The sequence below is a fragment of the Phyllostomus discolor genome, chromosome 5 (assembly GCF_004126475.2).
Source record: "Phyllostomus discolor isolate MPI-MPIP mPhyDis1 chromosome 5, mPhyDis1.pri.v3, whole genome shotgun sequence".
NCBI classification, from domain to species: Eukaryota; Metazoa; Chordata; class Mammalia; order Chiroptera; family Phyllostomidae; genus Phyllostomus; species Phyllostomus discolor.
The window spans coordinates 143,611,014-143,743,190 of NC_040907.2; the positions used below are offsets into that span (position 1 = coordinate 143,611,014).

Here is a 132,177-nt window from a genome sequence, read left to right on the forward strand (position 1 = left end):
TTCTTATTTTTGAGTGCCAAGTATAACACATTATCTAATTTAATTTTTACAATAGTTTATAAGTGAGATGTTAGTAAACTCATTTTACATATGAAGAAGATAAGTTCCAGAAATAATTAGGTACCCCAGGTCCAATGGCAAGTAACTATCTTGTTATTCTGATTCCCAAGAATATTTCCATGTGCTGTCAAGGTTGTGATCTAGGCATGAATATAATCATATGTAAATGGAAGGTGAGAGAAACCTTGGAGTGTCCACAGACAGAAAGAGAGCCAGAGGATGTGGAGTTTATCTGATTTCCAAATGAACTTGGGCAAAGAGTTAGTTGCCCCATGGCAGTAGATTTGCCTGTCTCTTTTATGGTCACACGAACAACCTCTCAGGCACAGAGTCGGTGATTCATGAATGGTTGTTAAATAGCTGAGTGTCCTCTCTGTCTTCCAAGTACTTGACTGGGTCTTGAGGAAATTGGGGTACTTTTAAAACATAATTAATATGTATTTGGCTAAGACTCATTTCTCAAGAATTTGTTGGTATAAATAAGGAGCTATAGATGTGAAGGAGAGAAAACAGAAAGAGATCTGAACCTTGGCAGGGGAAGCCTGGCTGGCAGGACACCAGAAGTCTTCACAGAGAGGCACGTCTGGGGACTATGCAGTATCAGAGTGTCATAACCTGATACTTGGCCTTATTAGTGTCCCAGAAATGACCTCACTTAACACATGCTGAGTCACATAACCGAAATGTAACTGAGAAGCTATGAATCATAAGCCCCAAACATATAATTTATATTAAAATCTATAGCTGTCAAAAACCTATATCAATTTTTATGCCAAACTAATGGATGGTTTCCCTGTAATAAAACACATAGAAAGTTCCAGTGAGACAATGTTGCTTGGTATGCAAGGATTACAGGGGACTTCCTATAAGTCAGTGCTTTCTCAAAAGAAATCTTGCAGGCTAAAAAGGATTGGCAAGAAATATTCAAAGTCATGAAAAGCAGGGACCTATAGACAAAATTGTTCCACCCAGCAAAGATATCATGTAGAACCAAAGGGCAGATAAAGAGCTTCTCAGACAAGAAAAAACTAAAGGAGTTCATCATCACAAAACCATTATTATATGAAATGTTAAAGGGATTTATTTAAGAAAAAGAAGATCAAAACTATGAACAATAAAATAGCAATAAATACATATCTATCAACAATGGCATCTAAAAAACAAACTAAGGAAACAAGAAGAACAGAGACAGAATCATGGATACAGAGAGCATATTGATGGTTGCCAGGTGGGAGGTGGGTTTAGAGGAATGGATGAAGAGGTGAGGGGATTAAGTACAAATAGGTAGTTACAGAATTGCCATGGGGATGTACAGTACAGTACAGGAAATGGAGTAGCCAAAGAACTTATTGCATAAGCAATGGTGTGGGGATTGACTTAGGGAGTGGGAGATGCTGGGTGGAGAGGGGCAAAGGGGGAAAAGCTGGGACAACTATAATAGCATAATCAAGAAAATGTAATTTAAAAAAGCCAGAGGAAGTATGTGGTTTAACATAAACTATTACCTACATAACTATTCAAGTGCCCCAAGCCTTTTCTGTAAGAAAACAGCAGTCTAAGCACGTTACATTTAAGCTTCACAATAGCTTTATAAAATGATACAATTTTTATCCTTTCTTTGTAGATTAGGGAACTAAAATTTGAAAATATTGGGCAACTTGCCTCAGAATATCAATTCTCTAAACTTCAGGATCTTGAATTTAGATACTATGCTCTTAATCTTTAGGCTATAATATTGTGTTTATTATGAGCTAGCTGGGCACTTGTGAAGAGTCATTCCAATGTCTACTTCATTGTTCCTGCCCAAATGGAACTTCACAGACTAAAGAAAAAGGCAGTTACTCTACAGCTGCTTACTCACATAATTAAATCTTTCATTACAATTGTGCTGAATCCACTAATGTGAAGTGCACCCTCAGCAGGGTGGACAGGGACATCTTCTCTGAGGAAATGAAACTGTGGCTGAGATCTTTAAATTCTCAGATATTATGGGCAGGGGAATGGCCCAGGTGGCAAGGAGATGGCTTGCTGAAGAGAATTAAAGAAGCACAAGGAGACAGGGAGTACGGAACTTAAAGAAGCAGGTTGAGCCTGGTTGTAGGTCTTCCTAAACACTCAGAGAATTGTGACTGTCAAGCCATTAACAAGTTGTAATCTCAAGAGTGTTCAAAATAGAATCAGGTCAGAGGTGTGATTTAAAGCAATGATAATATTGGCATAGTGGAGAATGAATTAGATGCGTGTAGGGAATCTAGTTTGAAGATTGCTGTAGTCCAGCTGGAGATGAAGGTCTACTCTATTTGGAGCCATAAAGCTAGCCATAGACAAACATTTTCCCAATTCTACATTAAAGATTCTTAAGAACCCATAATGAATTTTTGCTGATACCCATGATCTACAAGCAAAACCTCTCAAGAAAGTTGCTATGTTGGTGCTTATTCAATCAATACCATATGATTTCATGCATATGTGGTATCTAATGCACAAACTGAACTAACAAGCAAAACAGAGACAGACTCATAGATGGAGAGCAGATGACAGATAATTAGGGAGGGGGAAGTTAGGGGGTGGAGGGATTGAGCAAAAAGGAAAAAGTACTCATGGACATGGGCAACAGTGTGGGGATTGCTATAAAGGGACTAAATGGTAATAGAAAAAAATAAAGATTAAATAAAAAAATAAAAGAAATAGAAAATTTAGATCTGGGAAATTATCAAACATGTAAATGATTTTAAATGCTAGCATAACTTTGATGACATCTTGGTCAGAAAATTTTAAATCATTAATAAAAACTTTAAAATAATAGTTTGGCATTTGTTTTTGAAGTAGAGTTAATAGAACAAGCTAACTTTCTAGATTGACTGACCTTGAGATCATTGACGGATATTGTACTCCTGATAAATGACCGTAGGTAAAATATTTGTGCACATCTTTTGGCTAGACAACAGTACTCAAAACTCAGCTGAGGACCAGGGGCCAAGCACTTCAAAAAACACGTTTGATGATTCAGATAGGAGGAAGCTCGGTAGGCAGATATTCAATTCAGGTTGAATATATGATACAAATTCCATCTCGGGTGAGCACTACATGGAAAAATAAAGAATCTGGTTGAAGAAAAGTTGTAGAGAAAAACAAACATGAGGCTGATAGTACAGCCACTAAGTCAGATACAGCTATTGAGCACTAATAATGTGATTAGTCCTAATGCAGATGTGCTGAAAATGTAACAATCCTCACATTTCAAAGACTAAGTGCAAAAAAAGGAGAAGAATGAAAAGTCAATAATACTGATGACATTTTGAAATGATAACATTTTGAGTTTATTGGTTTAAATTAAATATAATACAAAATGGATTTTACCTGTTTCTGTATATTTTTTAAAACGTTGCTATAAGAAAATTAATTTTTATATATTTTACATTACAGTTTTTTTGGACAGGACTGGTATAGACAATCAAGAATAAGGTTATTATTGCCTAAGAAATCTGGTTATTTATACAAAAACTTGAATAATTCTTTATTTATAAAGTTTTTTTATGTATGGAGATATGAGAGAGTATAGTGTGTGAAAGATCAGATTGTGCCATAGTTTTCACATTTGAGGATAATTATACGGCTAACTGACCGAAAACTATTGTTGAGTAGTAATTTTTTATTCGTACAATGCAATATTTGAATAATGGTAGACTTATTCCACTTTAATACAAAAACAAAACAAGATTGATTTTTCCTATGATTTACTTTCTCCTATTAAATTTACCATATAAAAATGTTCAGAAATGTTTGAAACATATGTAAGAGTAAAGAGATACATTAGAATTTATAGCCAAGCTGGTAGCTTAACATCGTTAGTATGACTCAGTAATTAAGCAACCTCTCATCTCGCACAATCATTCATTCATTCATTTCTTCATTCACTCAACAAATAGTTTTGATGTTGATGGTGTTTAGGAGACAAATCAAGACACTGTGCCGCTGAAAAGCCACCTTCCCATTTTCAGAAGTGCTGGGGAAATTGGAAGGTGATTTAACAGTAACTGCACAAAACAGGAAATTAACTCTGAAAAGAAACAGGAGCATGTATCAAAAGAGCCGTTGTTACCTCTTCCTACATTCTAATCACTATTTACCTTTGCAAATTCTTGAGACAATTTAAAAACTAGACCCAACTTGAATTTCTGGCTGAGTGTTCTGCATGTTGTTTTTTTTAAAAGAATCTTCATTTGAATATACCTCCTACAGGAATTCAGATACAAAATGAGCTCTAGCTCATCTAGAATACCATACATAAATTCTGCACATTAAGTAAGCAGTTAGGCAGGTAAACCTGCTTGGAGGAATGGATGGCATAAATTTCCTCCCATTGGATGGTGTGGCTCTTCCTCTTCATTCTCACAAACCTTTGACCTTTGTCACTGATAGTGTCCTGATCCTGGCACTCTGGGTCGTGGATGTCATCAAAGGCAATAAGCAGCACTTCTGGTAATAACTTCTCTTTAAATGTAAGTGATCTTTCTTTTGAGCATTTGGTTTGGGGTGGGTAAACGTTCAATTAGCTTTTTGTGGCCTTTTTTCAAGAACCTTCAATATTTCACTCATTTATGATAGGTAGAAATTTTTATTTGTCATTTCTGTCTTCTACCTCTTTGCCAGAGCCACACTAAATTGGGAGATGGGAGCAGTGTAGTGGAGTAGAAATGAAGATGCATTGACACCAACACTAAGGAGAACATGCTCCACTCTAACAGGTAATCTCAAAAACAGCATTGTTTCTTATAGATAGTATAGTCTTTGACAACTATGCTTTATGGGTAAAAAATTTTAAATTTAAAATGTAATTTAAAATGCCTTTCCTAAAGCCAAAAATATGCTAATTGATCATTTTATACACACACACACACCACTTATGGCTTTATTATTGGGCCCTGTTTGAATTTTAGGATGCATAATGAATTAGATAAATTGCCTAGTGAACTAGCAACAAATTCTGTGGTCCTGTTCATACAAAGTCTCAAGGGAGTAAAGTTTCAAATTATTTCTTTTCCTAAAATTCTTAGTAGTTTTTATTTTGTTGGTTATGCCTAATTTTTTTTTACTTTGAGTTGTGTTGAAGGGGAAGTTATGCCCCCTTTAATACAGTCATGTGCTAATAAAAGGCAGTCTTTGGGGAGAATGAAGCAAACAAAAAAATGAGGTGTAATAGCAAACGTATTTTGAATTAGAACATTGGAAAAAATAATAATCCTTTCCCCAGGTAGATATCAAGTTCAAGGATGTATGTTCAACTACGTATTTTCAGCCATCTTAATGATCAAATGGGCAGCCATCGTTAAACAATTTGCTGAAGCTGGACATGGTCCTTGGACCAACGTATCAGGAATACAAGCCTTTTTGAAAAGCTACGTTAATCGACATTTTAGCTAACATGCTTTTCCAGCTCTAATGTCATCTAGCTTTATAGGGGGTGGGGGAAGCAGGGAAAATTTGAGCTTTTAGAGACTATCAACTCTCATTTTATATTTCACAGAGCCAAGGAAAAAGTTTCAATGTATTTTATTTTAATTCATTTCAATATATTAAGTAATTACTGAAATAACAAGTCTACATAAAAAGAATGGTGAAAGCATTGTGGAAAAATTAGCCACATTTGTTTGATATGGCTTTGTAGCTATACAAACAAAAGCATTAGAAGGTATTTAATAATCCTCAGTGTTGAGGAAGGAATATAAGGAGGCAATGGGGTAGAAATTCTTTTGAGATTTAAGCTAGTCTACACAGTATGTAAAAGCCTGAGAAGTTTAACTATATTTATGCTATTTCCACAATAAGTCATGGCAACAAATCATCATTAATAATAATACTTTGTTTCCTAGAAGTCTCCAAAGAGTCCACTGGTCTTATTAGAAAGGGTTGATTTTAAAGTCGTAATTCATGAGAGATCCCAGACAAGTCCACACAGCTATGCCGCTGTGCTGTACATCATGGCAAAGCATGGCTGAGTCTTTCATCCAAGGCTGAGGACAGATTGGTATCTGACCTTTCCACCTATTCCAACAGGCCAAGTGCTTTCTTTCACTCCACCTTAGTTTAAATGGCATAAAATTTCTCACACAAGTTGGATAGATTTAGGATTTGGACAAATATGGATAATCTTTGTTTTTGAAAGAATTTGATCATGAGTCCAAACTAGTAAAACTAAAACTCCTGTATCATACTGAATAGCAATTTAACCTTTCTTCATGTTGGAAGATGGAAGAGATTTAAATACCACTTGGGCTCTAAAGGTAGGCTAAGTGAAGTAAAAAAATTGAGGCACTATGCCTCTGTTGTCTAGTATGTCAGGTGGTGCTTAAGGCTAAATTGTCTTTACTCTCCTCGGGTCTCCATCTCTACCTTGTTTAGGGCAGCTGCTGAAAGGTCGGTGTGTTGGCTCCCCAGTGGTTGCTGCCCAGGTTGACAGCAGGTTGAATCCCTTTAACCTAGGGGTCAGTTTCCTCTGCCACAGGGCTAGTTCCAAAGTCTTTCTGGACTCAAGAGCTGGGGGTCAGGATGGCTCGTCTTGTGAATTTAGTTACATTCACATGCCTACACACCAGCTCAGCAATTTCAACTTTTTTCATCTCATAACACACGTACACTAATTACTAAAGTTCTGTCACACACCAAAAAATATATATATTTTTGCTGATATGACAAAAATAGGTATAATTTTTATTGACTTGCCAAAAAAACAGTAATCACCTACCCTTTTTGCTCTAATGTGATTTTTTAAAAAAATCAAATAAATGCCTTTACTTGTATGTAAGGATTTCTGGTACTAAGAATTAACCAATCAGAAAAAAGAAAAGAATTAACCAATCAGAATGCAATCTTATTATGCGACATGACCAATAAGAGGCAACTTTATTATATGACCCATATATTCATGATTCAAGACAGGATAGTCAGACCAGACAGCTATTGTTGTGTTGGCTGTTGTTATTTTTTTATTTGACATTCTAAGGGAAAAGAGGTCAGTGACTCTGACTAAATAGTTAGGTATTGCATATTTTAAAAATTCTTGTGGCACACTGGTCTCGTGGCACTAGATGGTTGACATCATTACTTTCACATATAGTTGACTCTTAAACAACAAGGGGGTTATGAGTACTGATCCCTTACCCCGTCAAAGTCTATGCTTGACTCCCTGAAGACTTAACTACTAGTAGTATACTGTTAACAGTAAACCTTACTGATAACAGAAATAGTTGATTAGCATGTATTTTGCACATTATAGGTATTATATACTATATTCTTACAATAAAGTAAGTTACAGAAAAGAATGATATTAAGGAAATCATAAGGAAGAGAAAATACATTTACAATATCTACTGAAAAATGTGCACATAAGTGGACCCATGTAGTTTGAACATGTGGTGTTCAAGCGCCAACTGGACATTGCCTCATCTGACTCGCACAGTAATGCTGTAGGGTTGAGGAGGTAGCTATTATCATGTCTGATTTTATGTATTAGGATCCTGAATGCATTCTACTTCCCCATTTGACTCACTGGTTTCAAAATGTTGCTGAATCCTCCCAGCAGTGGTAGACACTCACTCAGTGGAAACATGAAAGATTTCAGTCAAACTGGTTATTTGGCGTCGTTTAGACCATTGTTTCCCAATCCACAAGTGCACTGTGGCATTCGGTGTGCTGGGAAGACGCCCTGGGCGTGCCTGTCTTATCTGCCTAGCTTCTAACTGTCACTGCAACCATATCTCATTCTGCAGCCTGATGTTGCATGCCCAAGGTCAGAGGTTCCTAACCCATAGGAGTCCTTGGGAGCAGGGGAAGCTCACTTAACAAGGTAAGATCAAGATTTATCACTAGCAGGAGGCAGTGGGGCACAGCAGTCAGATGTACGGGCTCTGCAGGGAGGCTGCCTGTGTTCTTGTTGTATTTCTGTCACCTGTTGGCTCTGTAACCTTGAGCAGATCTTAAATCTCTCTGAATCTTCGTTTTTTTCTCCATTAATAAAATCAGGATAATAACAGTAACTACCTCATGGAGCTTTTTTGAGGTTTAAATAACATATGTGAAACAGAACACTGCCTGGCACAGGCCAAGCATTCAAAAGATGTCTATTATTTGTTTCAAAGGTATTTTAAATTATATAACATTTACAGATATAAAAGTGTCTTCAACCATATAGATGGAAGGTTGTTTCATTTCAAAAGTAAACTCTGAGTTTCTAGAAGTCAGTCATTAATTTGTTAGAGCAAAGACTCTCTGTTATGACTCGCTTCCTCATTCTTAGATTAAGTAATGAAAGAGTTTACACTGCACTTAGTGTTTTATTTATCACTTAATCCTCTCTCTAACCTGTAATCTTTCCCTATAACCATGTAACATGATTATCTTAATTCCACCATCAAGGAAGCCAGGAGACAACGCCACTAAAAATAACTCGCCCGAGGTTAGGAATCTCGTTTGTAGTGCAGCTGGACTTCAATCTCAGGCCAGAGGAGTTTTCATGTGACCAGCACTGGACACTGAGATAATGCTGGCCTTTGAAGAGACATGATTTAAGCCATGCCACAGAGTATAGATTGCACTTTTATTTAAAATTTGCCATTTGGGTGACCACAAGAGAAATAATCACATCACTAGAAACCTATGGTGAGCTTGTTTGCTTGAAGCTTCAGTTCTTGTTTGTTTTGTGGGATGCTGGCGAGACTGCAGGCTACCTCCACTTTTAGTTTTGCCATAGTGTGAGTTTTTAGATGTTCTGGCAACTCACAGGTGAACAAAGACTTAAAATAATTGAAAAATTGTGATTAAAATAAGACAAAAATAAGACTTCATACATACTAAAATTCATTTTATTTTCAGAAATGGACTATATCAAGGTAGTTTTTATGTGAAAAAATATTTTAATGATGTTCAGAGTTAGCTCACTGTATTTTCTCCCTTCCACACTTTGTCAGCTTTCTCAGGATGTTAGTTAAATTTTTTATTAGGGTACTATACTGATTTCATTAATTCACTCTGATCCTTGACATTAATCTGTGATATTAAATGTTTTATGCTAGGCATTCCCATGATGTGGCTGTTTTTAACAACAACCTGTTTGATTTGTGGAACTTTAAATGGTGATAGATTCTTTAATTTCGAAAACGAAGCAAACCCTGAAGTGTGGATGAATATTGTAAGTCATGGAAAATTCTGAAGAACATCAAATAAAGCAGATTAATGGGTTATGAAATTATTAAAGGATCTGTTATAGCTGAAAATCTCTAATAAGAAAACAGATATAAACAGGAGATTTTTAACATTTCTCCAAATGTCAAGCTAGGTAGATCGGTTCTTTTGGCTGAATAAATAATACTTTCTAGTAATACAAAGCAGAACTGTATTTTTATAAACAATTTATATTTCAAGAATATTAGAAATTTATATTTTAAGCCACCCGGATGATTTTATGACTGCTGCTTACTGGCTATGATTTTATTATCTTTAACCAAAAAAGGATCTTAAAAGACAATTGACTTGAGAATATAGTTTTATCAACAGAATGGGTCAATGCTAAATATTATCTCCCCCCTCAAAAAAAAGCCAATAGTAGACATTTAAAAATATTCTACTTACTTTTTTATCAAGACTTTATGTAGTCAATTAATTTTACAGTTACCTAGTGCTACAGATTACAGATAATTTACTCCAATAAGCACATACCAGATGATTTGTTCTAGTTTCTATTGATAACACTTAAAGAAGATGTTTGGCTAACACTGTCTTTTCACGGGGCAGAGCGAAATCATCACCTACAATGGCTACCCCAGTGAGGAGTATGAGGTCGTCACTCAAGACGGGTACATCCTCAGCATCAACAGGATTCCCCACGGGAGAAGAGCTACTAGCAGCACAGGTGCAGAATGTCTCTCCTGCTAAGAAGGACTGCATGTGACTAAAATTCAGTGCTGGCTTTTCTTTAAGAGCATGACTGATTTCTCAAAACTTGTTTGAATTTTACATTAGCACGTTTTAATTTTTTTGTTATTTAAGCTGTTGCAGTTGTTCTCATTTTTCTTTCCTCCCCCTCCCTCCCTCAGCTCTGCCCTCTCCCCACCTCAAACTAATCCCCATATTGTCCCCCTCCACGGGTATGCGTAAATGTTCTTTGTTAAATCCCTTCACAATCTCTCATCCCATCCCTGCCTCTAACAGCTGTCAGTTTTTGTTAGGTATCTAAGCTTCTGTCACAGTCTTGTTAGTTTATTGTGTTCATCAGATTTCACATATTCAGATCATGTGGCATTGGTCTTTCATTGACTGGCTTAATTCACTTAGCATAATTTTCTCCAGGTCCATTCATACTGTTGCAAAATATAATAATTTCTTCTTTTGACTGCTGCATAGTATTCCATTGTGAAAATGTACCACAGCTTTTTAATCAACTCACCCAGTGATGGAAACTTACTGTTTCCAAATCTTGACTATTGTCAATAGCTCTGCCATAAACATAGAGGTGCATATATTTTTTTGTATTGATGTTCAATATCTTTGGGGTATATTCCTAGAAATGGAACTGCTGAGTCAAAAGGCAGTTCCATCTTTAATTTTTTTAAGGATACTCGATGCAGTTTTCCATAGCAGCTGCACCAATCTGCATCCCCACCAACGGTGCACTAGGGTTCCATTTTGTCCACATCCTCTCCAGCACTTGTTGTCTGTTGATTTGTTGATAGTAGCAATTCTGCCATGTGAAGGTGATATCTCACTAAGGTTTTAATTTGCATTTCTCTGGTGATTAATGATGTTGAGCATTTTTTATAAGTCTAAGGCCCTCTGTTTTTTCAAGGGGAGGAAAGAGAACTTCAAACGGGGACTTTCACAGTATGGGAATCAATCTCGCATTAGTCTTTAAATGGTTAACAGGGAGTCTCATTCTTTTCTAATACTCTGAACACAGCCAAAAACCTAAAACTACAAAGGGCAAGACTGGTCTTGCTGACTGCAACCAGGCTTGCTCATTAGGGTGTGAGTGCAAAGGTAGAGCTCACATTTTGTTGGCTCATTATTAATTTCTTATGTGATAAATTGCTGCATTCCAAGAAAGTGAGTTTTCTCGCTGTTGGAAAGGGATTTGCTAGATTGTATGAGGTTGACTATGGGGTACCCCCAAAGAGTCTCTATGGCCCCCACTAAATTCAGTAGGCCTCCCTCTTCAGGATAAAAATCCAACTTAAATGGTTGATGTTTGAAATGTTTTCCATGACAGAAAAACAATAACTTTCACATAAGCTTTGACCTGAGGGAACGATGGTTTGTGGAATGAAAGAACATGGGGTTAACATGGCCCCATTCTAGGATGAGGGGCCAGCCATGCACATGCAGAGGAACTACCCTCTGTAAAGGAGAATGGAGAACTGCAGAGCCTCTGAGCGGGGAGAGAGTGAGCAAAATCCTGCCAAGCCTTGGTGGCAAATCATCTACCATGATTGTCACAGCACATCCCCCACCGCCTCCATCTCCATCTAGAGGTGGCTGTCCTCATGTTGTTTGCCATTGTCTCTGCAAGAAAGAAATGTTTAATTCAAGAGTTTACAAAAGGGGGGAAGGTGTGATGTTGGTCAGAAAAATGTGATTATCTGACAAAACGTGAGATACTCAGTTAAAGTGGAATTTCAGATAAACAACAAACAAGTTTTTTGTGTATGTCCCACTTGAGGATATAGTACTTAGACAAAAAAGTTATTCATTGTTTACCTGAAATTCAAATTTAATAGGACTTCCTGGGTATTTTTGTTTATCTTGTTTGTTTTTTGATAAATCTGGCAACACTCTGGCAACTAAATCTCCTTCAGGGATTGGGGAGAGGGGACTATGGAATACAGAAGAAGAAAACTTTTCCAAGGGATGGTTTTGCTCCAAGAGGGAGAATTTGGGAAGACTTGGAATTAAAAATCATTTACTAGCTGTATTGTTCCAAAAGCGTTATATTAATTTAAGTCAGGTAAACTTTGCAGCAACCCCACGAAGTCAATACTATTGATAGTTATTTTACAGATGATGAAACTAAGGCAAACTGGCTATGAAATAGATGAAGTCAAACCAATAACAAGTGACAGAACAAGGGTCCAACCCCAGGCAGCCTGACTCCAGAGCCTGTCCTCCTAACAACTAAACTGTAGTGCCTTTCGGGAACATTTTAACCTGGTCCTTCTCATCTCCCCAAATGAATACTCTCTCCATTGGGAATTTGAGAGTTGGCAGAGGAATGTTGAGCTGATTTTACTATTATAGTTTTCAAATGCTCTCCAGTGGGTTGAAACTCAGGGTTTGGTTAGAAGTTTGGTGAAAAATTAGTGATTGTCCATTTATGTACACTCCCTCTTCCCCTGTGGAGAAAGGACTGGAAGAGGGATAGGACTTCATAAAACTCCATCACTTTCATGTCTCTGTGAGACAAACCCAGAAGATATGTAAACATGAAAACATGGAGCAGAGCAGTTACAAACACATGTTTGAAATGAAACAGAAGTCAGCCCGAGTCCTGGCTCTGTACCTTGCTAGCTGGGCGACCCCTTGGGAAAGTCACTTAATTACCTTAAGTCGTGGTTTCCACATCTGTGAAATGAGGATCCTCAAAAGAGTAGCTACTTTATAGAGTTATCATAAGAATTTAATAAGCTCTTACATGTCAGTCAGTTGGCATAACACCAGGTGCAAAGTATGTGCTCAAAATATTTATGTGATCAAGAGCTCTTCATTAATGACAGGGAAACAGTGAATATTGTTTTTGGTTTTTGCTTTTTCTGGTGTGAGGTGTATGTGTGTGTTTCTGTCATATTCCTGAGATGCTTTATTTATCATAAGTTATTTTCTCATTATCTATCTATTTATCTAAAGATCTCTCCTCTCTCTCTTCCCCCCTTTATTTCAGGACCAAGGCCAGTTGTGTACATGCAACATGCGCTGTTTGCGGACAATGCCTCTTGGCTTGAGAATTATGCCAATGGGAGCCTTGGATTCATTCTTGCAGATGCAGGTTATGACGTCTGGATGGGGAACAGTCGGGGCAACACTTGGTCAAGAAGACACAAAACACTGTCAGTGACTGAAGAGAAATTCTGGGCCTTTAGGTAAACTGTATCTAAGACAAATCATAAAGAAAGTTGGAGACAATTTCTTTGAATATAATAGTGTGAATGATGTTAATGACAATCTATGATATTTGAAATCACAGTTCCTTGTAGTTCTTACTAACATCTCAAAGGACAGAAACAGCAAGAAGTGATTTCCACTGATTCTCCACATAGGCAAATTACATCATTTTAATACAATTATTTTAACATCCAATTCTATCCAATGTAATACATTTAAAGTATGTCACAAGGGACAGCTCAGGAAATTTTTATGACCAATGTAGGCACTCACTCAATACCTATGGAGTGCCTAATGTATGCACTGTTCTAGGTTTTGAACATTCAAAAGTGAACAAAGTCCCTACCCCCTCAAAGCTTACATTCATTCTGGTGCTGCTAACACAAGTCTTTTTTCTTGGACAGCCAATCAATTTTGCAATGATGTGTATCACTACTACTTTTTATTTAGAGAAACTGGTTGAACTGTAGAGAACACCGTTTTCAGGAAAATTCCAATTTGAGGTCTTTAAAACCTTGTTAATGGGCAATGGAAAAGCATCCCTTGATATGTGACTGTTTCTTTTAGTGCAAGTGTTTTCCGCTGTCACCAGGAGGCCTCCCTTCCCAGGCCCAAAGTCCCTATTCATATGCAAGCCCACTGCTAGAACAGAGTGGACATTCCCACGGTGTTGATGAAAGGCTCAGATCCCCCTGACAGGCTGAGGAGAAAGGAAGGGTAGAATGAATTGTTAGGGTCAGAGCTTTGGGGCAGTGCGGCGAGCGCCAGGAAGTATTTTGTGTCACCCGTCCTTGGAGGGGAGCTCAGATCTTATTTACTGTCGGGCACCACAATTTTCATCCTTGGGAATGTCAATCTAGAGATTTCCTCACGTGTTGTTTTCACAAACGGTCCTCTCACCCAGGGCTTACCTGACTCCACTAAATGTGATGTATTAACTGTTCTCCTGTGTTAATGCCAGCTGAACTGGTACTATAAGGTTTTGGTGTATGTTGAATATATATTCACTTACATGGACAGAAATATTAATAATAACAACATCTAACTGAGTGCCTACCAGCAGCCAGCGTCGTTTCTTTAACACTATCCAAACCTTAGAGCATCTCTGATATATAGCAGGTGCTGTTACATTCATGTTACAGATAAGGAAACTTAGGCTTAGAGCATATAAGTAACTAATCTAAAGTTATTCAGCTCGTAAATGCTGGAATCATGATTTACAATCCATTCTATTTCCAAAGTGGGGCATTAAAATGGTCCTAAGAGTGTTAGGTCCCCGGAGTAGGGGGAGTTTGAAGTAGAGGCATGCAAACTAGATGGGAAAGAAAAGTGAAAGAAACACAATGGAAGGGAGTAAAGAGGAGGAGTGATAAGACTGAACCACAGATAGTGTGCACAAGCCTTGAATCATTCCCGTTGTTAGAAAGTGACCTGCATGAATGCGGTGAACAAAAGCTAATAGCCTACATATAGTTGGATAAATATGACATATACACCAAAAGAGTGGACAGTACGGAATTCTGTGTGTAAAAATAAGTGAACAAATGCTCTGATTTTAAACCTAGTTGTATTGATAAGCCCTGTTTTATTTATTGCAGTTTTGATGAAATGGCCAAATATGACCTCCCAAGAATAATAGACTTCATTGTACATAAAACTGGGCAGGAGAAGTTGTATTTTATTGGACATTCACTTGGCACTACAATAGGTATGTTTATGAGAGTCAGTATTTTACAAGGGTCAGAGTCCTCTAAGAGTTCACCTTTAAACTGGATCAGAGTTACCACCATTGATAGTGTCCTTACTGCTGTGTCCTGTGTTTAGCACATAACTCTAGTGTCCTAGGTGACCACAAACCTGAATTTCAGAGACTGTATGGGGGCCAAATCTTTCCTCATTTCTGAACACATTTGTAACAGTGATGCCATGTCCCAGAATGACATGTACCCAAAATCCAAAGAAGTATCCAGAGAGTAAGTTTCTAGACTCCCTCTGAGCTGAAAAAGTAAAGCCTAATGACATAAAGTAATCCCTGAAGAATATGCGAACACATCAGTCATAGCTTCCTCAAATCCACATGGAATTTGAAAAAATGCATAAATAAAAGGGAGGAGCTTATATTTATGTTTGAACAAATTAAAAAGATGTGATCACATTTTTTTGAGTTGGAACACATAAGCTTACTATAATAAATCAACTGGGCTTATCTATTTAGCATGCAATTTAATATTACAGAATAGCAATTAAATGTAAGAACATATAAAAAATTTTGAGACCAAGATGCTGCTCTTTGAAAATATACTTCTTAGTGATTACATAGATCTTTTGGGGTGGGAATTAATAACCTAACTCCAAGTAAAAATGTAAAAGGATCCATACTATTAAAAATGTGAATTAGAGATCTTCCACTGAAGTTTCCAATTTTAAGAAATCTATTTACATAAAAAATATTTAAGTAGGGGTGAAACTGTGCAAGAGGCAATATGCATTCTTATAGTAGTCTCATTGTTACCTTATCATCAACAAGAATTATATATTTATCAGTGCTTTATACTGATTGGCAGCTTACAAGCTTGGAATAGGCAGTGAACACCAGAGAGCACATTCTATAAGGGTATCAAAGAACTAACAGGAGATACCCCCCTCAAAAAATGTCACTAACAGACAGATAATTACACCATCATAGCTAACACTTATCAAGCATTTACTAGGTTTAGAGACCGTGTTTAGGAACTTTCCCATAATACTCTCTAAGTTTCAGAACAATCCTGCTATTATTTCTGTCTCATAGAAGAGGAAACCTAAATTCAGAGAAATTAAGTGGATTGTTCAAGGCCTCTTTGCACGTAAGAGACAGAAAGAACACAGACTCAAACCAGGTCAGTTTGACTTTCTCCACGAGGTGCCTAGGCATCGAATGGAGCAGGAAGAAATGACTTGAATGGGGTCTAGAAAAGTGGGTAAGACTTAGATAGGATCTTATATCTGCTCTGCCAAGAAAACAGAAAAATTGATCATCAGTGCTCTGCATTGCATTTAGGACATAAAAGTTTTTAGTGACCATTATTTGCACATTGGGCAGAGCAATTCTTGTTTTATGGGGAAGACCCACCCAATCTTTGCGGGGCACTTAGCTATCCTGGCCCCAGCTCACTAAGTGATAATAAGACTCCCCAGTGAGGGTGACCACCAGAACACACAGAGATCTTCTAGATGGAGGTATTATGCTTGTTTCAGAGTCTTGTATCAATGGCTCAGTAAATTGATAAAAAAATTAAAAACTCTTTTCTTGGCCAACACGGTTTCAATAAGAATTTCAGAGGATAAAAAATAAGCTTCTGCTATGGCCACACACACACACAGTGGTAGGGGGCGAGGAAAGGCACTTGGAGAATTGAATACACAGAAACTCCACATAACCCCTTCTGTGTGGAGCTGATCCCCCAGCCACATCCCCACAGAGCTAGCAATGGGCACAGTGCTATTGCTTAAAGATCAGAGCAAATGGAGACACCTGGTTCTTCCTGGGACCATGGTGGACAGAGGGAAATCCCCTTCCTTCTTGGAAGCAGGAAGAATTCTGGAGGGTTGCTAAGCATCTGGTGCAGCACTATGAGCAATGAAATCTCATTCTGTTGTGAGAAAGAGAAACTGGAATAACTCGATGATGCTGCAGAAAGATCTGAGTCACCTCCCATGAATTGATTCTTTACATCTGAAAGCTCTGGGACTCATTCTGGTAACTCAGAGTTGGGGGTAAGATGGCAATATTGCCAGCACTTAACCCCATGCTTTGGAAGTGAGGTTATCCATAGTTCACTCGGCAGTAGTTGCTTCAGCAGCTTATCCTTCACTCCCTCACTTTCCCCAAGCAAGTGAAATTGTCCAGAATTGTCTTTTAAAAAGGGACTTGAGAGGAGAGAGGCCTGAAGGCAGATTTTCTTTGCAGAATAACTCAGAAGAGTCTCCCAATTCATTCCCAAGGCCACTGTAATAGAAGGACAAAGTCCCATTTTTGTTAGTAGAAACATTGTGTATGTCTCATTTTTACAAGATTGTCTTGTTTCCTGTTCCCTCAGGGTTTGTGGCCTTTTCCACCATGCCGGAAGTGGCACAAAGAATCAAAATGAATTTCGCCTTGGGTCCCGTGGTCTCATTCAAATATCCAAAGAGCATTTTTACCAGTTTTTTCCTACTTCCAAGTTCTGCAATCAAGGTAGGCTCTCCATTTCACCAAAATGTATCCAAGGGTCTCATTTTGGGTCATAGATCCTTATTACTTTTAAGTCTGTTATGAAGTAAAAATAGGAAGTTGAGATGAAACCTGTAGAAAGCAGACTCTGCAACTAGGTGCTGACCCATGCCCATGTGGGTCCGTGCCTGTACCACAGTATCTACAGTTCTCATTCACAATTTATGGTGCTCTGTCATTAACAGACCTGACTATGTATTTGATATCAGAGCTTCTAGCTGAGCTCTGTGCTGTGTCAGTTTAAAGTCCATTCATAAGTTGTCTTCTTCCATTCTTGTTCCACTGGGCAGGTCAGTAAACTCACAGCGTCCAAATGGAAGACTTTTCTAGTTTTGTATGATTGCAGATGTCCCTGACTTTGATGTTAGATAAACTTGAATAATATAACCCTTCCTATATGGGAGCTTGCTCTCATTTACTAAAGCTATGATTTTAAAGCCTCAATGTCTTACAGTTTAATTATTTATTCAAATATTTATTGGTTATTTTCCAACAATTGGAAAAGCAGTTTGATTACTAATTGTGAATTTGGAATTTTATCCATTAAATCTATATTTCCGTTTGCTTTTTCTTTCTCTAAAAAGGTCATTAGCACAATGAACATGGTATTTTTACCACGATTGTTCCTTAAATTTGGGGTGAAGGATAAAATAAATTTTGGCCGAAATGAAGTCAAGGAGACAAATTGCATATCAGTAATTCACAATAAGATGAGGCTCTGGTTTACAGTGAAGCAGTGGAAATGAGGGAAAAAATTAATTGTGAGCTAAGACAAGGAAGAATTTCCATAGGGCCTAATGATTAGTTTGATAATAGTTTGATGTATTGTTATTGTGAGCTCACATGAGGTAACTTCCCTTCTGTGCTGTTGATAGTTCTCTTTCAAAGTGTGTTGATATCAGTGTTTTCCAAATTTGGACGGAGTTGAGCAGACAAATTAGTTAAATTAAATTAAGAGACAGATACATCTGTCTCTAACACACCAGTTTTGCTTATGTCTTGCTTTGCCTACAAAGATTGGGTCTGAGGCAAATATTGTCCCTGGCTTATGTGTTTCATATCCCCTACTGTCAAGTTTCCCACCCATTTAAGTCCCATTCCCTGGCCCCTCCCACCACTCCATGCTGCTTGTTCTAATTCTCTCATCAGAGATGCCCCACCTGAGGTTCCTTTCCCAAGCCCAGAAGTTTTACTATGCTGCCTTCCATGACAATGTCTATTCTGTCCAGTTACACCTGTCTTTGGTGCACCACTCTCTACTTTTCAGCATAAGAGCTAATCTGGGACGCTACTAGAAAACCAGTGCACACATGGGTAATAGAGAAAACCCTGTTTTTCCTGTTTATTAAAGCAGATATTTAACCCTAAGGAGAAACCATCCTGCTTTTCTTGCTAATTAATGAGAAATCAAAAATGAGGCTGATTACAGAATACTGTGGCAAGCTACAGGGAAGCTTCACCATGAAGAAGCAAATTTGGATTTGAGGGTTCTTATACAATCTCTTTGTAAATTATGTCTGGTTATCTTTCCTGGCTGCAGAGGGATTTATAAGTAGTTACTTTGCCTGAGTGAAGAGGTCTCCTTGACTGCAACAGTGAATACAAATGCAAATTGATCCCCAAGAATTCATATTCCTGGGATAATGAGAAGGTCAAAAAGTCTGGAAATGGCTCTGGAAAGGATAACTATTTTTTTTATTTTTACAGAGACTTTTTGGTACCAAAGGTTTCCTTTTAGAATATAAATCAGAGAAGCCACCTTCTATCAAAATCTGTAACAATAAAGTATTATGGGTGTTATGTAGTGAATTAATGTCCTTATGGGCTGGATTCAACAAGAAAAATATGAATATGGTATGTATAATGACCATGGGACCATTGTTTTAAGAAATTACAATTTTCCTTTGACTTATTTTGATGTGTCTATTACACTGCATAAATTAATATGGTATTCTAAGCCCTTAAGGGCAGAGATTTGCTATGCATAGATTAGGAATTTAATGAACCGTGAATGTAAAGACTGGGAAACAGAATAAATAAATAGACCTTGCATCCATGGTCAGGTTTAGGAAAATGAGTGTTCTGCAATGGGATTCACATATTCATAATCAGCCATCACCTACTACAGTGAGTTTGATTTTGTAATTAATATAGTGCATTAGAAACTAAAATTCTAGAAAAGAAGAGAAGTACATACAAGCATTGAACTTATTTCACATGTGCCTTCACATATTGGGTGAGTTTGGCTTCAAATAAAACTCAGCACCTAAGTTGGAAATTACAAGACAGAATGCAATGGAGATGGAATCCGTCTTCTGTGAAGAAGCAGCAGTCCTGTTTCACCAGCTCTGTTTCCTTGTATTGAGACTTTGAGGAGGAGGAGGAGGAAGCATGAGGAAGAGGAGGAGGAATTGACATTTGCAGAGGAGCGTAGTTGGATAGTTATCTTTGTCATATTCCAAATGACAGCCAAATGAGACTGTGGCAGTGAAGCTAGTCCCAAACATTTCTCCACCAGCACACTACTTCTATTCTTCAAGAAACTAAGTTGTGTTATTCCAAAAACCATGAGGAAACATTGCTCAAAGCTCACTTATTCTAAAGTAAAGATTTTTAATAGTTCTCTTGATTGGCTTTATTATATTCTGAGATATAAAATTATAATGACTATTATATCTCTATAATGTAATCTCTATAATGTTTATAAAGCTTGAAGTACAGTACACACAGAAATGATTATTACCTTTTCTTTCACAATGTTTTATTTTATTCTCACAAGAGTCTACCAAATTGGTAGCACAATTTTTAGTATCTTCATTTAATAGACAAAAATACAGAAACTCAGACATATTAAATAACTTGCCCAAAGTCATGAAGATTATAATGAACAGCGTTGGATCTTGAAATCCAGGTTTCTTGATGTACTGATCTGTGACAGAGCCTGTCCACGCACATCCACACACCTCCACTCCCACTTGCACGTAACACCTTTCCTCCATGAGGTCCATCGTTGATTCTTCTACTTCAAAATAAACAAACCATCTTCTAGTTTCAAAATCAGTGCCGGTTTGCTTTCTAGCAAAGTACGCCCCTGGACAGCCCCTTACTCACTCATGTTCAAGTGTCTGCCATGAATTAAGATTTATGTCAATGCTTTGCCTTGCTATTTTCAGTACTGCAGTATTTGTTTATTAATGTTTAGCAGAATTGTTTTCTGTTTCTGGAAAGCATTGTTTATTTCCGTAGGTGATCCTTACTGTAACATGTGGTTTGTTTCCCTTCAGAGTCGGATGGACGTGTATATGTCACATGCTCCCACAGGATCTTCGGTACAGAATATCCTGCACATAAAACAGGTAGGGTCTTTGCTGTGGGAACCATTCCAATCCTTATTTTCATTAGATGTTGAAAGACAGAGTTAGCAGGCCTCCTCTAAGAAGCTTAGAACCTGGCTTTCATTTTGTTCTTGTCACTGTCTTCATGGTTTGACTTCCCTGGATTTAAAGAGAGAGGGCAAGGAATGGTGCAGATCACGTAGGTAACATAAGTGAGCCCCATCTTAAGTTGGAGCTTGTGAAATAGGCCCTGAGCTACAGCAAGAAGGAAACTGGGAAAATCTCAAGAATCTGAGCCTTCCCCGAAGAGAGAAATATCTGAGATTTGACTCCCTGCTATGAGTTTTGGTTTTCCATGAGCCTTTCCTTCAAACCAAGGGAGATCCTTGCTCTCTTGACCTTGTTTTTCATAGTGGTAAAAACGTATTTCCACCTTTCTAGTGGTCCAGAAGCCTCCCAGTGTAGTGTGTTTTTTTAAGATTTGCTGTTATCATTCATGATTCTTATTCTGAATATTATATTTCTTTAAAAAAAAACACTTATTTCAGCTTTACCGATCTGATGAATTCAGAGCTTACGACTGGGGAAGTGAAGCTGAGAACATGCGTCACTACAATCAGGTGAGTTACTCAGAATGCCCCCAGCAGGGTGGTTTTGAGACATTGTGGTAAGAAATTATTTGCGAGTGAGAAGAATCCTATCTGATAATTGGTGGTATTCACACTGACAGAGCTTCTTGAAAATTTTCTGATGTTAATAAACACTCATTGCAGAAAATCTAGGAGAAAAAAAGCATATATACTAGGGAAATTAAATAATTTATAATCCCTCCACCCAGAGATAACTAGATGTATCAATATATTGTTGAATTCATTCTAGTCTTTTCAGTGTCATTTCTTTTACATAACTTTTAATATTTCTTTTTTATTTACAGTTATAGCAAGACATAACCAATGCTACTGATGTATTTTTAACATAATTTTTAATGGTACATAATAATGAAAATTGTTTTAGAAAAATCTACAAAAATCTACAGAGTAAATGAATACACATTTCTTGATACCAGTGAGATGTTACATGAATGTTAAAAGAGTATTATCCACTATGAAGAGTTGAGTCTTAAGGCATCACTTACCTTTTAACTTTACACACCAAAGTTTATAGAGTCTTTCAGCTCTCCTGTGCTTTTAATAATCCTGTTGCCATCATTCTTTTTCTCAAAGGCGAGGTCTGGGCTTCTCCATATGAACTTAACACATTGAATTTAATTTTTTCAATATTTACCCAGACTGACATATTTAAGACTACTTATTAGTGCAAACAAAAATAAATTAAGTTCTTTCTGAGCATCACAACAGTCAATCAGACTAGTCAATTTCTTAGGAATGTATTGAATTATTAGAGAAATGGTTCTGCTAGCTCTTCAGACAACTATGAGAGCTGTGGATATTATCATTACTATTATTGATCAGCTTGATGAAGATGTTATTTACACACAATAACATTTACTAATTTTGTGTGTCCAATTCAATGAGCTTTGACAAATATATTCATTTGTGTAACCATAACACCATCAAGATATAGAACATTTCCATTACCCACAGAAATTTTCTCCTGGTACTCAAACTATGTATATTCACAAATGTTGAGAAAAAGGCCAGATAAAGTGATTATCTTCAGAGAGGGGAAGAAAGAAAGGGCTAATTGAATGGACATGATGGAGTAAAGGAGGCTCTCATTTTGGATTTCACGCACATCTGTTTTCATTCATTATTTTTATCAAACATGTTTTATATTGCTTGCGTTGAAAAGAAAATGGAACAAAAGGTATCACAAATGCAGTTAAGATCATTATAATCAAGTACTTTTGTTTTTCAGCTTTATTGATGTAAAAATCACAAATAAAATTTTAAGATTGAAGTGTAAAATGTGATATGCATGTGATAATGCCCTTAGAATTCAACAGTTAGCTAGTCCTATCCTACTCCAGGCTGATCCTGTTTTATTTGTTTGTGATTTTAGATCATTTGAAGTCGATTGTTACTACATTCTCATTTCTGCAGTTCACCCTCTTCTTAAGTTTCCAGCACAATCATTGTGCTCACTCTGTTTTCCAGAAGAAGAAGACTAACCCAGGCAAACTCCATGAGACTAGGGATTTCTTTCTCTTTCGTTAACCAATGTTTTCCCACCTAGCAGAGTACCTGGCACTCACTGGGCTCTTAATACTTATTCATTGCATGAAGGAAATTTCTTAACTTCCCTCTTACCCACCTGAAAATGTGTCTGTCTTCTTGATTCTATCCTTCCTTTCTTTCTCAGAAAATGAAAATCCTCTTATTTTCCAAGTTAGCCTGGTCTTGTGTCCTTGACCTCATCTCTTCTCATCCTTTCTTCACTCTTGCTCCTTTTAGTATCTTAAATGAACTCTTGTCCCTTATGAAAACCAGAGTTACCATAGTCTCCTTGCAACTCAGTCCCCTAACTTGCACTTCCGTAACACAATGATCTCTGATTTTTTTCCTTCCTGTTTTGATTGCTCTGTTTGTGCTCTATACTGGCTACTCTCTTATCTCCCATGAGTCTGCAAATGTCAGCAGACCTCCAAGATTCTTTATATCCCTCTCTCTTTCTTCCTTGGAGAACTTAGCCATCCACATAGCTTTAATTATCCCTCCTGTGGACCATCCATTCTGCTTTCCTAGATTTTTTCTGGACCTACTTCAAGGCATTCCACAAACTGATACCCATACAGTCCTCCTAAAACAGAGCTCTGAGAAATGGCCCTGCTTTGTCCCCAAAGCTTCTGAAGCATGTCCAAATACCTCAGCATGGCATTTAGAACTTGACTGTCTATGTTCAATCTTATTTCACATGTTTTCTTATCTGGGGACATACAGGAAAGCTTGTTATTCCTCACTGTGGAATGAATGATCTTCCTGCCTGCTAGGAAGGCCTCTCACCCTCCTTCCTATCTGTCAAAATCCAACCATCGCTAGAGTCATTTCAATGACTTCTTTTTATATAAAATCCCAAGTTGGAAATCATTTCTTCTTTGTCTTTGCTTCTGTTGTATTTGTGGACTGTCTTGCAGCGTTTAACATACCCTACTTTGTACACAAATGTTTATTTGGTTATCTTGCCTTTTTTCATTAAACTCCTTGAAGATAAGGACCGTTGCAGGTTTCTTCCTATTTCCCTCAGGGCCTGGCTGAACTGTGAACTTGGTAGATATTGATTTGGCAGCCTTTCTACTCATTTGGATTTGGTTGTTGCTGTGAGGAGCTTCCTCTCATGAATGCTCTTTCTCTCTCTTCCACAGAGTCGTCCCCCACTGTACGACTTGACGACCATGACAGTGCCCACTGCAGTTTGGGCTGGTGGAAATGATGTTCTTGTGACCCTCGAGGACGTGGCCAGGGTACTCCCCCAGATCGGGAATCTCCATTACTTCAAGCTGTTGCCAGACTGGAACCACTTTGATTTCATCTGGGGCCTTGATGCTGCTCAACGGGTGTACAGTAAAATCATAGATTTGATGAAGGCGTATTCTTAACTTCAGTACATCTACTTTTAGTTAAAAGTTGCTTCCAAGCCCATGAGGCTTTGGGAAAAATGATAATTATCAGCTGTGTGGTCTACCCCAACATCCTCCACCTTGTTGATGTTGCTGAGTGTTCCCTTATCATGGAGTCTCGACAGGGAATTATTTCAACTGTGCTGCTCTGTCTCTGAGAAATGTCCACACCTGGAATCTCAGAGTCTTTTCCCTTCAGTCAGAGTCAGGCCCCCTTCTTCATCCAGGAAGGCCCAGTAAACTTATCTTTGCTAAATGTACACTTGAGAGGGGAATTAAAAGAGGATTTTTCTTTCCTATTTCAAGTATATACAGTGGCTTCATGAAAATGATACTTGCTTCCCATCCCCCTTTTCAAAGGATTGCATCAAGCTTAGGAGTGCTGGCCTAGAGAACAAGGACTCGTCAAAGCAGCTGTTTGGGAATATATTCTGGGTGGCTGTGAGCCTGTGGCTTCCTCAGAGTCATATTTAAGGCTGTAGTCATTATGGCTATATACATGCAAACCAAGAAATAAAGCCTGGTCCATGTCAAGCATGAAAGAAAACAGCAGAATGAAAAACTGACTGAATTCCAGTATTCTAGGAGCTTGTTTTACTTGTTACGAGCTAGAAAAAAAAATGAGAGACAAAATTGGGGATGTCTAGGCTAAACTAAATTACTAATTACTAAACCTATGTACTATAGGTCACCGTCTTAATAACAAGGTAAAATTAATAAAGCTTTTGATAATAGTGTACTAGAGCTTATTGACAGTAGGAAATAGTCTTAATTTATAACATATGAGGAATATCGCTCTTGTTTTGCTCTAAAGATAAACTCAGCTAATCAACCATTACATCTTCATCATCCAAGTAGAATATACACAGCTGCATTTGTACCTACGTGCCTAAAGCAGTTCCTGGGAAGCCCAATTTAGACCCAGCAGGGGAGGCACTTGGAATATCCAAACTCCTGCTTTGTTCAGTCTCCAAATGGTGCCAGACACTGATTTCTAGGATTTAGTAGAGTTTTAAGAGTACCACGGAGTTTTAGTATCAGTTCAGGCTATACATTTATATTACATGCATTTTTTCTGTTGATATATTTCAATAAAAATATTTTTGTAGAAATGCTAAGCTTCTCTGCTTTAAATTAATACACTAAGAAGTATAGAAGAAAATAATGCCCCACTAATCCCATACCACTACTTTTTATACTGTAGCTCTGCATATGATAGCAAATATATTGCCCATCAGAGAGCTGAGTAATAACTTAGTTTTGCTAAGAGTTTTACATGAAATATCTCATTTGAAACTTACAGCTCTATGAGATAGTACTATGGTAATTTTCATTTTACAGAGGAGAAAATTGAGGAACAGAGAAAAATAAGGCATATAAGCCAAATGTGCCTAAGACTATACAAGTAAAGGAGTCGTGATTTTAACCCAGGAAGTCTGATATCCCCAAATCCACACTTCAGCTTATCCTTGTGTAAATGTTTAGAGGTTCCATAAAAGACAGTGGTCATATTTGTATTAACCTAGGCTGAAATTACCTGGAAAATTAAGGAAGCAGATAGGAAAATAATTTTTTTTTCAAATTCGAAGCATTAAATTGAGGTGAGTGGATAGAACTACCATATGATTCAACAGTCCTACTTCTGAGTATATATCCAAAGGAAATGAAATCACTGTTTTGAAAAGATATCTGCACTCCCATGTTTATTGAAGCATTATTCACAGTAGTCACAGAAACAACATATATATACACATGCACATATGTCTATGAATATATACACATTCATTATATGTATGGATGTGTATATATATATATATACATATATGTTCATATAATTTTCAGCCATATAAAGAAGGAAATCCTGCCATTTGCAACAACATGGATGGACCCTGAAGACATTATGTTAAGTGAAATAAGTCAGACAGAAAAAGACAAATACTGCATAATCTCACTTATACATGGAATATAAAAACATCAAACTCATAGGAACAGAGAATATGATGGTGTTGCCAGAGAATGAGAGGTGGGGGAAGTGGGGAAAAGCTGGTCCAAGACAAATGTTCAGTCATCAGATGAAAACGTGCTGGAGATCTAGCGCACAGCATGGCGACCGCGCTCAGCACCACTGCACTGAGCACTTGGAAGTTGCTGTGGGAGATGCGCTCCAATGTCCTCACCGTAGCAACAACTAAGGAGTAATTATGTGGGGGGAAGGATTTGTTAACTAGTTTTTTTGTGTGTAAAAATTTCATGATATATGAGTGTATCAGGCCACACATTGTACATCTTAAACTTACACAATGTTGTATATCAATTATAAGCCTATCTCAATAAAGATAGAAAAATAGGTCAATTATGAACACATTTTTTACTATTGTGTTTGGAATATCTGGAACAGCTCCAAGTAGGCAGAAAGTCTAACAATCCCTTCATTGATGAGGAACTTGGGAATAGACTTCATAGTATGGATTTATGAAAATTTGACAGTGTTTTCCTTTTTTTTCTTCCCCATAAATTTGTACAAAGCAAGAAGCTCATGCTCATTGGCCCTTAACAGGCTCACTAGGTTACTATAGTTCCTCAAGCTTAAATATCCTATTTATAATTTTTATAGAAAAATATAAGTAATAATATTCATTTCAATCAATATGAATTCATGCCAAATGCAAATTCTTTGGTGAATTTCTTTCAGAAAGTATAATCAAGGGCAAGGAAGCTATTGGCCCACCTGGCACCTTGCTCAGCTCTGAGCACTTCCCCGTTCTCCTCCCATGGGAAACTCATCCACATCTGCCACTATTTCTGAACAGTTTTCCCCAAACCTCATGCTCCCAAATTAATACTTCTTCTAAATCACTTTTTATTATAGACTGATGGAAAACTGCAAAAATAGTGCAAAGAGGTCCCATGTATTCTTCACTCAGTTTCCCTCAGAAGTAAGATGTTCCATAATAACCACAGCATACTCTCGAAACCACGGAATTAACCTCGGTACAATCCATAGAGCTTACTCAGACTCATGAGTGTTACCTGCACACTGTGTGTGTGTAGTTCAACGCAGTTTTATTACACATGTACATTGTGTAACCAAGCACAACACTTAAGATATAAAACTGTCATTGCCACAAAAAATTTTCCTTGTGCTGTTGTAGTCAACAACCACTCCACCCCACACCCCAACTCTTTTTGAACCTAACCCCTGGCAATGACTAACTAATACGGTCTCCATCTCTGTAGTTGTGTAAATGAAATCATGCAATATGTGACCTTTTGATACTGGCTTTTTTTTTTCACTTAGCATAGTGCCTTGAGATCCAGTCAAGTTGTTACATGCACCAAGTTTGTTCCTTTTTATGGATGAATAGTATCATATGCATCCACCACGATTTGCTTAACCATTTTTTCACTGAAGGACATCTGGTTTGTTTCCAAGTTTTGGCTTTATCTTTTAACTTTCAGTCCTTACCCAGGTGACCTGGAAACAGAAAACAATTCAAATTCATTAATTTGCATTAATTGCTACTCCCACCCAAAGCTGACATCCTTGCTAATATCATCTCTAATGTGCATATTGTCCTAAGGAGAAATGTTAGTTTCTCTAAAAGTGCCCATTAACTTGACTGCACAATCTTTTACTCACCTCTTAATCTGACACTTATGGATTGCAAAACATAGATGTGGTTTTCATTGCATGTTACAGTTCTAATGTAATTAAGAAGCATTGTCAGAGCGAAAACAGATTGCTGGTGTTCTTGCCAGATTACGAAATACTTCTGCCAACCAGTGTCAAGGTGTGGCGGGGCTTCAGTCCCACCAAAATCTCCACCAGTATAACATCTCCCACAGAACCGAATGAAAATATAACAGCGACAACATTGTGCAGGCATTTAAAATCGTATGTAAAGTATAAATAAAAGTACCCATTTTTTCTGTCCTCCCTGCCTTTGTTTGTTATTTCAATTTGTGTGCAAATTGCTTTCCTGACCAGACAAGTCAACTGAGCAAAGTTAAGGTATTTGGAATATTATGTGCCCTTTATAAGCTTCATCCAAATAAGCACTTAAAAAAATACCTTCCATGCCCTACAATTGCATTTCCTCACCCAAGAAAAGATCACTGGAAATTCTACTATAGGTAATGAATTCCTAGTCCTGGTCCTTGTCAAAGCAGGTCATCAACAGAGTGGGGTGGAGAAGCTCTGAGCATCACAAAGAGAAGCCAACAAAATAGAATGGAGGTGGAGCAAAGAAAAAATTACTAACCATGTACTCTACAAGAGTGTCACAAGGATATATATAAACTACATGTTTATATGTTGTAATAAAATATTTCCATTACAATAATAGACCAAGTATGTTATAAAAAATTAGAAATATACAAATGTTAAAAAAATTCTTTAATGCTAAGTTGCTCTAATAAGTGAATATTTTTGTCATTGTGTAATATGCATCCATATTTCCAGTTATTTAAGGCTTTGAAGAGGGATATAAAAAATTACATAGTTGCAAACAATAGCATTCACCTTAGCTCATTGAATATTGAAAAGATATAGTTTTTCTAAGTAATCAAAGGCCAGAGACAGACAATATGAAATACAGAAAATATTTAATAATACATATATCTTTGCCTCCTAGGCTGATTACATAAAATATAAAGGAAATCCTTTTATAATCTTTTATTAAGACCAGTCATCTAAGATAGTCTATGATTTCTTTTTTTTTTAAGATTTTATTTATTTATTTTTAGAGAGGGAAGGGAGGGAGGGAGGGAGGGAGAGGGAGAGGGAGAGAGAGAGAAACATCAATGTGCGGTTGCTGGGGGTTATGGCCTGCAACCCAGGAATGTACCCTGGCTGGGAATCGAACCTGGGACACTTTGGTTCCCAGCCCACGCTCAATCCACTGAGCTACGCTAGCCAGGGCGATAGTCTATGATTTCTATGATTTTCTATGATTTTATGATTTTAACAGAGAGAAATCCTATGATTTTATTCTATGACTTTTATCAGAGAGAAATTAAACTCTAGTTTTGCATCAGTGCATTGTTGAGCAAGTCTGGCAAGTAGTTGGTGTGCAGGAAACCTTCCTAACACCGAGGATGCCATCAGAAGACCTTAAATGCTGAAGGTGATGAAGCTCCCACCCCAAATGCTTCTTGGGGAAATTCCTCATAAGGTCCCAGGGCTAAAATTTATCTTCACCCTGAAGAGCTCTTTGATTCTCCCCATCCTTACACTATTATATGCTCACCCAATTCCCTCTACTTTCAAACTGAAAGAATCGTCTCTCTCTTTAGACTCAGTAGCAATTTGCTGTTCCTTTTCTATGCACCTGGCCCTTTCCTACCTTACAGTTACATTGCCTTATTGTGTGGTCCTCTACCAGAGAGTGACCACCTGGGTGCAGGGGTTTACTTTACCTCTCAGCAGGTCGGCCAGGAGATTTTCATAGATCCAGTCCCCAATAAATGGTATGCCACAGAGTCTCCATGGGTGATTTGCATTCTTCATGAATGAGAAGGAATATCCTTCTCCCTGTCTTGATGACTCACTCTGTATCCATATGCAGAACCAAACAAGAGGCAGAGAGGAATTTGTGTCAGTTCCTCAAGGGAAGCTTCATGCAGATGTAAGCCAGGAGCAGAGTCATCCCTAAACATCTTGATTCTTCCCCAACTGTAAGTAGGGTGGCGTTCTCTCAAACTTGAGTCATTCACATTCATCGGTCATGTTTGCCATTGTCTGCATGCCACCTATGATGCTGCGTATTTAAAGGTCTCAAAATCAATTTGCTTATTTGAATTTAAGAAAAAAACCTTCTGAAGCTACTATAAATGGGAGGAAAAGGTATTATTTGCCCCAACTTGAAGATAACCATAAATATTATACCAATAAAAAGCAGACAATGGATAATAAAATACATAGAGTCCATGACTAGTCAGGGCACTTGAGGGTTTTGGTTTTTGGCACTTAAGTTTTAGAACTGTCTTCTTTTTGTTAAATACCTTCTCTTGATTTGAAAGGAAGAGTAGCAAGTGCTAGAAACAAAGATCTAAACCAAAGTTTGATTTTCTCCTTGATGTACTCAGAAGGCTGAAAGAAATTTGATAGCAAATCTTTGATAAGATGAGTAATGGCCCCCCTAAATGTTCTAACTTCAGAAACCTGTGAATATATTCCCTTATATGACAAAAGAGACCTTGTAGATTCGATTAAATTAAGGTGGTTAAGAAACTTGAGGTGAGGAGTTTATTCTGGGTAACCTGAGTGGGCCCAGTGTAATTACAGGGTCCTTATAAGAGGGAGACAAGAAGGTCATTGTCAAGGTGCAACATGACAATGAAGCAACCAGAGTCCAGGAATGCAGGCAGCCCCAAATCTGGGAAAAGCATGGAAACAGCTTCTCCCTGAAGTCTCCAGAAAGAATGCAGCCCTCCCAACACCATGAGCTTAGATTTCTGATCTTCAGGACTGTACACGAATAAACTTATTTGATTTTAAGCCACTAACTTTGTAGTAATTGTTTACAGCGGCCATAGGAAATGAATACAGACTAACATACTACAGGATTCAATGACATTTAATACCATGCCTGGGTATCAGCTAAAACATCTCACAGCCCCCGAGCTGTGTAGCCCACACTTGGGGAAACACTGCCCAATAAGCCTTAATAGGTCATGGGGGAAATGCTATCCATTGTCCAAAACAACTGCAGAAGAATTTAGGCCCGAGGCAGTGGAGCTGGTTGCTAAGAGGACGGCTGATTATAGGGGAAGCTCTGAGTGGTCAGTGCCCTGTTTCCTCCTCTACTTTGACCTCCCTTTGTACTGCAGCATCCAGCTGAGGAGGCTTCATTCCTGAATCAGCCCTGGTTCAGCAACTGGACTCGGTGCTGAGGTAGGTCAGAGCTGTGGTTCTTTCCGCTACTAAATTGCACTGCCTTTTCTTTAAATTACTATAGGCTTGGGAATATTTTATTAAGTTAAAAAAATGATTTATTGTATTCTTGTTCAATTACAAAAGTTAAAACCCGTTTTTATGGACAATTTAGAAAATAGAGATAAACTAACAAAGAAAATGATAAATAGACAATATCATCACTACTAAGAGAAAACTATTGGATTAATATTTTGATATATTTCTCTCTGGTCCATTTCTGCTCATGTCCATCATGACTTTAAAATATTCAATAAATATTATTTAGTAGCCACCATTTCTCCATTAAAGTACAGAGTCTGGCAGAAGTAAGGCCTGCTTGAGCGTGGTCGGTAGGGTGGTGATATGGGTGTAATAATGTATAGTTTTAATTTGAACATTTCACCTAAAATATCATATCGTATGCTTGAGTGTGATGTTGTTATGTTACAGAGTTATATGCTTATGGTTTTGTGATAAAAGATTTTGTAATAAAAAAGGGGCACTATTTGTGATGGACCTTGTATATTATGAAAGTTTTAGTATTACGTGTAATATAAGTCTACAGCGTATTGTAATGATTGGCCAGTATTCTCTTATAAGGATCAACCTGAATGCATCAAACCATTTCCTTCACATGGCTGTCTGTGCTGTTTCCAATTTTTCATTCTGGTTCTTACACATATCTTTGTTCACCACTGATGGCTCCTAGAAATAAGTTTCTAAATTTATATTTACTTTTTTATACATATGGCCAAATTTTCCACCAGAGAGTTTACATTTTTTAAAAAGAAACATTTTTTGAAGGGATTTAGTTGCAAATTTGAGTAAATAAAAAAAGAGAGGAAATAAGTGGTAGCAGTTTGGGGGAAAGCAAGATGAATCTTTTGATGTCGTGTTTCATGTGATAAGGAAGAGAGTGTGCTGCCTTCCCCTTGACCCGGTCATCTGCTGGAGAAAGAAGAGGGCAAAGAGAGGTGCTCTGGAAATGGACTAACTTCTTAAAAAGGAAAAAAAGTAAGGAAGACTTTTCTGGTGGGTATTTAGGTGAATGTATAAACTCTTCTGGTGTCAATGTTTTCAGGCTGCAGAAAGATGTAGCACTTTATGGCAAAATGTGAAAGGTCATTTTCAGTCTTTGCCAATTTCAGAAAAGTCTCATGGTGTACACTCAACGAACGATAGATTTGATGGTTTAATCGATAAAGACAATCACATTGTGAACCCGAAAGAAAATCTCTGCTTTGGTTGTCTATGCAGATTGTTAGATGGAAAACCCCAAATAACTTGCTTGCTAAGTGTTATGGAAGGCCCACGACAGCCAGAGCAACTGAGTGCTGGACCAGGCAGCTTTGCCTAAACCTCATCAGCAAACTTGTAACTACTAACACACATGGTCCTGGGGACCTTTCTATTCTAATTGAAACATGAGGTAGAAAAATTCCAAGCAATCAGCTTTATTGGCAGTCTTCCCCTCCGCCAGCCTGCAGACTGATGTTAACCCTAATGGTAAGGATGCTGACAGTCAATAGCAACATATTAAGTAGCTTCTAGGTGCCAGGTATGATGCTGTGTCCCTCACATGTACATTATACTTGGGCTTCACAACAATGCTGCAAGGAAGGTGGTATTATTATTATTATTATTATTATTATTATTGTAAGAAAAGGAAAAATTAGAAAACAGTCCAAGGGTCCACAGCTAGTGAGAAGCGTAGTTGGGATGTGAGCCCAGGTCTGTCAGATTCCACTGTTCTCTATTGCTCTCATAGGCAGGACTCCATGCCAGGTATTGTCGGTGGTTTGAATCTTCATGGTATTTCCAGGCTCCATAACTAAACCTACACATCCTCGTGCTTGCCCCTTTAACAGCCCTGGGAAAAAATTTATAAACAAGCAATGGTGGCTAGGGTTTTTTAGGATCTTGAATTATCTAGATCCTAACTTCTAGATTCTAGCTTTTACTAGGTATATCACAGACTTGAAAGAGCAGAAAAAATGTTTTTCTTCCATGTCATTCAGGACATTGTTTTAACATTGTTTATAAGGTTTCTGGATTTTTTGTTGTTGTTTATTTTGATCTGTTTTGTTTGGTGTGTATTAATATGAATAGGCTGCATATTCCCTGTTGGAAATATGTACCAGATATACTACCAACAATTAAACAAACAATGCAAAGAAGGAAACCTTGGAGAGAATCTTCTGGAGATAATGTATCAGCGATGTTAGTGACAGAGCTAGGTAGGTGACCTGCTGCTATGTTCTGGCAATGGAGAGATTCCCAAAGGCAAGAATGCATGAGAATGAGAAGCAACCTCCGGATACAGAGACACTGCCATTTAATTCTCTTGAAGGGGGACAGTGGCAATTGCTAGGATGTCCCCTGAATGATAATGAGGTGATAGAGGAGCCTCTCTCTTGATTCTACTTTCTGTTTGTTCTTTTCATTCCACACTGCCCCGCTTGGCTTAGCCCCCGGTCATGCTGAAGCTGATCTTAAACACTTGGGCAAGTTGTTTTTCTTCTGGGTCTGCTTTTTGTTTTTATTATTACAGTTGACATACCACATTATATTAGTTTCAGGTGTTCAACATAGTGATTAGACATTTATAAAACGTACAAAATGATCACCTGGATAAGTCCTGTACCCATCCAACACCATACATAGTTATTAGAATATTATGGACTGTATTCCCTACGCTGTGCGTCCCCGTGACTACTCTGTAACTACCAATTTGTGAATCTTAATCCTTTCTCCTTTTTCACCCATCCCCCAACCCCCCCATCAATTTATTCTCTGTATGCATAGTGTTTCTCTCTTGTTTGTTTATTTTGCTTTTTAGATTCACATATATGTGAAGTCATATGTTATTTTTCTTTCTCTGACTTATTTTACCCAGCACAATACCCTCTAGCTTCATTCATGCTGTTGCAAGTGGCAAGATTTTATTTTTTATGGATAAGTAATATTCCATTACATACATGTACCACTTCTTTATCCACTCTTCTATCAAATGGACACTTAGGTTACTTCCATATCTTGACTATTGTAAATAATGCTGCCATGAACATAAGGGTGCTTATGTCTTTTTGAATTAGTATTTTGGATTTCTCAAATAAATACTCTGGGCCTGTTTTATCTGTAAAATAAACCACAGATCGACTGGATTTTGGTCAGCCTCAATATGTTATCTTCCTATAAATGCCATCATTTCCAAGGTCGGAGCTGAACAACCATGCACTTCTGCACCCTTCCAGACAGGGAAGTTCCAGCCTCTGCCCCTTTCATGTCTTTGGTGAACCCTCCCATGGTGTGTGGCGCTTCATGCTGCCCTCTGTCTGACCCCAAACCCTAACCTTGAATCCGCTTAAACCTGACTCTCCATCAAGTGCTCCAGGGCTAAAGTAATCCCCAACCATTTCTCTATAATGTCCATCAAAATTCTCAAAATCTCAAAGGGTAACAACATAAGTAGAAATTTTCTAATTTTTTAAAGGAACTGAGGTACAATGTCAGAGGAGAGGTTATAGAAACCATTTCACCTAGTGATTTTAAATGTATAATTTCACCTAGGGGAATTATATTTGAAAACAAAATTTAACTGATACATTGGAAGACTCCTTGATGCTTTTCTGCAGAAACCAGGCTTCCACAAAACACTGTTTGAAAACTGCCAATGTAGTCCCACCTAAATCTGAGAGATTCCAAGGTCTAGAGGGGCAAGTATCCTCCCTATGATCCTGCACGTGGCTGCCAAGGGACCCAGACACCAACTCCTGTCCCAGTGCTCTCTCCACCTCACCTGAACGCCTCATTGGCCAAGTTCCTTTTTCACTCGTGAGGTTTCAGGCCTTAGGACAAAGCAAAGCAGAATTGTTTTTTCGTAATTAGGGGAAGAAAGATGTTTGGGAGCAAACATATTGACTCAAGTGGCTCCAAAATTAATTATCTACCTTCTTGGATAAATTAATCCTACATTTGATTATAATCAGGTTTATTTACCTACATAAATTTACTCACAAGTCTTAAATCACTCTAAGTTCAACACTCATACTTTGTCTACTGGTTTATAACAGGTTAAAAAATTCTAAGACTCTCCTTTTCCTAAGGCTATTACTCAGAGTCCGTAAGTCTGTGGTCATGAAGCCAGGTGCCCTGCTCTAGAAACCAGGAACCGGGGTTAGGCTGTGGAAGGGGCTGAGAGTCAACACTCAACCCAGGGCTCTTTTGAGACAGAGCCTACTTCAATGCTCTAATTTTCCTTCTTTGGTGAAATGTACACATGAAAAATGATCCTTCCTTTGGCCGCCATCACATTTCCAACCGTGTTTCATGTCCTCCAGACGACAGAGTGACTGTATAAAGGTGTTAGTGGTTCCCTAAGATTTGAAGGGACCTGCAAAGACAGACATTCTGATTTCTGCTGTTCCCTTTCTTTCACCAAAACACACTCCACTAGGAATTATGTCTAGCTAGCTCTCTGATTTTTTTTTGGATTAATTCTTCCATCACAAAACTTCCTTCATGATTTGCAAATATATTCTGTCAATTCATTTCAAATTTTCTTTCTTTTTTGGTACATCCTTTGGGAAACCATTTTGATGATAAGAATAATGAGTTCATTAAAGGATGAAACATTAGGAATGCCAATATTGAAAGACTCTAAAATAACTTTTCCCCCCTAATTGCTAAGTGTACTTACAAAATGATTTTGCTGCCATTGAAGCAATGTTGGAAGTTCAGGCCCTTTGCTGCTGTTCTCATGTCTCTGTTATCCCTTGACTGAGTGACTTGGATGCTCAACATCTCACTAAACTATGGAAAGTTCTATTTATCAGAGTATTTGCAAAATGCCTCTGTGGGTGGCACTAGGTGATTCACTGACCTACTTGGCACTGTGCAGACCAAATCCATGTGATCTTATTCTCTAGGCTTTGCTGTATTTGTTTGATAAATGTAGCCCATTTTTATGATACTTAATTGATGTTTAAGTCCACTCTGAGATGAAAGAAAACCAAACGAACACAAACCATCATTAGCAGTTGCAGAACTGCGTAATCTGCGTGTTTGTTTCATCAAACCTGGCAGTTTCTCCTGATACAATTTTAAAACCTCAAAGAGGTAGTGGTTATTATAAGTTATCATTTTATTACATTTTTTGGTGCTCATGGATAAACAGAAAATTTTAACCCTAAAAAGCCCAGTCTTATTTCACTGCCTGGGATCAAATTCCTCTCCGGGGAAGGAGCCAAGTTGGAACAATTTGTGTCTTGGGGATTAGAGCTTCTCTCCTTGCAGGGGGGATGTCTGTGAGCACTGCACACAGCAGCCCCCAAACCCATTCTTCCTCAGAGCTGTTTGGTTCACCTGATAAAAATACAAATCTCTTGGCCTCAAACCTGGACACTTGGCTACAGTTCGTCTAGCATGGGAACTGAAATCAGCATCATCAATCAGATGATTCTCAGTCTGATTTGATTGAATATGAGAGAGAAAGTGAAGGTGGAAAACTTCATCACTACCTGGTCTTATTAATGTCAGTGCTTTGAAAACAACACACAATTAGTATACGCATTTGTTGTGTGGCAGATCAATGTGTCCTCCAGATGATGAGAATAAAATATTGCATACATGGAGAACAGGGAGCATCTCGCAGAAATGACAATGAGTAAGGTCACATTTTTTCTCACCCAGAAAACAGGCAGCTACTGAATCATCATGACGAGCTTATATGCAAAACCACTTCTGAAGGATTTATCAACAGTTAACAAAAAGTCAATAATTTTAAATAGTTATTAAAACAACATGTTCATATACCTTTTCTAAGTAGCATTTGTTTTTCAGGCATATATTCATATACCTCGATGAATGTAGGCCAAGATTTCTCAACCTCAGCTTTTGGGTGTGTAAATTCTGTTTTGAGGAATCTGCCCTATGCATTGTATGTAGGATGGTTAGCAGCACCCCTGGCCTCTACCACTGGATTCCAATAGCACTCCTTCGTGATGACAACCAAAAATGCCTCCGGACATTGCCAAAAGGTTCCTGGAGATGAACTCACTCCCAGTTGAGAAGCATGCTTGAGAAGAATCCTGTAAGCACTGGGGGCCTCAGGATTTTGTGACACAAGATGAAAGAGGAAAGGCAGCAGTCACAGCAGTGGAACCAGAAAAGACTATCCAGTGAGTGACGATGGCAAAACTAAGCAACTGTTTAGAAAAAATAATCCAGATTCAGTACCTACTCATACTGAAAAATAAATTTTAAATGTTCTGGAATTCTAAATTTAAAAAAATTAAGAAAAATAGAACATATTTTTATAACCTGTGTGTAAAGAAAATCTATCCAAAAAGTCAGAAATTATGAAATGTGAAATATGAAAATTTCAAGACTGAACTCCATACATCTTAATACTTCTTTTTTTCCATTTTTTATTGTTGTTCAATTACAGTTGTCCCCATTTCTCCCCCATTACTCTCACCTGCCCTACTCACCCCCACCTCCCACATTCAATCCTTCCCTCCTGTTCTTTGTCCATGGGTCCTTTATACATGTTCCTTGACTTAACCCTTCCCCTTCTTTCCCTGGATAACCCTCTCCCCACTCCCTTCTGGTTACTGTCAGTTTGTTCTTTATTTCTGTGTCTCTGGCTCTATTTTGGTTGCTTGTTTGTTTTGTTGATTAGGTTTGACTTTATAGGTGAGATCATATGGTATTTGTCTTTCACTGCCTGGCTTATTTCACTTAGCATAATGCTCTCCAGTTCCATCCATGCTGTCAGGAAGAGTAGGAGCTCCTTCTTTCTTTCTGCTGCATAGTATTCCATTGCATGAATGTACTACAGTTTTTTGATCCACTCCTTTATTGGTGGACACTTAGGCTGTTTCTAGCACTTGGCTATTATAAATTGTGTTGCTATGAACATTGGGGTGCATGGGTTCTTTTGGATTGGTATTTCAGGGTTCTTAGAGTATAATCCCAACAGTGGAATCACCAGGTCAAAAGGTAGTTCTAGTTTTAATTTTCTGAGGAAATCCCATACAGTTTTCCACAGTGGTTGCACCAGTCTGCATTCCCGCCAACAGTGTACTAGGGTTCTCTTTTCTCCACAACCTCACCACCACTTGTTGTTTGTTGATTTGGTTATCATGGCCATTCTGACAGGTGTAAAGTGGTATCTCATTGTGGTTTTAATTTGCATCTCTCTGATGGCTAGTGATGCTGAGCATCCTTTCATATGTCTCTGGGCCCTCTGTATGTCCTCCTTGGAGAAGTGTCTGTTCAGGTCCTTTGCCCATTTTTTAAATTGGATTGTTTGTCTTTCTGGAGTGGAGTTGTGTGAGTTCTTTATATATTTTGGAGATCTAACCCTTGATTGAGGTATCATTGGCAAATATATTTTCCAACATGGTTGGTTCCCTTTTCATTTTGTTGATGTTTCCTTTAGCCATGCAGAGGCTTTTTTATTTGATGAGATTCCATTTGTTTATTCTTTCCTTTATGTCCCTTGCTCTAGGGGACATATCAGTGAAGATATTGCTGCATGGGATATCTGAAACTTTCCTGCCTATGTTCTCCTCTAGGATTTTTATGGTGCCATGTCTTATATTCAGGTCTTTTATCCATCCTGAGTTTATTTTTGTGGATGGTGTAAGTTGGTGCTTGAGTTTCATTTTTTTTGCATATAGCTGTCCAGATCTCCCAAGCACCATTTGTTGAAGAGGCTATATTTACTCCATTTTATGCTTCTAACCCCTTTGTTGAATATTAATTGATCATAAAGACATGGGTTTATTTCTGGGCTCTCTATTCTGCTCCATCAATTTATGTGTCTGTTCTTATACTAGTACCAGACTGTTTTAATTATAGTGGCCTTGTAATATAGTTTGATATCAGATAATGTGATTCCTCCTACTTTGTCCTTTTTTCTCAAGATTGCTGAGGCTTTTGGGGGTCTTTTATGGTTCCATATAATCACTTCTTTATGAATCCAATAGAAAAAATCAATGAAACTAAGAATTCATTTTTTTAAAAAAGAGAAGAAAATTGATGAAACTTTAGCTAGACTAACAAAAAAAAGAGAGAGGTCAAATAAAATCAGAAATGAAAGAGGAGACATCACAACTGATACTACAGAAATGCAAAAGATCATAAGAAACTACTATGGACAATTACATTTCAACAAATTGGATAACAAAATTGAATTATCTCCCAGTTTCAAGAGTTTTTGTTTTACTATTTTTAAAACTCTTGTTACTACTTTTTTAATGTTGTTTGTTTTAACTGTATCAATTTCTATAGTTTTTACACTAGGATGGATAAATTTTTAGAAACATCCTAAGTAAATGGAATTGTACTGTATATATTTGAATTTTCTAGAATTTCTGTGGTAAGTTTAGGATATAAATATTGATGTTTTCAGAAATTAACATCTCAAAAATCTTAAACCTTCTGTAATCCAAGCAACAGTGATATTGTCCAATTGTTATTTTAAAATCTTGCCTAAGCATAAACATAAATACATTGTTATCTTGTTTTGCAGTAATGTTTAAAATACTTCATGGGCTGTGGGTTTCTAAAGTGATAACGTCATTGTTAAAATTCTGCAGTGGGGAAGATCTATACTTATTTAACATTTGTTCAAAATGTAGCTCTTTGAGTTGGACCTAGGATGTCACTTTCCTGCTTCCAAAATGACAGCTGTGAGCTCACAAAGTTACCCAAGAATTTGAGAGACAAATTGAATTCTATTTTCTCAGCATTATGCTTGTACTCAAGGATGTCAGTTTCCAAAGGATGAACAATAAAGGTGGGGTGAGAAGTTGTCCTGCTACCAAAAACACAGGATTTTTTCTGAATTAATGAGTTTATTGGTATCCATTCATTTCGTAATGTCTGTACAATACTGACAAGTATATTAATCCAGTATGGGAGTTGATCTTATCTGAATATATTGAAGCAAATGTGAGTAGATTATATCTCTCAAAATTATAATAAAATTATTAAAAATTATTTAGAATTTTAAATCCAGGAGAGAACTTTTAAAGAGACAATTCACCAAGATTGACGTAATTGCTTTTCATTGTATGTGGGCCTTTGCCCTTGAATGGGGAAGAGGCTATGGAAACATTACATTCTTTCTTTTGTGGTAATGATGCTAAACAATTAATTAAAATATCTAAATTTTTGTTCTGGCCTTGCCACTACCTAACTAGGTAATGTTGGGCAAGTCATTTAATGTGTCTTCACACTTCTAAAAATGAAAGAGCTGAATGAGATTTTCTTTCCACCTGGCTATATAACATTTAAAGATCCTAAAATGTCAACAGTAGGCACCAAAGTTCCTTTCTGCAGTTCCACGTTGCATACTCTACTCCAGAGTGTGCTCAGTGGGTACCAACCAGGACATGGGACTCTGTGGAGTTAGACAAGTGCTCCCTCTGTTCCCCTAAAGTAGGTCAACTCACTCCTCCTTAGCATGCATCAGACCAACAATGGTGGGAATGTTGAGATAGTTCCAGGTAGGAGCTGCAGGCTTACCTCACCCTAGGCGCAGCCAGCCCAGAGTGGGTGAGGCTGAGACTTTGGGCAGATCCTCTCTCACAGACTCACCATTCCTGTTCCAGCTTCGGCTCCTTCACCAACCACATTCCGAAAGTCTGCAAACTAGTGTGGCTGCTGCTAGCTCAGTTTGGAAGAGCTGATTTAAAAGTAAAAGAAAAATTTACTTTAAATAATATTTTTCTTAAATGTGAACACATTCTTTACTTAAAATGACACAGATTCCATTCTCCTGGCCTGCTTTCGTATTAGTAGGCTGAGGAATGGCTGTCATTGCCACACAGTGAAAACAACTAGGCTGCAACTCATTTTAGTTGTTGAAGAGAGTTTAATTATCAGCTCTCCTTCAGATTTATCTCACAGCAGTTAACTACAATGCAAAATAAAAATGTTTATACATGTGTATGCAGTTGAAACAGATAGAAATGCCCTAAACATAGAAGACTCATTTTCTTCTCCTAAGTGTTCTCACCCATCACTAAAATAGAAAATGCTCTGAAATTTTTGAGATATTAAATGAAAATACTTAATACCATACTGATCTTCCATCAAAAGATAGCAGTCGTTGAAGCTTTAGAATGTGACTGTAGAAACTTGTAATATTTTCTAGACTCCATATCTTTCTACCTGTCAAAGAAAGATAAAAACTAAGAAAAAGATGCTCCCTGTGGTTCTCATTACCTGATGATGAAGAACAGGAGTATTGTGGGTTGTATCACATGCACATAAATTCAGGTTGCAGTTGCGTCAAAGAAAGTTTCACACACCTTCAAGCTCAAGGGTTGGTGACAGCAAGTTGTGTGAGGGAGTGGGAGGAGCCAGGTGGTATTGGGACATCCCAGACAATGTTTCCACTCTAACTTTGTGTTCTTTCATTCCTACCAACCAAGCTTATTTAATATGCTCCAGAATTTGGGGAAGGAATTATAGCTAGAAAATCTGTTTTTAAACCCACAGATTCTTCTGACTTTAGCATTGGTTGTTCTACTGCCAGGAAAACATAAATGCAGATGGTGGGCCATGTCAAAAATCTTGTCAAGAGAGTGGATTGTTTCGCACAGAACTGAGATGTGGCTCCTGATTCTGGTGGCGCACTTGTTGCAAAGGAATGTGGATTCAGTACGTATGCCGACTAAAGATGTGGACCCAGAAGCATTCATGAATATTGTAAGTTGGGATTTTTCATAACGTTTTGGGGGAAATGAAGTGCCTTATGTGTTAATGTTTGCAACTGTGTATTGCCTGCATTATGTATTATATTTATATACAGTGGCGATTTTTGCTAGCAGAGCAGTCATAAATTAGCATATTGCACTGGAAAGTGCTAAAGTGGGTGAGAATAGACTGGGGTCTCCTCAAACAAACTCAGTATATTTGGGCTAATGATTTAATCCGATGACTTACTCCCTTGGGGCTTCAAACACAATTTACCTTTTTCTTGCATTCATAGATTCATTCTATGAGCAGAGAAATCATTATAGTATCTTGGGCCAAGCCCAGACCCACAATTATATTCCTTTTGTCTGTGCTTTTATTTGTTTTCCTACTTTATCCCATATTAGGAAGTTGTTATCCCTCCCTCCTTACCATGAAGGCACCCACTTCTAGTAGCATCCTGTACCATGTATTCTTATTATCTTACTTTGAACTGGTAACTCTGTTGACAGAAATAAATAAATGAACCCTAATGATTGCTAGAGAGGGCCTCCTGTGAGTAAAATTAATGAATGATGTGACATCTCTCTGTGTATCCCAGATAATTTTTTTGGCATACTTTCAAATCTTGGTTGTGTTTCAATGATATCCGACATATGGTAACACTACCCCATAGCAGGTATTGTGATGAAAGCTGCAGAAATACTAATTTCACTTAATCCTCACAGCCCTATTCAGTAAATATGATCAACCCCATTTTTCAAATCAAGAAACCGAAATTAAAGTGATTAAGCAACTTAAATTAGGCCACGCCACTGGTAGGTGGTAGAGCCACAAATTTATAAGCAGGCCTGCCCAAACCCATAATTATAACCAGTATGCAATACACCCTCCCCGGCGAGAAGCAGAGGCTTCCTCTGGAGGAGGGAGATGATCACATGTAGTGTTCGTGATCCATAGATTTGTCATAAGTTAACTTGCCTTAACACAGACTTAAGATACTTTTTACAAAAGCCTTTTCTGAATGGATTCTAAAACTCTCACAGACCACAGAAATATTTTGCATCTATTTGATGTCAAATATCAGGTTTCTTTCTATCATTTCAAAGACTGACTGCCTTTCGGTGATTTGTCCAAATAGTTAGCAAGTGGTTGTAGCTCCTTAGGAGCCACCCTCTGGCCCTGAGAAGGTCCTGTAAGGACTCCTCTGGGCTTCTGGGTGACGGGAATTTCTTCAGCTGCAGGCGGAGCCAATCTCCCTGCACCTCGCCCACCGTGTGTGCACAGCACTCACACCCTGTTGGAGCACTGGGAGCCCTAAAACTGACATTCATTGAATTGGATTCTGGCATTGAGCAGTTAAGCATGGGCAGGCAAAGTAAAATAGGAGATTCGTATGGCTGCCAGTATAAATTAAACAAACTAGAATAATGTAGTTCAGAGTCTGAATGGGCTTGATTCTGTATACTGATTTATATGGAAAAAATTTATCCTATATGTTGGTATAAAATTTACTTCATTTGTGTATTTTCCTAGTAAGTGTTTAACTGAACACCTATTAGGCCCTTGCTACTGTGCTATGCACTGAGTTACAGAAAGATCTAAGAACATCACAGGCCTTGCTGTGTGGAGATGAGAATCCAGCAGGGACGAGGGATACTCCTTTACTAATTATAAGAACAGAGAAATCAAAGATGAAAACCAAGTAGGGGGCACCTAACCCTGGCAGTTTAGGAAAGTTTTTCTGAGAAAAAGCTTTCTTACCTAAAGTCAGAAAGATAAAAGGAGTTACTTGAATACATGGGGATGATGTTTGATTGTTGTAATAGCCAATGGCCATTTAGTACTGACTAAATGCCAGGGAGCTCAGTTATGTCCATTATCTTTTTGTAAGAAATTGCATGGAGTATAAATCCCTGGTATACCTAATGCACAAATGAATACACTGAAAAGTAGAGATGGGTTAAGTTAATTTCCCAAGATCATGTAGATGGCTTTTGTTTAGTGTTAGAACCAGGAAGAAAACTCATGCAATGGGACCCTAGGGACTTTCTCTCAACTGCTATGCCCTTTGACCGTGTACATTGCACTACAGTGGACATTTGGCACCTGGCTTTTCCCTCTTTTCTTCCTTTTAGAGCAGCACCTGATAGAAATAACTCCCCCTTCTTTAGATGATCACAATGTACAAGAATGGTGAGAATACTTTGGAGATCTCGGCGGCTTCTTATTTTGCAGTTTGTACATATAACAACTGCATAGAATAGGGGTCCTTAACCAGGGATTATACCTAATACCAGGGATTTTCGACCTAAAAATGTTAAGAACTATACTGCTCTTGAGTCTTCGGTTTTAGAGCTGAAAAGGAACTGTGGAAAGGCACGGTCCGGGTGTTCCCATAAGGCCAGTGTCCCATTGGCTGCATTGGAATCACGTGGCCCCTAGTCCTGGGCAGGCCCAGGAAGTTCAGTGCCCTGGGCAATTCTGATGCACACCCAGGTTTGGAGTCAGTGATCTTGTCCGGGGTTTCTCAAACAGTAGAGTGCATCAGAATTTCCTAATGAGCTTGTTAAACACAATTCTGGGCCTCATTCTCAGAATTACTGATTCAATAGGTTTGGGGAAAAACCGACAATTTGTGTCTCTAACAAGCGCCCAAGTGATGCTAATGTTTTTGGTCCAAGGCGGATACTTGGAAAACTACTGTTCTAATCCTGTCTCCACACTAAAGATAGAGAAAATGAGAACTCCAGAGGGTTGGCTAATGTTTCTGAGATAACATGATTAGCTAAGGTAAAGAAAGTAGTTTTGCCCTGGCTGGCGTAGCTCAGTGGATTGAGCGCGGGCTGGGAACCAAAGTGTCCCAGGTTCGATTCCCAGCCAGGGTACATTCCTGGGTTGCAGGCCATAACCCCCAGCAACCACACATTGATGTTTCTCTCTCTCTCTCTCTATCTCCTTCCCTTCCCTCTCTAAAAAATAAATAAATAAAATATTTTAAAAAAAAAGAAAGTAGTTTTATGTTTATGTCTTCCAGCATCAAGAAATCTACTTTTTACTCTGGGATAATTGAAAATATAGCCTTACATAACTGAACTCAAAGAAATTGTGCCTTCTCTGTAGAGTGAAATCATCCGACACCAAGGCTACCCCTGTGAGGAGTACGAAGTCGCCACAGAAGACGGGTATATCCTCTCCGTTAACAGAATTCCTCAAGGCCCCATGGGACTTAACAAGACAGGTATGGTGCACCCCGTGTCATCCTGGCACGGCATTCCTCCCCACAGTCATGGCTTTCTTGTGACTTGAGTGTGTGAAGGGGAGCTGGTGTCACTGGTATTGACCAGGGCCCATCATTCAGGCCAAAAAATGGCTTTGGTTTCCCTCATGTTTTCCATCACCACCATCCCCATCTCCAATTATCTCAAATAAACACAGTGTTTACTTTTCAAAAAAAGACCTTCAAAAAAGCCTATTTCTTGACTTCTGCCAGCACCTAATCAAAACCCTCATATAGATATTCTAGAATACCCATTAATGTTCTCTTGAACAGACCAACCCCAGCAGACTCTATATTCCCCAGCTAAATAGTATTTTAAATATCTAAGATGTTGCCCAGATTCTCACTGAGCTCTTTTTAAGAATCAGGTACTATATGTATGTTTTAAATTTTTGGTGTATGTTTCCATAGTTTATATAATCTCCCCATTTTTGCATGTGGGATTTTTAGCAATGCTGGCTTTTATTCACCTTTGTTACTCATTAAATTGTGCCCATCCTTCATCCCTATTTGTCTCTATTCTCTTTAATACTGTAGCTCTATGTTTACAGTAACAACCACATTATCTGTCATGAGTCCAGATGACATAGTTTCTTATCATGTTCTTATATGCCAGGTAAAATGCTAAGTACTTTATTTGCATTGATCTCATGTAACTTTCACAATAATTCTAAGAAACTGCCACTCACAGAGAGGTTAAGTAACTTGCCCAGAAAGTCTATGCAAGTATCAGTACTTGCTAGTATGTTGCAAAACCTGCACTCAAATCAAGATCTGTCTGACGGTAGCCTATGTTCTTAACTAAGAACAGAAACACAGCCTGTGTTCTTAACTAAGACCAGGAAATGCTGGGCAAATGCTACTGGCCTTCAGTGTTAAGAAGCTTCAGGTTTGTCTTTTATTCTGATTTACACTTATGCAGCTTTTTGCAAACCAGCTTTTTAAAAATTACCAGCTGCATAGCTGTACCTTATGTATGTCCATCATGCTCCCACCCCAGTGCCTTGGAATTTACAGTTCTCCTTTGGGCAACTATTTCACCAGATATCTCCAGTTTGTACTGGCCCTTCTTTTAGACCTCTCTATCTTTCCCTGACCACGCTATTCAGTACAGCAACCCCTTGCCACCTACTGAGGGCTAGCACATTATCCTGCTTAATTGGTCTTGTGACACTTAATACCACCTGATATGTAGACTTTTGCTTGTTTACCTGTCTCCTCCCAACCAGAATACAAACTCATTGAGAATAGGGATTTTATTTATCTCGTTCAAGGCAGTCACCTGTGCCTAAAAGAGTGTTAAACACATTGTAAGTGCCAATAAGTATATGTGCAATGAATAAACTAATTTTATAGAAATAATTTTGGAGACACAGATAAGTTTTCAGTAGCCCCACAAATCCCTGAGGGTAAGCAGGGCATGGCTGTGCCAAGCAATCAAGTAACTGTTGCAGTTCCTAAGCTCAGGGGAGATGCATTGCAGCTCCCGTTCATGGGAATTTGTTTTCTCACCTCTTGTTTATTTACTTTGTATACTCATTGCCAAAGGAGTATCTTGGTGTTCAAGTTGTCAGCCTTTTTGGTCCACTCAGTGCAGAATACTGCCCTCCAGTGGTTGATGTTTTTACTGCAGTTTCCATTGGTCTCTTCAAAAAGGAAATCTCCAGCACTAAAGGAAAACAAAATTTCTCAACATCTTTTCAAAGAGAAAGCAAATAAAATTCAGAGTGAAAACAACTGAAAGCTGTCTATAACCTTGTGACAAAAGATTTCTAAAAATCTTTCTTTGTCAGATAATCACTGTTTGCTTCAAAAATTTATATCAAGAGAGAAAATAGGCTGAGCCATCCTCAAAAATGACAGCTTTTTAAAGAGTAGCTCTTACACATTCACCTGTTGGCTATAACTTAAATGAAATTCCATGGCTCTAGGGAAACCACAAGCACAGACTACTGCCAGGTAGGGACAAGCGTTCCCCAGCCATGGGAAATGTACCAAGAATTCCAAAGGAGGGTATTGTTCCACATGGTTCGATCACAACATATTGAGGTCACCTCCTTGAGGGCTAAGAGGATGAACGCAGTGACCAGAAATAAAGAAAAACCTAAAATAACTCAGTCTCATTCTCCTGGTCCTGCACTAGCAGCCCTCATGTCCTTTTTCCAGGGGGGAAAAATTAGGCAAGTGAAATTCATAAAGATCTCCCAGATACTGGATGAGTTTGTTGTAAAAAGGCCTCTCTCTATCAAGAGATTGCAAATGGAATCAGTTCAATGAGTAATAGTGTTATCATAGGCAGCTAACTAATTATTAATAAGAAAAGGGGAGCAAAGGGAATTAGCCATTGAGTTTAATTAACTGAGGAGTATGAGTCTGTTTGCTTCACCAGGGAGCAACAACCTCACCCCTCAGGGGATTACAGCATTGCTCTGACAAGGGGATTAACACCTGTGTCTTCTCGCCTCCAGTACTGAGTCATTGGGAGATGGCGGGGAAGGTGCTTGATCCCAGAAGCCGGTCAGTCTATATAGGGGGTGGACCCTCTCAAAAGCCCAGGAAAGCTTAGGAAGTCATTGGTTGTTTTGAAGAAGTACCTCATCCATCACAAACCCAAGCTAATATAATCCCAGGGGAACAAAGAAGTTTCCTTTCTTGCTTGTGACCCACACATACCCCTTGCACTCTCATATCCTCTCTCCATAGCCATGTGGCCTTAGCCAGTGAAGCCTAATTTCCACTCACAACAGCAGGGTCTGCCATCTTGTAAGGGGTCAGGCATTTAAACCCTGTATGCACAGTACCCTCAAAACCCTGTGAGGTAGGCAGATGTATCATTGTTTTGTTAATCAGTACACTGAAGCTCACAGGATAACTGCCTTTGACAATTACAGCACTAATAACAGCAGCAGTGAAGCTTTTCTTTACTACAGTTTTCCTCTAAACCAAGTACTGCTGTGAGGACATTACATTTATGATCTGACCTAATTCCCATAAGTTCTATCAAGTGCGTGATGCTTTTCCCTTTCAAAGATGCAACATTTTACTAATCTTTTGGTATTACTTGCTAATGTCAAAAATAATGTTTATCGTATTTATCTAACATGTTACAATTTCTAATGCCCTTAATCCTTCTTTATCCCCTGCTGATATTTTTATAAATTTTATTTTAATATAATTTCAAATTTACGGAAAGTTCCCAAGAATTGTGCAAGAAACTACCACATGCTCTTTACCCCTATTTACCCATTGTGAGTTACCTTTTGTTCCCATTTACTTCCTTTCTCATTATTTTTTCAATATCTTTAACATGAAGTTTCAGACATCGCGCCCATTAATCCCTAAATATTTGTTAATATTGGGAAGGAAAAAAATCATTTCCTTTCCTACTCATTTTAGGTTCTCCAGCTAGGGACCTGTAACAAAAGACAAATTAATAAGAGAAAAACAAGCAGAGGTTATTAGCACGGGGATCACGCATACACATGGGAGCGTTCAGAGATGAGTACCTCAAAAGGACAATTAGATTTGAGGGTTCTACATACCTAACTTGGAAGGGAAACAGGAGAGGGAGAAAGAGCACTTGTGGGAAAGCAAATGACTTTTGGGGAACTTAAGTGGCCCCGGGGAAAGTAGATGGCAGGTAAGATAGTTTGTGACCGGGTTTGCCTTGTAGCCTGCTGTGGTACTAGTCTCTCCTCCCCGCAGAAGGGATTAGAGCTGCTGCAGGGGAGGGAATTTATGGCAATTGAGTTCTTTAGGGAAGTTCCGTTTTTAGGCTGACAGGAATTTCAGGAACTCAAATGCCTTCAGCACAAAATAATTATTCCAAAGTGACATATTTGGAGGGGATTGGGGAAATATCCTGATCCTCTTTACCAATACATTTATCAAAATTAGGAAACTAATATTGATTGATATTAGCATCTACTCCATAGTCCACATTCAAATTTGTTAATTGTGCCAAAATCATTTACAGTCCCTTTCCACCCCAGTCAAGGATCTAATCCAGTATCATTCACCATATCTGGCTGTCTCTTTGTTTCCTTTCTAAGCTGTAAAAATTCCTCACATTATCTTTGGTATTTTTGACCTTGACCAGTTTTGGACAGTTATTTTATACAGTGTTCTTCAATTTGGCTTATCTACTATCTCTCCATAATGAGACTCAGGGTGTACATTTTGGCAGGAGTACCACAGAAACACAGTGGCATCTGTCCCAGTACGGCTGACCTTGAAGCACGTGATGAGGTCCTGTTTCAATCCCGACAATGTTAGCTTACGCTTTCTGTCTTCACCCAGCTTCACAGATGCATGACTGACAAATCTGTATACATTTAAAGTGTACTATGTGGTGATTTGATATTTCTATACATTGTGCAATAATTATTTCAGGTTACCATGTCCATCACCTCACATACTTTTGTGTGTGTGTGCATATGTGTGTGACACAGTGCTTTAGATCTACTCTCTCAGCAAATTACTAATGCACAACACGGTATGACTAACTATAGTCATCATGTTATATGTTAGAGCTCCAGAACTTATTCATCTTATAACTGAAGACTTGTATCCTTTGACCAGCATCTCCTCATTGCCTCCACCCATCATTCCCTGGTAACCACTCTTCTACTTGCTGTTTCTATGAATTCAGCTTCTTTTTCTTTATTCCACATACAAGTGGTATCACACAGTGTTTCTCTTTCTCTGTCAGACTTATTTCATTTAGCATAATGACCTCTAGGTTTGTTCATGTAGTTGCAAATGGTAGAATTTCTTTTTCTTGTGGCTTTATTGTGTGTGTGTGTATGTATGTATGTATGTGTGTGTGTGTATATATATGTGTATGTGTGTATATACATATATATCACATCTTTATTCATATCTTCTTATCCATTTGTTATAGGAGGAACTCCCAGAAACTTGGTTCTTCTACCCAATGCAGTAAAGAATTACAGATCATGAGCCTGCTAGCATGCAAGCAAAGTTTATTAATGCTAACTTCTAATAGGAAAGCAAAAGGGTGGGTGGCCAGAGGCCAGATGGCCAGCACCCGGGTGGCCAGGGACCAAGTGGCTTGAAGCTGGGTATCCAAAAAGAGAGTGAGTCCTTTGTTCTGAGGGCTTACACAGCTGGTGGGATGGGGGTGAGGGAGTTACATATTGATTGACAGGTAAATGTGGTGCCAGCTTTCCCAGGGCGATGTCACTACCCAAATGTCGGTATGTGTGGGGTATGCTAGCCGGAATCCTTACCTTGTTCCAGACTCTATTTGTTCATTTTGCATACGTGACAGGAGGCAGATAGTAATCAAAATTGTTATATGGGCTTTTTCTCTGGGCATGGTAGACCCACCTTTTTCCCCATCCAGGCCTTGGGATGAATACACCGTCTCAAGATTTTCCTTTTCCTAGCTAGTGGAGATGACACACACACTCTCAAGAGTTCCTCCCACCTGCACTACCCTAGTTTTGTTTATGTTGCTCAGAATGCCTGGCAGTCTTATGGAACCCGGGTCAGGACTACTGGCCGAGACATGTCTTCTTTTGCTTTTGTCCTCCTGTGTTAAGTTCTTTGTTAGATTGCAATGGTGAGGGCCCTGCCTTAATTTTTCTTCTGGCCTCTCATTCTACCATAACACATTCATCATTTCACAGACACTTAAGCTGTTTTAATATCTTCGCTATTGTAAATAGTGCTACAATGAATGTGAGAGTGTAGATACCTTTTCAAAATAGTGATGTCGTTTGCCTTGAATTATACCCAGAAGTGGAATGCTGGATCATGTAGTAGTTTCATTTTCCTTCTTTTTCTTTCTTTTTTTTTTTTTGAGGAGCCTCCATATTGTTTTCCGTAATGGATGCACTAACTTACTTTCCCGCTCATAATGTACAAAAGTTTCCTTTTTCCCACATGCTCACCAACACTGGTTAGTCCTTCTTTGTGATAAAAGCCAAGTGTGAGGTCATACCTCACTGTGGTTTTGATTTGCATTTCCCTGATGGATAGTGATGTTGAGCACCTTTTCTTGCACCAGTTGGCCATTTGTATGTCTTTGGTAAAATGTCCATTGAGAACCTTTGCCCATTTTTAAACTCAGTTGTTTATTTTCTTGCTATTGAGTTATGTAAGATTTTTGTGTATTTTGGATATTAACCCCTTACCAATACATGGTTTGAAAACATTTTCTTCTGTTTCACAAGTTGCCTTTTCACTCTGTTGATTGTTTCATTTGCCACATAGAAGTTTTTTAGTTTGATGAAATGGAAACTGTTTATTTTTGCTTTTGTTGATTGTGCTTTTGATATTATAGCCAAAAAAAAAATATTGCCAAGACCAATGTCAAAGAGCTTTATTCCTATGTTTTATTCTAGGTTTCGGGTCTTACATTTCAGTCTTTAATTCATTTTGAGTTAATTTTTGTGAGTAGTGTAAGTTAAGTGATAGTAGCTTTGACAACTTCATTAAGATGGTTTCTGCCAAGTTTTTCTACCATAAAGTTAGTATTTTTTCCTTTGTAATTAATAAATTTTGTGAAGAGATACTTTCAAGATATATAAATATCCTATATCCCTTCAAACTTTAACCACTAATTTTAGCATCCATTCATGATTTTGTAATGGCATTATGTTATAAATAAAAGCTTTTACTACCCCCTAATTCTCTTTTGTTCATCTTTATTGATATTAATATTGGTTCATACATTCTCTATTTAATAGGATATGATTTATTACTATCATTATTCATTTGGGTGCTCAAATTTCCCCATATTTAAATATTGGGAGATTCTTCAAGCTGGCTTGTGGGTCCTTCTAACATGAAGCACCAATAACCATTTACATCATGGCATACATGACATAGGTACATATGTGTATGTATTAATATTCTAATATTAATCATTATAAGTAATATGTAATCATATACATCATACAATATATTATGCTATATAATATATTATGTACAATATATAATATATTTATATTTTATATAATGTAGATATAGACATATATTCTTTATTTTATGTAATATGTATATTATATTTAACATATAGATATATGTTTACATATGCATACATATTTCTGTGTATATAATATTATAATATCAATAATTATATAGTGTTTATATAATTGTTTCTATTTTAACATTAATATACACACATAACTTTATATAATGTTATATAACATAATTACATATTATACATTACAATAATATAGTAATATATATTATTATACATATAAAATGCAAATATATAATTTTTATTCTTATTAACATAGAATAGTTATGATTAATGTAATAATTACCTTGATCATGATATTGCACTGCCTCCTGGAGCATTTCTAATATCCTCTCAGGTGCTTAGACAAGTCTACTAACATTAACTACACAAAAACAACAATGGAAGATGAACTTTGATTCTTTTTCAGTTCCAAGCATTGTGCCATCTGCTCCTTGTGCACTATTTTATTGTTATAACAAAAGTTCTATTTTTCTGATGAGGAAGTCAGAACCATAAAGGTTAAGTAACTGGCTGAGATAAGCTAGCAAGAAGCTGAACAACAGTTGAACACAGGTTTGTCTAACTTGACAGCCTTTGCACGTTAAAGGATACTGAGGAAGATAGAGAACATTTCCCACAGATGAAATTCTGCTTTTTGCAGGCTCCAGGCCTGTGGTGTTACTGCAGCATGGCCTGCTTGGAGACGCCAGCAACTGGATTTCCAACCTGCCCAACAACAGCCTGGGCTTCATTCTGGCCGACGCTGGTTTTGATGTGTGGTTGGGGAACAGCCGGGGAAACACCTGGTCTCGGAAACACAAGACCCTCTCTGTAGACCAAGATGAGTTCTGGGCTTTCAGGTATTTGAAAATCTTGGAGATGGACATGGATGTCTTTGGAAGAAATGGGTAAACAATTATGGCTTCTAGTGTTTGGGTAATTTACTTTGGTTGTCTCATCAATATTCTATATGATATGCTTTGATTGTCTCAGTTGGCTAGTGATTCTTTGGGGGAAGTAGTAGGGAAAATTGAATTCCCCAAGTAAAAGACTGGGTGTGGTGAATGGGGTGAGAATGGTGACCGGTGTCAGGTGATTAAGAGTGGTACGAAAGAAAGGTATGCCCATTTTCTTACAGATGGATGTCCTGGGACTAACTCTTCTTTGAGTTATGACAAGGACCAGTATCCCCAAGAGGAGATGAGATCAGACATTAAAGACATAAGGAAACTATTAAGCCTTAGGGACTATTAGTTCAACTAACACATCTCTCACACTCTTATAAAAGGTTTTTAATATTTTTATTTAAATTACCTCTGGACATTCCACCTGTTCTTTATCCCATTCATCAGATAAGGGCCTCATGGCATCTTCAGTACTTTTCATATAAATGAACCTGCATGACCCTGTGCTGTTCTGTTAACAGAATAGCAGGATGCCTCTACTAGGAGGTGGATTGTGTGCTCAGTGCGTATTCACTGAAGATGATTGTTGCTCTATCACATCTGCAGAAATAGCAGTTCAGTAACAACCTGGGACTCCAGAGGCACCTGTGCATCACGGGCTTGAAGCAAGTCCATTCCCAGTGTTGTGAGGGGCACCGTAACAAGCATTTGGGGCTGACAATTCAAGGATTTGTTTGTAAACCCTGGGGGCTGTTTTTGTTTGTTTCTGATTATAACTTCTCATATAACTTTGTCTTTTCCCTTTGTAGTTATGATGAGATGGCTAGGTTTGACCTTCCTGCAGTCATAAACTTTATTTTGCAGAAAACCGGCCAGGAAAAGATCTATTATGTCGGCTATTCACAGGGCACCACCATGGGTAGGTTCAAAGGAAAACAGGTTTGTATACGCAGAAGAAATGTGAGCATATGGTGACCAACTATGCCTGGGGTCAGTCATCGCACACTTCACTCATCTAACCTTATCATCCTCGGTGACTCTAAGAGCTACAGGAAACGGAAATGGAATTGAGGAAGGCTTCTGGAATGATAGATAGAGCAAGGGCTTTGGAATCAGAAGGATAAGTATTCAGATACTGGGCTCTACCACCTCTTAGGTAAATGTCATTGAGCAAATTGTTTTACTCCTGTGGCCTCAGTTTCCTCATCTATAAAATGTGGATAATAGTTCCCTTTTAGGTATGTTAGAGGTGATGGACTATTCAATATGATGACTTATATAAGCTCTGCAGAGGCAGATATTTTATCTAAAATATCTGTGAAAGCAGTTCCTGGCACTCTGTATGCACTCAGTAACCACATTGAATGAGTTCAGTGTCTGGCATGTAATAGGCAAATAATAAACACTAAGCAGTGTCACACTATAAACAGAACAGGTGGGGGAATTTACTCAAATCTCTATTTCCCTTCTAATGCCAATGTCTGCGATTGCATGCTCATGTCCTTTTGTTTTTGATGAATTTGTGAGAAACCTTAACTCATGATCCCAGAGAATGCAGATCACCTACTTGGAAAGATGAGCATAGAGGCTGGCTACCCTGCCTTTATATCAGACCAGAGTCAAGAGGAAAAATGTACTTGGCTTAGAGTAGAATGAAGGAAGACCAGGAGAGGCACAGTACGTGCCTTGAAGAGAAGGCTCTCTATCTCTGGAGAGGGATGAGAGGAGCTCTGTACCTTCACCCTGAGCCAAACCCGAAGGTGAAGGACAGGGTAAGGGAGACTAAGGAAACAGGTGAGCACTCACTCACAGGAACTCAGGGCCCAAGTTCAGTTCATTCATTTTTGCTTGGTGATTCCTAGTGAATGAAAAGACACTGACTTCCACAGTTCCCTTTCTGGCTTTCTCAATAACATTAACTGATCCTAGTGGTGCTATGTCTCATCATGTACTTCATAGAAAGAAAGTTAAAGTATTATGCCTGCTCTAACTCCATTTTCCAGAGGCCTTAAAAATGTTTGCTCTGTACTCAAATTGTTCAACTTGACATAAAGAAAAAGATGGTAGTGATGAAGCTAAATGTTACTCTGAGAAGAAGGAGGGGGCAAAAAAGCATCAGATTACTCTATTAGTCAATCACACAGCTATTAATATGGAGAACTCAAACTTGCTTTGCATAAGGAGTACTGATGGGAGAAGTCACCTAGAGTTCTCAGATTTCGACATTGGAGGGGAGTTCTATATTGTCAGAATTAAGCTAGATTATAGTCATGTATTTTGAAGTATTTCAACCCAGTCTTGCTGATGGTACAGTTGGGAGAGCAAGTGCTAATACCAGGTCAGTCTTCTGATTGCCTTTACACGTGGCTGGCAAACCTAATACGGGAAGAGAAAAGAAGGGAAGGAATTAGTCTTTCTTAATACTTACCTGCTGGGAACTAGACAGAAGTCCCATGATTCTAAGGGATGTGTTTTTGATGCGTTGTCCACAGCAACAGCTCATGGTCTCCACTGGTTCCAAGTGGTCTCGAATGGGGCCCCACCTCTGTGGTCCCAAATCGTTGCCCCACATTGGGCGGCAGCTGGTGCGTGGGTCACCGGGCAGCAGTGATCACAGAATGCTGCGGATGGCTCATCGAAATTCAAGAAAAAACATGCACAGAGACAGACCAGTTTCTGTGGAGAAGTAGGGACAGGATGGCCACCCCCTTTAGTGGGAAGCACGCCAATTTACCGTCCAAACCTGCTTTTATTGGGCTTGTTTTGCATAAGAATTCAGGTAAAGCACATTACTCATTATGAGGAAGTAAGGATCAAACAATAGATAACAAGAAACTCTGAGGGTCTATTCTGAGTCAGGGTCAAAGAGCTGTAAAACTTTGAGGAAAAAACTAACTTCCTCCTTGGACCCTTCTCATTCAACTGAGAGAATTCTAAACAAAGAAGGTTTCACAGGAATTTACATGTTCTTTCTTAGTCCTGATCACCCGGGGAATCTGCCCTTTCCAGCACAGGGTGGCACCACCCTGTCATTGTTTTAGGCTTAGGTGGAGCAAGGGAGGTGAGGCAACCAAGAGATAAGGAGATTTTCTCCCAGATGGTGAGGACTCAGGCTATGTCAAAACCAAGGAGCGAGGGTCCATCACCCCCTTTTGCTGTAGCCCCCAAAGTCCTTTTTTGGGGGCCTCCCACGTGATCGTGCCTGTCTTAGATCATTCCCCCCTTGGGGAATCTTACCCGTCATTGGCTAACCAACCAAGCACTGGGGGTCAGTTATGAATGAAGCAGCAGAAGCAGCACTCCTGCCAGAAAGATAAGCTTTTGTCTCCTTGGTGGCTTATGGTCCAAGGCCACTCCCTCAGCCTTAGCCTAGGCAGGAATTACAGCTTCTGATACCAGGCAGGGCGGTTCCCAACATTTTTTTCCCCTACTCAGCCACCCTCCCTACAACCTGCAAGCATCAGTTTAGACAGAGAGAGTACAAGCTCTTTCAAAGTAGACAAAGAGTATCTCAAATATAATGACCACGCCCTGGCTTTCTATAATAGCCTTTTTCTCCCAAAGGCTTCACAGAGAGTATTCCTGCACAGTGATCATTTGAGGAATTTGCCTCTATTTTATTGGTATAGAAACTGAGGCGCCAACTGACTTAATTAGTATCCCATACCAAGTTTATGGTGAAAATAAGAGTAGTTGGAATCCAGTTCACTTGTCTACTACCTTACCTTACAGTTTGGGTTCCAAAAAAATAGGTGTCAAAGAAAACTGGCAAAATCCTGCTATACCCATTCTGTCATAGAACATGCTCATTATCAGTAAACAAGGCAATTTCTCGTTTTTTTCACTGTAGAGATTTACTGAAATACCTCATAAAAATTTGAGAATTAAATGAAGTAAGAACCAGCAACAAAGCGTCTAGCATATGGTTCCCTCTCGATATATAAATATTCTCAAAGTCCATATTATTGGACTCAATACTTTAATTCAGTAACTCTACGAGAACCTACTACTGAACATCCACTAAGCCAGAAGTCAGAGGGCACACAAAGATGTTTTTGCTGCTGTTGTTTTTCCCCCTCTGGGCACTTATAATTTCCTGGGAGAGTGAAGACACAATCACAAGCAATTACTGAAATAGCCTGGCAAAAGTAAAATAAGCATTTTATGAATTCCAAGATATTCAATATCCACGCTGACATATTCCTTCTCTTACAGGCTTTATTGCATTTTCCACCATGCCAGAGCTGGCTGAGAAAGTAAAAATGTATTTTGCCTTAGCACCCATAGCTACTATTAAACACGCGAAAAGCCCTGGCACCAAATTTTTGTTGCTGCCCGATATGATGATCAAGGTACGTGACTCCTCAGAAAATGTCTTGTCTACATACAGGAGTCATCCAGCACAATAAGGAAAGGTTTACACTTTCCTACTAGAGCCACTTCTTTTGGATTATAATGTAATGACTACTATTTTGTTTCATATCTTAACAGGGATTGTTTGGAAGGAAAGAATTTCTGTACCAGACCAGGTTTCTCCGCCAGTTTTATATTTACCTTTGTGGCCAGATGATTATTGATCAGATTTGTAGCAATATCATTTTACTTCTGGGAGGATTTAACACACAGAACATGAACATGGTAAGTGGGAATCTAGCAAATTCTCAGTTCTTAAAGCAAAGCTATTAGTCTTACTCCTTGAGGGTGAGTTATTGCCAATGAACGCTTGTAGAAATGTAATCTTAGTAATTAGATTTTCTCCATATTATACTAATATTCGGGAAATGGTTTAACATGGGTTGAGGTCAGGTTAATGCAAGGGCATTGCTAGATATTAACTTCACAGGTTATAGATGGAAGAAATAATGAAAACAACTTTAAACAGCAAATTAGCAGATGAATAAAAGTGACTAGAATCCAGTAGTCAAAAGAGAGAACAATGATGCATCATCCACCTCATCTTTCTACTTGGGTCCTTCTGGTTTGTAGTTTAAGCCCTTCGATAGGGTGTCTGGGAGTTTCCCTGTGCCTTAGGCATGGCCACCAGTTGGTTGGTGTCTCAGGGTGGCTTCCCAGGAAGCACACTCAGAGATGGAGATTAGTGGGCAAAGGGATTCAGGGTTATGCTCTTGGGATAACACCTAGAGAAGGGAATGAAACAAGATTGGGTATATGGCAGGGTGGGGAAGCTCTGACGCAGTCTGGTGCAGTCCTTAATGGGAAGCTGGGTTGATCCTACAGGGATTTGTGAAGATGGGATGACCCGTCAGAGCTGTCCCAAGTGAGGGTGAGAGAGCTGGGTTTTTATACCCCACATGAACCAGTCGTTCAATACAGATAATGCCAGTACTGTCTGATACACTGAGCAAGACAGCACTCTACACCTGGGACAATCCCCCAAGGAGGCCCCATTGCTACCAGCCACAATAGCCCTGGCAGTTGGAAGAACACATCTTTAATTCCTATAGATTCTTTTCCTTCTTCTTTTAAATAATAAAATTAATAGATACCATATGATAAGCATTTATTATGTGTCAGGCTAAATTATTCCCCATAACAATCCTATGAGACAGATATTTTCAATATCCCCACTACAGAGATTAGTATCCTGAAATTTTAGTGTATTAAATAACTCCTAAATCCACCTAAAAATTCAGTGAGAGCTAGTATTTGAATACAGGCTAATTCTAGAATTTTCACCCTTAGTTACTGTCATAAAGATTCTTTTAAAAAAGAGGTCTGATATATAATGAGAAAGTATCCTCAGATGAAAAATATAGGGGCCCAAGAATACATGTAGTGGTGATTTTATTTATGTGCATGTGTATACTACTGTTTTTAGATCACTGCTGATCATTTAATGATGTTTCTGCTTCTTAGTCTGATACCTGGAAATTTGATCTTGACAAGGTGCATATTTTGTGAATTTTCCCATGTCCCACAAACTACCCATGCTTTGTTACAGAGCCGAGCAAATGTGTATGTTGCTCATTCTCCTGCCGGAACATCTGTGCAAAATATCCTACACTGGAGCCAGGTAAGACTGTTGATTTGTAATTGTTCCTACGTAAATGTCTTTGTGCAGTTTGTCTGGAATAGTTGAAGAATGTCCTTGACAGGCCAGGGGGTATTTTACATTTATGACAAGATGAAATGTGATCACCCTGGCTGGTGTGGCTCAGTGGATTGAGTGCCAGCCTGCAAACCAAAAGGTTGCTGGTTCGATTCTCCATCAGGACTTATGCCTGGGTTGCTGGCTAGGTCCCCAGTTGGAAGGTTGTGAGAGGCAACTGATCAGTGAATCTCTCACACATCAAGTTTCTCTCCCTCTCTTTCTTTCTCCCTCCCTTACTCTGTTTCTAAAAATAAACAAAATCTTTTTTTAAAAAAGATGAAACGTGATCTATAACATGGAAACTTTTCAGGAGATGGAAGAAAAGGATTGGCTCAAGGACATCTTCAGTTAACCTTAAAAGTGTGAATTCAGGTTGTCCCAGTGAGACCTTTCTCTGTCTCCAGCCACTTCAAACTGAGGCAGGAGAATATCATTTTCAGCTCTTCCAGAAGCTCAGTCAAATAGCTACAAAATGCTAAGGCAAGACCTAGTTACCCAAGGAGGTTTCACGGGAAGGAAAGACTATACCTGCTACACAGGAGGAAAAGTCTTGATTACAAGTCACATGAACTAAAGAAGGCAGAGCTGAAGTAAGACATTTGAACTGATTCAAGGGCAATGTGAATGCTAATTATTCTTTCACAAATGAAGAAGCTCTGAACCTAATACTACTGCTCATTCTAGATGATACTGTAGAGTGGTCCTGATTGGGTGTGGAAATAAAGATGGAAATAAGGACAGAACTAGAGCATAACTAACCTTAGATTTTCATCTATTAAAAATACAACTTTGTTAAAAAAATGAGAGGACTATAACTCAAGCAGAGAGTTTTAAGAAGTAGTGATGTTTATAAGTCCTAAATATGGTTTTATCTGTCTTTCTAGCAATTTAGAGTCTAGTGAAATTGATCTCATAAGGTCATTGTTACATTTGTGTGTGTGTGTGTGTGTGTGTGAGAGTGTGAGAGAGAGAGAGAGAGAGAGAGAGAGAGAGATTGATTTTATAATCGTGAACTGGGTTGAGTGTTGGTCACCTTCTCCCAGTCACCAGGGGGAGCTTTTCCTTTGTAGCCTGCAGAGTGGTGCAGAATACCCATCTAGGTAGACTCCGATGGGGATGCCCTTCCTGGAGTTGTATAACATGGTGACCAAGTACTTCTGCAGTACATACATTTTTTTCCCTAAATGGGTCTTATTCTTGCCTTTGTACTTTCCTGAAGATTATCCTAATGCTGACAGGAAGTTCAGCCTCAACCTTTGCTCTCTGCTTCCCCCACAACTGCAGACTTGGTAGCACACTTCCATCCCTCCACCCACTCTAATCCAGCAATACATTTGAATGCCATATGAATTGTTTCCTTTTAGGCAGCAAATTCTGGGGAACTCCGGGCATTTGACTGGGGAAGCGAGACCAAAAATCTGGAGAAAGGCAATCAGGTAAGAATATCAATATTAACCTTTTAAATTGTACAACAAAAAAGTTATAATGGCAGTTTATGAGATGGGAATAAAATACAAGAAAGTGAGTGGAAAATAATCAGGTGTGACTCTGATGCATGCACCAGACCGCAGTGTCCAAGGCATTATGGATGAGACACAAGAGAAATTCACGTGGACTATCAAGTCCTGTGGAGGAAAGGGGACGGCATGGCTACCCTCTCAAAGGGAGGGTGCCTTGGAGTGGCCTAGCAACTCTCTCAAGAGGAGAACGTGCTGATCCTTGCCTTCACTGGTTTTTATTGGCTTTTAATTTGCATAGGAATATAGGTAAAGTTCATTAATCATTGTCAGGCAGTAAGGATCAAACAATAGATAGCATACAAAGAACTACAAGGGCTTATTCTGAGTCAGGGTCTGTTAGCTAAAAGGCTACAAAACTTTGGGAAACAAACCCATTTCCTGCTCGGACCCTTATCATTTAATTGAGAGCATTCTTAGTGAAGCAGGTTTCACAGTTTATGTATTCTTTCTCAGGCCTGATCACCCGGGAAACTTGCCCTTTCCAGCACAGGGCTGCACCACCCTCTGTCATTGTTTCAGGCTTAAGTCAGGTAGTGGAGGCAAGATAGCCAAGAAATTAGGAGGCTTCTCACAGGCAGAATGAGGACTCAGGCTTTATCAAAGCCAAGGAGCAAGGGTCCATCACTGCCTTTCTCCATAGCCCCCCAAGTCCTTCACCTGGGGCCTCCACATGATCATGCCTGTCTTAGATCTTTCCCACCTTGGGGAATCTTACCCATCATTGGCTAACTGATCAAATATTGGGGGCCAGTTATGGAAAAAGGAACAGAAGTGGCACTCCTGCCAGGGAGATAAGCTTTGTCTCCTTAGTGGCTTATGATCCTAAGGTCACTCACTCAGCCTTAGCCATGGGGGCATTACAGCTCCTGAAACTAGGCAGGGCAGCTCCCAACATGACCCCCAACATTACTCATTTGCAAATGAGTAAGGTCACAGCTTAGCAAGAGGCGTGCTGCTTTTACAATGGAGTAGGAGAGCTTCTTTGAAAGGCCACGAAGGAGGAACTGGGCTTTTCAGGAGCAAGATAAGGTAGGCTTAGTGAAGGGAAGAGTGTGTTCTGTGGTGGCTGTTACTAGAAGAATCCTTTTTGAACCAAAAACCAAAAACACACCAATGAAGATGGCAGGGGTGAGGTTGTCTTTGTGGTACAATACAAAAAGCATTAATTTGTGGTTGTCAGAGACAGGGGTGAGGGGTTGGAGGTGGGAAATGGGTGAAGGGGGTCAAAAGGTACAAACTTCAGTTATAATATAAATAAGTTATAAGATACAATGTACAGAATGGTGACTATAGTTAACAACACTATATTGTATATCTGAAAGTTCCTGAGAGTAGATATTAAAAGTTCTTATTACATGCAAAACAAAATTACAATTATATGTGGTGATGGATGTTAACTAATTCACTGTGGTAATCATTTCACATTATAATTCAATCTTATCTGTAATTTTAAAAACTTGCTGCATAAAGAAAAAGACCATTAATTGGCCAGGGAGGATTCTTGCTTTAGTCTTGCCTCTCTGCCTATAAACTCACATGATCGTGGATAGGCTACTTTGATCCTTAGGCCTAAATATTTTTTAACTCTAAAAATTATTGGACTAGATTATTCTTAAGAGCTCTCCCTGGTCACATTTATAGTGATTCTGTAATTTGCAAGTAAAAAATATTTTAAAAATTCTATCACATTACCTAGGAAACTGTATAGTCAGTGTTATAGAATAAAGTTAAAAATAAGTGTACAGAATCAGAAGTTTATATTAAACTATTTTGAGCATAAAATCTTCACTGCAGACTCTCAGTGAGCTTATTTGTGAATGTAAACAAACATTGACCATACACATTTAAATCTGAAGGGAGCTGAATAGACACAGGTAAACCTTTGATAGTCTCATAGCACCCTTAACATCTCTTTCTGTATATCAATCTAGATAGAAAAGGCTAGGAAATTAAAGACTGTGTAGTGCCCATGAATAGCAAACTTTCCATCAAAGGTATCTGCTCCATTTTTTTAGATCTGTCTTAGCTGTTTCCTAAAATATTGTGTTGGCCAAAAATCCATGATGTTTTTTCCTTAAAATAAAAGACACATTTTTCATTTTCACCAATAACTTTATTGATTTGAATATTTTAAGTATGTTAGCTATCTCCTCCTATTGGCTTCTAGTGGGTAGAGGTCAAGGGTGCTGCTAAACATCTTCCAATGCATAAGATAGTCCCACAGCAAAGAATTATTTGGCCAAAATGTAAATAGTACCAAGAAACTTCACACACCACTTCTGATATGGTTAATCCATCCCAGCATTTTCTCCATACACTGCACAAATCTTTTTGCATTTTAGTTGTATTTCACCTTCCTTGAAATCATAAAGCATAATATGCCAAAAATATTGTGTACTTTCTTCCATTTTAAATATTAAAATGGCTGCACAAAAATTCCCCAATTTTGATGTTTTTCTTAAAATGCATGCTTATATGACAGCTGTCACAATACAATCTCACTAAATTATTTTGCATGAAGTTAAAGACAACTAAGCGACTTCCACTCAGGATGGAGGCATAGCCAAACATGCTTCACCTTTTTGCACAACTACAGCAAAAATTACAACTACGCTACAAAACAAATATCACCCAGACTCTTCAGAAAATTGAGCTGTACAGAAGTCCAACAACCAAGGATTTAAAGAAGCCACATTTATCCAGACAGGTGGGAGAGGAGGAGGTGCAGAGAGGTGTGGCAAGGTGGGGAGAGATGTGGAGAGGCAGTGGAATGGGCAATCCCACATTCATTTGTGGTGGATAAGTATTGGGAGGGACACCTCAGGAGCAAGCAATCCCAGCCCCAGACCAGACCACCCAGCCCAGGGTTCCAGGGCCAGGAAGATAACTCCCCATAACTTCTGTCAGTAAAAACGCATGGGGGTTGGGGTGGCAGAAGAAACTGGGATTCTCAAGAGACTGCTTTTAAAGGGCCTGCAATGGACTTAGGACTCACGTAGACCCACCCCTCTGGGATTCAGTACTAAGGCAACGGCTGGAAGGGCACAAGTGGCATATGGGGAGAAGGGGGAGAGTTAGATGACTGGCAACAGCATGAGTGCTAGAGAAAGCTTTCTCCCAGGCAATCTCCAGAGGCCAGGCAGTGACATTGTCCCCTCTCTGAGCCCTCCCTCACACAGAGCCACAAAACAGTAAAATAGGTTGCTTTACCCTTGCGATTACCTAAGACTCCACCCCATACAACATACAGGTGTGCTTTTCCACAATAGGCCATGCTACTAAGACAGGGAGTCAAAGCAGCTCTATCTAATACATAGAAACATATAGAGAGAGGCTGCCAAATTGAGGAGACAAAGGAATATGGCCCAAATGCAAGAATAGAACAAAACTCTAGGAAAAGAACTAAATGAAATGGAGATAAGCAACCTATCAGACGCAGAGTTCAAAACACTGGTTATCAGGATGCTCAAAGAACTCATTGAGTATGGCAACAGCATAAAAAAGATCCAGGCAAAAATGAAGATTGCATTAAGTGAAATAAAGAAAAATCTACAGGGAACTAAAAAGGAAAGAAAAAGCATTCAATCAGAACAGCAAGAAGAAAAAAGAATTCAAAACAAATGAGGATAGAATAAGAAGCCTCTAAGACATCTCCAAATATACAAACATCCAAATCTTAGGGGTGCCAGAAGGAGAAGGGGAAGAGCAAGAAATTGAAAACTTATATGAAAAAGTAACAAAATAAAAATTCTCTAATTTGGTGAAGGAAATAGACATACAAGTCCAGGAAGCAGAGTCCCAAACAAGTTGGACCCAAAAAGGACCACACCAAAACACATCATAATTAAAATGCCAAAGGTTAAAGATAAAAAGAGAATCTTAAAAGCAGCAAGAGAAAAGGAGACAGTTACTTACAAAGGAGTTCCCAGATGACTATCAGCTGATTTCTCAAAGGAAACTCTGCAGGCAAGAAGGGACTGGCAAAAAGTATTCAAAGTCATGAAAAGCAAGAACCTACAATGTAGATTATTCTAGCTAGCAAAGCTCTCATTTAGAATGGAGGGGCAGATAACGTGCTTCCCAGACAAGGTAAAACTAAAGGAGTTCATCACCAAGCCCTTATTATATGAAATGTTAAAGAGAACTATATAAGAAAAAGATCAAAACTATAAACATTAAGCCCTGGCTGGCATAGCTCAGTGGATTGAGTGCAGGCTGCAAACCAAAGTGTTGTAGGTTCGATTCCCAGCCAGGGTACATGCCTGGGTTGCAGGCTATAACCCCCAGCAACCGCACATTGATGTTTCTCTCTCTCTCTCTTTCTCCCTTCCTTCCCTCTCTAAAAATAAATAAATAAAATCTTTAAAAAAAACTATGAACATTAAATGCTAACAAATGCACAACTATCAACTGAATCTAAAAAAACAAACTAAACAAACAAGAACAGAAACAGAATCAGATATTACATGCTTGACTCCACTAGCTGGGAACCTCCACCTGGTTCCAAGCCACCTCATTAACATAACAAAAGACACATTTATGGTGCTCATTATTTAGTAGAATTCCAAGGGTGCTTTTGGGGGCTGGGAGGGTGGTGACTAAAACAATAGAAATTTATTCTTTCACAGTTCTGGAGGCCAAAAGTCTAAAGTCAAGGTTTAGGCAGGGTTGCTTCCTTTTGGAGCCTCTGAGATTCTGTCCCTTGCCTCTCTCCTAGCTTCTGGTGGTTGCTTGTCGTCCTTGGTGTTTCTTGGTTTGTAGATGCATCACTCTAATCTCTCTACCTCTGCCTATATCTTCACATGATTCTCCTCTCTCTGTCTTCTGCCCTTGCCTTTGAAAAACACTTACTATTTGATTTAGGGCTACCCTAGCCAATGATGGTCTCATCTCAAGGTCCTTAACTAAAGGTTTTAGGAGCTCTGTTCCAAAAATGGGGATGAAGACCAATAATACATTTTTTTTATTTCAAATTACACCATAGTCTATAACTCATAATTTTTAGAAAGTCACAAAGTGAAACAAGGACTGCCTAGATTGCAACCTTGGCTCCAGAGTGGATTTTCTACGTAAGAAATGGGCCTCAACATTTCTCTGAGTTCAAAAAAGACCTGGGTGCTGATTAACTTCAAGGGCTCGGTCAGCCAGTCTGATTTCATAGCACTGCTTGAATAAGAGATGTTCTCAAGAGTTAAGAAACCTAGACACCCTTCTTTGGGTGATAGCACACTAGAGCAGGGGTCTAATTCATACTTGCCCTTGATTCAAATTTCCTGAGTCCCAGTACCATTGAATTCCCCATGTTTTTGGAGATGGTCGAGCTGGGCTTGTTCAAGGGTTTTCTGTTACCATAGAAAATCTCTGTAAAGAGTGAGAGCAAAGACCTCAGTAGAGGCCCATTTTCTTGCCTTTCTCTGTAAAATATTTCTAACTCTGTCCTCATAAAATGTTTGTGAAATTATCTTTTAAAGCTAATATATGTGTTAAATATTTATTACTAGGAAAAAATTGGATATGAATACTTAAAGTGCTAGGCAGTTTACATATTTTTTCATTTAACCTAGTCAATGATTACAGATACCCCCATTTCACAGATGAAGAAACTGAGGTTCAGTGAGGTTAAGTAATTTTACCTTCAGGTAAGTGCTGTAACAGAAACTCTAAATGCACATCTGTTTGGCTCCAATGCCCATGCATTTTTCATCAGAACACATGGTATATTTAGAGTGTTTATTTGGAATGTAAATTATGAGCTTGGAAGTCCAGATGTGATCTACAGTTAACAATATTCTTCTTTTCTAGCCAACTCCTATAAGATACAGAGTTAGAGACATGACGGTCCCCACGGCAATGTGGACTGGAGGTCAGGACTGGCTTTCAAACCCAGATGATGTGAAAACACTGATCTCTGAAGTGAACAACCTCATCTACCACAAGAACATTCCCGAATGGGCACATGTGGATTTCATCTGGGGCTTAGATGCACCTCATCGTCTGTATAACGAAATCATACATCTGATGAAGCAGGAGGAGACCAGCCTTTCCCAGGGAATGTGTGAGGTCAGACTGTGAAGCACCAAATGCTGACAAGTCTTAGGAAAAACCTTGTGGACGATGGTGCCAGGGTCCATGAACAAAGGAATTTAAGGATTTCCAAAACTGGAAACCTATCATATCAATAGAAGGGAAGTAGAGAAGGGAAGGCGGAGATTTATTACATATTCCTTCAGATTTCTTGCACTTGGCACTAAAACTGACACTAAATTTTGTTTCTAGTTAACTAAACTACTCATTGGCTAAACATCAGTTTCATGAGCTATTTATACAGGGTCCAGCAGAAGTAAGGCCTGCTTGGGTGTGGTTGGTAGGGTAATAATGTAGGTGTAATAATTCATAGTTTTAATTTGAACATTTCACCTAAAATGTCTTATGGTATACTTGAGTGTGATATTGTTATGTTATAGAATTACATGCTTATGATTTTATAATAAGCGATTTTATAACAAAAAGGGGTGTTATTTGTGCCAGACCCTGTATATTCTACCATATTGAAGGGTAGGGTTTATCTGAGAGCTACAAATCATGTAGACATTCTCTATGTCATTCAGGTAAAACTTTCCTAAAACTTGTTATTTATTTTTCTACAAGCCATATTTTTGGAACAATAAAGTAAAATGAAAAATTGGGATGAGAGAGAGTCTTTTTTACTAAATACTTTATTTATTTTTAGAGAAAGGGAAAGGGGGGGAGAAAGAGAAGGAAAAAGGGATGTGTGAGAAATACATTGATTGGTTGGTTGCCTCTTGTACTCTCCCAACTAGGGTCCTGGCCAGGAACCCAGGCATGTGCCCTGAATAGGAATTGAACCACTGACCTTTCAGGTCACAGGCCGGCACTCAATCTGCTGAGTCATACCAGCCAGGGCAAGACAAGAGTCTTGAATCTCTGGACTGTTGTTGACTTTCGCAAATAAACTAGATATTTTCACCTTATTGCCACAGAAACAGCACTACCTCAGAAAGTCAAGCTGCTATAATAAAAAACAAACAAACAAATTAATTAATAAACAAAAAATCATTATACATCATGGATAAAATATTACATTTCAAGTATCTTCAAAAGGGCCAGGTTTTACAGCTGAGTCTTAGAAGAGATACTTTTGTGGAATTTTTATGAGTTTTTCAATAAGTGCATTGCATTGCATAAAGCATGTATGTGTATTTCAGTACCTAGATACTAGTCCAAGCTTGTTTGAGAATGGCTTGGAGACCTATTGTCTAGAAATGTCTGACCCAGCTTCCTGCCTCCAAAAATTAAAAGCTAGAAAGAAAATTTTGTAATGTTATGAGCAAAATAAAACAGTCATATATTTTATCCTTTGATCTTGACAAAGTTACTGTTGGAAAATTCCTCAGCTCATTCTCAAATCTGGTTATTTCTCTCACTCTTCACACAGTTTCAAAGATGACAGGTATAATTATATGAGTAATAGTATAACTATGCAAAACTCTGGAACCAATAGCACAATTTTGAAAACTTCTGAATTGATGTTTTAATGGTGTATGTCGAAGGTATATTTATGCGTGAAGTTACCTTTTTTTTTTTATCTCCCAGAGACACCTGGTCACTCAGTACAATCTGACTGGATCTTACATAATTTATTAAGAGACATTTAAAGGCTTCAGAATCTATATCTATACCCTACTACTCCTATCACAAAATAAGTGCTTTAAGGCCCAACATTCCTAGATTTGATTTTGATTAGAACTTTGTTCTGTTCAAGGATGGCAAATCTCTTATTCTTAGACATATTGGTTACCACACATTATTGTGGCTTAGTTTATGTCTAAAGATATTTATGATTTGACATCCAGTCAAGATGGCAGCATAGGTAAGCATAGCTGAACTCTCATGTAACCACATCAAAATTACAACTAGAATATAAAACAACCATAACTCAAAACCATCATAAAATGAGTTGAATGAATGTCTGACAACTATGGAATTAAAGAAACCATATCCAACCAGACTGGTAGGAGGGATGGAGACACAGAACAGGAAGGTCCCACAGCCACGTGTGGTGGATAAAAATTCATGAGGGATATCTCAGGACAAAGGACTCTGAGCCCCACATCAGGCCCCCCCAGCCCAGGGTTCCAGTGCCATGAAGAAAATTCCCCAAAACTTCTGGCTATAAAAAGGAGTGGGGGTTGAGTTAGTGGAAAAAACTGCAATAGCCCCAAGTGATTCCTCTTAACCCACACATTGACTTACTCAGACTCACCCCCTCTGAGCTCCAGCTCCACAGTAACAGTTTGAAAGGCACCAGCGGCACAAAGGGAGGAGCTGAAGTGTCTGGCATAAATGCAAAAGCTGGAAGATAGCTTTCTCCCAGACAGAAAGTTGGGCAGAGGCCATTGTCCCTTTTTTGATCTCTTCTCCAACAGAGCCAGAGCCAGCAGGCTGGTGCCATATCAGAGACTCTGTCAACTTGGCAAACACTGTTTGCCTCCAGTGTTTGCCTAGATATTCCCAGAGACTCTGTCCCACCCAACTTATGGGTCCACCCAAGCTGCTTTTCCATATTAATGGCTGGTCTTGGCTCATGCCTCACAAGTTCCTAAATCCACTCAAATAAACAACAGCCAACCTCAGAGAACTTACCAGCCCCCATACCTCTTGCTAAGTGGCCCCAGGCACAGCACTAGCAGCAACCAGTCTAGATTCAAAGCTTGGCTTAACATGGAAATCTCTAAGACCAGTATAAGTAGCAGCCATCTCAGATTGCTTTATTGCTCAGGCAGGGTGGCTCAGGGCAAAACACAGGTGGGAACTGACCTTGGCCTGCACCCAGAAAATACTAGAGCTTGCATACCCAGAGGATAGCTACAAACCATTTTGGAGAACCACCACCCTGCCCCTGCACAGATGGTCCTCCATAGAGGGTAGAGGTTGGTGGTCAGTGGCCACAGCCAGTCCTTGCAGGTGACTAGCCTGTAAATTGACCTGCCAACAGTAATTAAGGCTCAACTACAAGAGAAGGGTGTACTCATCCAGCTTGGGTGATAGGAGAGGCCGTACCTCTGAACCCTGCAGGACACCTACTACATAGGCCATGCTACCAAGACAGGGAGTATTAGCAGCTCTACCTAATACATAGAAATAAACACAGGGAGGCTGACGAAATGAGGAGACAAAGAAACATGGCCCAAATGAAAGAACAGATCAAAACTCCAGAAAAAGAACATAACAAAATGGAAATAAGCAATCTATCAGATGCAGAGTTCAAACACTGATTATAAGGATGCTCAAGGAACTTAGTGAGGACCTCAGCAGCATAAAAAAGATCCAGTCACAAATGAAAGATACAACAATTAAAGAACAATTTACAGGGAAACAACAGTAGAATGGGTGAAGCCAAAAATCATATCAAAGATTTGGAACATAAGGGAGCAAAAAATAACCAATCAGAACAAGGAGAAAAAAGAATTTAAAAAATGAGGATAGTATAAGCAGCCTCTGGGACAACTTCAAGCTTCCCAACATTTGTATCATAGGGGTGCCAGAAGGAGAAGAGAAAGAGCAAGGAACTGGACATCTATTTGAAAAAATAATGAAAGAAAACTTCCCTAATTTGGTGAAGGAAACAGACATGCAAGTCCAGGAAGCACAGAGAGTCCCAAGTAAGATGGTTGCAGAGTCCCACTCCAAGACACATTATAATTAAAATGCTAAAGGTTAAAGGTAAAGAGATAATCTCAAAAGTAACAAGGGAAAAGAAGTTAGTTACCTACAGGGGAATTCCTATAAGACTGTCATCTGATTACTCAAAAGAAACTTTGCAAGCTAGAATTATTTCATTGGCAAGAAATACTCAAAGTCATGAAGCAGAGACCTATAGCCAAGATTGCTCTACTCAACAAAGATATCATTGAGAACTGAAGGGCAGATGAAGAGCTTCCCAGATAAGAAAAAACTAAAGGAGTTCATTACACCAAACCATTATTATATAAAATATTAAAGGAACTTATTTTAAAAAAGAAAATCAAAACTATGAACAGTAAAATGGCAATAAATGCATATCTATCAACAATTGAATCTAAGAAAACAAACTAAGGGAACGAGAAAAACAGAGACAGAATCATGGATATAGAGAGCATATTGATGGTTGCCAGATGGGAGGGGGTGTGGAGTAGTGGGTGAAGCAGTGAGGAGATTAAGAAATACAAATAGGTAGTTAAAGAATATGCTTGGGGATGTAAAGTACAGTATAGGAAATGAAATGGTCAAAGAACATACTCATGACCAAGAGATGTAAACAATGGTGTGGGGATTGCCTGAGGGAGTGAGGGGTGCTGGGTAGAGGGGGCCAAAGGGGGAAAAATTGGTACAACTGTAATGGCATAATTAATAGAATATAATTCAAAATTTTTTTAAATAAAAAATTCACACTTCATTTTTTATTTATAAATTTAATCATTTTTAAGAATTTTTAAAGAGATTTTATTTATTTATTTTTAGAGAGAGGGGAGGGGAGAGAGAAAATGAGGGAAAGAAGCATCAGTGTATGGTTGCCTCTCGTGCTCCCTAGTGGGGACACGGCCAGCAACCCAGGCATGTGCCTTGGCTGGGAATTGAACCAGCGACCCTTTGGTTCACAGTCTGGTGCTCAATCCACTGAGCTATACCAGCCACAGCAAATTTAATCATTTTAAAAATATACTTTTTCACTGTTTTACTGACAAAGGAGTTGGACAAATATTTTGATATTCTCTCTTTCATCTAGAAGTATAACTCAGATACTATCTCATTATATAGCTCTTTCTTATGTAGGAATACTTTATCTAAATAAACTACAGTAATATTTACTTATTTATTTTTTAGGTTTTCTTTTATTATTATTTTTTATTGTTGTTCAAGTACAGTTTTCTGCCTTTCCGCCACCCCTCCCCAAAACTACAGTAATATTTAAAATTTTATCAATATAATAAACAGAATTCACAAGTTCAATAGCTGCCTTGCATTCACAAGCGATATTTTTAAACAAACATATTGATAGTTACATAATCTTACTCAAAATCAAGATGGCTTTTGTGTGTGTGTGTGTGTGTAAACTGACGGCAAATTGTTTAGCAATGTGCTGGTGAAGTGATTCTCCAGGAAAAAAAGAAAAGCCTTGGGTTTAGCATTTGCCAATTACAGTTATGTGTAAAACTGCCACCACTGACAACTGACAAATGTTTTGGTCACAGTTGTTTTGCCAAAGGAACATTTACATGTGAATCACAAACCACACACATAGACATACCATTCTATACAAATGTACATACTAGCATTCTTCATCTTACCACTTACAGGGGCCTGAGAGGAAGAGTGTCTCCTGGGGTGTGATATAGACGGGACAGCCTCTTCTAAGAGCACACAGCAAAGAGGAGATCACTGTCTGAGATAACTGATCCTCTTCTTCAGGAGAGACTAAATTCAAAGCATCACCCTTTTGACCGAAGTAGAAATTTCAACAGGTTTAGTGTGTCCTCTAGATTTAGGGCCATGGTGAAGTCCATTGAGCGAGGACATGACTACAAATGTCTTCAAAAACATCATCCTTGGCAACCATCACTGACCCCACAAAATGGCAGTACCCAGATTGGGTGGCCCACAGACCAATAGTCCAAGATGCAGACAGAATCTAGTCCTTTAACTTTTTCTACTTCTCCATCTGAGGCCACAGGCATTATGAGGCTTTTCTTAGCATTAATTCAATCTGAGAAAATTTTAATCTTCGTGCAATATCCAGGGAACTCTCACCATCCTGACCAAAAGAAAAAAATATATTGTTATTTATCTCTAGTAGAATCAAATGCCAATACGAAGAGTCCAGTTATCAGTTTAGGCTGGTTGACTGTCATTCAGGCTTAGCAAAGGCTTTAAATGTTATTGTTTTAAAAGTAATAGGATTCCTTAATTATCATATCTTGCCATATATAATGAGCACTCTGTTGCCCAAATTTTTTAGGGGAAAATAGGGATATGCATTATACATGGGCAGTACTAATTCAATATCTATATAAATGATTTTAATTATTTAATTTATGCTCATGCATTAAAAGTGTAACTCCAGAAAGCAATAATGATATCCATATGTTCAAAAATAAATGCTAAAATGCCTTTATAATACAAAAAATCAAGTATCTAAGTAAAAGTAAATAACTGAATTAAAAATTCAAACAAAAGATTTTTTTCCTGAAAGTTTGGGCCAAAAACATGGGTGCGCATTATACATGGCAAAATATGATATTTAATGGGGATGATTAATTTTGCTGTTAACATCATACTCAATGGTAATTTAATTCAACACAAATCCAAAGTTAGAAGATCAGGCTGCTGGAGATACAACAAACCATGGTCCACAGTCTTACCTTGTTTCTTTTTGTGGGGTCGGCATGGGCTTTAAGGAGCAGAGGGATAAGATTCTGGTTTTTCATTTCGCAGGCATAATGTAAGGCAGTGCAGCCATACTGAAACACAATGGATCATCGTTATAGCTGAGCCATCACACTCTACAGACCGCAGCACGTGGCTTCTTTAGCAAGCGCTCCTCACGTTTTGTAGGGTACAACTAAGCCAAACAGTCCCAGCCATCTGGGACTATGTTTTTCTGTTCTTAAAGTCTTTTCTGTCTCACTATGTATATTACTAATGTTCTGTAAGTTGTTAATATCTTCATTTCTCATTTTCTCTTCCAAAAGCTGATGCTGAATTATCCCAAGGCCTTTTTTGTAGAATTCTGTATGTCTGGCCAGTCAGTGCTTTGATCACATTACCATCTTTTCCCTTAGGGTCTCCGCATGGGTGATTTTGCAGATATCAACCTCTATCATCCTCTAAAACTCCCACAGTCTGAAGAAGGTCGCTCGCTGGTGCTCATAGTACTACAGCACACTTGCAAGACCAGTGCATTTTGTATATATAGAAGTCCTCCATTCTTGGTTTACTACAGTTGATACTATGTATTATGAAGTAGTGGATCTACTCTGTTGGTACTAATTTAAAACACTAACTACAGGTCAAAAGAAATTTATAGCTGGGGCATTTGTGCTAAAAATTTTGCCTTTCAAAGCCAAACAACCATGTTTTTAGTAAGTGAAGAAATAACATCCTTGACTATCAAGATTAACAGAATTAACTCTGGATCTTTTTCCCTAGAAACTCCTCTAAAATCCTAGGTAATAATGTTGTAATCTCTTTTTTTTATTACGTGATGGCATGATGAATGGAAAATCTGGCTCTGAATTTTTCCATGTGAAATAAAGAGTCTAAAAAATATAATACACTGCATCACTTGGAGTTGGAAAATGAATCTTGATATATAAGTAGTTTTTGAAATATGTGGTAAAAATCTGTGCCTACGTGCACATCTGTGTATGAGTGTGCATAGGAATGTAACTCTTTATCTAGAGACTGAGATAGACATAGATAACTAAAAAAATATCCCAGAGAAATTTTGTTCACAAGCAAAATTTTGAACATTTTGAATTATCTTTTACTTAATTTTTAATGACATCGTAATACATTTCAAAGTTATCTAAGAAAATGATGATTCACAGTAGTAGTCCAAATTAATCCAAAAATTATATTTGGAATAAGAAAAAGCACACATTTCATAAACTCACTCTTCCCCCCTCACGACTCTCTCTCACACACATAAATATACACACAGAGAGAAAATGAGAACTACATCGATTTAAACATGTGACACCAAAAGAACCCAAACTAAAATGATGTAAATAATTAATAGAAACAGGATAGGCACATTTTCTCCATCACAGAACACAGAATGGTAATATACACACAGATGTAAACAACATAAATTAAGGATTTAAAATAGAGTATTGTATTTTTTTTATCAAATTATGACTGGCCTATTTTTTCAGTAAAGAACTAGGCAACCAAAATTTCATTCAATCAAATAAGCAAATAAAGCTCCTTACAAATAAATTTTTGACCCATTAGGACCATGAAAGGGGGAAAATGCATTCGAGGCACAGTTGTAAAAGGTGAGAGCAAAACCTTACGTTTATAAACAGGAAGAAGTTAGCTGAGGCTGTTCCCATTGTCATCACTGCTTACCACCATTTGGATTTTCCCTTGACCCTTGTCCTTACCTTGCCTTAGTTTACACTTGGGGGCCCTCTTTGCTGGCTGGGATCTTGGCCACAGTAGCAGCTGCTAATGCTCCCTGAGCACTTACCATGTGGCAGGCTCTCTGCTAAGTGCTTTACATGAATCAGCCTTATAAGTTACTGATAGCCTCATTTTACAGATGAGCAAACCGGAAGCTGGAAAACTTTGTAACTTGCCACAATGCACATAGGTAAAAAATGGCAAGCCTAGGTTTACACATCGTAGGCATTCTGACTCCAGGTTCTTAACTTCCAAGGAAGAGTTTGGTTATCTGAGCCTTCATCTTCCTTAACTTCTCACCCATGGTGGAGCAGAGTTTTTTTAAATGTTCTATATTCAATAAGGATTGTATTCCCACAAGTTTAGTGGCCATATATACACAACCTCAAGATCACATAACTGGCAGTGAAAAGAAAAAGGAAAAAGAAATGCAAGTGTCTAGGAAAACAAAACAAGCAACTTTACAGGTGACAAGTACAAGACCTACAAATACCATTTTGAATATTATTTCAAAATAACTAAAAATACACACTTACACGGTCTGCAGCATTAACATCCACGCCAGCATCGAGTAGCATTCGGACAAGGGTCTCATTCTGCTTTGTCTTTGACACCTATTACAAATAGCCATACAAAAGGTTTATTTACCAACATTTTCTTCATCTTATGTCTAAACTATTCCAATCAATACATTTCATTGTAATCCCAATACCCCTATGTGTCCAAGATCTTTTTAAAAATCCCCCCCACCTCTACATCCCCTCCTAAGATCAATTAGGTGAAGCCAGGGTTCTCGGAGTGTGGACCTGGACTAGCACCGGAACCTGGGTACTTAGAAATGCAAATTCTGGGCCCCCGCTCCAGACCTACCACATCCCACTGAGAACAAGGCCCAGTGACTGTCTTCCTGGCTCTAAACTCTCCAATGATGTCCCACTGCTCTGAGGGCAAAGCGAACGCTTCAGCCTGGCCTGGTAGGGTGCACATGTTTCGGCCTCCACTTATGTCCCTGGCCGGCTTACTCCACACTTGCTGGCTCGCCTTGCCCTAGGCACGCAGGCCTTCAGTTAGTCTTTCACATCCCAGGCTCCCTAGTGCTGTAGAATAATTGCACTGAATATTCTATTCCTTTTGTCTAGCCTTCTCCCTCCTCTCTTTACCTTGTAAAGTAACCTTAGATATCTCAGTAATAAAAAAATGACATAATAATAAAAATCATTTTTACTATCTCAGCCCAAGCCCCTCTTCCTCCAGGAAGCTTTTCCAAGCCTAGCTGGCCATGCAAAATCCCTCTCTTTGATTATCACTTCACTCATAACATTGATCACCTCCCTGTACCACCGCTTCATGGTAATTTTACACGTGTTCCTGCCTTTATTTGATTAATGGCTCATTTTTCACTCCCCTGTAACTCTCAGGAGGACAAGGACTACATCTGTTGGGTTCACCATTTATCCCTAACACCCAGCACAGTGCCAAAACATAGTGGGTCCATAATAAGTCTGTGTTGACTGGCTGAACAAAAGGATGAAACTAACTAGGCTCCTCAGAAATCCACTTTTCCTGCCTAGTCCCGTGAGATTCGGAGCACAGGACAGATTGATCCTACCCCCTGCCCCATCCCCCTCCACAACAACTCTTTGCTTGAGGGAGCACACCCCTTCCTACTCAGAAGGGCATGTCCACCTTCATTATCTAGAAAGCTCCATCCAGTGGCCCTCTCTCTCTGTGCTTTCCTCTTGTGTCAGCATCCGAACTGACTTTCTCCTACCCTCCTCTGAAGTAACGCAGTCCTTTCTGGGCTCTTTACCTATAATTTCTTCTCATGTCATTCAATCTTTATACGTTACAAATTAAGCATTTCAGGCTCCATTAATAAACGGGGTACATGTGCCATCAAAGCCAGGCTATTGATTACAATTAGTAGTTGTGCCCAGGCCTCCAGCTTTTCAACACTGGACTGTCTTAGAAAGCTAGATTGTGCACCAACAAATTCTGAATGAACTTGCTAATCATAGATGTCTTCTTCATAATCTCAAAAAATGTTTGGAAATGAACAACAACAGATCCCCCCAGCCCCAAAACTACAAATATTTAAATGTTATTCACTAAATACACAACTAATTTTTCAAGAACTTTTCAAGGATATAAGCAGATTTTATGTTTATCAGTGAATTATAGTTTTCTCTCTCCCATAAATCCAAGCATCAAAATCAATGTTATCATATTTAATTGCAGTTCCTCAAATTCTGTAAAATTTAAATAACAGAGGAGGTAATAACATTTCTGACTCATAGACTTCTTCTGGAGCCCATGTTAACAGGAATAACTAACACCCACAGTCCATTAACTACAAAGAGAAGGGAGATTGGTCATTGAACTGGAGTAAATTACACATTTGTTGAGTCATCTTTCAAAAGAAGAGCTGGCCACAGGAGAACCGTGTGGAAAAGTGTGAATGAGTCATTGCAAAGCTGTCACTTTATATGAAAAAAACAACAACATAACTCAAGTTTCATCTTCTCCTTATAACAGAACTGCATTCCTATACCAGCTACATCTTTATTTTCTCAACAACATTACTGCATGCCAAAGACTCATTAAAGCATGACTACATTCATCAGAGGGAAAGGTGGGCTTCACAAATCCTGTGTAAAGATTTTTGTGTTGGTCAGCTGCTGGCTGCAAATTTTCTGGGCTCTGTTTTTTAACTGACAGCCAGGATAGGTCCTTAACAATCAGAAACTCAGAAAAATATGTCCAAAGACAAACTCTCCCTATGAAGAGGAGTGAAAAGAAACAGTACATAGGAGGGGAAATTTTATTTTCAATATTCAGGACTTTTGTGCTTCCTTAAGAAGATCTAAAGCAAGATTCATTGCTTTTCCTAAATAAACAATGCACAGATGATTTTACTATTGATTAATTTATTTGCTACTTTTCTCCTTGCTTTACTTCACTCACAGCATCACGTGTCTGTTGGAAATGTCATTCACAAAATACAAACCAAGCACTTATTTTGTTACTAGTTCTTTATGTCTCACTGGGCCAGCATGCCTGGAGCAGTCATGCTGCAGAGCTCCTGTGCACTGGCCCTTTGCTCTCAACAAGTGTACTCACCATGAGGAAGTAACCAATAAGCAGAACGGGCATTAAGAGGATGATGAGGAGATAATCAAAGAAGGTAAATTTTTTCTTCACAGCATAATGCAAGCAGGTTCTCTCTTTCTAAAAATTAAGAAAAGAATTCTCCTTGAATAAAATATCTCATTTCAAATTTCCTATTTTAAGACTACCTTATCAAAAAATTTACTTTCTGTCTTTCATTTTTATGGTGCACATGCCACCTGTTTTTCTGTGGAGTATGTCTGCTGAAAAAAAGCCACGTTTTCACTGATTAGAATATTGAACGGAGTACAGTCTAGAGGAGAGGCTAGGAGAGGGCCATGAAAAGGTAACAGGTGGAATGTACATTTTACAAATCATCAGAAGAAGGATTCTCACACATTTTAGTTTTGGGGAACAAGACATCAAGATATAAACATAGGACTGAATTCAGTATAAAAATCTATAGTTATCTCTTAATCACCAGTGGTATACAGTTACCCATTTTGTCGTTTGTTCATTAAAGAAATCTTAACCACATGGCAATTTTTCTGTTTCTACATGCATACAGAGAGTGTTCGAAGAATGGAAATAACTCAATTAAATTATTCAAATACATGAATATTTATCAGGTGATAAACTTAACTTTCTAGGGATTGTAAGGAATGTCAACCACGGGGCCTCGGAACCAATGCAGGGAGATAGAAGCACACGCAAATAAGTCTAACGCAGAAAGCCGCTGTGGCTGGAACGCCAGCCAAACCGATGGGGAGAGAGGGAGGGCCAGAGGAAAGAAGGAGGCTAACTTCTGCTTGGGGGAGGCACTGTTCTTAAATGAGTCTTTCCGTTTTTCTAATATAAAGATATACATGTTCCCTGTAGAAGTTTTGTAAACTAGGCCAGAAGTTAATAATAGAATGAGTTTAAAATCACCCGTTAATCAAACAGCCCAGAGTTAACTGAAATTTTAAAATGCAGGTTCATACTGCATCTGCAAAATTATATATGTTTTTTTAAATTAACATTTAGAATATGTGCATTTTCCATGCCATTTAATGTTTATACACCTATAACTGTAAAGAATGTTTGTCTTTCTGTTGACCAGAACTGTTGTGATTTATTTAGCTAAACCTTACCTGTTGGACATTTGAGTTTTTCACTTTTGATCTCTATAAATAAGACTACACGAACACCCTCTTAAAGGTTTGTCAACCTTTCTAAATTTGTCTTCAACATAAGTTTCTAAAAATATAATTCCAGGCATGAAAAGTTTTAATGTTTTTCATATTGTGCTACTAAATTGTGCTCTAGGAAAATGATAATGATTTAAACTTCCTTCCTGATCAACACTTGGCTTTCTTTTTTAAGCCTGGTCAATTTGACAGACCAAAGTATAGCCATATATGTATATCTGTATCATTATCTATCTTTACATTTTTTAAAGATTTCATTTATTCTTTTTTAGAAAAAGCAGAATGCAGGGAGAAAGAGGAGAGAAACATCAGTGTGTGAGAGATATATTAACCAATTACTTCTCACACGTCCCCATTTGGGGACCTGGCCCCAACCCAGGCAAAAGTCTTTTCCAGGATATTTGTAACACGAGAGGATCCCAGGAAGCTGCATCAGGTTCTCTGCAAAACAGAGATAAGGGTGTCTCCTCAGCCCCGTCCTTGTGTTGGCAGGCGTCTCCCTCCCTCAGCTTCCTAACAGTAAGTCTCTTGCGAGAGGATGTGGACCCAGCAACATCTGTTTTTGCCACCCCCTCTCACTACAACTCCACACACCTGGTTCTTCAGCTGGGAGATCATGTCGTACTCTAAGCTGTAGATCTGTTCAATTTAGAACAGGCATGACTTGCTTTGAAATCCAATCAAGCAAAAGATAATAATAATAATAAAAAATAAAATTATGTATATATTTCATATATATATCTCACAAATAAGAAAGTTCAGCACCGGTCTATTTTTCTGATAATACATTATTGCTCTAAGTGGGTTGGTCTTTAAGCTAACTTGGAAAGGGCAAGTGGGGCCCTACAAGCTGTTTTTCTTCACTGAATATTCATGAATGAACACAAGGCATTCATAATTACTACAAATAATGACTTTTTATGTTTACTCAGGGTACTTTAAAGGTTGCCTTTACTAGGATGCAGGCTCAGGAAGCTAACCAAAGGGGTTCTGAAAGGACCTTCACAGCAACGGACACATATTCTGCTCTTCCTGACTGAAGACTCCATGTCAGCTAATGCTGCATTCTCAATGCTTTTCTACCTGGCTTCAAGTAACCTCTGGTTCATGAGCTTACTCATCCTTGTCAACTTGTTTTACTAGCATTCTTTCATTCTATAAGCAAACAAAAGGACCTTCTAAGGATCAGTATATTGACATAGAAGGTAAAAACCTAGCTAATGAAATAGCACCAGCAGGTCAATACTTTTCCCCAGGAAATCTTTCCCCGTCACTTCTGTAACAGTGGCGAGGAGCTGGCAGAGAAGGGGGAGAGGGGCCGAGAAAAAGCATAGGAAGGAGAAGGCAAAGAAAGGAAGTTCTATCCCATCGAAAGAGTGAACTATTCTCTTCCTTTTCAGAAGTACAAGGACATAGTTCACCATAAAATATGTCTGCTTACTGAACTATGTTTTATTTTGCTTTTTAGCCCAGTAACATGTCCTCAGTATGTGTTGTCTCTCTAAAATACAACTTGTTGGTACCAGGAGCTACAAGCATGAGCCCCCGTTGGTGCTAGGAGAAGGGAATTACCACAGTCAATTACTTTCTCCACTTCAGTGTCCTGGCCTTACCTGGTTTTTCAGGTTCACATCGGCATTTCTGTTTAAAAGGAAGGAAACGATTCTGAGGTGGCCCCGCCGGCAGGCGCAGATCAGGGGCGTGTCTCCATTGAAGCCGTCCTGGACGTTGATGTAGTGGCTGTCCTCCCTCACCCACCGCCACACCTGGCCGAAGTCATTCTGATAGGCTGCCTGGCAGATGGGCTGCGGAGTAAAAAACAAAAGCAGGTTTTTAAATGTAAGTATAATTAAACCACAAAAAGAAGAAAAAAAAATCATTATCCAGTAACAAAATTCAAGGGTTTCCTAAGAGTAATATATTGCTTTGTCAATGGGATTTTTGGTCTCAGTTATGCCTAGTGTTAAGTCTGGAAAAAACACTCAGTCCTAAGAAGTCTCTTAAGATTTCCTAAATTGCTTGGCACGCAGAAATGTTTATAACAGGGAGGAATGAGTGAATAGATGGATGCAATAGTTCTGATTCGACTCCATGAAGAAATTGTGTGTTGTGTTCATGGGTAGATAATTCTTGTCAGAAAAGCAAGATTTTACAGATGACACAACAGGCACATTGGAGTAGTTCAGGGCAGCACTAGGTGATAGGATAAAGATGCATGGCCGCCTGTACTCCAGGAACTTGGCACAGTGGGTAAAGACCTATTTAAGATAAATAACGTATAAATAAATTATGTAATCGACTGCAACTAGATGTCTTTCAGAAAGCATTATAAAGAGCTTTGCAAAGCATGATGGGAGTTTAGCAGCAAGACTGAAGCAGATGCCACCTTGCCACTTCCCTCCCTCTGCTCTCCCTGTGGACTTCTCCCCTTTGTTCCGTGCCCCACGTTTGGTTACTTCCATCTGGGCCTCTGCCCGTACTGCTATCTCTGAATAACACACTTTTCTCCTCTCTTTACTTGGCTAACTGCTCATTTATCCATCATGTCATAATTCGATTTTCATCTTTTCTACATCTTTCCTGACCCCAGCACTCCTTTGCAACAACTAGCATAACTGTAACTATTTTCTTAATTATTTATAACTGTGTGTTTCAGGCTAGCATGAGTCAGGGGGTGAAGCAGCAGTGAGTGAGGGAAGGCACTGAACTTCAGGCTATAAACTCCATATGGTCAGAGGCTACAGGATTCAATCGCCACATTTTCCCCAGCATATAACATGGGGCACATGGGAGGCAAAACAGTAAACATCTTTGGACTGATTTTAATTGTGTAAAAAAAAGCAATTAAAATAATGCTTAGTATGTACAAGGTGCTCAATTTATGGAGGTTATTAGTATTGTTTCTTAAGTCATTCTCTAATTTGTTAGCAAAGTCAAACCTGTACACTGTGTCAGCCACGGTTGGTAGGGGAGGAAAGTATGAGCTACATTACTATTAACCATGTGAAATTTGTTCACAGGTTGGGGATATAAGACACACACACACACACACACACACACACAAGACTCGACAATAAGAAAACAATTTTAAAGGACACAGACTTGAGTCCATAAGCAGCAGTGAGACAGACCAGTGAGTGAGTCATGTGGCACATTTGCTAATCAGCTCATGTTCTAACACAGCCAAATATTATAATAAGTGAGCTTTTAAAAGTAAGATACTTTTAAACCCCAAGACTTACTCATGAAAGAAACATCCTAAAGAAAAGTCAACTCAATGGCAGATGAAGGGGAAAATTTCTATGCCCCAGAATGAAATGAGCATGTTACAGGGGTTCAAACTCACAGTTAAAACTCAGTTACATAAATCCCCCTTCCTGTTACCCTGAAGTCTCCCCTGTACCCGGCGTCATCACCACTCAGGCCCAGCAGGGCCTCAGGTACTGTCATGACTGGGGCAGGTGAAAGACCGTGGATCTGCTGTTAGGAAACCGGGCTGTAGTGCAGTTCTGCTACTGCCTCCTGGGTGCCCAGGGCTGAGTGTGTTCCTGAACAGGAGTCTGTGCCCTCAGTTATCAAATAAAGGAGTGAAGCGGAAGTTCCTTTGGGTTCTCACATTCTGTGATGGTCACACTTCTAGACCTTGAATTTCTCCCCCCCAACACTTTTTCCACATCAACTGCTAGGGTCTAGGGTTGGGGTTAGTGTTATTTAAACCCATAATTGCGATGTGATGCCCAGACACTCAGGTTTAAATAACCAGTACAACAAAACTAAATATAATAAAACAATGTAAAGCCACCAACTCTTAATTTTGTCAATTAAATACAATAGAAGTTATAACATCATTTCATAAGATAAAAGATATTTTAAATAAAAAATACAAATCCAAACCAAGACTATTTTAACAAAATATATAAGAATATCATCACAAGAGGGAAGCAGTTCATTATATTAGATATATTTAGCCATATGGAAAAATGTATCTCATTGTCCTTTTTAAAAAGAAAAATTTGCCTTGACTGGTGTGGCTCAGTAGATTTAGCCCTAACCTGTGAGCCAAAGGGTTGCCAATTCTTCCCAGTCAGGGCACATGCCTGGGTCGTGGGCCAGGTCCCCACTTGGGGACATGTGACAGACACCTAACCGATGTACCTCTCACACATTGCTGTTCATCCCCCTCTCGTTCTCCCTCTTTTCTCCTCTCTCTAAAAGTAAATAAACAAAATCTTTAAAAAATTTTTTTTATTATAAACCAGCAAAAATTTGCCAATGATCACTAATAATTATGGACTACCATTTGGAAACTGGTGGTCTAGCATGCAGAACCTGAAAACAGGTGGCTACAGAGTTCATTTTTAATTTTTAAATTATTGTACAACATTGTAAAAACTAGAATATTTCATGAACTAATTGGCTTTCCAGCTTCTCTTTAAAAAATTGAGAGATTTAGCAATACTGGGTCCTTCTCCCACAGGACACAAAATAAAGCCCTCTCTTTTTGGGGCTCCTCAAAATCTCTACTGGGACTTAACTAATGCAGAAAAAGGGAAAGGTGGATAGTTTTCCTACATAGTCACCTGATGCTTCTGAGTACTTTCTCAATCCCATTTGGGTGATATTACTTAAGATATTCATCTAATCTTACCTTTCCATATGTCCTAATCTTCTTGAATCCTAAACATAGAATTTCTGTTTTTGAAAATTAAAGTATATGCCTGGTTCAGTTAAACATACAAGTGATTTGTTGCATGAATTATAAAAACCGCGGGGGCTGGGGGGGGGGGGGCGGGGCGGGAATCTATGCTGTTATAAATTATCAGTCTCCACTAGGGGGCAGCTCAGTGTCATGAAAGCACTGACAAGAGAGGGAGAGGAAAGCCTATAGGAAAATGCTAGTTGGCAAGTTAGGGATGCGAAAGGGGCAAGGGGTGGGGACTGTCCATTTGGACTGAGGGAAGAGGTATACATTCTGTTGGCCTCTACAGGTCCTGGAACTCAGAGGAAGTCGGTTTGTAGAGGAAACCAGTGAGAACATGGGAAAGTACCATAATAATTCTATCCCGAAATAACTCTCAGAACCCTTCTGTCCAACTTACTTCACTGCCGAATTACTAGCTTGGATCTTCATAATTCTCGCCAAAGACTAATGGCTAAAGAATGAGCCCATAATTGGCCACACTTACTAGCCTTACTCATTCAGTTCTAACCCATCCTCCAAAAACAGCAGCTGCATATCACTTCCCTGCTGGAAACCTTCAGTGGTGACCAACCAGATTGGGATGCTGTCCCCAAGCTGGCACACATGATCCTTCAAATCTTACAAATTCTGTCTTTTCAACTTCATCTCCCACCACTCCCTATTGGTACCCTTGACCTAAGTGAATGAATATGAGTGTTATTAACAGCTTTCTCCCAAACTAGACCATAAACTCCATGAGAGCAGGTGTTGTGTCTGTGCTTGGAGAACAGTCTCCCTAGCAGCCAGTGTACAATTGACACAAAGCGGGCATTTGATATATATTTGCTGAGCAAATAAGCAAATGAATAAATTATAATGAGCTTTCATTGAGCACTCATTTATTTCATTTAACCCTCACAACAGCCCAATAGGCTAACCCTGTACTATAACCCTGTAGTATTGTTAGAGCCATTTTGTGCAGAGGAAACTGAGGGAGGCTGCCTTCCTTGCAAAGTCACACAGCTCATAGCTGACGGTGCTAGGAAGCCAGTCAAAATGAATGACTCCAGAATGCATACATTCTGGCTCTAATTACTTCAGGTAATTTTAAAATAGCCTTCAAAATGTCTTCTGGCTACAGGACTCTGTTTGACACTTTTTGGTTTCATTTGCACCCAAAATTAAGCTACAGCTTACAGTCTCAGGAGACTGATCAGTCATCTTCTGCACTAGCCTGTTGGTGTCCCAGTCTTCTTGGTTATAGAACCAGGACTTTTCTCCAAATTGACATAGAATTTGCAGTATCTTCCAAGAGGTAAAGATGTGGTGGTCAGAGAGGTTGCAGGAGAAACTAGAAACATATATGGCCCAGAAGAAAATAGGTACAGAGTCAAGAGAATGACATACTGTACAAGGAAAAAGTGCTGGATTTGAACATTACTGACCATTTAGAGATCAATTTTTATAGGGTGTGGGGTATAAGGCAGAAGACAAGGGCCTGAGTGCATGGTCTGTGAAGAGTTAGAGGATGTGGCTGGAGAGAAATCTGTGGTAACTCCGGCAGTGAAAGCTAAGAGTGAGGTTGCAAGTACAAGGAGGGGAGTGGCAGGGTCCAGCCAACATTCTGCATGTTCGTATGCAAAGTCAAGGGGTTATAAGAACAGCCTCTGGAAGCAAATTTCTAAGTTTCAGTCTCAACTCTACCACGTAACAGTCACTCAGACAAGTTATTTAAATTCTCTGCTTCCTTCTCCATTTAATAATCACATCTTCTTTATGGGGAACTATTAAAGGTGACTGTGTGTATGAAACCCTTAGCTCAGATCTGACTCACAATAAACCCTCAATTAATGTCAGCTATGCTTATAATTATTAAAGCATAAGGAGCCCATGACGATGGGCAGGGGTGGTTATGCAGAAGGAGATAACTGCCCCAAAAGAGAGTGGACAGATGAGAGGCTAGAGAACAAAAAGGGATGCAACTGCCTTGCTAACCAGAATGACAACACTGGGCCTAGGGACAAAGCAAGGGAAGAAAGAGATTTTGGGGTGGAGAGAACTTTATGTTGGCTGATATTTTTGCCTGGAAGTCTGAGGTTTCATCTTCATGCTTTAGGTCAACATACATTTATCATAAATAGGAAGACATGTAACTCAGTAAATAGTAATTATGTTTACATAGATGAATGGGGCTAATGACAGAGGAGAGGGAATTGAGTCAAGAGTGGAAGAAGCTCTTCATCATGGTGGGAAATATTTGGGATGGTCATAATGAAAGTGTCTACATGAGATGAATAAAAATACGAAATTGCTTGATGGTTATAAAAATACACTAAGAAGTTACAGTGGGCTGAGCCTGCCGCACAGGTTTGTTATTTTCTTTAGCAAACCTATTGTCAGAGTAGGGTGGAGAAAATGAAGACGACAAAGGGCAAAGACTGGAAAATGTGTGACAGGCAAGGGTATAAGAGAAGAGTAGTTCACCACGGAATTTAGACTGGATGGTTAGCATATGCAAACCAGGCTGAGACTGGTAGATTTGATGAAAAAAAGAGCAAGACAAGGAGGTAGAAACAGAGACGGATCCGAGCAGAGTCAGTGCATGTGATCTAGCGGGAATTGGGGCCAGTTAAGAAGTTGGGACAGGAGGAAGAGGTAACAAATTGTAAGTGCTACAGACAGAGTGGCCATGTCGAGAGGCTGATTTGGCGTAGAGACAGAGGTCAAGAAAGGAGAGTGAAGCTTTGTGGATATCGAGGTCACTGAGGATCACCCCAGGGCAGAGAAAGAAGGGGAAATTGTGCTGCCGCATCAAGGGAGGTGGAAGTGTGTCCTGGAGTACAGTGGACAAATGTGCGAAGGTAGAGAAAGGGATGTAGCAAGGACTTCAAGTAAGAAATTGAGCAATGGGCATAACACGGCAGTGATAAACAGGAAATAAGGAGACTGCAGTACAGATCACCAGGAGATCTAAGTGAAGACACCAAGGAGGATGGGCTGGACGGGCGAGCGGGAGACTGGAGAGAAGGAATAACTTGTGTCTACCTTGATTTTCCCCTGACGGCTGCCGTCCCTCATGACCCAGTCACTGCTGGGACCTTCCTTCATGTTATATAAAGGTGAAGTGGGTCAAAGACAAACTTAAAAAATCCTTGTGCTTTTATTGTCTGAAAGAAAAAAGTTACTAAGAAATTTTAAAAATTGCAGTAGTGAAGAAATGAGTCAGAAAGAAAAGGCTGGAGTTAATCGTGCAAATCAGATAAGGGGTTAATGTCCAAAATTTATAAAGTACTTACAAAACTCAACACCAAAAAAAAAAAAAAACCAACCACAAACAACCCAATTAAAAAGTAGGAACATGTATAAAGAACCCATGGACAAGAACAACAAGGAGGAGGATTGAATGTGGGAAAGACAGAGTGGACAGGGAAAGGGAGAGCAATGGGGGGAAATGAGGACAACGGTAATTGAACAGCAACAAATTTTTTTTAAAAAAGGGCAAAAGACCTGAATAGACATTTCTCCAAAGAGGACATACAGAGGGCCAACAGACATATGAAAAGATGTTCAACATCACTAATCATCAGAGAAATGCAAATTAAAACCACAGTGAGACATCATCTCACACCTGTCAGAATGGCTACCATCAATGAACCACCAAACAACAAGTGCTGGGGAGGACATGGAGAAAGGGGAACACTTCTGCACTGTGATAGGAATACAGACTGGTACAGCCACTGTGAGAAGCAGCAGGGAGGTAGCTAAAAAACTTAAAAATGGATCTGCCTACTGATCCAGGAATCGCACTTCTGGGAATATATCCAAAAGAACCCAAAACGCTAATTCCAAAGATCATACTAAGCACCCCTCCTCTCTGTTCATTGCAGGGTTATTTACAATTGCCAAGATATGGAAGCAACCCAAGTGTCCATCAGTAGATGAGTGGATAAAACAACCATGGGACACTTACACAATGGAATACTACTCAGCTGTAAAAAAAGAAGAAACATTTTACCCTTTGTGAGAGTATGGATGGGCCTGGAAAACATTATGATAAGTGAAATAAGCCAGACAGTCAAATACCACGTTATTTCACTCATATATGGAATCCGATGAACAAACTGAACTAACAAGGAAAATGGAGACAGACTCAGAGACAGAGCAGATGATAGCTAGTGGGTAGAGGGGCTGAGCAAAAAGAAAAAGGACTCATGGACATGGACTACACTGCGGTGATTGCTGGGGAGCATAAGGGAACTAAATGGTAGTGGGAAAAATACAACAAAGAGTAAATTTAAAAAATCTATCAAGTGTTTATTATTTTTCCCTAAGATTTCTTAATTTTTAGAAGAAAAGAGATATCTTCTTTCCTTTTCTGGGAAGATACCTCATTAGCACACGAGGCTCTTTACTAGAATCATTTTGCTTCAAAAATCAACAAACCCTCCTCAGAAATTGTTATGAACATTTTAAATGATATTAATGTGTAACGTATCAAGTCCTCAGAGCCTCAGGCAAGGATGCACCTGATTGCTCCTTGCACTGAGAATTGGGGAGGACCTGCTACACTTCAGGGGAAATAATATTGAAAAGTTGGGTGGGAAGGAGAAATTTGCAGACATCTTTTGCAGACATCTATCATGGCAAGCAGCTCAGATATGCCTATATTATTAAAATAGTACCTCAGACCACCAAACAGGTAAAGTGCCAGGCAAAGAGGTGGGGCGTGGGGGGCGCTGTGAAGAAAATCTTCTCTGCTGTGTTTGTCAGTTTCAGTGATGTGACTACTTCCACTCCCACTTCCTCGATTTCAAACTACCAAGGAGAGGTCACTGAATTTGGAGTTGGGCAAACTCAGCTCTCACAACAAATCAGTTCCAGTCGGTGCCAGCTGACTCCGGCCAGCACTGGCATGGAGTCACCTGACTCCAACAGGAACTGACGCATAGTCTCAAGACTTCTCTGTACCGTCTGCCTTGACCTTCCTGAGGGGTGAGCTGGGAAAGGGACCAGCATTTGAACTCTTAGTAAGTAGTGTCTCCAAACACTCAACAGACCAAAACAGGTATTTTTGCACTAACTCTGTTTGGGAGAGAAATTACAAATAACAGTAAAAGACGGATAGCTATAATAGCTACTGAATATGAATTTTTTCTGACATGACAGCTACACAGCTACCAAGCACTTCACCAACATATCATTTAACCCCACAGCAATCTTGGTGTGGAGATAGTTATGACCTCAACTGGCCAATGAGGAAACTGAGGCTCAGAGCTGTAAATAACTAGTAAGAAGCAGAATTGGAATTCATATCCAAGTCTGCCCCACTCAAGAACCAGTGTTTCAACCTACCATGACTCTCCCATCTTCACACTCCCTTATGTACTGAGTCATCATGAACCCTACCCACAAAGGTTCCAGAATCTTCTATAACCCTTGGTTATTTTCTTCAATTCAGTTTAAAAGAACTTGAGCCCCCAATATTCACCAGATACTGTGTGAGGCTCTAGGGATACAGAGATGAACAAAACCCAGTAGACAGTCCCATGGGTAATTACCATATTCTGCATCACGCTGAGGCTGAAATCTATCTCAAATTCATCCACCAGCCTAATACGACCACCAATATGACAGCTTTATTCCAGGCTCCCGGCTTTCCCTCTTGCAGCTCACCAGTTTGTTCTTCCACAGCTAGCCCGGCAACATTTTAAACCTTAACTGGGTTATATTATTCCTCTTCCTAAAACCCTTCCGTTGCTTTCCATTGTGTTTAGAATAGTCAGCATAAAGTCAGCATTTCTCATCTTGGCCTGCAGGGCCTGAGAGATCTGGCCCTGACAGTCTCCCCGATTGCGGCTCCTGCCACTCTCACTGCCTCCTGGGCACCAGGGCTTCCTGTCCAGCAGTGGCCACCCAAGGGTGGGGAGGACCACGCCGAACTTACATGATTTAGAATAATCAAAGAATGGTGATAACAAAAAGCAAGTCAATATTTAGTCAGTTCTATTTGTCTCTAAATCTGTGTGGACATTGCAGCCTCTCATTGCCTGCCCCTGGATGAACTGCTGTGACCAAAACACCCTTCATAAACCACTCAGTTATTCCAATAGAACCAGCATCTTATTTTCTGTTTATGGCTTATTAACAGCATACATTTATTTCTCACAATTCTAGAGGCTGGAAGTCTAAAATCATGGTGCCAACAATTTCAGTGTTCAGTGAGGGCTTTCTGGTTCACAGAGGACTGTCTTTTCAATGTCTCCTCACACGGCTGAGGGGGTGAGGGGCCCCTTTGGAGCCTGGGACCTCTTGTTTTAAGGGTACTAATTCCATTCATGAGGACTGTACATTTAGGACCTAATCACCTCCCAAAGTCCTCACTTCCTAATACCGTCACCTATGGGTTAGGATTCAACATGCAAATTTTGTAGGGACACAAGCATTCAGACCATAAAAAATTGTTACATCCACAAGTTTTTGAATCTAAAACACTGAAAAGATATGCAAATAAAAGCCTCACTATTACTCCTGTCTTCTTACTAATAGAGCTGCCTTGTTTATTCTTACAGCTGTCTCTTCATTTAATAAAAGATATGAAGAACAAAGGTGAATATATAGTTTTATCTACTCTATTCTTATTTATTTCAAATGAGAGCACACTCTTAGCATTTTTAATACTGCTTTTTTAACTTAGCAAAGGGTTTTTTACATAAAGTGCATCCTAAATGTTGTTTTATAGTTATATTGCATTACATGTAGGTAACCTAATTTGTTTAACCAAAAAAAAATCATCTTTTGACAGGCATTTTGGTACCTTCCATATTTGCTGTTCTAACATATTCTGGAAATCTGTTAGTATTCCTATAAGACAAATGCCCAGAATTAGAATTGGTAGGGTAAAAAGGGTAGGTATTTGTAATCTTGACAGATGTTGCAAATTGCCTTTCCCAGGGTTTGTACCATTTATTCTCTCATCAGCAATGTACACTGGGCCTATTACTCACATCCACAGAGTATATTCTCAACTTGTGGCCTCTTGCCCATCCAATGGGTGGAAAATGATCCTCGTGTCTCTGAGAAATAAGAAACCATTCTCAGGAGCTACTCCAGCAGACTGGTTCTCTTCCAACAAGAGACCCAACTTTTCATGCTTCACATTCTTCCTACATTCATCTCCTCTGTTTGGGACAGTCTTTACCCAAAGAAAGAGCCAGCAAGCCTGTAAGGGGGGGTAATTTTTTTCCAATTACTTTGCATTTTCTTTTTCCATATTATGGAAAGACATTATGTCCAGTGCTGAACAAGATCTCACCCAGCTCTCTTGTTTTATAAATATTGGAACTATAACTCAGACAGGTTAAATGACTTCCCCAAAGTCCCATAGACTTCCTGGCACAATCAGAACTAAATTACAGGTTTTCTTGATTTCTAATCCAATAGCCTTTCCACTAGTCACAACTCATTCTGTCTTCCCTGAGTTCCCCTCTACTATACCAGCTACCCCAATAAGCCCTGCTCAACCTAAATTGTGCTGTCTGAATACTCTATATTTCAAAACAACCCCTCTGCTCCTTGAACTATGTGCCCTTTTTCTATAGCAACATATGAAAAATAGATTCATTCCTAAAATATTAATATTAATAGTATGTGTGTGGGGGGGCATGTACATATATGTTATGTGTATGTTGCATGTGTACACATGCATGTTGCATGTTATATATCCCTCTATTCTTAGATAGCCTTATGATTAGACCTTCCCAAAGTCTAAAGAGATACATCATTATGATATGATCATCAAGACATTCCTTTTAAAGCCTGTTTCCCCACCTGTCAAGTGTCTATAGAAGATTCTATAGGTCTGCTAAACACGAATTCCTAATTTCTTTTTTTTTTAAGATTTTATTTATTCTTTAGAGAGGGAAGGGAGAAAGAGAGAGAGAAACATCAATGTGCAGCTGTTGGGGGCCATGGCCTGCAACCCAGGCATGTGCCCTGACTGGGAATCGAACCTACAACACCTTGGTTCGCAGCCCGTGCTCAATCCACTGAGCTATGCCAGCCAAGGCGAATTCCTAATTTCTTTACGTTCTTATGCATCCTCCCTTTTTCCCATGTTTTGCAATACTTTGCAGTATAATACTTCTCATCTGCAACATAGGAGTAGAATGTACCTCACTGGGACCTGGATTTCATTTACCCCATTTTTTTCACTGAGGGAAAGAGCAAGAGTGTACCCTAGTGGAGAGGAGTATGGGAAGAACAGCAGGGTGGTTAAGAACAACTCCTATTTGGAGCATGGCACCCCTGTTGAGACAACAAGTAGAGAAAGGACTTAGTGAGTTCATCAGTGACATAAGCAGAATTTCCCTGAATGTACAAACATAGGTCTCATGTCCCAGCCTCTGTTCTTCAGCCATTAAGTGCTTTTTAGCTGCATAACTCTTGGCAAGTTACTTAAACTATCTTTGCTTCATTTTTTTCATTTGTAAAGTAAGGATACATTTGTTGTTGTATGAAGTTTGTTAATACACATATAGTGTTTAGAACATAGCCAGGTATATAATACCCTCACTAAGTGTTTGTTAATGTATGAACATATTGTAAATAATATTAACATAAATATGTTTGATAAGGGTTTAAATGAATCAACCGTGTTTAGAAGTCCAGCTTACATAACTGAGGTTGATTATTCTCAGTTAAGTTCTTTTGCTGAGCTCTAAGCATATCCTCTATTGTAGGTGCTAGGCCCAACTCTTGAGATGCTCCCTCATTTTCTCCTTCTTTCTTAAAAAACATATTGAGCCCTGGCTGACATAGCTCAGTGGATTGAGCGCGGGCTGTGAACCAAAGTGTCACAGGTTCGATTCCCAGTCAGGGTACATGCCCAGATAGCAGGCCATGACCCCCAGCAACCGCACATTGATGTTTGTCTCTCTCTCTCTCTATCTGCCTCCCTTCCCTCTCTAAAAATAAATAAATAAAAATCTTTTTAAAAAATCAAAATGCATTTATTAAAAAATACTGAAACAATAAAACAATATACACTTTAAAAAACATATTGGAAGCAATGTAAATGTCCATTGATAAATTAATGTATAAAAAAAGTGTGGCACAGCCCCGGCCAGGTGGCTCAGTTGGTTGAAGCATGGTCCCATATACCAAAAGTTTATGGGTTCAATTTCCAGTCAGGGCACATATCTAGGATATGGGCTCGATCCCTGGTTGGAGCGCATATGGAAGGCAATCGATCAATGTTTCTCTTTCACATGGATGTCTCTCTCTCTTTCTTCCTCCCTTCCTCTCTCTCTAAAATCAATAAATACATCATTGGGTGAAGTTTTTTTTTTAAATGTGACACATGCAATGGAATAATATTCAGCCATAAAAAGGAAACCATGCCATTTGTGACAAGACGGCTGGACATCGAGGGCATTATGCTACGTGAAACAAGTCAGACAGGAAAAGATAAATATTGTATGATCTCACCTACATGTGGAATCAAAAAAAACACAAATGAACAAAAAGTGGAGCACATGAATATGGAGAGCAGATTGGTAGTTATCTGAGGTCAAAGGTTCAAATTTCCAGTTATAAAGTGAATGAGTCCTGGGGATATAATGTGCAGCATGGCAACGGTGGATAAAAACACTGTATTGAATATTTAAAAGTTTCTAGGAGAATGGATCTTGAAAGTTCTTGTCACAAGAAAAAAATTATAACTCTATATGGTGATAGATGTTAACAGGACTTATTGTGGAGATGATTGTACAGTATGTACAAATATTGAATCATTACATTTTATACCTGAAACTAACATAATGTTGTATCAATTATACCTCAATTTTTAAAATATTATAATATATATCATGCATATATAATACCAAAATATGATATCATATATGCATATCATAACTATTAGCCATGCAAGGCTCTGAAGGGTAGCAGAACATTCAACCCAAAATACACCTCTCTGCATAACAAATACTATGAGCTAAAGGCAACTGAGAAGTTGATACAGGAAAGCTCTTTACACTACCCCCGCTTAGCTAAAAGCAGGACATAAATATGTGAAGGAGTTCCCCCTTCCCTCTTTAATGGAAAGGACAAAAGTTACCCTTGTTTGCCCAAAGAAGATGCCAAAGGAATCTACATAATAAAATGTATTAACTAGCCTTTATCTTTCATTAGCTCCCCTGTATTTCTGCCTTCCCATAATTTGCCACTCCTAGAAACTCGAAGTCCATTTCCTGTATTTTGCCACTAAAAATTCCTTGTTCTATTGTTAAGATGCTATGTGAGCCCAAGTTCTAACCACGCACTGAGTTACTTATCCCATGTACACATGATACAGGTGTGACTAAACTTGTTTGTTTTTCTCCTGTTAATCTTTCTGTTGTCGGTCTGTTTTACAGGGCCCCAGCCAATGCACCTGAGGTGAGTAAAGCAAAAAAGGATTCTTTGCCTCCCCTACATAGGGCTTTACAAGTATACTGAACCTCTACCAATCTAGAGGACTTCCCACATGCCAAGTGGCAAGTTGAACTTAACTAGAAGTTTAAATAAAAATAGTTGCTTCAAGGGAATGGGGCAGGACTGGATGTTTCTTGTCCTGTTCTTATTTAGTGGTTTATGATCTTTACACCAAGGAAATGCCAAGTAATTAGTGTAGGACAAGTGAGAGACTGGTACATGTCAGAAGAGTAGATTATGTTCAAATATTTGACAGATTACTCCAGAGCCCCTCAACCTTTTTTAAATGATAGATGGATGGGTGGCACAGAGGGTTTCACCTCAGATCGTCTGCATCAGAACACCAGAGGGTGAGGCTAAGCTTTCTCTTTCTTTTTTTTTCCCATTCACCTGTAATTCCCCAATGCAACTGGAACAAGTAACCTCAGCTTTCCTCCAACCTAAAAGACCCCATTTCTCTTCAACTGTTTCTTTTTCATCCATCACTGTAGTCAGATTATTCTAATTTTGGACACTTAACAGCACAGAGTCTTGGTCCAAGTATAAAGAAGTTGATGTGCGGGGATATTAATGATTTTCTAAATCTTTGGCAGAACCAGTGTAGCTCTAAAATCCATTGCTCTGGCATACCATGAAATCTGAAAACTGAAAATGAGACATGTCTAAACCCATCAGCCAAACTGGATAATCTCTGCAGGGAGTTTGGTGAGGGCACCCCTTACACTAATGGGATATATCCTAGGTTCAGGGCTGCTGGAGTATAAGGAGGCAGCAGAATAAACACACACCAACACAGCCATTCCACAAACAGCATCCACACCAAGCTGTCATGCTGGAAGATTCAACACTCACTCTTAAAACAAACCTACTACTCAAAGTAGTTTTGCATGTACCTTTACATACCATCATTTATGGCTATTTTTACAAGAAGGAGGAGGAGGAGGAAAAGCTGGTATCAAAAGGAATTCTGATATTTTAGGCATTATTTTTGAAAAAAAGTAAACAATTTTCTCTCTGGAAATGACTGAGTTTTCAGGTGTTTCATATTGCTGGTGCAAAAGTAGTAAACAGTGAGCAGAATTAAATGGAAGAGCCTAGAATTCACTTCTACTTATGATTCTGAGATTCATGGCCACATTTGTTTCAACATTACCTTAGACTATTTTTGCTACAATATTAATTAGGAGTTTTGAATAATTACCTATGACCTTCTAGGTAAATTAGGGTTTTGTGTGTGTGTTTATTGTATTTGTTTTTTTAAAATATCAGTAAATCATCCCTATTAAAACACCAATGGCATATTTCACAGATATAGAACAAACAATTCAAAAATGTATATGGAACCATAAATGACCCCAAATAGTTGCAGCAATTTTGAGAAAGAACAAAGTAGAAGAGATCACAATACCTGATATCATGAGGCCACTATAATCAAAGCAGTCTTGTACTGGCACAAGAACAGACACATGGATCAACAGAACAGAATAGAGGGCCCAGAAATACACCCATGTCTCTATGCTCAGTTAATATTCAACAAAGGGGTTAGAAGCATAAAATGGAGTAAAAAAATAGCCTTTTCATCAAATGGTGTTGGGAGATCTGGACAGTTACATGCAAAAAAAATTGAAACTCAACCACCAATTTACACCATATAGAAAAATAAACTCAAGATGGATAAAAGACTTAAACATAAGTCATGACACCATAAAAGTCCTAGAGGAGAACATAGGCAGGAAAATCTCAGATATTCCACACAGCAATATTTTCACTGATAGGTCCCTTAGAGCAAGGGATATAAAAGAAAGAATAAACAAATGGGACTACATCAAATTAAAATGATTCTGCACAGCTAAAGAAAACATCGGCAAAATGAAAAGGGAACCAACCATGTGGGAAAATATATTTGCCAATGAAAACTTGGACAAGGGTCTGACCTCCAAAATATATAAAGAACTCGCACAATTCCACTCCAGAAAGACAAACAATCCAATTAAAAAATGGGAAAAAGGCCTGAACAGATACTTCTCCAAGGAGGACATACAGAGGGTCCAGAGACATATGAAAGAATGCTCAGCATCACTAGCCATCAGAGAGATGAGAATTAAAATCACAATGATACACCACTTCACACCTGTCAAAATGGCCAACAAATCAACAAACAACAAGTGCTGGCGAGGTTGTGGAGCAAAGGGAACCCTAGTGCACTGTTGGTGGGAATGTAGACTGTTGTAGCCACTATGGAAAACAGTATGGAATTTCCTCAAAAAACTAAAAATAGAACTGCCTTTTGACCTGGTAATTCCACTGCTGGGATTATACCCTAAGAATCCTGAAACACCTATTCAAAAGAACCTAAGCACCCCAGTGTTCACAGCAGCACAATTTACAACAGCCAAGTGCTGAAAAATGCCTAAGTGCCCATTAGTGAATGAGTGGATCAAAAAACTATGGTACATTTACATGATGGAATACAATGCAGCAGAGAGAAAGAAGGAGCTCCTACCCTTCATGACAGCATGGATGGAACTGGAGAGCATTATGCTAAGTGAAATAAGCCAGGGGGTAAAAGACAAATACCATATGATCTCACCTATAAGTGGAACCTAATCAACAAAACAAACAAGCAACCAAATAGAGCCTGAGACATGGAAATAAAGAACAAACTGACAGTAACCAGAGGGGAGAGGGGAGAGGGATAATGGGGGAAATAAGGGGAAGGGTCATCAAGGGACATGTATAAAGGACACATGGACAAAGCCAAAGGGGAGGCAGGATTAGGGATGGGAGGTGGGGCAGGGGAGAGTAGTGGCGGGGGTGGGGAATGGAGACAACTGTACTTGAACAACAATAAAATATTATAAATAAATAAATATCATAGTAAATCAAAGTTGCATTGTCCTCAATATACCTGAAAGTAAAGCATATATTCCACTTATGGGCATATTTTCATTGTTGATACTTGTAAGTAATTCAACATGTCTTGCCTTGCCTTGCCTTGCCTCGACCACTTGCCAAATTAACACACAATAAACAAACAATTGCACTGCTCACGCAAAGGCTTTTTTAAACGTAATTATTTCCGGGGCCTAGACTGAAGCCCAGCTAACCAGTAGCTGCACACAGTGTGGTGTGTGGACCGACAGCATAAGCATCAAGGATCTGATATGCATAATCTTAGGCCCCACTCAGCCCAACAGAATAACGATCTGCATTTAAACAAGATTTAAAAGAGATCTTGGGGTGATGGGTATGCACATTAAAATTTGAAAAGCACTAGCCCAGAGCAGTGTTTCTCTTCCACTGGTGGTAAACTGATCACCTACATCAGAACCACCAGGGTGTTCTTCCAAAAGTAGGTTTCTGGACACTACCACGGACTGAGTGAAACAGACTCTCTGGGGTGGAGGCACTTGAAACTGCATTTTAAACAATATTTTTCTCTCGGACACTTAGGCAATCTAAAGTTTGAGAGTTCTAGAGCAGCATTTTAGAGCATTACAAGTGTTGTCCTTTTCATCTACGTGAGCTTTTCACCAGGCCAAAGTCACTGGGCACAACATACTGAGACTTATACACTAATCATACACGCACACACAAATGGCATTAAAATAACTGCAATTGGAGAGAAATTGCATCTAGTACTACATGAACCACCCGATCAGGTTCTGCTGAGCATGCCTAATGAAATGCAGACTAACCGGTTAAAGTGTTAGAGAAAACAGTGAATAATAATGTCATCACATCTCCTGTGCCTGTTTAATCATTAATCACTTGTACTCCTTTGAAATGTACTTAAAAATCAATTTGATTCTAATAGGTTACTTTCAATACAAGGCAAAGCATTTTCTTTATTCATCAGACATGAAAAGAAAGAACTCAAAAATATATTTAAAAACCTGTTGGTTTTATTTCTCTTCTATACAGAGAAAGTCTTTATTAATAATTACTAGAGGTGAATTTCCTTTCAAATGCAATCTGAAAAGTGTTACTCGGTACATGTGTTTCCATAAAAGAACCAGTCCGTCTTTAATATGTTTAGAAAATCCAGTCAGGTACAATTTTTGCTTCTCCTCTGGATGTTTGACATCAGAAAAACATGCCTCAAATTCCATTTTTGCAATGTCCAAATTACCCCTGCAAACATGTGGACATTCTAAATGTGTTGTATTCCTTTCTAATTACATGTAGCTGACATTTTTGAATTTCCAAACAGTTTGCCTTAAGATATGAAAAATACCAGAAAGAGTAACACACCGGTCTTTGTTTTGACTTGCTCTCACAGAAAGTTAAACAAAAAGAAAGGAGACATTAACAGGGATAGGAAGTCACTCCATTTGAAAAACATGAGCAGTTTTTAACACCGTTTTACTTTCAGAAAGATTACATACCTCAGAGTATAGGATTCCCATGCTGGTCCCTCACAGGCTTTCTTCACATCCACAGCTTCCTGAATCCTCTGGAGGTATTTCTGATTAACATTAAAATGCTTCCCGTCTAAAGAGGAAGATTCCAGAAGCCCGGATCAGCGGCAAATGCTCTATATCCACACCTGGGAGTGCTTTTCTAGCAACACAGGCAGCTCCACCACCTTGTACAGGGCCCAACCCAATGAGACACAGGCATTAGTTACCCAGTGATGACCCACACGGTGCATCATCTAATGTTACAAACAACCCTGAGAAACCGGTTTCTGAGTCTCACCTGCTCTGCCAGTAGTAGTGAGTAGAAAGAAAGAAGCAAAGTTGAGAAGGACAGGAAAGTTCTTACATTGGCAGGAAGAACGCAGAGTTCAAAATAGGGTAGTGCGTTTAGGACATTTCCTGATTGAACTCGGGTTTTCAGAAGCTATTGAGAAAGGCTGGAAACCAGTAAACTTGCATTTTAGAGCCATATGTCTGCCAGAGGGCTTGCTCGACCTTCATGAAAAATAATCTTCAAAACTGTCGTTATGGATTATTTTCTCTCTTTAAGTACGGATAGTTTATTCTTCCTTGACATTGTTGATTAATATATAATACTAAAAATAATACATTAAAGTCAATTTATAAGCTAATATACATACATTATTCTGTTTCTGTACATAAATTATTTTATATTTTTATAAAAATATATTATTTCCTATATATAAATGTGTTCATAATCACTTTCAAGGCCTCTTTGAATAAAGTTTGAGCAACTCAAATTGAAAAAACTAAACTCTTTGAAGAATCCATCCATTTACATTCTAGTTAATTAAATTATAGTAAAAGGTTTAAATTACATTTATAGCATTACTATATTTAAGTCTTCTTTTTAGACACTTCAATTCTGAGCCTAACAGGTAATACTTTTCCAACTAATTAAGTGGTCTTACAAGTTTAATAAATTATATTAATATAATAAATATTAAGTTGTCTTAAACATTCTAATGCTGTTTACAAATTTCACTGAATTATTTCCTAATATTCCATTTAAAAACTGTAAGTCTAAAATCAAGTACTCTATTTACACATTTTAAATGGAATCACCAGGCCACTTGTGAAACATGCTAACATGCCAAATCTCTTAAATATTGTAAACATATTATATACTAAATATCAGATATTCAAACATTTTTCCCTGAACTTAACACAATCATAACAAAATGTTAAAATACCATACACTCCCATGAAAGAAACAGCTCAGTCATTCCAAACATTCTGACAGGATTGTTCCAGTCCATTCAGGTTCTTTAGTGACCAAGGTTAGGCACCAGGATTCATGTCCTGAGCCTATTCAGGGAATTCTTCCTAATCCATTGATCACAGATGAATCACTTTTGTCATTTTTGTAACAAGAATGGTGTATCTTACTATAGACTTGGACTTGGCTCCAAGCTGGTAGGAGTTTAAGAATTTGGTAATTCTGTTGGAGGCAGAAAGTCTGCAATACCCTCTAAGATTGCAGCTGACTTCCTCTTTGGCTTGCTTTAATTCTGAATTTCTGGAGTTTCTTAAGACATTTAAGTGTATTTCCCATTGACCTAAACATTGGTATTTCCATTGAAACCTTTCCTTTGTTAGGCAAATCTTTCTTAATCCCCCCTTTAGCTTCTTTTGTAACCTGTTTTAACCAACTTGTGTGGCAGAACGCTTTGCTCCCACCACCTGTCTCCTCAGGTTGCTGCTGGCTGCCTTCTCCAGGCTCTTCCCTCTCCGATGGAACTTAAGAGGTTTCTCTAATTTCCTATGGCGACCACAATTCATCTAATTGGATTCTGCATCTTGACTCTTCCTGCATCTTGAAGGGTAGCAAGATATGCCATTCTGAAAGATGATTCTTTTGGCCTAAAGATTATTTTCAATTGATTGTTTTTGACAAACTGTAGAAATACAGGAGAGTCTCTGAACATAGAGGAGCATTTAACCCGTTGTAAGGAATATTTAAATTTATAAAAGAGGTCTCCATTTGTAAAGGTTTCTTCTGCCTGTACCAGGGAGAAGGAGGACTCTAAATCCCTGGAAACTCTTATCAGCAGAGAAGCCACAGACCCTGCATAACAAATTTTACGGTTGTTTGCTCTGCTATTTCCAGTAACCTCCCCTAACTTCCCCTCCCCAACATCTTTTCTTTCGTCTTCAGCTCAAATAGTATTTAAAGTGGTGGCTTGGGCCATTCCAGAGAGTTTTTACTCAGCTTTCCTGGGTATCTCCCATGCATAGGTGAGTTATGCATCTTATTTAACTTCTGTTTGCTTTTCCCTTGTTAATCTATCTTTTATTACAGGGGTGGCAAAACCTCAGCCAAGAACCTAGAAGAGTATAGGAAAAATTACTTATTCTCCCCTACAATGTAGTTAGTTATAAATGCACTATCCTCATTATGATGATGAAAAGTGAACTCTTTTGACATGTGGTTGACTCTAAAAACAAACCAATTTAAAAAAAAAGATTTGACCCCTTGCCATTGATAAAACACTCCTATTTAACTCTAGGCTAGTGAGTGTCTACCCAGGTATGATTTTTACCCCCAAGTAGGACTGCCGGATTTAGCAAATAAAAACTCAGATATTCAATTAAATTTGAATTTTAGATAAGTTTCTGAAATATTACATGGGCTATCCTTAGAGTAAAAAATTATGTGTTGTTTAAATTAAATTTAAAAATATTTGACAATGTCTGGAGGCATTCCTAATTGTCACAACCAGAGCAGAGGCATGCGACTTACATCCAGGCACATACCAAAACATCCTACAGCATACAGACAGCCTCTCGCAACAGATAGTTATTCTGCCCAGTGCTACAGTAGAGAAACCCCAGTCTAGACCAACAGGACAATTAAAGATGAAGAAAGAGGAATTTGATAAATTTACAGTGTTAGAATGGAATAGGTTGTAGAGAAGGGAAGAATTCTTTTTGTCTCCTCTTCTAGGTTCTTGGGTGGAACTTTGCAACAAAACACACATCAACAAGAGAAAAACAAAACTTTGTTAACATGTGCTTTTTATATACACATGGAAGAAACTCAGGGATATAAAGCTCAAAGAGGTGTTTAAAATTTAGGGCAAAACTGCAATGACATACAACCTCACACCTGTTAGAATGACTATCATCAAGAAGGTAAGTGATAACAAGCGTAGGAAACGTCATAGAAAGAAAAGGAACCTTCATACACTGGTGGTGGGAATGTAAATTGGTATAGCCACTATGGAAACAGTATGGAGGTTCCTCAAAAATTAAGAATAGAGTTACCATGTGACCCAGCAATTCCTATTTTGGGTATCTACCTGAAAAGCGTGGAAACATTTACCTATAAAGTTATATGTATCCCTATGTTCATTGCAGCATTATTCATGGTGGCCAAGACATGGAGACAACCCAAGTGCCCTTGGGTAGATGACTGGATAAAGAAGATGTGGTACATGAATGCAATGGAATCCTCAGCCATGAGAAAACATGAAATACTGTTATTTGTGCCAACATGGATGGATCTTGAGAATGTCGTGCTAAGCAAAATAAGTCAGATGGAAAAACTAAGAACTGTGTCATTTTTCACATGTGGATTATATAACTAAAAGCAACAAATGAGCAAACAAAACAAGTAAACACAAAAATCATGGACACTGGCAATAGTATGATGGTTATCAGGGAAAAAGGGGGTTGGGAGAGGTAGCAAAAGTTAAAGGGGGTCAACTCTATGGTGACAAAAGGAGATTTAACTTTGAGTGGTGAAAACAATGTAATATACAGATGAAGTGTTATAGACTTGTATACTTAAAGCCTATATAACTTTATTAACCAATGTTACTCCAATAAATTTAATATTTTTTTAAAAAGTAGGGTTGCCCTTGCCAGATAACTCAATTGGTTGAGCGTCGTTCTGATACACCAAGTTGCCTGTTCAGTCCCCAGTAAGGGCACATAAAAAAACAGTGAATCCATGAATAGGTGGAACAACAAATCGATGTTTCTCTCTCTCTCCCTCCTCCCTCAAATAAATAAATAAATAATAAAAGGCTGATTCCTGAAAAAAAAAAAGCAAGGTCATATATTATCTTAGGCTAATGGAAAAGGGGTCTGAGACTTCTGGGAAGGAAGGGAAGCAGAGGATAGGCAAATTATTAAAAGGTGACCCAGTAAAGTATGGTATAGAAGAATCGGTTAGTGAAGTTCGTTAGGCAGATTTAAGTCAGTGCCTTCTCTGTTGATAAGAGTTGTTGAGTCCTCTACAAATGAAAATGTCTTTCTTATAGATGTAAATTTATTTTACAAAAGGGATACCTTTGCCCTACTGTTAGAGCTCTTTTTGTATCTGCTGGTTCTCAATGGCCTTTAGCTCAAAATAATCAATATGTCAAAGATGCATGTTTTATGGTGTAATGTTTTGATAATCCTCATGAGGAAATACTGACATAATAAGGTCTGATAAACAGATAATTTTTAAAATTTTTATTTATTGATTTTTCTCTAGAGAGAGGAACCTTCTAGGTTCTTTGGCTGGCCTAGTAATTAAATTGATATAAAACAGATTAACAGAAAAAAACAAATTTAAATACATATGTGTGGGAACCCCATAAAGATAAGAAGACTCAAAAAGCAGCTGGTAATTGAAGCTTATATAACATGCTGAGATAAGGAAAGGGCTAGGGTCTGGCGATACAAAGCTCAAAAAGGCCATTCATAGGAAGGCAACAGGAGGTGTTCGGAAATTAACAGGTAATTTATGCAGATAAGTTTCTTAAGTAAACAAAAAATATATATTAACATGTTTATATATAAATACCTATATTAAAAATATATAAATAGCTATATATAAATATATAATATACTATTTATATATAAATATAAATATATTAATATATACTATTTATATAAAATATATAAATATATATGGTAATAGCTCTTTTTATGGTATAGGCCCCTTTTTATAAAATGTAAAAAATAAGATATATTTTTTAAAAATAAGTTTCTTAGGTAAAAAAAATATATAGGGTGGGGGGCTAGGGCTCCCTCTTTATTTATATATAAAATATATATTTTTATATATTATATATGTATATATAATTTCTTAGGTAAACTATAGGTAAAGTTTACCTATACCTATATGTAAAGGAAACTCAGGTAAAGTTGAAACTATAGTTTACCTAAGAAATTATATATAAATATATAGATAACATATATTTATATATAAAATATATATTTATATGTAATATGTGTAATATATAATATATTATATATGGCATATATTTATGTATATTTCTGGTAATAGCCCTCTTCCTGGTACAGGTCCCTTTTCCAGTGTAAACTTCAGCAGTTGAGGGGGAGGATAAGAGGTTTTCCTGCACCTGCTGGGTTTTAGTTGCCTCTAGTTGGAAATAATCCTCAAGCCACAGTGGCGTACCGGTGGTGGTAAATTCTGCTCCCCTCCACCATCACTCTGGCCGTTGTGTGCAGAGCGATTTTGAGCCAGGCAAGAGAGAAAACAGCAACCAGTTAGGAAGCTACTGTGTTAGGTCATCTGAGAGGCATGGTTCCTAAGTCAGGAGAGCAGCAGTGGGGAGAGAAAGCAGACCTCTAGAGGGGGTTAGGAGGCAGAAACAACACACTTTACTGAACATGCCTTGTTAGGCTGTGTTGAAATAAATTTCTAGGTCCAAGATGGAGTCTCTCCTGACCGTGGTACCAAGCCAGCAAACTGAAACTTAAATAACTTTCATGTTCCTGTAAATCCTCTGCTTGACCAGAAACCCAGTCTACTTAGCCAATGGCCAGCTAGTCCCCAGCTGTTGATAATCTATCTGTATTCGTTCCTGTTTTTTTTAAAATAAAGTCAGATATGCAACTCCAGCCCATCAATTTAAACCAAATCTTATTTTTATTCCCTGATTGACCTGCTAGTCTTAAAAGGAAATCCCTTACCTCCTAACCAATCAGGTGTTCTGTGTCATAAAGACCAGCCCTTACAGTTCTTATGATTGCAAGATGCCCTTCAGCAATAACCATCAGGAAACTTTGAACAAATTAAGGTTTATTACTTATAAGACCTGGAAATTACACAGCACACCTAGGGCCACACAGCAAGGTAGGATGGTGGGTTGGCGGGGAATACATGGGCCTGAGGTTCTATTTCTATTGGAGTCTAGGGCTCCCTCTTTACTGGTGAATTTAAAACAAAAGAGTGGGGATTTAAAGGGAGAAAAAAAAGAAAACAAGTGGCCCAAATGGTCAGTTATTGAAGTCAACCAAGATCCTGAAACATAAGAGCCTCAATGGGGAAAGCAGACTGGCTCTCCGTGTGGTTGTGTGGCTGTCAGTGTGTTTGTTCCAGACGGCCCTCTCTGAAGTAAATGCCCCTTTGATGTGAATGCCTTGCCAACCAAATCTTGTCAGGCACTTGCTTTCCCAAAAAGAAGAAAAAACTTTCAGGGCTTACACTACACACACCCTGTTTCCTTGTTGCCTCTTTTAACACTCTATAAATCTTGCTCTTGCCCGAATATCCCTTGGGAAGAGCTCTCCACCGTACTCCCCCAATCCCTGGATTGTTTTCCCTCGAATAAAGGACATCAAATCCATTACTAAGTTTTTTTATTTTTTATCCTTTGGCAGCTATTATCTCTCAGGTCCAAACATACTTCCCTACATATTTGTTCTGTGGTGCTCACACCAGCACTCTAAAAGCTAAATCCCCACCCCTCACCTCCTGCCTCCTGTTAGGTTCTCCCAATAGGAAGTATTCAGGGAGACCTCAAAACTAAAAAGGCAGGAAGAAACCTGCTCATTTCTACCTGTTTGCTGATCCTAGCCATAGCTCTTCATTCCAGAAGCAGTGATTGATCTGTTTTTCCCCACACTCCAAGAACCTGTCTATATCCTTCAGAGGACCACCACCAGCTGTCTCCTTTCCACAGCCCAGCTTGATGCAAACCCTCCTCTGAGCTCCTGAAGTAGCAGCAACCAAACAAAGGCCCCTCTTCAGGGCCTGAACCCCAAGAATTTCAGGGTCTTTCCACCAAGTTCCTAAATTTTGATAACCCCAACCTTGCTCTTTGTTCCCCCAGTCCAAGGGGGTGACAGCTGCTTGAACAACTCACTCTGTTACCTTGGTGTTCCCTCTTTGTCTGTTCAGCCCTCCAGTATGCACGTAACCAATTCCTTATGTTAAATTCTTTGTCGAAATAACTAGTATGCAAAAATAACTAGTGTGGTTTTTGTTACTGAGCCCTGACTAAAATAATTGTCTAGAGATGTTTAGAAGCTGGAAATAGCAGGAATTCTCAATCTGATATAAGACAATTTGGGAGATGGCAGATTAGGAATAACATGCATGTCTCTGGCTTGGGAATTTGGTGGATTTTGATAGCCTTGTCAATCAAAATTAATTTTAGTTTGTAATAAAGAATAAAGCACTTATTTGAGGGGGGAAAAAGCTACAGCCTGGAACACACAGATTCAAGCAGCAACTTAAATTGTGTACCACTAAGACAAAAGAGAGGTCAACTTTTCTAGAGCATTTTCTATCTACAGTTTCCATTTTAGTCCATTTGATGGTAACTGGGTTTCCAAATTGTATAGTTTCGATAGGTCCAAATTGTGCAAATCTGATTGGTCAGTATAATTGCAGATGAAGATATAATTTGCATAGCTTGGATTGGATGGGGTAAGGTTCAGTCCACTGGGGGAAAGATGATACCAGGGCTTCACTACAGTGGTTGACTCAGATGGTATCAACAAGCAGGCATAGCGTGAGAAGCTGAGAGCTCAGTCTGAGGTTCATCCCTGTATACACAGCACGTGAGGAGTCACTGTCAGCAAATTTGGACCCTCATTTGATGCTGGGGAGTCCATTTCAGCAGATACATTGCTTCTTGGGGTTCACATCAAATCAATCCTTTTTCTTGGGGTGCACACCTTGCACCAAAACACAGAACACTAGAAGAGAAGCAGGACCAGGGGAGGGGTAGGGAGAGAGGATCTGTTCCAGTTTGCATGGGTTACATTTGAGGGACAGAGCTGTAGCACAAGTAAGTGGAGCTATCCAACAGGAAGTTTGTTACACGGTTCAGGAATTTTAGAGTAAGAATTGTTCCAGAGACAAAGATTTTGAAAGCCATTAGCATATATATATATATATATATATATATAGACCAGGAGTCTTTAATGTAAGACATGAGACAGTGTAGTCATAGATATCTTATTAAAGTTTTCTATTTCCTTCTACAACCTGTATAAAGTTCTTGATTGCACAGGGTTATTACTTCTTTAAATACTACTTCTTAAAAAGTACATAGAGTACTTTTTCTTTTCATTTTACGGCTTTAATGTTGGCAATTGGCATCCAATCAAATAAATACATTTGCTTATCAGAATATTTGTGTTTCTGAGTTTAATGCATTGGAGTTATGTCACCTCTTTCTGTAACTCTTTTGCATGTGAATTCTTATCTCATTGGTTCCCTGAAAATTAAACACGAATTCAGAGGCCAGATCACATTCATAATTATTGCTTTGTACTAATACAGGGCCTTTATTCTCCAGACATAAAAATTCTTGTCAAATTTGAAACCAATTTTTAATTTTACAGTAAATATGAAATTTGTGGTAATGGGGGAGGAAATGGGATTATTTAGCCCTTAGAATTTAAAAAGAAATTATATTGGCATTGGAAGTTTAAATTTAAAATAGGTCATTTGATTGTTTAGCACTTATGCAACGATTAATTCCATGGTGTGTTCTAGTTCTGTGTTGTCCTCCCTCCTGTACTCGCAGAATTAGTTGTTATCATGCTGCTTTAATGGAAACACAAGGGTAAATAAATATCACTCTTGTGGTCTCATAGTCATTGAAATGCTGTGATTTATGTTTTCTAATTTTTTGAGATATTCCAATGTGTCTCAGATAAGGGAGTTTATTTATATTTTTTAGTAAAAACAGAAAACTAAGAAATAACTATATTTATCAACAAACCCTGTTATATTGGATGACTGTTTCAGAACATAATCACCTACTTCTGCAAATTGTCTACCAGTAACTCAGGAATCTGCTGGATGGCTTCCATTGTGAGCCTCATTCAGTTTTGCAATACAACCAGTTCGCAGTATGAGACAAGCTATGTCTTTAGAGTGTGAGTTTACTACTCTGACCTAGGATGGAGGATGCTATCTATATTACACCTTGAACTATAATTTTCTCTTACTTTATGTCTACATTTCTGTGGGGCTTAAATGTTCATTGTATTATATTCCACTCCAAACCTATGAAATACAGTCTCAAGTTTTTATACGATTTTGTTTGTTTTGTTCTATTTTATTTATTTTTAGAGAGAGGGGAAGGGAATGAGACACGAGAGGTAGAGAAACATCATTGTGCGAGAGTGGAACTGTTGCCTCTCACATTCCCCCAACTGGGGATCAGGCATGCAATCGCAGCATGTGTCCCAACCAGGAGCCTAACTGGCAACCCTTTGGTTAACAGGCAGGTGCTCAATCCAGTGAGTCACACCAGCCATGGCTGTTTTGTTCTAGTTATAAGAAAGGTTTGTTTGTTTTAAAAAAACAAAACAAAACACTTTTTTTAGACAGAGGAGAAGGGAGGGAGAAAGAGAGGAAGAGAAACATCAATGTGTGGTTGCCTCTCACATGCTCCCAACGAGGGACCTGGCCCACAAACCAGGCGTGTGTTCTGACTGGGAATTGAACCAGTGACCACTTAGTTCACAGTCAGGCACTTAATCCACTAAGCCACACCAGCCAAGGTTGTTTGTTTCTTAAGTTAATGTGTTGTTAAGTTCACAACTGTCAGCCTTTGGTTGGCCAGATTCCGATACTTCCCTTTTGAAATTGATTTACTTCCCTAGTTCTTAGTGATGTTCAGGCCTTTTCAGCTAACCAGTTATCATAGCCTAGGGCAGGGTCCTAAGGCCATAGTGTCCTACACCACTCTATCAAATCACAGCGTCCCTTTTTTTCTCATAATCTCAAATCCACCAATACAAGTGAACAGAGCTATTCACTGGCCTGAAATAAATAAAACACCCCATCATGTCGATGTTTTAAAATTGTTTTAAGAGTATTAAGAGTGGCTGCATCTAAAGACTTAAAAATATAAGCCATTATTACATTCCTGGCCAACCATTTTAAAAGACACTCTAACCTATGGGAAGTTTTCTTCATGGTCTCAGCTTCTTTTTCTATTCCCCATTTTATATTCTTCCCTCCTGTAATTATGCCGTGAGTCAGCTGTGTGATGCAGTATTTTAAAAGACTAATAAAACTGTGACACGTAGGGATTCTCCATGACTTTTAGAGTGTAAGAAACATCACATATCTTTATTTCTTAAATTGGATTATAAGTGGTTTGAGCCTATTTTCAAAGGTTTTGAAGCAATCCAACATTGATCAGAGTCTCTGGGTTTTTCCCCTTTCCTGGGATATCACAGAGAGCCTCAGCTCTGGCCCACAGACCACTGTGCATTTTAGCCGTCATGGTCATTACCATCATCATCCCCACACACAAATCAGAGGCAACAAATCAGAATCTCTAGGTGAGACCCTGGGAACTTGCATTTTAATAAGTATTCCAGGATGATTCTGAAGCTGGGCATTGGGGGTCATTCTGAGAAAAGGTGGTTTTCAGCCTGCCTGATTCTAAGCTTGAAGAGGAAGTAGCAGAGTGATAAATGTAGCTTTCTCTATAAGTGCAAATGCAGTTTTGCATTCATCTTTAAATGTGTTCGATTTGAGGTTCTAAAAATTCTTCATATGAAGTTAATGAAGCTGTTCAGTGAATAATGCTACTTACCTTAACGCCTCTACTCTCTCAACAGCTACACTCATTTCTCAAAGGGCATTTTTGGGGTCAGAGCTGCCTGCTCATTTCTATTCCAGGCATAAAGCCTAAAGAAGCCTTTATGGTAAATAACCCATGAAATAAGAATAGGTTCCTGCGTGTGTCTGCATTGCTGTACCAGGATTTTAAACAATTAAATTTCCTGGACACTCCAGACCTTTCCTCTTTGACCATCAATATTTCATCACTTTTCTTATTTTAACTCATACAGTCTCTTTTCTTCTTTCAAAGACTTTTTAATATATTGATTTTAGAGAGGTGAAGGGAGGGAGAGAGAGAGAGAGAGAGAGAGAGAGAGAGAAACATCAGTGTGTGGTTGCTTCTTGCGTGCCCCCTCTGGGAACCTGACCTGCAACCCAGGCATAAGCCCTGACTGGGAATTGAACTGGGGACCCTCTGGTTTGCAGGCCAGTGCCTAATCCACTGAGCCAGACCAGCTGGGGCTTAACTCATGGATTCTCAATGAGGATGATATCACTTTTACTCTCCAATCCCTAATGCTCCCACCCCACCCCCACCCTCACCCCCACCCCCCACGCCTGCATGCCCAAAGACAAAATTACTTCTTGGAGAGAGAAAAAATCCTTACAATTTTTATGACTATAGTGCTGATATAAATACAGATCATACATGGATAAGCAGTATATCTGTGGCATAAAAATATTATGGAGAAGGGGCAATTAAAGGGGAAAATGTTTACAGTTTCCTTAAGGAGAGAAATGAAAAAAGTTTCTCAACTTTGATTTTCTAGCTTTTTAAATAAACAGCTATTTAAAAAGTCTTATCTATTTACTTTTAGAGAGAGGGAGAAAGACAGAGAGAGAAACATCAATGTGTAGTTGTCTCTCATGTGCTCCCAACCAGGGACCTGGCCTAAAACCCAGGCATGTGCCATGACTGGGAATAGAATCAGTGACCCTTTGGTTTGCAAGTTGGCACCCAATCCACTGAGTCACACAAGCCAGGGCTAAATAAACAACTTTTAAACTCAGAAAATAGAGAAGAAACAAATTCTCAAGAATCTTGTCACACACCCACAGAGCAGTATCAAGTATACTCTTCAGAAGGATCAGTCCTGCATTCTCAGTCAGCCCTAGGACTGGTCCAGGGCGGTTAGCAGCCAGATGTCAGGCAGTCAGGATCACAGATGCCAGGTGGTGCCGAAGAAGGCTGCCGAGAGGTCGGGTCAGGTGCCGGTGGTCTGGATAACGGATGTCAGGTGGATGTTTACATGAGTCTTTCAGGGGGCAATCAGGTGAGAACTTCGGGGGATAATTAGATTACATAGTAAATAGTGACACTCTTCCATGTTATAAAATAGTCCTCAGTATCATTTTTAGTGACTACCAGCATTTCCCTCATATCGATGCTAACATCTCTCCTTTATTTAACACTTACCATGTACTGAGCCTTCTGCCAGGTATTTAACACATATGTGTAGCTCAATCTTCATGGTAGTCCCTTGAGAGAATAATTAAAGCTAAAGCTAGTGGCTACCATTTATTGACTGCTTCCTATTCCATGGACACATCTCAAGAGCTTCATCCACACCACCTCATTTAGTGCTCTTTTGCAATGACCCTCTGAGGTTGGTACTATTATTATCCCTATTTTTACTTAGAAGGATACTAAGACTCAGAGAGAAAATTAGCTCAAAATCAGCAGTCAGCAGTCAGAACATAGCCAAAAGCCTTAGTCTGAACTACTGTACACTCTTGCTTCTTCTAAGAGAATATAGTGTATTTGGTCTTTATGTGTTTTAGTCCTTACAGCCAAGTGGACTTCCTGCTGCCATAACAGTTTCTTACTTTCCAGACCTCGGCTCATTTAGGCTCTCCAGGCACCACTGGACCAGACCATTGAAACTCCCTTATTAACAGTGAGCTTGGATTTTCTGACCTTTTTAATATTCAACTCTACTAGCTGTTGTCCGGTTGCATTACAACACGGACATTATTAAGTCTGACCAAATACGTGGCACAGAAGATGCATACCTAATTCTTAGACTGTTCCGCTGTTAGAGACAGTCCTGGCACAAGCCCAGAGGCAAACAGCATCGTTTGCAGGTGGTCGGACAATAAGGCTGAATTAGCAAGGAGCTAGTGCCAGGTTTCCTGTATAATTTCTCAACCTGTCACCTCAGGAATCCTCTTTTCCTGCTCAGGGGTACCCAAATTTTTGGTGTCTCTGGGCCACACTAGAAAAAGAAGAGCTGTCTTGGGCCACACGTTAAATACATTGCAACACAAAATTACAAAAAAAGAAAAATCTCATAATGTTTTAAGTAAATTTACAATATTGTGTTGGGCCCCATCCATAGGCATCCTGGGCTGCATGCCACCTGCATGCCGTGGGTTGGACACCCTGCGTAGCTCCTGATCACACAGGGCAGGTAAAAATTACTTGTTGGGTCATTTCTGCTTCCTGGATGACTGAGTACACTCACAGTGCCCAGCAGTCAGCAGGTCCTGACATGCAGATGAGGCAATGGGGAAATTTGCAGGCACAGCTCTGAAGGCACAGCTGGGCTGAGCTCACCTGGCAAGTGCTTCTATGGCACTCAGACTCCTGCGGCCAGTATTTGACCTTGGCTTTGGCTGTAGTATGAAAGTCCGAGCAGTCCTTGTGCTCTGATTTTCTGTGTGAATTTGAACTTACTTAGGCTTCACTTGCTTCATCTGTGAGATGAAGGGGCTGGACAAGATTATTCTAAAGACTTTGAGCTCAAAGTTATTTGATTTACCCCTAAATGGTCAAATATTGCAAATATGGCCAATCAAATATCGCAGAAACAAGAGATACTGTGGCATCATTGAAATGAGCACAAGCTTTGCAATCTAAGAGACAGAGGTTCTATTTCTGGCTTTGTTTCTAGAAGGCTGATGACTTTGGACAGCTTCTCTGAACACTAGTTTCCTTGTCTAAGAACTGGAAAGATAGTCATCAAAGTTGTGTGCTACCGACCTGAAGTACCTAGATTATAAGTGAACACAGGAAATTGTCTGCAAATATAGTCACCAATTCTTCCCATTCCTGTGCATCGTACTGCTCTTCCCATCAGTATGGGATTGATTTGTGATTTGCTTTGACCAGCAGGATGTGACCATAGCGGGATGCTGTGTCAGTTCTAGGCCTGAGGAGACTTGCCAGTTTCTTGTTCACCTTCTCTTAGGATTGAGTCATGTTAAGAAGTATAGGCTAGCCTACCAAATGACAAAGGGCCACAAAGAGACAGATCAATCCACCCAGTCCAGTGGTTTCAGCCACCAGCAGAGGCACCAGACATGTGAGTGACACGATCTTGGGTATGTCATTTCAGGAAATCCCCGTTGAATACAGCCACATGTGTGAGCCCAGCAAACACAATGTGGGTCAAGTCACCTTCCAGCAGAGCCTATCCAACCCTCAGAATTATAAGTGTTTTTATCCACTAAGTAAATGTTGGAGTGGAATAACTGATGATTGATATGAATTTACTTAATATGTTTTGATCTCCAAATCTTGGACCAGCTCTTGGTTGCCTTACGTTTTCACTAGAAATTTAGGTTTTTCAATCTGGCTGCTTCCCTTGACTAGTTTTCTCTGTCCTCCCACTTCTCCCCATATAATCAGACCACATAGCATTGGCATTTGATGGTGGTATAGATACTCATATTTTTTACAGATACAATTTCTTCTGGAAACAGATGGAGAAGTCAAGACGACAAAATGCATTTACTACAAGCTCTGTCAACTCCAGAAGAAGCTAAACCTGGCTTGATATAGAAGATCCCAGATTTGGGTAGAGTAACACACTGACTCTGAATGTCCCTTCCAGCTTCTGATTCTCTGATTCCTTAGGCCAGGAGCTGGGTTATGTATGGGCTATGATCAATACATTAAATGTGAGATAAAATATGCTTGTTTGGGTGACTGGTGATAATATACTTGCATCAGTCTATGGCATAGGTGGCAAACACAAGGCCCACGGGCCAAATCTAGCCCTCCACCTTGTTTTATCCAGCCCAGCACCTTGTTTCTACCCAGCAGCCGTGCCGAGCTCCTTGCCCCTAGTTAAAGAGTAGTTATTTTCATACTGTCCTAAATTGCATTCAGTCCTTTGAAAGCAACCACTAGGCTGATGTGGCCCACAATGAAAATGAGTTTGACACCCCTGGTCTACATCCATACCACCCTGAACATGCCCGCTCTCATCTGATAATACATTTGCATCAAAGCACTGCTGATCAAGAGATCCAGGGAAATAGTTGAACTGCTTTAAAAAATTATTTATTTATTTATTTATTTATTTATTTATTTATGTATTTATAGAGAGAGGGAGAAAGCAAGGGAGAGAAACATCAGTGTGTGGTTGTTTCTTGTGTGCCCCCTAGTGGGGGACCTGGCCTGCAACCCAGGCATGTGTCTTGACTAGGAATCAAACCAGTGACCTTTCGGTTCACAGGATGACATTCAGTACACTGAACCACACCAGCCAGGGTGGACAGCTCTTTTGATGAGTCTCATCTCCTTCCAACTCCATTCTTCTCTGGTTTCAACAGCTCTTTTTACATTTTATTGTTGGTGAAGGCTCATCAATGACATGCAGTTAGTGTGAGAACTGAATGAGCCATCTCTCTTCAGTTTACAGCATAGAGGGTAAGAGCACATGCTCTGGACTCGGACTTGGATCTACTTGCTGTAAAACCTTAGATAAGTTATTTCCATTCATTAACTCAGCCCATGAATATATATTGAATACATGTTGTGTGCAAGGCACTATTTTAAATGCCCCAAGTAAAGCAGCAGTTAAGACTAAAAGTGTCTCTGGTCTCATGGTATTTACATACTATGCCTCTATTTTTTCACTTACAAAACAAATGTTTTAATAGTTCATAGCTCAGAGGATTATTCTGGGGTTAAATAATACATTATCTATGCAAATAACAGCACAGTACAAGAACTCAACAAATATTAAGTCTTACAGAATATACTATTCAACCTAGTCTACTTAGAAATATACCAAAGGAACTTCTAATTTTTGTCTTGCTTATCTTATTTTATTTGAATCTATTTTACAGTAGCCATTTTCATAGGAAAATATTAAACATGAAATTTAATATTTTATATAGTGTGTTTAAAATATTAAATAGAAAAACAGAAATAGTAGCAAAAATTTCCATATTTATTTGTGACTATATTTTATGTCCCAAAGGGAAGATAATAAAAAAGTTCTATTTTTCAACTGACATCATCCACATTTCAAAAAGTGTGTCAGAAACTGTAAAAAGAAAGAGAGAAATATGCAAAACTCCTCCCTAAGGAAATTTATGGCATGGCCAACTTGGTGAGTTGAATTCTCCATGATCTTTTAAACCTAGTTTGAATCTAATATTAATGCTTAGTTTATCATTCTGACCCTTAGGGGCCATACTCAGGAATTTTGGAAGTGACGGAGGAAGGAACTAAGCATAGGAGAAAGCAAGAGCTATCTGACAAAGAAGGCAGTGATGTAGCTGGTGCTGAGAAATATGACACTCTCCTATGCATACCTGCAGCCCACAAACTCAGTTAACTACACAAAGCAGTTTGATGATTCAAGATGGAAGATTCCATACATCTTCATAGGATCGATGTCTCTCAAAGTGTAACCCCAGGGCAGGGGAGTGTAAATTGCTATAGCCTCTCTGGAAAATTGTTTGGAAGTTCTTTACTAGAATTGTACATATGATTATCTTATGACTCTTAAGTATAAACTGAGCCAAAATATAAATACCAAGGACATACAGAGATGTTTCATACAGAAAAGCATTATTTGTAATCGACAAAAGTTAGGCTTAACTCAAATTCCATCAACTGTAAAATGGATAAATTTGATATATTAATATAATGTAATACTGCACAACAACAAAAATGAACAGGCTATTGTTACCTGAAAAATATGTGTAAATTGTGCAAACATAATGTTGAGCAAAGATGTCAAACACAAAAGAGTATATACTTATGATTCCATTTTTATAAAGTTCAAAAGAGCAAACTAATACATTGCACTTTATGATGCTAGAATTGGAGTAGTGCTTATTTTTGGAGAGGAGAAGGAGATAGTAATTAGGAATGAACTTGAGAGTTCCTGGGATATCGGCAATGTTCTATTTCTTGACCTGGATTATAATTTCACAGGTATATTCACTTTAGGGTAATTAATTGAGCTTATGATCTGCACTTGTTCTGTGTGTACGCTACCCTTTAACACACATGCATGGCACATACACACAGGTCGAGGCTTCTCCAGGATGAATGGACTTAAACCTCTAATAAATGTGACTTTCCCAGAGCCCCTCCCCCAGGGTTGCTTCTTCACTCCCACCACCTCGCCATCTTAGAGGACCTTCCCATCTTTAGTTTTGCCCTTGTCATTGCTACCCCAGGGGGTGGTAGCTGAGTCCTACCTATGATTATTGCAGGCCTTGGACACACAGCACATGCCTCACCCCAGCCCTGAGTTATCTATGGCTCCATAGGAAACCATCTTATTTGAGAAATAATGATTTTTCAAAATCTGGAATTTGGTAATACCTTTTTTCCTGGAAGAACTCTGGTGTGCCCTGACTTGCCCTCCTATCAAAAGGCCATAGGAAAACACACACACACACACACACACACACACACCAGACCCAAGTCATCCTTATCCTTAGAAGAAAGCTGAAGTGTAATTACAGCTTAGAGTGCCATCTGGTGTATTTTTTTGCCAAGTGCCTCTAACTTCTCTGCTAAGGGCCATGAAATTTAAAGCCTTTCGTTGAGGGGTATTACAAACCTCTTTCTCTGGATCTAACCTTTGACAGAGTCCTAAGAATCCCCATTACATGTCAATCTGAGAAAAATAGAATAACTACTGATGTAGTGGGCATTTGTTAATGTTTCTGCCTGTGGCCCTGGACAAGTGTTTGGAGGCTTTCCCACTACAGAAACTGTGAAAAAACAAATACTGGATTTCCCAGGCTCCTCTTCACTTCAGACATGGGTACCTGATCGAGGGTCCACCAATTAGGAGCACCTGCCACCTCAGCTAGAATTGGAAGCTCAGAAGAGAAAAAAACTGAGACTCAATTCCATTCTAATGACTTGCGTTCAATTTTTAGGGACAACAGTGGAAACAGTTCTTGCAGCAAAGTACAAAAACTGAGGGTCTGAGCTTTTGCTCTACTTGTAAGCCAACAAGTTCACCCCCACAGGTTCATGGATGCTGGTAGAAGACACTAAACCCTTGGGTCAAAGACAAAGAACTCTATTACTCGTGGCACATCAAGTTGCATGACATCAGCATAGGCACTAGTTTCCCTTGTCCCTAATTCTCATGGGACAATAAGATGAACCCTGATGGCTGCCTAAACACACAGTGGTTGTGTGATGGGAGAGGAACTTTTCGTGGCCTGTTGGCAGAAGGGTAAGTCAGGGCACAACAAAATTCTTCCAGGAAAAAAAATATTGTCAGATTCCGGGGGGCGGGGTTCTATTGTATTTGTCTGGATCTTTTATAGTGGGCAGTAAGCATATCTGCCTTTTGCTCTAGAAGGAAATACCATCTCTACCTTCCAAGGTTTCTGTTCTGCAAATATTCTTGAAAGATAGCCTGGGACAAAGCCAATCAGTGCTTCTGCTGGCAAGATATGCAGAAATGTGAGATGTTAGTGGAGAATTGTTTCCTAACACAGTGTCCAATGCCCAGTGTTGATGGAATTGGAGGCATTAGCCACAGTGACTCAGTGGGACAGTGGTGCCAGTGGTGTCTTTACCAGCCCAGTTCTGCAGTGTTACTTTCAGCATTGGCCTTGGCTGCAATTTCTCCAAACCGAATTCTTCGGCCTATCTAGACTTACTGAGATCTGGCCCATATTTCCTGTTTGGTTTCTCTTGCTCACACCTTTCTGTCCTGACTGACACACTAAAGAAATGATGACTCTTCACTGGGAAATATGGAATACATACCCATTCCTTGTTCTTTATTTTGGTTGGTTTGTTTAGTCTCTTAGATGCTGAGTACATCGTCTGCCTTCTCATCCACCAAAGCTAGGTGTAAGATCTCTCCTGGGTTGTCTTAAAGAAAAAGGAATCTGTATCAGAAGTAAAATCCCCAGATGGTATAGTTTCTGGAAGTGTTAGATCCCTGGCCTGCAAGCTGTTAGAGCCCTGAAGATTTTCTCTTAATCGGAGGTATTTTAAAAAATCAGCTTCATAAGGACCATTGATGTGTTCAATCATTTGTGGATCGCTTATTCCATGCTTCCTAGGGTAGGGTTTCACAGTTCTTGCAAGATAAAATTTTTATTCGTTGATTGTTGGATAATAACCTGAATTTTAAGGTTTCCTGGTTAGCATACACTTTTACTGCTGAGAGTCATTTAAGAAATGTTATGCTTCAAGGAGTACCTCTTGAAGAGTTCATAATTTAATATTGACATTCTTATCTAAAAATATTAGTCATAGTTTTTGCATTGTCCTGATGGTAAAACAGTTTTCCAAGATGAATTGTATATATTGCATTAGCTTCTTTCTAAGACCAACTAATTTGATTATATTTGAACTCTACACTTCAAGTTAATTAAAGATGTCATTCTTAGTTTAAAGAATCATAGGCTGCTGGAGTGGGAAGGGCACATGGAGGTCATCTTCTGGTTAGTGCTCAATTTTGAAAGGAGGGAATCCCACATGCTATAAATTCCAATACTCTTTCTTTTCAGAACATGCCATTTGTTAGAAGCAATGGAGTAATACTTGCTTATTTGTTTTTAATTAAGGGAAAATAAGGGAACCTGCCTTTTAAAAGTCATCCAGAGAGAATTCACTATAGTGGGGAGGAAGAAATTTCCTCTACCCTCAAGGATCTTTTGGCTAGTCTAATAATCAAATAGACATGAGCAGATTAGCAAGAGAAGATGATCAAGTTTAATTACATGTATATTTATGGGAACCCCACATACATAAGAGAGTCGGAGACCCACACACATGAGAGGTTCAGAGACAGAGAAGGAAACTGAAGCATATATGACATTCTGAGCTAAGGATGAGGTAAGGTGCCTGAAGGCTTCAGAAGGTAATTGCAGGAGAGCACATACTTGGTCATTATTAGTTGTCCTGGCACATAGATAAGTAGAAAGTCATTTCTGGTGATAACGCTTATCGTGGGCCAGACCTCTAATATAAATTATTCTCGATAGTTAAGAGGGGAGGTAGAAGTTTCTCTTGAGCCTGCAGTCTAAGTAGCCTTTAGTTCAAAATAGTAAGCATATGAGGCACAGCTTGGGGTGCCTCACTCTGAACCCCTACACCATCAATATCTACATGCATTTTCCAAAAACACTTTATTTCTTGTTGTGTGTTTTTTCACAAACTTTAGATTAAAACATATATTTCACTTATGTCTTGGTTATTTTGCACTTAGTTGCATATAATTTTTTTTTCTTGAAGTACCAGTGCTTCTAAAGATGTTCTTCCTTCTTCCCAAAATGCTGAGGAAAGTTAGCAGTCTTATGAAGCAGTTTTCAAATATTATGCTGCTTTCAAATTTATTTGTTTTTATATATATAATCTGTTGTTAAAATAGTTTTTAACAGTAATTTTGAATTGAAGGGCTTTCTTAGGATTGGATGGGATGGTAGCAAGTAGAGTGCATAGGGTTATGATAAAGTTATGTGTCAGAGTTACTTGTCCTGATGGATGTAGGTAGAGATGGAGCTGCTTCTTTCTGGACCAATGTGGTCACTAATGTGCCCTGGAATAGTGTGACCCCTGAGAAGAGAAAAGAATATGGAAATTCCTTTTAGGAAATTGAATAGCCATGCAAGATCAAGATGACAGATATCATTGAAAAGTGTGGCCAAGACAACCTAAATAATATTATCAACAATTGACAATGATATATAATATTGATTGAATGTTTACCATATGCCAGGAAGCATACCTTAACTGTACTGTCTTATTTAATCATCATACAAACATTAAGGTAGATATTTTTATAGTTACTGTTTAGAGAGATCTGGAAATTGAGGCATGGAGAGGTTCAGCAACTTACCTAAGGGCAAAGAGCTTGTAAGTGACAGGCTCTTGTACCATCCACATCAGTGTTAGGCATTTAGATGTCATCCAGTGACAATCTGTTGAGCTGACATAGTTGGAAGTAAAAATTATATTGTAGGAATATATTTAAACATGTGTAAAAATGTTTATCACACAATAAAAAGAAAAGGATGATTAAGAGCATGTATACTCTAAAACTAATTTGGTAAAATAAATATATAGTGATATATAGAGTGTGTGTTTGAATATACAGATGAATCTAAGAGCAAATATGCCAAGGCATTGGTTCATTCCATGTATTAAGTTCACAGATGACTTTTATTTTCCTTTTTGAGATCTCTATTTTAGATATTCTGGGTTCTGTTTTTTTTTAATAAGATTTTTTTTAGATTTTATTTATTTATTTTTAGAGAGGGAAGGGAGGGAGATAGAGAGATGGAGAGAAACATCAATGTGCAGTTGCTGGGGGTCATGGCCTGCAACCTAGGCATGTACCCTGGCTGGGAATTGAACCTGCGACACTTTGGTTTGCAGCCCGCACTCAATCCACTGAGCTACGCCAGCCAGAGCAGATATTCTGGTTTCATAATAATAAGTGAATAGTTGGCTGTTTGCCCCTAAATGTTGGTTGGGAAATTGGTCAAAGGGTGTAGTAGGGTTCTCCTGGCAAATAGAACCAATAGGGTAAGTATAGACCTATGCATATAGAAAGATTTGTTATGAGGGTTGGGTTCACATGAATATGGAGCCTGGGAAGCCCCATGATCTGCCATCTGCAAGCTGGAGACCCAGGAAAGCGGAGGTGTTATTCTGGTCTAAGCCCACAGGCCAGAAAGCCAGGAATGTCTGTGTTTGAGAGCAGGAGATGATGGATTTCCCAATTTAAGCAGAGAGCAAATTCTCCCTTCTTCTACCTGCTCATTCTACATAACCCTTGCCAACTTGGATGATGATGACCACTTACAGTTGGGAGAGGGATCGTCTTTACTGAGTCTGCCAGTTCAAATGCCAATTTCTTCCAGAACCGTCCTCACACACAGCCAGACACGGTGTTTCACCAGCTATCCGGCATCCACACATAAAACTAAGCATCACAAATGGTACCTTGCAAAACCTGGGGTGAGAGGGCAAGAGTGCTTGTCTCATCACGAGCAAGGTGGTGTGCAAAGGGGATGTGGACACCAACTGTTTCTAAGCCAAGCCTCAGGGTCTCATCCTAAATTTATCCCAGATTCTCTCATCTAAAGACTTACTGGGGGGCCTTCACTTTTATAAAACCTTCAGAACAATCAGGCCTGTCTCCTAAAACAAAGGCTCTAGCCCAGCACCCTCCACCCTGACCCCACAGCATCACATACTATTTCTATTTTTAATGACTTTTTTGCAGTGAGCAGAAAGACCAACACAAAACAAACACAAACAAACAAACAAAGCAAAAACAACAACAACAAAAACCATAAACCCAAAGTTTCACCATCTTATGCCCAGATTCTTGCTTCAGGTCCTCTGCTCTCTAAATCGCCTTAAACGCAGTGGTCTGATTTTCCTTGCAAACTAGTGTGTCAATCAGGGGTGAAATGTATTTATTTTATAACTTTTAAAATTGTTATTATTATACAAGTAATTTATGTTCTTTTCATAAAATTTGGAAAAACAGATAAATAATACAATGAGAAAAATTATTGAAAAAGAAGAAATGAAAGATCATGCATAAATCCATCTCCCATTGTCCAAGAGCTACCAGAATTCAGGCCATTCTTTAGGCACTGACAGAATGCTAGGGTAAGTTATGTCTATTGTGGCAACTTCCTTAGGCCAAGTCAATATAGATTTTAATCAAAGTAAATCAGATCTTAATGAAACATTTGCTGTCAAGTGAATTTTATCTCCTTAGTCTAGCCTGCATTGCAAATTTCTCCGTTTGGCTCTAACATCAGGGCTGAAAGAGTAACAGAATGCTTACAAGTGGAACAAATCATTTTCTAGGAAAGTTAGCTTGTACATTTGCATGCTAATGGTCTGTAAGTACATAGAGAGACTCTGCTTCCACTATGCCCCCCTACTACTCCACTTCCCAATACACACATAATGTCTTATTACTGTGTGGCTAATGAACTCTCAGGATAGCTCAGGAATCTCTCTCCATCTTACTGGCCCCATCCGGCTGACTGGCTAATGGGAAATTCACTTTCACCACTAAGGGTAATAATGACTATTGAGTGTCTCCAGGGTGTTCATCATCATCACGCTAAGCATTTTAGTAGGCCAACTCAATAAATATTTACAAACTTCCTTTGAAGTATTATTGCCTGTTTTATAGAAGAGGAAACTAGAATTCAGAGAAGTTAATTTACTGGCTCAAAGGTCACACAGCTGCAATGTGTCAGAACTAAGATTCAAACCCAGGTCTTGCAGACTCCAAAGCCTGTTCTCTTAATCATTATATAATAAAAAGCCTCACTTTCTGCAGACATGGCTCATGCTCAGAGTTCTAATGATCCAAGAACAGAAGAAAATGCTGGACCAAGATATTGCGCAGGGTCATCCACTCATATCTTAACTCCCTAAGGATCCTACCTTGAGAACTATGGGGTTATGACTGCTGCTTTGTTGAGTAAAGATGTGTATTAAATTTTTATATTTGGAAGACAGCTCTTGTCTCACAGAAGCACCTCTACCTGATAAGATTTCAGATGAAAGAACTTCATTCAAGGATGCATACCATATATTTGTAACTCTGTACTTTTCTTTTCACTCTTTCCTTCTTCCTCATGGTAATTGGAACATGTTCATGTACGTTCTCAATCTTCCACTCTCTCCTTGGACTTGGAGCAGTAGTAGGAGGCAGTGAAATGCTTCTTGCTTGCTAGGTTAATTCCTGATCTCCCTTTTCTTGTAGGGAATCTGATAATGTGAGAATAGGTCATTGGAAAGTATATACGTGTACATAATAAAGAGAAAGCTATTTCTCATAATAAAAAAAGCTGTTAAGTCAGAGAAAGGCAATATCAACAACCTCTTAGAATATTCCCCTTCTCTGTTTGGAGCAGGGTATCTCTTTGTGTTTGAGTCTCTGAAAACATAAGTAATGCATTAATGCAGGGTGATCTATGATGGCAAAATTTCATCAGAGTAACTGAATAAATCAATGTGTACAATGACAGACTCATGATTATTTTGTCCCTTGGAATACAAAGAATCCCTAATGCTTAGACATCTGTATGAAATGATGGTTTAACTCAAGGTCTATTTTGTACTTACTTTCAAATGGCTATGAGTTGAATTGGCTCCTCATCCCCACCCCACAGAGTCATACGGTGACCTCCAATGCTCGATGCAACTGTATATGGAGACAGGATTTTTAAGGTAACTGAGGTTAAATTATAACCTCTTCCTTATAAGAAAAAGAAGAGAGAGATATCTTTGTCCTTCCCTCCACCGAGTATGAGTACACAGGGAGAAGGTGGGCATCTGCAATCTGAAGAGCTGTCTCCAGGAACCGAATGAGCTGGCACCTTGATTGTGGACTTCCAGTCTCCAGAATTGTGAGAAGAAAATGCTGTTGTTTAAGCCACCCTTTTGTGGTATTGTTTCATGGCAGCCTGAGCAGACCAAGTCATAGCACTATCCACATTATGAACCTCCAGCAGCACATGCCTGAATATATATTTAGCAATCTGCTATTTTTACTATTTGTCCTTGGAGAAGGTCATGTCTTTGCTTATACAACCATAGATAAATTTAAGAGTTTGTATTTTAAGATGGTATTATTCACTCCAGTAAAAACTTCAGTGGGCACATTTTTTTCTATAAACAGACGATCGATTCTTTTTCTGCTGACCAATGAAAGTTTCCATGGTAACAACTAATGCGAGGTCATCTTGTGTGTTTTGTACCCTCACTTTTAAAAGAAAGCTGCTCACATCTACCGAAAAGCTGTTAAATAAAAGCCAAAACCTACCAAGGAAGGATTCCTATTTCAGTGAAGCACCCTCAGGGGAAATGCAACTGTCACAGAATATGTTTTGACAGTGAGGGTCAGATGCTGTTCTACCACCTCCCTTCCACTTGCCCTCCACTTTTCTGTTCTTCCAAACACATCTTTTGTATCTGTAAATAAGCCTGCAGAAAACAGTCCAACATCCCGAACGCCTTGGGGCTAGTGCGGGTTCCATTCCAGACAACTGCACTAAATGGACTATCAAAATAAAATGAGCTACACAAATTTGTCTGTTTCCCAGTGTATATAAAAGTTATATTCACACTATACTGTAGCTTATTAAGTGTGTACTAGTGTTATGTCTATAAAAAACATATACCTACCTTAATTAAAAACACTTTATTGATATAAATGCTAACCATCTTCTGAGCCTTCAGTGAGTCCTGATGTTCTGTTTGGGGGAGGGTCTTGCTTCAACATTGATGAAAATGCAAGCCTGTGAAGTGCAATAAAACGAGAAATATAGGTATTAAAATTTGTTCCACACTTACCTTTTAATGTCTTATGTACCTAAATTCAAGGAACCAAATAACATCAGCTGAAGAGAGAATTTACGTTTTTATCAAATGTCTTCCTGGATATTGAAATTTTTTTTAAAGATTTTAAAAATTTATTTTAGAGAGGGGAAGGGAGGGAGAAAGAGAGGGAGAGAAACATCCATGTGTGTTTGCTTTTCATGCTCCCCTTATTGGGGCCCTGGCCTGCAACCCAGGCATGTGCCCCAACTGGGAATCAAACCAGCAACCCCTTGGTTCACAAGCCAGCGCTCAATCCACTGAGCCACACCAGCCAGGGCTGAAAGTTTTAATAGCAGTAAATTTTATATCTGCAAAGCACATTATAGTTTTCAACATCATTTCATACTCATTAGCTTCATAACTACCTTAAGAACAATCTACAGCCATTATTCACATGTTTTCGTGGAAAAACTAGACTCAAGGGAAAGAGGCCTAGACCAGTTTCTAAATGGTAAGAGAGGACAAGTTTCCAGGAATTCTGAAACCGTGAGTGTACTGGCTGTGGTTACAAAGTGGATGTGAAATTCTACGAGCTTAAAGTAACTTACAGGAAGGGAGCACCGAAGCCAATCACATGAGTGGAAAAGTCAAATGTGCCTGCAGCTTCCATTTTTGAAGCAGCTGTTTCCTGCACTTAGTCGCACAGGCAAGTTGCCATAGTTACAGTATCAGTCGTCCAATGAAAAATAGGTGATTCAGAACCTATTATCTTTTAGTAGCATAGACCAGTAGCTTTCAAACTTTTGGGCCTCAGGATTTCTTTATACTCTTAATAATGATCATAACCGCTATTGAGGACTCTAGAGTGCTTTTCTTTATGTGGGGGTAGAAATTTTAAAATAGTTTAATTTATTAAAAATAACAAACCAGTTTACATTGTATCCCATTTTTATTATAATCAAACTATATATTCCAAAACAAAACAAAAATTGGCATTGTTTTATATTTTTACAGCACCCTGTCACATCTTCCTTAATAGAAGATGCCTGGATTCTCACGTCTGTGCCTGCATTCTAGCTGTGGTGACATCATACACGTAGCTCTGGGAAACTCCATGAGAGAATGAGGGTAAAAAGGTCAAATAATGGATCTGTGTTTTTATGAAAGTAATTTTGACGTTGCAGACTGTTTGAAAAGAGATCAAGGGTCACTGAGCCGTACTTTGAGAACCCATGGTATAAATAATAACAAAACCCAGACTTTTAAGAATACATGTTTTTAGGAATATAATTTCTGAGGTACATGCTTTTAAGTACGTAATAATTTCTGAAATGAGTATTTCTCCCAATGGAATTAATTGGGTATTTCAGATCTTGTCTCTTGACTTTAAAGATTTGACCAGAGCTGGGAAATTCTAAATATCTGTGAAACAAAGAACAGGGACTCCAGTTCAACTGATCTCAAAAGGGGCCCCCGAGAACTTTAAGGGGTACCCTGCTAATGATCCGGGCCAACAACCTACATCCAGCAACAGAGTACTTTGCTCCTCCCTCAGAATGAATGGAGACCAGAAATTGGATGTTTATGACCAAAAAGAGCAGAATTTCATCCAGCACTTCTCCCCAGATTGTCAGGGTGCTGACTGAGGATGACTTGGGGCACCCAGAAATAGCAGATGCGACTGCCCAGCCCAAGGAGGTCCTGGACTACAACGTCATTGGTACCAGCGGGCTATGATGGTTTTGGTAACATTCCAGGATCTGGTGGAACCAAGAAAGCTGGATGCTGACAGTCTCCAGCAGGCCATGACTGTGGGCTGGTGTGTGGAACTGCTCCAAGTTTTCTTTGCGGTGTCAGATGACATTATGGACTCATCCTTCACCCGACGGGGTCAGATCTGCTGGTATCAGAAACCAGACATAGATTTGGATGCCATCAATGATGCTCTGCTTCTGGAAGCATGTATCTACCAGCTGCTGGAGCTCTACTGCCAGGAGCAGTCCTGTTACTTGAACCTGATCAAGGTAACTCTGCTCTTACTGCAGAGTTCCTGTCAGACTGAGATTGAACAGCCCCTGAGCCTCATCGCAGCCCTGCAAGGCAACGTGGATCTTGGTAGATTCCCTGCAAAGAGGTACAAATCCACTGTCCAGTATCAGTCAGCTTCTACTCTTTCTACCTTCCTGTAGCTGCTACCATGTGTATGGCGGGCATTGTCAAGGAGAAGGAACATGCCAGTACCGAGAAGATCCTGCTGGAGATGGGAGAGCTCTTTCAGATTCAGGATGATTACCTTGACCTCTTTGGAGACTCCAGTGTGACAGGCAAGATTGTCCTGGACATCCAGGACAACAAATGCAGCTGGCTGTTAGTTCAGTGTCTGCAATGGGCCTCTCTGGAATAGTGACAGATCCTGCAGGATTATGGGCAGAAGGAGCCTGAGAAGGTGGCCTGGGTGAAGGCACTCATGTACATGCCGTGTGTATGCAGTATGAGGAAGATAGTCACAGCCACCGTGCGGGACTCACTGAGCCGCACTCACAGCCCCTGCCCCAGCCATCTCCTTGGGCACACAAGATCTTCAAGTGGAAAAAGTGACCTAGAGACTACCAGGGCGGGGGGGGGGGGCTCTCAATAAATTATGGTAGATCCTCAAACAAACAGAAACAAACAAAAAAACAAAAACAAAAGAAGGGACCTCCCATGAGGGCGGTTATTACTGTAGGGGCCACCACTTTACGTGCAAACGCCTGATCGTTACAAGGGTACAGGGATGTAATGTTGGTTTCCTGGTTAATGTAAATTCACTCTGAATACTTGCTCTTTGTACTGTCTGTTTCAACAAATAAAATCCAACTAGGATGTGAACAGTTTGAAGAAATGAGAAACTGTTTCAAATTCGTGGACTTTTGAGTGACTCAGAGAGTGGCAGTCCTCTCTTGGATGGCCAATCAGAGTGAAGAAGAAAGCTCTTAGTTCTGAACACTAAACACCTTGTGCTCTTCCACCTTCTCAGTACAGATCTACCTCTGATACTGTCAGACAGAAAACAACCTGAATGCTGACTCCGTGTTACTCACCCAGTGAGAAAAGTATTCGTGTTTTACCACTAGTCACAGCTGGGAGATACCCCAATGCAGCATTACTTAATAAGCAACTTAGAATGTAATGTCCTGGTTCCAAGTACATGGCATCAACTAAGCAAATGAGATGGAGTCACAATCCCGTAACTCATCAGTCTACATTGTGAAATATCGTGACCTGCTTTTTCCCTTCCTCCTTCTTTCTACCTTTATTCTTTCCTCAAATATTTATTATGTACCTGTTGTGAGTAAGGTACTGTGATACATACAACCTCAATTTTTTTGGCTACCAATTCTGTATACTTTTAATATTAAATATTCTTTTTCTTAAATAAGAGGAAGCCATGCCCATTAAGGGAGATTGAAGTTATAGTAAAATATAAAAAGGGCAGTTATAATTCCCCCTAACTAATTTCTAAGGGGTAATTTTAATAAATTCTCATATAATTTCTTTAACATTGTATCATAAGCAAATCTAATGTTATTTAACACTCATAATAAATGTAACTTTAATGCCCAAAGTTGGTAATAAATGAAGAAATCTTACTTCTCATTACAGATTTCCATAGGATAAATTGCTTCCTGGAAGTGGAATTACTTAGGAAAAAGGAATGTGTACATTTTACAGCTTCTGTTAACATACTGATTAATTCATGTCCTGCACTGTATCAAAATTATACAACCACATGAGAGGACTCATTTCATCGTGATGGGCAGTGGAGCTTGCCACCCCAAAATATGCCTTTTGGAATATTGATTACTTTAAGCTAGTTATTTTTAAGAAACAAAAGACTCAGAAAAAATGTTTGACCCCTCCCCCAGGCCCACCTAAAAAAAATTCAGGTAGAAAATTCTGCTTCAGGAAGGGAACCCGCTCATATTCACCTGAGCATACGAACTAAGTGTGGTAGACAGCAAGAAGCTAAGTGGTCTGTCTGTTACATTCCCCTAGGTGTCCCTTTGTTTCTGGGTGGCCTGGCAAACATGTGTTTATCTCATGTTTGCTCTTTCTCATCTACCTGTGAACTGCCTACTTTCTCTGTGAAGTCCCAGATCCCTGTCTCCCTTTCCTTAGTTCAGAATGGCATATAAGCCTCAACTGCCCAATGTGTCCGCAGATGCCATATTCTTAGGGAACCTCTGCATGTACATCCGTAATAAATTAGTTCATTTTCTCCTGTTAACCTGTTTTATGTTAATTAGATTATTAATCCAGCTAGGAGAATTTAGGACGGTAGAAGAAAAATTATCTTTCCTCCTCCACAGCTTCATCCTCACCAGTATTAAGGGCAGTGCTTATTTATAGGCAATCTTTGCTCATGTGATTGGTGAATTTGAAAGAACAAAAAATTCTATCTTTAAAAAATTGCATTTTGGGTAAACATTGAAATACAATCTTTGAAAGTGCAAGCAAAATTATAAAACACTTTAAAATCTTTAAGATACAGGTTATATAATACACTTAGGCCCACTTTTCATTAATTTGGTGAATGAAATGGAGGTAGAGCTTGGACCATCCCAAAAGCCACTATATCAAAGTTCTTAGTAACAAACACTGAAACCTATTTTGGTTGACTTAACCTGAAGGGAAATGTCTTAGAAGGCCCTCAGGTAATATACCAAAGAGACAGGAAGGCTCGAGAATCAGGCTCATCAAATAGGCAAGGTAGTTTCATAGCTAGAATCAGAGCAGGTCACACCACCCAGTCACTTAGGACACCACTGGCATTGCCTTTGGATACTCCTACCTCTCACCTCTGACATTGCTGTTTGTGGGCGCAGAAGCCACTTCACAGATAATCGAATTATTCTTCTATGAATCACAGATTCCAGGTACAAGACCTGGATGGGAGCCTCTGATTGGTTGAACGTAGGTCACATGATATTCCCTAGCTGCTAGGGGTGGAGATAGTGAGTACTGGGCCATTCTGTGCAAATGAATCAGAGCACAAATGAGGTTTTGGCTAGAAATAAATGATAAAGATTTATTCTCTATCTTAGGGTTTGCAACCAGGAATACAACTAGGCAATACTCAGAGTATTCCGAAGAAGAAAAAAAAGCTGAGGGCTCTTCTAGTAAAAAGCACATTTTACATTTATTTTTTAACTTTTGAATATTTTGGTATTGGTTTCAGGTGTACAGTGGTCAATCATGCACTTTACAACTCTTTCCTGCCCCACCACCTGATATTTCCAGTACTCACCTGGCACCATACATGGTTATTAGAATATTATTGACCATATTCCCCATGCTGTACTTCACAGCCCCATGACTATTCTGTAACAACCAATCTGTACTTCTTAGTCCCTTCACTTTCCTCACCCAGAAGGGTTCCCAAAACCCTTCCCTTCTCACCACCATCAGTCTGTTCTGTGTATCTATGGGTCTGTTTCAATTTTGTTTGTTTATTTATTTTGTTCTTTAGATTCCATATGAAATCATATGGTATTTGTATTTCTCTTACTGACTTTTTTCACTTAGCATAATACACTCTATGTCCATCCATGCTGTCTCAAATGATAAGATTTCTTTTTTATGACCGAGTCCTATTCCACTGTGTACATGTACCACTACTTTTTAATCACTTGCTTATTGATGGACACTTGGGTTGCTTCCATATCTTGGCTATTGTAAATAATGCTGCAGTGCACAGAGGGGGGGCACATATTCTTTCAAGTTAGTGTTTTAGGTTACTTTGAATATATACTCAGAAGTGGAAATGCTGGGTTATAGGCAGATTCATTTTTAATTTTTTGAGGACGCTTAATACTATTTTCCAAAGTGGCTGCACCAGTCTGCATTTCTACCACAAGTTCATGGGGTTCCCTTTTCTCCACATCCTTCCCAACACTTGTTTGTTGATTTATTAATGACAGCCATTCTGACAGGTGTGAGGTGGTATCTCATTGTGGTTTTAATTTTAATTTCTCTGATGATTAGTGATGTTGAGCATATTTCCATATGCCTATTGGCCATCCTCTTTGCAGAAGTGTCCATTTAGGCCTTTTGCCCATTTTAAAAAAAGATTTTATTTATTTACTTTTAGAGAGGTGGGAAGGGAGGGAGAAAGAGAGGCAGAGAAACATTGATGTGAGAGAGAAACATTGATTGGTTGCCTCTCACATGTACCCTGACTGGGGGCCAAACCTGAAACCCAGGCATGTGCCCTGACTGGGAATCTCACCGGTGACTTTTTGGTTTGCAGAATGAGGACCAACCAGCTGAGCCAAACCAGTCAGGGATCTTTGTCCATTTTTTACTTGGAATGTTTATTTTTTGGTGCTGACTTGTATGGGTTTTTTATAAATTTTGGATATTAACCTCTTATTAGATGTATCACTGGTGAATATCTTCTTCCATTAAGTAGCTTGTCTTTTTGTTTTGTTGGTGGTCTCCTTTGCTGTGCAAAAACATTTTAGTTTGATGTAGTCCCATTTGTTTATTTATTCTGTTGTTTTGCTTGCCCAGGGGAAAAATATATACATATATGTGAGTGTGCGTGTGTGTGTGTGTGTGTGTGTTTTCCTTACCCATATATATGTGATATATATGTATACATATACATATCTAAGATTTGATTATCTTATATATCTTATATATACATCGCTAAGACAAATGTCAGAAACTTTACTGCCTATGTTTTCTTATAGGAGTTTTATGGTTTTGACTCATATTTGTTTTTAATCTGTTTTGAGTTTATTCTTCTATATGATATAAGAAGATGGTGCAGTTTGAATTTTTTGCATATATCTGTCCAATTTTTTCAACGCCATTTGTTGAATAGACTTTCTTTACCCCATTGTATGTTCTTGCCCCCTCTGTCAAATATTAATTGCCCATACAGGCATTGATTTATTTCTGGGCTCTTTATTCTGTGCCGTTGATGTCTGTTTTTATGTCAGTACCATGAAAAAGCACATTCTTGAGAAGAATCAGTCTTGCATTCTTAGCCTCTGAGTGCCTTAGTCTAAGATAGTGATCCTTTCAATGACCTCTGGTCTGGATAATGGATGTCAGGTGGTCTGGATACATGAACATTCTTCCCTTAGTCCCTCAGGGGGTAGTCAGAGTGCTACCTGGAGGTTTTATATGTATAGTAAAACCTCCAGATAATATACATATATAGTATAATATATACTTAATATATTATATATATGCATTGATGCAGGACTAGATAGTTCAAAAGTTTACGTTCCCAGACTAGTTAAAACAAGAATAGAATGATTTCTTCATATATCAACCTACTTGCTTTAGTAATTTAACAGCTTGGCTATAGTGACTCCATTTTATTTCTCTACCCTCTTCCTCAAATTTTAGGCAGCAAGACCATGATCAGTTGCCATTATAAGTATTTTCTGTGGAATTCCTTGTTTCATAACATTTTTTAGTAATCTGGGTAACCTTCTTAATTATCACTGAATTTTAGGCTGACTGTAGGTCATGAGATGATCTAGTTCAGAACTGCAAACACGACTGTCTACCATATCCTCCAGTGGCAGTGGGGTGGGCCGTAGAGCAGCGGTGGGGCTGTGGAAAACTGAATACTACCCTCACAGTCTGAAGGGGACACCTGCTACTCGGCTCCGGTTGGTCGTTGTTAAAACCTGCCAGGGGCCAAAGGTAGCCAGTTATTCCATCTTTTTAGAACGTGCCACAAGTCTGAATTTCCATGGATTTTTCTGACTTTCAAACTTGGAACCAAATTCAAAATTAGAAAAACAATGACATGGCTTCTTAAAAATTCTCCGAGATTGTCAAACCATTTTATTTTAAAAACCAATGCAGGGAGATGAGGCCTAAGAAGTTGAAATGCCTGAGGCTAAGCAGGTCAG

The 132,177-nt window shown here is 38.9% G+C and overlaps 3 protein-coding genes and 1 pseudogene across 4 annotated transcripts; 3 read left to right on the plus strand and 1 right to left on the minus strand.

Annotated features, from left to right (window-relative positions):
- Positions 1-7,713: 7,713 nt before the first annotated feature.
- LOC114497720 (lipase member N) lies at positions 7,714-25,925 on the plus strand. The gene is made up of 10 exons (XM_028513604.2): positions 7,714-7,906; positions 9,132-9,247; positions 9,850-9,967; positions 12,986-13,184; positions 14,805-14,914; positions 17,286-17,422; positions 19,166-19,312; positions 20,743-20,814; positions 21,342-21,413; positions 24,116-25,925. The coding sequence occupies exons 2-10, from the start codon at positions 9,140-9,142 to the stop codon at positions 24,347-24,349; spliced, it is 1,197 nt and encodes a 398-aa protein (XP_028369405.1). The 5' UTR covers positions 7,714-7,906; positions 9,132-9,139; the 3' UTR covers positions 24,350-25,925.
- Positions 25,926-31,163: 5,238 nt separating this feature from the next.
- Positions 31,164-67,181, plus strand: LIPM (lipase family member M). 2 transcript variants are annotated; one of them, XM_036026961.1, is made up of 10 exons: positions 31,164-31,265; positions 41,802-42,011; positions 45,123-45,240; positions 52,935-53,133; positions 53,988-54,097; positions 57,394-57,530; positions 57,670-57,816; positions 59,141-59,212; positions 60,655-60,726; positions 66,613-67,181. In XM_036026961.1, exons 2-10 carry the CDS (start codon positions 41,865-41,867, stop codon positions 66,880-66,882), a joined length of 1,272 nt encoding a protein of 423 aa, XP_035882854.1. In that variant the 5' UTR covers positions 31,164-31,265; positions 41,802-41,864; the 3' UTR covers positions 66,883-67,181. The 2 variants fall into 2 exon arrangements, with proteins under 2 accessions (XP_035882854.1, XP_028369366.1); XM_028513565.2 differs by lacking the exon at positions 31,164-31,265 and having other exon boundaries at positions 41,701-42,011.
- A 4,737-nt stretch (positions 67,182-71,918) lies between these two features.
- On the minus strand, positions 71,919-99,116 carry ANKRD22 (ankyrin repeat domain 22). Its single transcript, XM_036026962.1, has 6 exons — positions 98,832-99,116; positions 80,906-81,097; positions 78,115-78,222; positions 75,531-75,608; positions 73,230-73,328; positions 71,919-72,622 (listed from the first exon to the last, which is right to left on the minus strand). The coding sequence occupies exons 1-6, from the start codon at positions 98,850-98,852 to the stop codon at positions 72,545-72,547; spliced, it is 576 nt and encodes a 191-aa protein (XP_035882855.1). The 5' UTR covers positions 98,853-99,116; the 3' UTR covers positions 71,919-72,544.
- Positions 99,117-125,747: 26,631 nt separating this feature from the next.
- LOC114497857 lies at positions 125,748-126,859 on the plus strand (annotated as a pseudogene).
- The last annotated feature ends 5,318 nt before the right edge of the window (positions 126,860-132,177 follow it).

Excerpts from the sequence above, each read along its gene's own strand:
- ANKRD22 (XM_036026962.1), bottom strand. The coding sequence starts at position 98,852 with ATGGGAATCCTATACTCTGAG. Across the intron at positions 73,329-75,530 it reads ATGTTAATGCTGCAGACCGT|TATGGCTGCACTGCCTTACA; the intron begins GTAAGTGTGTAT and ends ATTGTGTTTCAG. Across the intron at positions 72,623-73,229 it reads ACCCCACAAAAAGAAACAAG|GATGGTGAGAGTTCCCTGGA; the intron begins GTAAGACTGTGG and ends TCTTTTGGTCAG.
- LOC114497720 (XM_028513604.2), top strand. The coding sequence starts at position 9,140 with ATGATGTGGCTGTTTTTAACAACAACCTGTTTGATTTGTGGAACTTTA. Across the intron at positions 14,915-17,285 it reads TTCACTTGGCACTACAATAG|GGTTTGTGGCCTTTTCCACC; the intron begins GTATGTTTATGA and ends CTGTTCCCTCAG. Across the intron at positions 17,423-19,165 it reads TTCCAAGTTCTGCAATCAAG|AGACTTTTTGGTACCAAAGG; the intron begins GTAGGCTCTCCA and ends TTATTTTTACAG.
- LIPM (XM_036026961.1), top strand. The coding sequence starts at position 41,865 with ATGTCAAAAATCTTGTCAAGAGAGTGGATTGTTTCGCACAGAACTGAG. Across the intron at positions 42,012-45,122 it reads CAGAAGCATTCATGAATATT|AGTGAAATCATCCGACACCA; the intron begins GTAAGTTGGGAT and ends CCTTCTCTGTAG. Across the intron at positions 57,817-59,140 it reads ACACACAGAACATGAACATG|AGCCGAGCAAATGTGTATGT; the intron begins GTAAGTGGGAAT and ends GCTTTGTTACAG.